Here is a 144,179-nt window from a genome sequence, read left to right as displayed (position 1 = left end):
GGTGGGTGTAGCGCTCCCCAAAGGCGGCGACGACATCTTTGCCAATGGCGGGGTCTGCCTGGGCCACCTCTGTGGGCGCAGTGGCCTCTTTGGCCCGTGCATCTCCTGCGGCCCTGCCACTATTTAAATTGCTGATCCGTCAGCTTGGGTTAAGGGTTACACCCACCCCACAATGACCATCAAGGCCTCCGTGAAGTTTCTGGCTGGGGTTGTTGGCCTCTCAGCCGTAGTTGCAGCCTCGAAAATGCACGGCAAGGCCCTTGCAAAGGAGCTCATGGTGGGTGGGACATTCCTGGTGGCCACTGCCCAGAGGCTCATATTATTCATCCCCAATCAACTCCTCCTCCCCCACCTTTGTCACCTGGGGAGGTAAGGTCGGGGGTGGCACCGACCCCGCTCAGCCTAAAGGAAGCAAGCCTTTGTCATGTGCACTCCTTCCGGTGCCAGGTTCTTGTTCGCCTGGCCCAGGAGGAGTACACAGAGTGGGGTGGCTTCGATATTACCCTTGAGGGGGCCGCCTACCGCATCTTTTGGTCAGTGAATGGCGTGCAGTGCCAGGCCTGCAAGGGGGTGAGGCATGTGAGGAAGGACTGCCCCACCTCCAAGGCCACCAGCAACATCCAGTCAGCTGCGGCTGGCACCACCGGTCCTCTCCCGACCACCACTCCACCTTCCTCCCTGTAAGATGTGGTGCCGCCAGCAGCCACTGCCATCTCGGCTGCCAGCAAGGGCGGGGAGAGACCCTGTGCTGTAAGAAGGTGCGGAGGAAGACCTGCCACATGGAGGTGACCCGCAAGAGCCCCCAGACTCCCCAAACCTGCCCTGATCTCTAAATCCTGAAGACACTGGCTCGGGGATACAAAAATCATCCGGCCCCAACATTATGTCTGCGCATGCTCCCGGGCCCATGTGTGCGCCTCAGTGCCATGTGCTGGGCCCGGCATCGTCCCTGCGTGGGTTCCCGGGTCTAGCGGCAATGGGGCGCGTGGCTCTGAGTCGGTGATCTTGTTAAAGAGGGCAGACCTGCACAAACCTCAGAGGGCAGGTGTCCAGAGGGGCTGGACAAGGGGGCGGGGGCCTCGCAGATGGAGGTCTGCCCAGCCCCCAGCCTACCCTGTAAGAGGCGCCACCCCTCAGAGGGGGGGAAACCTCACGACTCGCGAGATCGGATGTGTCCCCTCCCCCACTGAAGCGGTGGTGGCAGCTCTGCCCTGTAAGTCCTCGCTCTGCCCTCTGGGGGAAGCCCAAACCCCTGTTCCCTTGCTGCGGTCCTCTGAGCAAGGCCCCTTGGGGGGGTTAGAGATAGTATCGCCTTTGCAGTGGTGCCCCATCCCGACCCACCTTGTACACCTGAGATGCCATCTGGCCCGCCAGGGGACTGCAGCAGTCCCTTCATGGCCCCGACTGCTGGGTCATCTGGCAATGATAGTGAGGAAGGCCTCCCCACTCACTCACATCCTTTAGCGCTGGTTGCCTCCATGCTAGGTCAGAAGATTTTTCCAGACTCGCTGGACCACCCGGTGCCGTGGGGGGAACGGGGCTCTGAGCCGCTACTGCCCTTTGGCCCATATCCACAAGGGGAGAACAAAGAGGACCCATCTGCTCTTGATCCTGGGTGTGGGATTGAGGTGGGGGTGGGGTTGGAGCTGACTGGCAGTTCCAAACCAGCCTCTGTACTCAATACGGGGGAGGGGTTGGAAGCTGGAGGAGATGACCTGGAAGAGGACAGAATTTCAGTGCTGAGCACCGGGGACGACTTATGGGAGCTCCAGGATTTTCTAGCGAGTAATCACAGTCGCCGAGACAGGGCTCAGTTGGCCCTGGACCAGTGACATTCTTTTCCTCTTGTGTTCTGGTCTGCCCGTGAGGCCCTCTAGGCCCCTGGGCTGGACAGGAATGCTAAGAGGATGGTCCACACATTTCTTGCTGGGCTCCAGAAAGAGAGGAAGGATTAAAATAGTCCTCTCCTTCTTTAACTTCTCACTAGGTGATGGTAAAACATACTTCTGACAATGAAGACCACCATAACCAGCCTCAACATTAATGGCAGCAGGGAGGCACAGCACAGGTTCCAGAACTTCTTGATCCTCGGGAACAGGAAGTATGTGATGTGCTTCCTGCAGGAAGCCCATACCGTTCTGCGGGACAAAGCTACATGGCTCCTGGAGTGGTGAGGGGGGGCCTAATGGGTCATCTAGCCTCCAATTCTGGTGGGGTGGCTATCCTGTTGGCCCCACATTTTCAGCCGGAGATTTTGGGGTCCAAGGACCTGGCGCCAGGCCGGTTGCTGCACGTCTCTGTGCGCCTGGGGGGTGCGGCACTTCACTTTGTGCATGTATGCACTCACCTGGGTGCGCAGCAGCAAGCGAGCTTCTTTGAGGAAGTGTCCACTCATCTCGGCTCCATTGACGTGGGCGAGTGCATCGTCTTCAGGGGGGATTTTAACTGTACCCTCGAGGCCCGGGACCATCACGGTGCCCAGCACCGCACGCAAGGTGTGAGTAAGTTGCGGAACCTAGTCAGGTCCTTCGACTTGGTGGACATCCGGCAACATCTCCATCCTGACTCCAGTGTTTTCACTTTGGTGTCACCTAGAATCGGAGCGTCCAGATTTGAACACCTTTACGTTTCCAAGGTGTTCATATCCTGTGTTCCGTCAGCTTCTGTACAGTGGCTGTGCACGGATTGCAGTCTTGTCTGGGCAGACCTCATTCCGTTCTGCGCTTGGCCGGGGTCCATGTACTGGCACTTTAACAACCAGCTGCTGGAGGACGAGCGGTTCCTGGACTCATTCCATCGTTTTTGGGCCGGCTGGAGCAGGAAGCGGGGAGGCTTCCCCTCCTTGAGGCTGTGGTGGGATGTGGACAAGACCCATGTCTGCATCTTCTGTCAGGAGTACGCGAGGGGGTCGACAAAGAGACGGAAATCCAGGGTTGAGGAGTTGGAGAAAGAGGTGCTCGACCTGGAGACACGTCTCCGTCAGCCCGATGTGGACCCCGCCCTGCGGCTGGTGTACGATGAGAAGAAGGTCACGCTGTGGAACCTGCAATTCGCCGGGTCCCATGCCATGTACATGAGGTCACAGATCCAGTTCCTCAAGGACCTGGACCGCGGCTCCCCCTTCTTATACTCGCTGGAAAAAAGGCACGGGGTCTGTCAGCAGCTCCTTATGCAGTTGGCTGACGACAGATCCCTTGTCTCGGATCCGGAGGTCATCAGGGCCATCGCCCGAGACTATTACCCTGCCCTGTTCTCTCCGGATCCGTCCAGTGAGGATGCTCGCAGAGTTTTGTGGGAGGACCTGCCGCAGGTCGGCCCGGAGGGCACCGGAAAGCCTGACTCCCCTATAAGTCTGGAGGAGCTGACTGGCGCCCTTGACAGTCTCTCCAGGGGCAAATCCCCGGGGCTGGATAGGCTGACCATGGAGTTCTTCAGGGCGTTCTGGGACATCCTGGGGAACGACTTCGCAGGGGTCCTGGGGGAGAGTATTGTTACCGGGGAGATGCCCCTCTTGTGGCACAGGGTGGTTATTGCCCTGCTGCCTAAGAAGGGGGATCTCTGCCACCTCAAAAACTGGTGCCCGGTCTCCCCCTTCAAAATCTTTGCCAGGACAATGTCTTCTCACATTGGCACCCTGACCAGTCCTATTTGGTCCTGTGCCGTACCATATTCGTCAATATCCATCTGGCCTGGGACGTCATCCGCTTTTTCCACAGGGCTGGTCTGTCAAGTACCTTCCTGTCTCTTGACCAGGAGAAGGCATTCGACAGGGTGGTGCATGAATATTTATTTGGGACCCTGGGAGCATTTGAGTTTGGGATGCATTCCATCACCTGGATCCAACTGCTGCACGCTGCCGCATTGTCTAGTTAAGGTTAACGGGTCCCTGACAGCACCCCTTCACTTTGGGAGAGGGGTAGGTCTGGGCTGCCCCCTGTCTGACCAGTTGTATTCTATCTGCGTGGAGCCTTTCCTGCGCCTCTTGTGGAGGATGTTGTTGGGATTGGTTCTGCATGGGCCGGGCATCGGGGTGGTCCTTTCGGCTTACACCGATGACATATTCCTCATGTTCACCGACCCGGCTGACCTGCGGAGGATGCTCAAGTGCCAGGAGGTCTAATCTGCTGTGTCCTCTGCCAGGACCAGCTGGGGCAAGTGTTCTGGACTCCTGGTTGGTCAGTGGCAGAGGGATCCCCTACCCGAGAAGCTCAGGCATTTCACCTGGAGCAGGACCAGCCACCTCTACCATCTCTGCCCTGCTGAGGAATCCTGGCTGGCGAACTGGCAGGAGCTGGAGACCAAAGTCACCACTCACCTGCGGCGCTGGACAGGATTGCTCTGAGTGCTGTCTTACCGGGGTCGAGTTCTGGTTATAAACCAGTTGATTGCCGCCATGTTGTGGTACCGGCTGGTCACTTTGACCCCTCCCCTGGAGTTTGTCACAAAAATGCAGAGAATGCTCGTTGACTTCTTCTGGGACAAAAGGCTGCACTGGGTCACTGCTGAGGTTCTGAGTCTCCCGCTTAGGGAGGGCGGTCAGATGCTGGTGTGCCTATGCACCCAGGTGGTAACTTTCCACCTTCAGGCCCTGCAGCAATACCTTTACGTCGAGCCCCCTCCGGGATGGTGTGCCCTGGCGATCTATTTCTTCCGCCAGGTGCACGGCCTGAATTATGACGTGAGCTCCTGTTTATAGACCTGAGGGGCCTTCGTGGCTCCTTGCAGGCGTTGCCCATCTTTTACCAGGATCTGATCAAAGCCTGGAACATGGTCACCTCGTGACACAGCTCTCCTCCATCAGGAGTAGTGACTATCATCAGAGAGCCGCTGCTCCGGAATCCGCCCCTCCGTCCTTTTCAGTGGCTGGTGGAGAGGAGGGCCGTGGCTGCCTGGGTGACCAGGATTGGGAATGTGCTAGGTGGCGGAGGAGTGGGCTGGATGATTCCACAGGGATTGGTGCAATGTGCGTCAGTGGATGTCCGGATCGCGGCCAATGGCATCCAAGACGTCAGGACGGTCGTGCTCAGCCCTGACTTCATACTGGGTCTTAAGGTGGCCCAGGCGTGTGGTGGTCTTCCTGCTGAACGTTCCCCTGTTCAGATGAAATTCCACATTGGCCCCAAGCCCCGAACCCTCCCTCGGGAGCTGGTGCCCCGCAACCTGAGTCGCTTTGCAGGAATGCCCTCTGTGCCCTTTAGCGTGGCGCAGAGGGGTTTCCTGTATGGGCTGCTGCTGCACACCTTTCACTTCCTTGCCCTCGCCCACCGCCCGGACATGCCTTGGCGTGCCTTGTTGCCGTCCAGCGGTGGAGGTCCCCAAAGGGGGCCCTATATGGAGGTGTCCTCCCACTTTCCATCAGGGACCTGGGGTGGAGGGTGTTGTACACAGCAGTCCCATATAACCAAAGGCTGTGTCGGTTCACAGACTCTCAAGATACCTGTGTCTTTTGCAGCCTTGTGGAGTCCGTGAACCGTGTATATATAGGATGCTGTAGGCTGCACTCCCTCTTCAGTTACTTAAAAAATCTTCTATTGTTGTTTTGTTTGCACTTCGGTCCCACACTCCTGATCTGTGGGCACCTGGTGCGGAGGGGCACTGGGATGGAGGAGGACCTCCTCGTGAACCTGCTCCTGGGCCTGGCCAAGTTAGCCATTAACAGGTCCGGGCAACAGGCGATCGAAGGGTCTGTTCTTCCGCGGCTATGCCACGGCCGGGTGTCCCTGGAGAGAGAGCACGTGGTGTCTGTCGACACCGTCGAGGCCTTCCATGCCCAGTGGGCACCATGGGGACTGGGGTGCTTTATAGACGCCTTTAATCACATTTTGGTTCAATGTTTGCAAGTTTCCTTTAAATTTTGTCTTTGTTTTTGCAGTTTCCCTTTAAGGGGCTGCCTTTTACTTTGTCCTTAACTTTGTTAATTTAGTTTACTTGGTGGACTCATGAGAGTTACTTTCACCTAACTTTCCTAACCCTATCACCACACTTTGATGCTCCCCAGGCATCTACAGCAGAGGTGGAGGCAGCCTGTTGACTGTGACGCTCTGTCTGTGATGACTTTGGTGGTTGTCCTCTGAAGGGCCAAGACTTGGTGAGCCCTGGCCTGCTTTCGGGTCCTGCTGTGTGGCAGTGACACCCTCCTCGTCCCGTGAAGCTGAATCTGTGGAGGTCACAGGAAGAGGGGATTCGGATGGGCTAGTCACTCCCAGAGGCAACTGGGTGGATGGCCCCTGAGTGTGCACCTGCTGACCCTGCTCCCTGTGGGTGCCCAAGGGCCCCTGGCTGGCTCTGTGAGCAGAAGAGGTATCTGGAGTGAGATTGAACTGCCCAATACCCCTCTCACATACACACTGTTGGAGGCCAACTATGGCATTAGCGATGGAGTTAAGCCCGCGCAACAGTGCAGGAGTAACACCCTGGACCAAGGTCTCCAAGGCTACCCAGCAAGTGTTGACCTCAGTGCATTGCAATGCTGGCACTATCACCTCAGCCTGAAGATGGACGGACTCCTCCTTCGTGCCTCGCAATCTGAGGAGTGCAGCAGACATCCCTTCCTGATTTCCCGAGTTTACCTTTGCAGCTCCAGCAACTGTGACATGACCAAGTCCAGATGCTCGTCATCTGATTCAGATTCAGCAACGTTCTGGCTTCTAGAGTGCTGGGGACCTGGGAAGTCCCTGCCTCCGCCTGCTGTGGATCAGAAAGTGCAATGTGCTCACCAGGTTGTGATCCCAAGGCTATTCTACAGTTAGGTCCCACCAAGGTGTGTGTCTCTGCACTGGTGGAGGGTGTGGGTGAGTGTGGTGACGGGATTTCAGGGAGGGTGCCTTCAGATTCCCCTTCAGAGGTTTCTCCAGAGCTTGACTGGAGGTCCTAGGTCATAGACTCTGTCGGCTGTTTGGCAGATGTGCTTGCAAAAGCAAGGGAAGATAATTAGTGCATGGCAGTGGCCTGGGAAAGAGGACACATCACTCACAGCATGGTTGCCTGATGGACGTTGCACTGCTGGATCCTCACTTGGTAGAGCAGCACTGACCTCACTGTCAGCACAGGACCCGGTCCAGATCCTCACCGGCCAACTAGTTGGCTCTGTTTTCGAATTCTGTCAGAACTTTGAACTCCGGCATCCCTCCACCTGTCTGTGACCTTTCCCTCCTGTTGTGAGCTAGTTTGTCCTGCATGGATAGAGATGGGGAGAGTGTATCAGCACGCTTCCCGGGCCAGATGATAAGTATGCCTGGCCCGTATGGGTGGTGAGTGATCCCATGGACGGGATGAGGACAATGATGGTGTGTGTGAAAGAGTGAATGGTGATGTCCCTGCACTGGCAGTGAGTGAGGGCCCTGTGGATGTGTGATAAGTTTGTGAGTGTTTGAGTTATGAAAAGAGTGACTTACCCTGGCGGAAAGGAGGAGATCATTCATCCTTTTGCGACACTGGGTGGCTGTCCTCTCCAGGGCGTTCACACTGACCACTGTTGCCACCACCTCTCAAGCCAGGTTGGTGGCATAACTACCTGTCCAGTGGCCAGTGCGGGGGTAGAGCAAATCCTGTCATACCTCCAAGGCATCCAGCAGTCGCTCGAGGGACCTGTTGTTGAAGCAAGGGGTTTGTCTTTTTGCCTTTGCTGGCCATGTCTCCTGGACAGCGGTGGTCAGCTGGTGGTGATGGGTGCTTTGCTGGTGGCTGCCATTTAAAGATGGCAGCTGGCATGCTGCAACTGCAGGCAAATGACAGCCCGTCCATCATGGAAACGGCATGTTTCCCTGGAATGCATAAATAATGAAGCGGGCTCTGGAAGGTATGGTGTGAAAACCCGACATTTTCGTCGGCAGATAGGACTCCATTTTACCCACCCGCTACCACACTTAGCGTAATTCTGAGAAAATTCTGCCCTTCAAGTCTGCTTTCTGCAGCTTTTGTCCATTTAAATCTGAAGCTTGGAGCCTTTCTTTCTGCCCTTCACTTTCAACTTCACTTAACAGGACCTTTCCCTTTGACCAGAAAGTCTACTTGTGACTTTCTCCTGTTCCACTCCCCTTGTTTTTGGGGCCTTTTCTTTAACTTGGGATTGGATAACTGTTCCCTTTTGCTCCAATATCTCTCTGGCAGCTGCTTTCAACCAACTTTAGCTAGGGACTGGCTATCTGCCCCCTCTAGGCCACTTCTGCCTGGCAACTGTCTTCAAAAACTGAACTCAAAACTGCTTTTCTAATTCTTTCTGTGTGTGGGAGGGATTTGCCTTTCTGGGCAACTGGCCCCCATCTAACCTGAATCGGTTGGGCAGATTTTTTACTATTGCTTATCGAACTGATTCAACCTCTGCGTGCCTACTTCATCTTTTGACGTCAACACTACCAGAAAAGTGAATCTTACACCACCGGTCTTCAGCCAGTTGACCTCTGCAAAAGAATTCTTCATTGGACTTTGATCCTAGACTCTGGAACTCACGTGAACCAATATTCGTTTCCTCTGAGGTCCTCATATTATATAACTTCCTTTTCTCTATCCCTCCCTTTACATAGAAACATAGAAAATAGGAGCAGGTGTAGGCCATTCGGACCTTTGAGCATGCTCCGCCATTCATTATGATCATGGCTGATCACCCAACTCAATAGCCTGCTCTCGCTTTCTCTCCATATTCTTTGATCCCTTTCGCCCCAAGAGCTATATCTAACTCCTTCTTGAAAACATACGATGTTTTGGCCTCAACTACTTTCTGTGGTAGCAAATTCCACAGGTTCACCACTCTCTGGGTGAAGAAATTCCACCTCATCTCAGTCCTAAATAGTCTACCCCGTATCCTCAGACTGTGATCCTTGGTTCTGGACTCCCCTACCATCGGGAACATCCTTCCTGCATCTACCCTGTCTAGTCCTGTTAGAATTTTATAGGTTTCTGTGAGATCTCCCCTCATTCTTCTGAACTCCAGCGAATATAATCCTAACTGACCCAATCTCTCCTCATATGTCAGTCCCACCATCCCAAGATTCAGTCTGGTAAACCTTTGCTGCACTCCCTCTATAGCAATAGCATTCTTCCTCAGATAAGGAGATCAAAACTGCACACAATATTCCAAGTATGGTCTCACCAAGGCCCTGTACAATTGCAGCAAGACATCCCTGCTCCTGTACTTGAAGCCTCTCGTTATGAAGGCCAACGTACCATTTGCCTTCTTTATCGCCTGCTGCACCTGCATGATTACCTTCAGCGCCTGGTGTATGAGGACACCCAGGTCTCGTTGCAAATTCCCCTCTCTCAATTTATAGCCACTCAGATAATAATCTGCCTTCCTATTTTTGCTATCAAAGTGGAAAACCTCACATTTATCCACATTATACTGCATCTGCCATGCATTTGCCCACTCACTCAGCTTGTCCAAATTGAAAACAAAAACAGAATTACCTGGAATTACCCACAGTTTTTTGTTTTTATCTCTTTGTTTAATTGACTGCCACTGCTCTTCAAGAAATGCCTATCTTGAAGAAGTTTTGTTCGTCTCTGCGACAAGGTTTTCATATCTCTCTTTTGCCTTGTTCACCTTCATTGCTTTCCATTTCTCTCCTGGTGTTTGACAGGTGTTTACTAAAACCGCTTTCACAGCCATGTCTCCTTTCTCAGTGACTGTCTCCGTCTCCGATTTACCCCACGTGGATTTCAACTGAAATTCCATCCCTCTTGTTTCGAACCCACCCAGGTTTATAGGTATCTCTGGGACATAAAACGTTTCTCGGACTGCTGTTCCCGTCGCATTCTGAGATCCACACTCAGTGCCATGCGCCGCCATATGAACACACTCGACCTCTCCCTCCAGCAGCACCGCCGTACCCTTTTTCAAAGCTGCGCATGCCCCCAGTTTCATTTTATTCTTCGTCTCATCTGACGCCTCAACAAGAAACTTTTTCTCTTTCTCTCAAGTGCTAAGGAACGCAAGCTCCAACAACTCATCGACACCAACACCCATTTGGGCCCTCCACCCCTGCCTGTCCCTCCGTCCCCACCCCATCTTACAATCCCAGCCCCAGCCGTGTATTCATTATACACCCTGACCTTCCCCTCTCCGACGCTGAACATTCAGTGCTCAGCAAAGGACTTAGTTTCATACCCTTATGCCCTGATCTCAATGAATTTCAGCCTCAGCACGATGCTGAACTCTTCTTCCGCCGTCTTTGTCTCCGGGCTCACTTCTTTGGGCAGGAGTCCTCTCCCCGTTCAACGGATCCTTTTACCCACCTCCAATATTCTCCCTCCACCTGGACCCCTCCTTCTGGATTCCTACCTTCTCTTGATCTTTTCATTGAGAACTGTCGGCGCGACATTAGTCATCTCAATTTCTTTGCTCCTCTCACCCATTCTAATCTGTTTCTCTCTCTGAACTTACTGCACTCCGTTCTCTCAGGTCCAACCCCAACATTGTCATCAGACCTGCTGACAAGGGTGATGCTGTTGTTGTCTGGCGCACTGACCTCTACCTCGCGGAGGCTGAGCGTCAACTCGCACTTCCTCCTACCTCTCCCTGGACCATGACCCCACCATTGAACATCAAGCCATTGTTTCCAGGACTGTCACTGACCTCATCTCCTCTGGAGATCTTCCTCCCACAGCTTCCAACCTGATAGTCGCTCAACCTCGGACGGCCCGCTTCTACCTCCTACTCAAAATCCACAAACAGAACTGTACCGGTAGACCGATCGTGTCAGCTTGCTCCTGCCCCACGGAACTCATTTCTCGTTATCTTGACTCCCTTCTCTCTCCCCTTGTCCAGTCCCTTCCCACCTACATCCATGATTCCTCTGACTCCTTACGTCACATCAACAATTTCCAGTTCCCTGGCCCCAACCGCTTCCTCTTCACCATGGACGTCCAATACCTCTACACCTCCATCCCCCACCAGGATGGTCTGAGGGCCCTTAGCTTCTTCCTCGAACAGAGGCCCGAACAATCCCCATCCACCACTACTCTCCTCCGTCTGGCTGAACTTGTTCTCACACTGAACAATTTCTCCTTCAACTCCTCTCACTTCCTCCAAATAAAAGGTGTGGCTATGGGTACCCGCAAGGGCACCAGCTATGCCTGTCTCTTTATGGGGTATGTGGAACATTCCTTGTTCCAGTCCTACTCCGGTCCCCTTCCACAACTCTTTCTCCAGTACGTCGATGATTATTTTGGTGATGCCATAGTTGGCCTCCAACAGTGTGTACGCGAGAGGGGTGCCGGGCAGCTCATCCTCAGTCCAGCTACACCTTCTCCTCAAGGAGTCAGTTTAGGGCCCTCGGGCACCCATAGGGAGGAGGATCAGCAGGTGCAAACCCCGGGGCCATCCATTCAGCTGACTCTGGGAGTGTCCAGCCCATCCTTATCTCCTCTTCTGTGTCCTCAACAGTTCCAGCTCCACAGGCCGAGGAGGGTGCCACTGCTACTCGGCAGGACACCAAAAGCAGGTCGGGGCCCTCCAAGTCTCGGCCCTCCAGAGGATGCCTGCCAAGGTCAGCAGGCTGCCTCCACCTCCACTGTGGGTGTCCGAGGAGCACCGAGTTAGGAAAGTTAAAGAAAGAGCAGGGTTAGGAAAGTGAAGAAGAATTAGTTGCACAGCCTAGGCATGGGTGTTAATCATTTGTACATACTGTTCACTATTGTCAATAAACTCCCAAAAATGTCTCCCTGCAGTGTTCTTGTCACACAGATGTGAGATCTTTCTGCACAAGATAAAGGCAGGTGTCTCAGTCCAGGGCCTCTTCCTCAGCTTTGTGTAGCCTTCAGACCAAAGTGATCGTCCAGCCTCTCACACCCTGGAGACATTACTGATGTCTGCACCTTTATGGTGCTTGTTATTGCTGCTAGAATATAGTGGGCAGGCGCCACAGAGCTCTCTCATTCTCTCCATGTGCTCTCAGCACCTTTTAGGAGTGGCTGGCCCCCATCTCTTCAGCATCTGTGACCAGTGATGTTGTGCTCCTGAAGGGATCAGGTGCTGAAAGTGGACAAGGGGTCAAATGCTTCTAAAGTTTCATGGCTGCATCTCTTTGATATGTCCCTGATCAGGGAGCACAATCAAGCTGCCCTCAGCCAGACAGCTGGACATTCTCAAAGACTACGTGAAGATTTATGGAGTGTCCTCACTGAAGGTTGTCATCATCTTCCTGCAATTGAGTGACTATTAGCGCCTCCACTACATCTCCCTGACAGGATCATCATCAAGGAGGGTATTCGGACTGCCATAAGCCAGACTGGAGTCAAACGTTCACAGATGCAATGTGAGGATCAATGAGGTTACCTCACTGCACCTCATCATCCTCCACAAATCTAGCAGTTATGAGGGCCTCCTGAGCCACCTGTCTTGTTTAGCCAGTGCGTGGGCCTCATCCCCGTCACCGTCGCTTTCGAGGACTTCCTCACAGTCATCCCCAGAGGAGACGTACAGCACCTCCATCCCCTCCTCAGCCAGCACGTCTCCCCATTGAAGTCCCAGGTTGTAAAGGGTGCAGTAGACAACGACGATGTGTGACACCCTCTGTGGACTGTATTGCAGGGCTTCACCAAACCTGTCCAGGCACCAGAACCTCATCTTCAGCATCCCAATGGTTTGCTCCACCAAGTTGAGAGCTGCTGCATGACCCTCATTATACCGTCACTCTGCTACAGTCTGAGGCCCCCGCACGGGGGCCTCTGCGGGTAGCCCTTGTTCCTTAGGGGCCAACTCTGTATCCTCTGTGGGCCTTGGAAGACCTCAGGATCTGTGACTGGCTGAGGAGTATGAGTTGTGCACACTCCCTGGAAACCGTGCACAAACCTGCAGGATGTGTTTGTGGTGGTCGCATACCAGCTGCACATTCAGTGACTGTCGGTTGACATAGTTGACCGCGTGTTGCGATGGAGATCCGAGCCCCACGTGAGTGCAGTCGATGACACCCTGCACCTATGGGAAACCCGAAATCTGGGCAAATCCAGTCGCTCATGCATCCTGGCTCTCCTGGTCCCGAGCGAAATACACAAAGTTGTGTGGCCTCGCAAAGGTTGGCATCCATGAATTCATGGATGCATTTGTAGATGAAGGCTTGTGATATCCCACAGAGGTCACCTGTGGAACCCTGAAAGGAGCCACTGGCATAGAAATTGAGTGCCATGGTCATTTTCATGGCCATTGGAAGTGGCTGCCCTTCATGTGCCCATGGCGCCAAATCCTGCAGTAACTGGCAGGTGTGACTGACCAGTTCCCTAGACATGCGCAGTCTTCGACGACACTGGTTCTCGGTCATCTGCAGGAATGAAAGGTGGCATCCATACATCTTGGATCTAGTTAGGCACCGACCAGTGACGGCTCGCTGTGGCTCTTTGGCGGCATGTGTGGGAGTCCCAGCTGCCCCTTCTTCCTGAAGTTGCTGCTTCTGCCTCTGAGCAGCCAGGGGTCTCAGTTGCTCTCTCCTCTGCCATTTTTGCTCTCTGTAGGCCATCAGGCATACAGCTAATTCAACAGGCTCCATGACCCTGATATACTCCTCCTGCAGGATGAAAGAGTGAGAGACATGTGCTTAGCATGGGTGTACTAAGAACTTGTCCTGGTTATGTATGATGGCCCCTTAACAATCATGCTTTGATGGTGGGAGACGTGGACCACCACTGGTGGGCTGAGCAGATGATCGCGAGCTGGTTTCATGCTGTTGTGAAACCGATTGTGCCATATTGCCCGCTCACACCACCAAACATGCCTGATGCCGGTGGGCCATCCCAAAGAGTGTTGACTGCTACGTGGATGGCCAGAGATTAGTGCGCTGCATGGCTACCCGAAGTGCCACTCACTTCGCCCCACTCCACCCAACCGATTGGCGGGCAGCTTTGCCCATTGGACTGCACGCTGTGCTCTCAGCTCAGGTGCAGACATTCTTCTAACCCACAGTGCAAGGCTGCACTGTTAGCTTGAACCATCAGGGAGACTGGCCCAAACCAGGATGATGACATTGCAAGGAGCTGTGAGTGCCTCCACCAGTGACCACTCCATGGCTAGCTTTAGCATGGAAGTTATGCAATGTGTGCAGTCGTCCAACTGTTCTGCAGTCCACTAAAACACTCAATATTTTTCAATCAGTGCTCAAGGAGTGAAAAGCCCTGGAGCACTTAGTGGCACTTTGATGCCTCTGCGTTGCTTGAATGGCCAGAGAAATTAGAGGCCTGACCCCAATCATATCAATGTGGCTGTGCCTGAACTGTCTCAGCTGCAGAGGAACAATCAGTTTATATGGATTTTCCTAATGCATAGCCGCTTCCTTCACCCACCCTACCCCCTACCCTGAAAGCTTGTGCACTATATTCAATGGCAGGGCTGCCCCTGCCCCCCACAAGTCGCCTGAATGTCAGGGCTGCCTTTGCCCACAGCAACTCCCCCACCCCACAAGTCACCTCAACTGCAAGGCAGCCCTTCCCCCACTCCACAAGTCACCTCCACAGCAGTGCTGCCCTTGCGCCCAACCCCCAACCCCCACTCCCCACCAAAACGCCTCAAGCTTGAAGCCCATCAGGCGGCCCTGGCGAACGGTGCACATTGTTGCTGTGCACTCACCTCCGAGTTCCCCTCAAAGTGCAGCCCACCGTGCACGTCTTTTATTTGCTGTTCTGAAACACGTCGGTGTGCTTTCCCAGTGACGTGGATGGATGGTCCAGCGGGGGTGGATGGGGGGACAATTACGGTGGGCTGGCCTAATAATGATATGCAGATGTATTACAATCATGCTTTGATGGTGGGAGACGTGGACCACCATGTGTGGGCTGAGCAGATGATCGCGAGCTGGTTTCATGCTGTTGTGAAACCGATTGTGCCATATTGCCCGCTCACACCACCAAACATGCCTGATGCCGGTGGGCGCGGAAAATCCTGGTATTCAACATTATTTTGGACTTTGACTGGAAACGTCCCCTCCTGCCATCAATGAATTTGTGGCAGGCGAGGCAGAAAATATGGTGGGGAGCAAAAAAATCAGTTTCTGGACTTTGGGAAACTGCTTTGGGTCTCCTGGTCAGGGGCAGGTGCACTCTTCTGGGCCTGAGCAGCTTGAGCTGAATGGGTCATAGGCACAGGGGACTAGGAACACCTGGACACCCTTGGGGATTCCTGGGTGGATACCTCCAGGCTGTCCGCCTGACGCTCCTCCTCCCTTTGGGTGCCTGACAGCTCCTTCCTGACTCCTTGAGGAGAAGGGGCACCTGGAAGGAGGTCAAGGTGCCCTGTTCCCCTCTTGTGTAGCCACTGCAAAAGCTCACCCATAGCAATGGAGTGCAGGTCCAAGTGCATCTCTGGCAGAAACTGGGCATCTGCTGGACCAGGCTCTCCATTGTGTCCCCATGGAGACTTTGATGTGTTCACCTGTCGGAACCACTACTTCAGAGAGCATGCAAATTGACTCCTCATGCCACTCTGTTGAGGGTTCTGATATCCCTGCCTGATGTTCTCCTACACCTCTCTGATACTCCAGTATCCCCTCCATAGCTGCTTCCAGAGGTTCATCATCTGACTCAGACTTAGCAGAGGCCTCTTCTCCAGCAGTCCTCCGAGTGCCAGAGACCTTGGCTGTCACTGCCTCCCCCTGCTGTTGACACATGTCTGTGTGGTGACAATCAGAATGTGAGCCTGAGCCTATACTATATTTATGACTCACCGAGGCATGTGTCTCTGGGCTGGTGGACGATGCAGGTGAATACTATGATGGCTGTACAGTTGTGAAGTCGCCCTCGTCCTCTTCCGAGGTCTTCTGCAAGTGGGGCTGGCTTCAGGTGTAGAACTGGCCTCACCCTCTTCCTGCTAGCACCTAGAATGGGGAGGGGAGAGAATGAGTGACTACTAGGCTGGCTCAAACTTGGCATTCATCAATCATCTTGATTTTCCGAGGTTGTCTGGATTATGCACGCTTCCTCACTCGAAGGGGAGGCCGACCTGGCCCTTGACACAGACCAAGAGATAGATGGATTGTGAGCATGTATGATGAAAGGGTAGATCACAGGCTGCTAATTGTGTGGCTGCTAATTGACCTCGTGACTCCCCAAAACCCAACCACCATCTACAAGGCACAAGTCAGGAATGTGATTTAATACTCTCTACTTGCCTGGATGTGTGGAGCTCTAACAACACTCAAGAAACTTAACGCAAAACAAAGCTTGATCAGCACCCTGTCCACCACCCTAAACATTCACTCATCCATCACCGACGCGCAGTGGTAGCAGTGTGTACCATCTACAGGATGCACTGCAGCAAATCACCAAGGCTCCTTCCACAGCACCTTCCAAACCTGCGAGCTCTACCAGCCAGCAGGACAAGGGTAGCAGATGCATGGGAGCAGCAGCACCTGCAAGTTTCCCTGCACTCCACTCCATGGCTGTGCCTTCACTATGGCTGGCTGAAAATCCTGCAGTTTCTTCACTAACAGCACAGCACGTGGACTGAAGGAGCTTAATAACGTAGCAGCCTACCACCACCTTGTCAAAGACATTTAAGAATGGGCAAGAGTGATGCCCAAGTCCCATGAGACGAACACAGATGTGGCAAGGTAGGTTGGAAGGGTAGAAAGTTCACTTACTCTGGTGGCATGGATTAGATTGTTGACCCTTTTCCTGCACTGCAGGGTGGTCCTTCTCTGCAGTCCATGGGCGCTGACCACCCTGGCTATCTCCCCCCAGGATGCAGTAATCAGCTGGGATGGCCTCCTGTGGTCATCGCTGGGGAAGAGGACTTTCTTGAACTGCCTCCAGAAGATGCTCGAGGGATGCACTGCTGAAGCAGGGAGCTGCGGCTTGCTGCCTACTCCTGCTCATCCTTCTTTCCATTAGTGAAGGCCTGTCAGGATGCTTTTTAAATATGGCGCCTAGGCATGACATCAGGGTACTCAACTTCCTGTCTCCCTCACCACGAGACTCAACACGGAATGTCCGCATGCATAACTAATGAGGTGGGGACCACATGATTGTATGTAAAATCCCGCCCCATTTTGCGGCGGGAGTAACTCCCAATCTCTCATCCCGCAGTGGAAGATTCCGCCCTATGTTTTAAAGGACGGAATGCTTAAGTATCATCTATAATAACTGTTAAATGTTTTAGCTAGTAATCCTGGCAAAACCAAGAAAATAAATCCTCTCAGGAATGTATGGCAATCAAATAGCTCCAATGAAGCTCTCAACTTGAGTCGAAACTATTCACTTGCAAAACTCCTGACCAATCTGTCAGTCTTCTTACACCCAAACCCAACCAACTTTATTCTAGTCATAGAATATCATTCCCACAAGGTCTACCACAATAGCACTCTGTCCCCTAAGCCAGAACAGTGTGGGTAAAAGTCCCATTCAAGACACTTGAGTCCATAGTCTATTGAGGGACTGCTGGGGTATCATCTTTCTGATGAGATGGTAAAGCAAGGCCCTGTTTTTCCCTCGGGTATAGGTAAACAATTCCAAAGCAGTATTCAGAGAAGATTGGAGTTCTCCCTGGTGTCCTGGCCATTATTTATTCCTTGTCTAACGTTGTAAAATGGATTGTCTGGTAATTATTTCATTGCTGTTTGTGGGACCTTGCTATGGGCAAATTGGCTGCCCCATTACAACTTCAAATGTACTTCGTGGCTTGAATTGTGCATTCTGGGTTCAGGTGTGCGCCCAACCCAAATGCATGTGAAATTGCACGAAAAGATGTTGGCCATGCATCCCGACATCATCGCGCACACGTGCAATATTGAGATCGGCAGGCGTGCGCGGGAGTCAGAGCAGCACCCACCGACAATTAAGGGGCCAATTAAGGTCATTAAAAAGCCTATTAGCCATGATTTTACGTTGCCCGTGCAATTTTTAGCTCATCACACGGGCAAAACGGGTGGGCGGAATTCACGCTTATATCATTTCCTCATCCACGGGTGGGATAATAGGCCCTCAGAGCAGCAGCACTTTCTCTGTCATTGCCAGTCCTTTGCTGTGTGAGTACAGAGTTGTCTCAGAGTTTCTTGGCATTGCGTTTGAATTTCAAGCCTGCCTTTCAGCATCTCAGGTCCTCATCTTCCCTGGGAGGTTCCTCTGTGTTTTGCAGCACCGTGCTCCTTCATTTTCAAGGCGATGCTCCTCTGCATCCCAGCTAATAGAGGTAGTGTATTCCACTGGTGGAACTTCCTCTGAAGAGGAAGAGAGGGGCAGGAGGGAGAGGAGGCAAGGTGAGCACAGGCAGCGTCCCAGGGACATACCTTTAAGAGGATAAGCACAGACTCAGTTGGTCTAGCGCCAGCAGGGATGCCAGGGTGGGAGGGCACACCGAGGACGCCACTACCCAGCGTCTAGAGTATTCAGGCAGCGATCCAACTACCTCCAGATGTCCGAGGTCCAGTGCTGCAGGAGGCTCCGCCTCTCCAGGGACACAGTGACAGCAATCTGTCACATGATAGGTCCAGAATCGCCTCCAACTGCATGGGTGGACACTCCACACCGGTGGCTTTGAAGGTCCCAGTGGCCCTCAACCTCTCTGCCTCCTGTTCTTTTCACGGCTCAGTGGGGGATCTGTGTGGCGTTTCTAAATCAGCTGCACACAGTTGTGTCAAGCTCGTGACTGATGCTATCTTTAGGCACGTCCGCACGTTCATCCACTTCCGGACAGATGAGGCGAGCCAGGTGGAGAGAGCACGAGGCTTTGCTGCAATGGCTGGGTTCCCCCGCGTCCAAGGTGGAAAAGATTGCACTCACATGCCAGGTGCCAGCAGGTGAGCCTGGAGCCTTTGTCAACAGAAAGCGGTTCCATTCAATGAATGTTCAGATCGTCTGTGACCACAGGACACTGATTCTCCAAGTTTGTGCCTGTTACCCTGGGAGCTCACACGAGGCTTACATCTTGGCACAGGTACCAAAGCTGTTCATGGCTCCTGCATGAGTGGATGGATGGCTCCTGGGTGACAAGGGCTATATCTTGAAGAGGTGACTGATGACCCCGCTCTGTCACCCAAGAACTGGGGCCGAGGAGAGTTACAACGGCAGTCATGCCTTCACAAGGGCAGTGGTGGAGAGGACCATTGGGCTGCTGAAGATGCGCTTTAGATGCCTGGACTGGTCAGGGGGCGTATTGCAGTGTCCTCGAGAGTGTGTCTCTCTCATAGTCATCGCATGCTGCACCCTGCACAACCTGGCTCTAGCAAGGAGGGTCTCACTGGAGGCTGAGGAAAGTGAGGCAGCTCCACAGGCCACGGAGGATGATTCATGTGATGGCTCAGAGGAAGAGCCTGGGGAACTGCAGGGTGAGGACCTTGAGGCAGAGGACAGGAACCCTCTTGGAGGCAGGATGCTTTGATCCAGCACACCTTCTGCTAGGCATCCAAGCCTCCTCAGGCCAATGGCGCTGTGTCCTTTGCTAACAAACAATAAATGAGAACCCAATCCAGTACACCAGCACTGCATAACACCATACTTTTACAAGCCAGTGCTGCATTTGGCACCTATTCAAACCATGCAGACAACTCAGTTCATTTAATTCAAATAAATGTTTATGTTACTTCACATGAACAAAGAACAAAGTGTCCATCCCTAACACAAGAGTCAAAATAATTAATGCAAAAAATGTCACCTGTGACGCGCCTCTGTTATGCTCAAGGCGCCTTCAACTCATGTCTGCTGGTGCTTTGTCTTGGTGGCAGCTGTGCTCCCACTGTCGGCTCTCTGGGATCTCTCTGCCTCTACCAGCTCCACATGTGAGTGTGATGTGCTCTCATTGATGTGCATTACCTGTGGAGCTGAATAACTAATGCCTACCAACATGTCAATATCTGCATTGGTGCCTGGTTCAGGGAGACGGTGTGACGCTATGACACTAGTGCAGGTGTGTTGTTTTCCTCAGAGCTCAATGGGGGGTCCTCGGGATCTCCAGTGGCTCCTGTGGATGGCACATCTGCGAGAGGAAGGCAAGAGATTAGTACATTCAATTATCATAGTCACTATGCATGCTAGGCAGGCTGAGGACTCAGTGGAGACCTGCTGCATGATGCCATCTGCATTGGAGCTTCAATGGGCTCTCTGGCTATGACAGTTCAGTTTCTGATGAGAGGAGCCCATTGTGTTTCTAGTAACTACCACACATGTATCTGTCACCTGCACTCCTATCTTCATCCGAGACCCCTGCCTCACCATGACTGGAGGACCGAGCTGACCAGTGGCATTCCAGCTCCAGTGCATTGCTCTTGTGCTTAGTGAGGATGCACAGATCTGATACTTCTTCACCCATTCCACGGCACTCCACAGCATTATGACTGCCCTTCTCCTGACAGGGAAGAATAGCCTCATTATTGCTCTGTCTCTGTTGTTTCCTGGTTCCCACCTGTCCTCCCACCCGTGTCACTGTGGCATTCCTGCAATGCACTGAGGCCAGTCGTGCTGACATCCCAGCCTTGGCAGGGCAGGCTTAAGAGACAGTTGACATACGCATTCTTAGACCCCTGAATGTTCCGAATAACAGGCACCTGACAAAAGTTCTCTGGGCAGGTCCATGCCATTTCTGCACTTACCCTTACTGACCGCAGCAGATGGTTGAAGCTTTTGCGGCACAGAATTCACATGCGGCACACCACATAGTGCCCACTGACCTGGGTGGCAACCTTTATCCAGGCTTTCTTGGTCAGATGCGACAGCCTTCTCATGCTATCCCTGGGCATTAAGTTACACCGCCTGGCACTGACCTCCTCCACCAGAACTCCCAAGCACTCATCTGAGAAACGGGGAGCAGAGAGCCCACCCAACTTGCCCTCCTGTCTTCCATGATCATCAGATGCTGAGGCCATGACTGCACACCAGGACACTTCTTGAACGGCTTCCAGGCAGCTCCCTCAGCCTCCCCCACAATTCTTGTCAGCCTTCAGGGAGCTGCATCTTCTGCTTTTGAACACCCTGCCAGGTCCCCATTGGATCCAGTACCCGACACATTCCCACCCCCGCACACTGGAAAACGCATCCGGTAGTCGTGTTTCACTCTGGGCGGGCCTTGATTAGCCACCCAGCGTAAGATTGCGTTCACAGTGCAAACTTGGCTGGAAGTGGGTTTTACTTTGGCTTCCACCTGTGCCAGCTTTGGGCGCACCCTGAGGGTAGAATTCAGGCCCACGGTCTATAAAGTGTTTTTGGACACTCTAAGCTTCTGAAAAGCACATTACCCACCACGTCCCCCCCACCCCCCCATATGGATCAGGGGGGTGACAGGGCATTGAGCCTTTTATGGGATAAAGTTCAGCTCTGCAAAATAAAGTAGCAGGAAAAGTAATACCTGGACTAGTTAAATTACTTTCTCTCAGACACCTGCCTGCCCGTTGAAGGTCCAGCTTAGTTTTCTGTTGTTGCACAGAGGATACCATGCCTGATACTTGACTATTTTTATTGATAATAGGGAAGGCACATGAAATGTTGCCCTTTATTTCAAAGGGAATGGAGTATAAAAACAATACAGGCAATAGTTAGACCACACTGAGAATATTGTGAACAGTTTTGGTCCCTTTGCCTAAGGAGGCAGTCCAGAGAAGGTTAACTAGGTTGATTCCAGGTATGGAGGGATTTTCTTATGAGGAGAGGTTGAGGAGGTTGGGCCTGTACTCATTGGAGTTTAGAAGAATGAGAGGCAACCTTATTTAATCATATAAGATTCTTAGGGGGCTTGAGAAGGTAGATGCTGAGAGGTTGTTTCCCCTTGTGGGAGAGTCAAGGACTAGAGGACATAATCTCAGAGTAAGGGGTTGCCCACTTAAAATAGAGATGAGGGGGAATTTCTTCTCACAGAGGGTAGTAAATCTGTGGAATTCTCTACCACAGAGGGCTGTAGAGGCTGGGTCGTTAAGTATATCCAAGGCTGAGATAGACAGATTTTTAATCAGTAAGGGAATAAAGGGTTGATGGGGAAAAGGCAGAAAAGTGGAGTTGAGGATTATCAGATCAGCCATGATATCATTGAATGGCAGAACAGACTCGATGGACCGAATGGCCTACTTCTGCTCCTATGTCTTATAGTCTTGTGGTCTTTTGGTCTTATGGTTGTGTGGTTCCCAATTATATGCTGATGCTGCATGTTCCTTATAACATCCACAACCAAGCCAAATGCAAAGTAGCAGCAAAATTCAGTGTCACCTAGTCAGCTGGTTCCGGTTTGCAGCCAGCATGTGCAACAGTTGACTCTGTACTAGTGTTCCATTTGGATGCAAAGCTCTTTGTGTTAGGAGAGGGCATCATTGTTGCCATATGATCGAGGGACACAGCTGTGTGTAGCTGGAAAGGAGCAGTGGAGGTTTCAAGCATCACATGACATCATTCCAGCAAATCAGCTATTTACTGAGCAGGGATTGTTACCGCATTTCAGTGGTGCTTATGCATCCAAGGAAATCCATTGGTTAACCACCCAGTCAATGGAATCATACAGCACAGAAGGGGGCCATTCAGCCTATCGTGCCTGTACTGGCTTTTAAAAAGAGCACCCAATTAATCCCACTGCCCTTATTTTTTCCCCATATGCCTGCCAATGTTTCCTTTTCAAGGAATATCCAATTCATTTTGAAAGTTAGTATTGAATCTGGATCCAATCCCAACATTTCTGACTCCAGTCCAGTTATTACTTTTTTTTTGCAGAGCTGAACTTTATTCCGTAAAAGGCTCAACGCCCTGTCGGTAAATGCATCTATTTTGTTCTGACCCAAACTGGTAGACCAGCGTTCTCATTTGTATGCAAAGCTGTGAGTCAATGAGTCAGTGTGCATCTACAACTCAGCCATTTCAAATTCGACATTATGCAGCTTAGACATCTGTTTACAGTGTTCCTCTTTCTCCAGACAGTGACTGGTGACAATGTGCTGATCTGGTCTACAGAAATCAGTCATTGAATTAACTTAAAATCCATCATTAAGGAGCTGATTGAGAGGGGTCATAAAGTTACTGTGGTTGTACATTCAGCTACACTTCATGTCAATTATTCTGAGCCTTCACCCATGTCATTTGAAGTATTTCAAGTACCATTTACCAGTGAGACACACAGAGATGTTCTGAATAGCGTTGTGCATTTCACTGTTTATGAGAAACCTCATTTATCCTACTGGGGCAGAAACAAAAAATGATGATTTTCCCATAGATGATGGTGAGCTGCCTTCTTGAACTCCTGCAGTCCATGTGGTATAGGTACATCCACAGTGTTGTTAGAAAGGGAGTTCCGTTTTTTGATTTAGCAACAGTGAAGTCAGGATGGTGTGTGACTTGGAGGGGAATTGCAGGTGGTGGTGCCGCCATGCATCTGCTGCCCTTGTCCTTCTAAGTGGTAGAGGTCATAGGTTTGGAAAGTGTTGTTGAAGGAGCCTTGATGATTTGCCGCAGTGCACCTTGTAGAAGGCACATGCTGCTGCCGCTGTGCGTTGGTAGTGGATGAGTGAATGTTTAAGGTGGTGGATGGGGTACCAATCAAGCTTTGTTTTGCCTCAAGCTGCTTGAGTGTTGTTGGAGCTCCACACATCCAGGCAAGTAGAGAGTATTCAATCGCACTCCTGACTTGTGCCTTGTAGATGATGGACAGACTTGGTGAGTCAGGAGGTGAGTTACTTGACACAGAACTCCTAGCCTCTGTCTGACCTGCTCTTATAGCCATAGTGTGCATAATACTGGTCCAGCAAAGTTTCAGTTCAATGGTAATCCCCAGGATGTTGAAAATGGGGGACTTAGCGATGGTAATGCCATTGAATGTCAAGGGCAGATGATTTGATTCTCCCTTTTGGAGAAGGTCATTGCCTGATGCAAATGTTACTTGCCATTTTTCAGCTCAAGCCTGAATGTTGTCCAACCTTGCTGCACGCGGCCACAGACTGCTTCATTGTCTAAGCAGATAAAATTGGCATTGAACATTGTGCAATCATCAGCGAACATCCCTACTCTGACCTTATGTTGGAGGGAAGGTAATTAATAAAACAGCTGAAGATGGTTGGGTCTAGGACACTACCCTGAAGAACTCTTGCAGTGAAGTCCTAGGGCTGAGATGATTGATCTCCAACAACCATAAGCATCCTCCTTTGCACCAGGTATGACTCCAACCAGTGAAGGGTTTTCCCCCTGATTCCCACTGACTTCAGTTTGGCTCGAGTTCTTTCATGCCAGACTCGGTCAAATACTGCCTTGATGTCAAGGGCAGTCAGTCTCACATCACCTCTTAATTTCAGCTCTTTTTTTCCATGTTTGGAGCAAGGCCATAATGAGGTCTGGAGCCGAGGGGCCCTGGCAGAACCCAAACTGACCACTGGTGAGCAGGTTGTTGCTGAGTAAGTGCCAATTGATAGAGCTATCGATGACATCTTACAAAGCTTTGCTCATGATTGAGAGTATAGCGAGGGGGTGGTACATAGCCAAATTAGATTTGTCCTGCTTTTTGGACAGGGCATCCTGGGCAGTTTTCCAAATTGTTGGCTAGCTGGTAGTATTTCAGTTGTACTGGACGTGGCTATTTTTGAAGCTCAAGTCTTCATTTCTACAGCTATTGTCAGGGTCCATAGCTGTTACTAGTGCGTCAGCCATTTTTTGATATTACATAGTGTGAATCTAATAGGCTGAAGACTGGCAGCTCTGATACTCGGGACCTCAAAAGGAGGCCGGAATGCCACTCAGCACTTCTGGCTGTAGATGGTTGCAATTGCTTCACTTTCGTACTGGGCTCCCCCATCATTGAGGATGTGGATGTTTGTTAAGCCTCGTCTGTCTGGTTACTTGTTTAATTGTCCATCATCATTTGTGTCTAGATGTAGCAGGACTGCAGAGCGTTGATCTGATCCATTGGTTGTGGGATTGTTTAGCTATCTCTATGATGTGCTATTTCTGCTGTTTAGCCTGCATGTAGTCCTGTGTTGTAGCTTCACCAGATTGGCAGCTCATTTTTCCATATGCCTGGTGCTGCTTCTGATATGATCTCCTATACCCCTCATTGAACCAGGGTTGATTCCCTAGCTTGATGGTGAGGGTACAGTGACGGATATGCCTGGCTATGAGGTTGCAATTGTGGCTGAATACAATTCTGCTGCTGGCCCACAGTGTCTCATGGATGCCCAGTTTTGAATGCTCTATAGGTCAAGTAGGTTTCATAAAAACATAAGAGTGTACGAAATAGGAGCAGGAGTAGGCCAGCTGGCCCCTCAAGCCTGCACCGCCATTCAATAAGACCATGGCTGATCTGCCCCAGGCCTCAACTCCTCTTTCATGCCAACTCCTCATAGCCCTCAACTCCCCGATATTTCAAAAAACTATCTACCTCCTCTTTAAATATTTCAGTGATCTAGCCTCCACAACTCTCTGGGGTAGAGAATTCTCCCTTGTATTGGCAGATATGTCCTTCAGGATTGAGCCAGCTTGGTCAGCAATGATGCTACAAAGTCACTTTTTGTGATGCACATTGAATTCCCCCATCCAGAGTACATTCTGAGCCCTTCCCACCCTCAATGGCTCTCAACTGATATTCAAACATGGAGCAGTATTGATTCATCAGCTGGGGTGGGGGTGGGGTGGTAGCTGGTAATCAGCAGGAGCTTTACTTGCCCCTTTTTTTGACCTGATATCTTGAGTTTTAATGGGGTCCGGAGTCAATGTTGAAGACTCCCTTATTACTGTATAACACTGTGCTGCCACTCTTGTGCGTCTATCTTGCCAGTGGGACAGGAGATACCTACGGATCTAGATAGAGGAGGTCATTGGCTATAAGGCATGATTCGGTGAGAATGACTATGTCAGGCTGTTGCTTAACTAGTTTGTGGGACAGCTCTCCCAATTTTGGTACAAATCCCCAGATGTTAGTGAGGAGGACTTTATAGGGTTGACTCAGCAGCATGAGCTTTTGTTAATTCCGGTGCCTAGGTTAATGCCGAACGGTTTGTCTGGTTTTATTCTTATTTGACATTTCTATAGTGCTTTGATATGACTGAGTAGCTTGCTCGGCCATTTCACAGTCAACTATGTTCCTGTGCATTCATAGTCACATGTAGGCCAGACTCAGTAAGGGCAGCAGATGGGCAGGCAGGGCTGACAGGGAGGACCCCTCATGATTTTGAATACCTCTACCAAATATCCTCTCAGCTTTCTTTACTCCAAGGAAACCTGATTGGTTGGTAGGAAATCTGCACCAAATTTGAAAAAAAAACACTGCAAAGCTAATTAATAAATTAATTATCTAAGTAGAGATAGCTGGGCAGGTGATGTGCTGTAGCTGTATGATGTGGGAGCTGGCAGATCCCATTGCAAGCCGCAGTGACCACATCTGCAGCAAGTGTTCGTTGCTGGAGGAACTCCGGCTCAGAATTGATGAGCTGGAGTCCGAGCTCCAGACGCTGCGGCACATCCAGGAGGGGGAGAGTTACCTGGACGTTTTGTATCAGGAGGCGGTCAAACCCGGTAGATGAAGTACCTCAAGTCCGGTCAGTGGGCAGCGTCAGCAGGGTGTGACTGCAAGTGAGGCAGGTAGAGGGATCCTGTGTTCAGGAACAGAGGAGCCTCAGCTCTTGACCTTGTCCAACAGGTACGAGGTACTTGCTCCCTGTGTGGATGAAGTAGAGGGCTGTAGGGAGGATGAGCCAGCTGGCCACGGCACCATGGCACAGGAAGCCATTCAAGAGGGCGGATCAAAAAGACAAGTGGTAATTGTAGGGGATTCTATAATTAGGGGAATTGATAGCATCCTTTGTAAGCAGGATCGACAGTCCCGCATCGTATGTTGCCTGCCCGGTGCCAGAGTGAGGGACATCTCTGATCAGCTTGAAAGGATATTGGAGAGGGAAGGGGAGGATCCAGTTGTTGTGGTCCTCGTCAGGACAAATAACATAGGTAAGACTAGGAAAAAGGACCTGTTTGGGGATTATCAGGAACTAGGAACTAAATTAAAGAACAGGTCTGCAACGGTTATGATCTCCGGATTACTACCCGAGCCACGTGCAAATTGGCATAGGGACGCAAGAATAAGGGAAGTAAACATGTGGCTAAAGGAGTGGTGCGGGAAAGAGGGGTTCCATTTCGTGGGGCACTGGCATCAGTATTGGAACTGGAGGGATCTGTACCGTTGGGACGGTCTCCACCTGAATCGATCTGGGACGAATGTTCTAGCGAAAAGGGTAAATAGGGTGGTCAACAGGACTTTAAACTAGAAAGTCGGGGGGGAAGGGAAGGTTAAAACTCCAAAAGTATGACTAATGGGAAACAAAACAGCAGGTTAGCGTGTGGGGGGTGGATTCAACTTCATGGAAAATTATAAAAAAACTGAAAAGAAAGGCGAGCCCAGGAGAGGTTATTAAAGTCTCCACAACACAAAATAGGACAGAGTGTTTGGAAATGGCTAGGAATCTAACTTCAAGCACATCAGGTAAAGGGATGACAATGAGAAAGGGGATGGGAAATACATGACTGAAGGTGTTGTATCTGAATGCACGCAGTATACTGAATAAGGTAAATGAGCTTGTGGTGCAGATTGAAATTGGAAGGTATGATGTGGTGGGCATTACGGAGACATGGCTGCAAGGGGATCAGGACTGGGAGCTAAATATCCAAGCATATACATCCTATCGAAAAGATAGGCAGGTTGGCAGAAGGGATGGGATTGCTTTGTTAGTAAGAAATTAAATTGATAGCAAGAAACGACGAAGGGTCAGATGATGTAGAATTTGTGTGGGTAGAGTTGAGGAACTGCAAAGGTAAAAAAAACCATAATGGGAGTTATGTACAGGCCTCCGAACAGTAGTCAGGATGTGGGGCACAAGATACACCAGGAGATAGAAAAGGTGTGTAGGAAAGACAAGGTTACAGTGAACATGGGGGATTTCAATATGCAAGTAGACTGGGAAAATTAGGTTGGTAGTGGATCCCAAGAAAAGGAATTTGTGGAATGTCTACAAGATGGCTTTTTGGAGCAGCTTGTGGTGGAGCCCACTAGGGAACAGGGAATTCTAGATTTAGTGATGTGTAATGAGGCAGATTTGATAAGGGTGCTTAAGGTGAAGGAACTCTTGGGAGGAAGTGACCATAATATGATAGAATTTACCCTGCAATTTGAGAGGAAAAAGCTGGAATCAGATGTAACTTATTACAGTTGAATAAAGGCAACTACAGAGGCATGAGGGAGGAGCTGGCCAGAATTGACTGGGAGATGAGCCTAGTAGGAAAGACAGTGGAACAGCAATGGCAGAAGTTTCTGGGAGTAATTTGGGAGACACAGCAAAAATTCATCCCTAGGAAGAAGAAGCATACTAAAGGGAGGACGAGGCAACCATGATTGACAAGGGAAGTCAGGGACAGCATAAAAGCTAAAGAGAAAGCATACAATGTGGCAAAGAGCAGTGGGAAACCAGGGGATTGGGAAGCCTACAAAGACCAACAGAGGACAACTAAAAAAGAAATAAGGAGGGAGAAGATTAAATATGAGGGTAAACTAGCCAGTAATACAAAAGAAGACTGCAAGAGTTTTTTTAGATATATAAAGGATAAGAGAGAGGCAAAAGTGAACATTGGGCCGCTGGAAAATGACACAGGAGAAGTAGTAGAGGGGAACAAAGAAATGGCAGAGGAACTAAATACGTTCTTTGCGTCAGCCTTCACAGTGGAAGACATGAGTGACATCCCCAAAGTTCAAGAGAGTCGGGGGCAGAGGTGAGTATGGTGGCCATTACCAAGGAGAAAGTGCTGGGAAAACTGAAAGGTCTGAAGGTGGATAAATCACCTGGACCAGATGGATTACACCTCTGAGTCCTGAAGGAGATAGCTGAAGAGATAGTGGAGGTGTTAGTGGTGATCTTTCAGGAATCACTGGAGTCAGGGAGGGTCCCAGAGGACTGGAAAACCGCTAATGTAACCCCTTGTTTAAGAAGGGAGTGAGGCAAAAGACGGGAAATTACAGGCCGATTAGCCTGACCTCGGTCGTTGGTAAGATCTTAAAGTCCATTATTAAGGATGAGTTTTCAGAATACCTGGAAGTGCATGGTAAAATAGGGCAAAGTCAGCATGGTTGCATCAAGGGGAGGTCATGCCTGACTAATCTGTTAGAATTCTTTGAGGAGGTAATGTGTAGGTTAGACAAAGGAGAGCCAATGGATGTTATCTACTTGGACTTCCAGAAGGCCTTTGACTCGGTGCCGCACAGGAGGCTGCTCAGTAAGATAAGAGCCCATGTTGTTAGAGGCAAGGTACTAGCATGAATAGAAGATTGGCTCTCTGGTAGGAGGCAGAGTGTGGGGATAAGGGGGTCCTTCTCAGGATGGCGGCCGGTGACTAGTGGAGTTCCGCAGGAGTCAGTGTTGGGACCACAACTTTTCACTTTATACATTAATGATCTAGATGAAGGAACTGAGGGCATCCTGACTAAATTTGCAGATGATATAAAGATAGGTGGAGGGACAGTTAATATTGAGGAGGCAGGGAGGCTGCAGAAGAATTTGGACAGGTTAGGAGAATGGGCAAAGAAGTGGCAGATGGAATACAACGTGGGGAAGTGTGAGGTCATGCACTTTGGTAGGAAGAATAGAGGCATAGACTATTTTCTAAATGGGGAGAGAATTCAGAAATCTGGAGTGCAAAGGGACGTGGGAGTCCCAGTCCAGGATTCTCTCAAGGTTAACTTGCAGGTTGAGTCGGTAGTTAAGAAAGCAATTGCAATGTTGGCATTTATTTGGAGAGAACTAGAATATAAAGGCAGGGATGTGCTGCTGAGGCTTTATAAGGCTCTGGTCAGACCACATTTAGAATATTGTGAGCAATTTTGGGCCCCGTATCTCAAGAAGGATGTTCTGGCCTTGGAGAGGGTCCAGAGGAGATTCATGAGAATGATCCCAGGAATGAAAGGCTTAACATATGAGGAACGTTTGAGGACTCTGGGTCTATACTCAATGGAGTTTAGAAGGATGAGGGGGGATCTGATTGAAACTTACAGAATACTGAAAGGCCTGGATTGGGTGGACGTGGGGAAGATGTTTCCATTAGTAGGAGAGACTAGGACCCGAGGGCACAGCCTCAGAGTAAAAGGAAGACCTTTTAGAACAGAGATGAGGAGAAACTTCTTTAGCCAGAGAGTGGTGAATCTATGGAATTCATTGCCACAGAAGGCTGTGGAGGCCAGGTCATTGAGCGTATTTAAGAGTGAGATAGATAGGTTCTTGATTGGTAAGGGGATCAAAGGTTACGGGGAGAAGGCAGGAGAATGGGGTTGAGAAACTTATCAGCCATGATTGAATGGCGGAGCATACTCAATGGGCCGAAAGGCCTAATTTCTGCTCCTATGTCTTATGGTCTTATGGTCTTATGGAAAACAGTCCTAACTTCTCCAATCAATCTTCATAATTGGAGATCCTCATCCCTGGAATCTTTCTTAAGAGTCCTTTCTGCACTCTCTCCAATGCCTTCACATCCTTCCTAAAATGCAGCACCCAGAAATGGATGCAGTATTCCATCTGAGGTCAAACCAGAGTTCTGTACAAGTTCAACATAACCTCTTTGTTCTTGTACTCTATGCCCCTATTTATAAAGCTTAGGGTACTGTATGCTTTATTAACCATGCTCTCAATCTGTCCTGCCACCTTCAATGACATGCACATATACGTCCAGACACCCCCCCCTGCTTCTGCACCCCTTTTAAAATTGTGCCCTTTATTTTATATTGCCTCTCCATGTTCTTTATACCAAGAGGAATCACTTCACATTTCTCCACATTGAACTGCATCTACCACTTGTCTGCCCTTTCCACCAACTTGTCTATGTCCTTTTGAAGTTCCACACTAACCTTTTCACAGTTGACAATGCTTCCAGACTTTGTATCGTCTGCAAATTTTGAAATTGTGCCCTGTACACCAAGATCTAGGTCATTAGTATATGTCAGGAAAAGCAAAGATCCCAACACTGACCCCTCGGGAAACTCCACCATAAGAAACATACATTAACTATTACAGCTACTTTGATGGCAATAAAAATAATGCAATTCCAACTAAAGAAGAAAACAGAAAAACATCTAGAAGCCAAAAAATATAATCATGCATAATCAACATGATTTTAAAAGGGAAAGTCTTGCTTGAGCAACCTTGCTGAATATAAATATAAGTTCTTGCCCAGAGAATGGTGAGAATGTGGAAGTTGGAACCACAGATATAAGATTGGAACAAGTGTAACAGAATACTCAAAGAAGTTGAGGAATTGCAAGTGGTTTAGTTTACAGATTTCAAATAGATTATTGTAAAAAGACAGTTAAGACATATATAACACATTATAAAAATAGGTACAGTAGATGTAAGACCTGGTGACAGGGGTGAAGATTTGCTAGTCCCAAATTGGGCAGACAGGATGGCCTGACCTTTGCTGCCCGTAGTAATGATCTCTTCCATGGCTTTTCCACTTCATCTGTGCATCTTCCTGCTTGACTATCTGTTTATATACTGTATTTTTAGGGGCAAGGTAGCTATCTCATGATAATCATTTGTTCAATTGTATCTTTTCACAGGATTGTCCAGTTGCCAGATGACAAGCATCCAAGGTTTATCCCTACTGTTCCAATACCTAGCCCATGAGGTCACCCTTCTGCTTACCACTGCTGACACCTTGTTAACCTTACTCAGATAGTTTGTTTAGATATGGGGAATGAGATTCCACCTTATCAGCCCCATAAAGGCTAGTGCCCGAGTTATGTCCTTGACAGGTCTATGCTGTCTTCTGTCTGTGTCAGCTGTGGCAGGATGCCATAAAATCTTTCTTAATAAGGAAGAAAGGGAGAGAGAGAGCTATTTCTATAATGTTGAACTAACTTCATAAGCTTTTATTAGGGCCTTAGACAGCCATTTCTTACAAGGAATTGTTTGAGGCAATTAACGTGCATACATTTAAGGGGAGGTTAGATTAGCATGTGAGGTAGAAGAGAATAAAAGGCTAGATGAAGAAGGATGGGAGGTGGCTCAAGTGGAGCATAAATGCTGGCATGGACGGTTTGTGCTAAATGACCTGTTACTGTGCTGTACATTAAACTTGACATAGAATTACATATAAACTAATTTCACCATCACAGTTTATATGTTTATTATTCTGCAATTGGGTAAACCTTTTAATTTTTAATGTGAGTTACATTAGTGCAACAGAAATGCGTTGAAAGAAACAAAATATACAGAGCAGGTCTCAGTGAGGATGAATTTTAAAGAAAACCAAATGCTTGAAAAATTTTCAGTAAACCACTAGATAAATTAAACACAAATACAAAAGCAAAATACTGCAGATGCTAGAAATCTGAAGTAAAATTAGAAACTGCTTCAAATATTCAGCAGATCAGGCAGCATCTGTGGAGAGATTGAAACAGAGTTAACGTTTCAGGACATTGACCGGATGAAAGTTCATCGATTTGAAACATTTGGACAAATTTAGTACAGCTCACTGAAGAAGGTTTTGTGATGGGAAGTGCTCTAGAATCAGAAGGATTCCTGATGGCAGGAGCTGATGGCCAGATTAAACGGCTGGCTGGAAGTTATCAAGGAGGGAACCCCGCATCAGTGCGGTGGGAAGCCACCTCGGGCAGTTAAGAAGGCCAAGACCAATTTGCATGCTGGTTGAATGGGATTAACTGTACCTTTGGTGATCAAGTGAGTGGTGAGCGGGGATCATGGACTGTCAGATTGCCAACAAATGAAAGCTGCTGGTGTTGAAGTGGCCAGGCCATTTCACACTCGCCTTTGGAAGGAGTTGGGAAGTTGCAGTCTGAGGGGCATAAGTTAGAATGGGAGAACCTGCTGGAGCAATCTGTGGGGTACAGGGTGGGATGGGGTTTAGGGGGTAGGATGAGGGTAGGGGAAGTAGGATCGGGGGGGTTTCAGGTGGTCAGTGGGGGGGAATCGGGTGGTCAGTGGGGCAAGCCAGGACTGGTCAGTGGGGCGGGGGATGATTAGTGGGATGGTAATTGGTGAGGGAAGTCGTTGGGGCTAGGGGTGTAGGCGGGGGCATCGGGAGGGCAGTCGGTGGTTGGAGGGTAGTTGGGGATCAGGAAGGTAGTTGGGGGGCTGTCGGGGGTTTAGTCGGGTGGATTAGTCAGGGGATTTGGGGTGCACGGTTCTTACTGTGGTTACCCATGAGTTAAAAATGGTTATAATTCTTCCATCTTTTATTGGGTAACTATTCCTGTAAGACAATTGGAGCCATCAGAAGACTGCAATTTGAATCAGTTTCAGATGGTTCCCAGTGCAGAGTAATTGCCCAACGGAAGTTTGAACTTCCCAGGAAATTGCCATGCAGTCCCTATGTGGGGATTTCCAGGGATGGTCCCCCAGCCCAGCTTTGGGGTACCTCCTATGTGCAACACCCCAGAGATCAGAAGCTATGGGCCATAATGTAGCACAGAAATGATTCAGGAGCAGAATATAATCACCTATCATTATTTTATTAGGAGTAATCTTACAGCACCCTGGTATGGAATACATTAATGCTGTTCTCTCTATGAAGAGTATAAACCAGCTTTCATTATTTTTAATGAAGATCACAATGTTGGATGCATGAGTGGAGCAGCACCAAGGGAGGCACCTGCTGGTGACATTATTGGTGAGAGCAGCAAAAGGGCCCATCCCTACCATGTAATCAGATGAACCCCATGAGTTACTTTCTTTAATTGGCTGTCAGCGATAATTGCAGTCAGCCAGAACCTTACTGCTCTCTTGAAAATTCTGCCGACATCCAGATCAGCTGGCGTAGTCTCCGAGACTAAATTCTATCCATTGGCCTGAATTTTACCCTTGGCAGGCTCACACAATCGGCAGGCTTGGGGACCAGTCAGGAAACAGGCCTCAACTGCGATCAGCCCACAACCGCGATTTTCACACTGGCTGGCTAATTAAGGAGTGAAATATATCTTCCCAATGGTCGGGAAATGCCGGGCAGGGGCCTGTTGGGCGCTAGGTCCAATGGCGACCCAGCAGGTGATTTAAAAACAGCAGAGGCAGCTCCTTGAAGGCTGCCAGGAAAGAATCATATTCTGCGGTCTGGAGACTGAAGCTATAGCCTCAACAGCTGGAGATGCCACGTGGGAGGACAGGTCAAGTGAGCACTCAGCTCCCCCCCGGGTTTTCGGATGAGTGCCTCATAGTGCTCTGGGAGGAGGTGGCTGCCAGGAGGGACACCCTCATTCCCAGAGATGTCAGCAGGAGGCCACTGTGTTAGACTAAATAGCTTGGGAGGAGGTGGCAGCTGAGGTCAGCAGCCACGACGTTGTGCGGCGCACATCGGTGCAATGCTGCAAAAGGTTCAACGACCTGCTTTACTCAGCAAAGGTGAGTACTGTGTTGGCATAGATCAGTGCGGAGAAGTGTTAAGGGCTGGATGTCCCCCTTTGGAGCTCAGGGGTGTTAGAGTCTGAGTGCCAACTGTCAATGACACTGGAGCTGGCCAAGGGGGTGAGCCCTGGCTGCTTGGGCCGAGTGCATGGGCCATGATTCAAATGTGCCCTGCAAGGTGTTCCTCAGGTGGGGTTGGCCAGGATGCAATGGTGTTGCGGGTAGAGAGTGGACGAATCAGTGGTCCTCTGTCCTTTCAGGAGAAGACGAGCTATAACCACTTTGAGAGGTCACAGACCTCTTTGGAGGCCCCCTAAACCTCCTAATAGTGACCAGATTTGAGCAGAATGCCTTGGAGCTGGAGAGCCACCACACGCCTCGTTCAGCCTGTCATGGAGAGACTGGGGTGTCAGACGAAGGTTAGGGTGCACAGAGTGAGAGTTTCAGATGATGCAAACATTCTTGTGTAGTCTCTTAATTGATGGGAGTCTCAAAACTGGAGTCCCCATTGATCATGGAAAGGAAAAGGCACCATGATGCAGATCTCCATTGTCTCACCAGGATGCCTGGCATGCACAGAGACAGTGTAATGACTTATAAACTAGTGACATGTCATTGTTTGCAGGACCTTGAAGAGCCATCTAATGCCAGAGGACCACTGGGCTTCAGCTGCAACTGCGTCACACCTGCCTCTGAATCGGGCACCAGTGCAGATACCAGCACCTCGGTAGGCGTTAGATCTTCGGCTAGAATGTCGGTGCACATTGTTGAGGGCATTTCACTCTGGCTTGAGGTACAGGTGGAGGCAGAGAGTGCCCAGGGCGCTAGCAGTCAGAGGACTGCTGGAGACCAGGATGATGATGAGCAGGCAAATGATGAGCCTCTGGAGCTGTCCATTAGGCGGCAGATGCTGGATGTCCAGGAGAATCTGGCAGAGATCCATGAGGTTATGCATGCTATGATGTCTGTTGTGGAGAAGTCCATGCAGAGCATGAGCACTGTGTTGACCCTCATGGGGGAGCGCAGTGCCTCCTCCATTGAGAGAGTGGTGATTCTCATGGAGAGGCAGCTCCAGGGACAGAATCAGAAGTTCCTGGGGTTGCCCTTGGACCTGCAAACCCTCACCCAGGCATTGACCTCAGGTGGTCAGTGCCAGTGTGGAAGATGGATGAGGCACCCAGTATCCCAGCTAGGTGCCCGTCCATCAATGGCGAGCAGAAAGGTCCAGAGCGACCTCATGGTGACGCATGAGCTACATGTCATCTCTGCAGATGCCTTTCAGGTTGCTCTGGTGGATGGCAATAGCTCCTCCGCCCTCTATCAGTGACCATGGCATCTGATGAGGCTGCGATGATTGGGGAGATGCCAACCATGGTGCTGGCTGCTCCCTTCCAGGCAAGGCCAGCAGAGGGGGGCAGGATGCATCAAAATGCAGCACTCATGAACATGAGTTGTGATCTTCTGTTCTGTAATGTTTTGTTTATATGTTTACTGGTGTGGAAATGAACGTCAGAGATGGCAATATTAAGTTGTTTTGAGTGTGAAAATTTAATAAATTTTGTTTTTGTTGTAATAGCCTGAGTATGCTTCACCGTTTTTTTTTGGTGCAGGGTATGCCAGTATGTAATGTTGGACATGAGGAGCTCTAAACCTTTTTGCACAGGCACTGAGTGGACTTTGGATTCAAATGAAAGGGTCATTTCAGTCATCCAGGATGGAGATGGCAGCCCTGGCATGAGGTGGAAGCAGATCTTTGGCAGCCTAGCTGCAGGAGCGTTGGATCAAGGCATCCCTGCCTCGCTGAGGATACAGAGGTCTGCCTCCATACACTCAGCATTCTCCTCTTCATCCTCCTCTTCTGACTCACTACTGGGTTGATCCTCTGTGGCCTGTGGAGCTGCATCAAGACTCTCTTCGTCCTTGGGTCCCCCTTGCCAGTGCCAGATTGTGGAGAGCGCAGCATGCAACCATTATCAGTGACAGTGGGGGATATTGTAGTGCTCCCTCTGAACAGTCCAGGCCTTGGAAGCGCATTCTCAGAAGACCTATGGTCCTCTCTATTACCGCCTTATGGAGGCATGACTCCTATATAACGCTGCTCTGCCTCTGTTCTTGGGTGGTGGAGAGGCATCATAAGCCACCTTTTCATTGGATAGCCCTTGTCACCCAGCAGCCATCCATCCAGTAGGTCTGGGGCACTGAATAGCCTTGGCACCTGGGAGTGTCTGAGGATATAAATGCTATGGGAGCTGCCAGGGTACCTTGCACAGACTTGCAGAATCTGCATCTTGTGATCACAAACTATCTGAGTGTTCATCGAGTGGAATCCCTTCCTGTTGACAAAGGCACCCGCCTGAACCGCTGGAGCTTTGATAGTCACGTGTGCAGTCGTTGGCACCCTGGATGCGGAGGAACCCAGCAATCACTGCAAAGCCTCTGGATCACTCAGCTTGGCTGGCCTCGTCTGTACAGAAATGAATAAACATCATTACCTGCCTGAACAGAGCTTCTGTCACCAGCTTGACGCAACTGTGGACAGCTGATTGGGACACTCCACACAGATTCCCGACTGAGCCCTGGAACGATCCTGAGGCATAGAAGCTGAGGGCCACTGTGACCTTCAGAGCCACTGGCATGGAGTTTCCACCCACACAGTTGGAGGTGATCTCAGGCCTGATCATCTGACAAATGGAGGTAACAGTCTCCCAGGAGAGGTGGAGCCTCCTTCGGCATTCCATCTCGGACCTGCTAAGGTAGCTGCATTGCTGCCTGTAAACCCTGGCAGCAGGATAGTGGCATTCTGATTTTGTGGCCCCTTCCTCCTTGGACTTCCTGCTGGCCCTGCGCTGGCTGTACCCGCGCCTCTCCAGGTCCCTCCCCTGGAAGCTGCATTGGGACATCTGGCCTCCTCTCCCTTCTGCCCCTCTCTTCCTCCTCAGAGGAGGTGCCTCCAGTGGAATGCACAATCCCCATTACCAGGGTTATAGACAAGGCTGTCTGATACCTGGAAGGGTCCACACAATCAGAATTCTTTGGGGGCCTTAGAGACACCAATGAGTCCTGAAATGAAGCCTGGAAAAGCTAAGAATGAAGCTCAGGTCTGAGATGAAGCTGTCAATGACAGTTGTTAGTTCCAATAACTAACCAGCAGCAAACTATCTCCTAAACTCCTCAGTACTCACAATGGCAATGCTGCTGACCCTTTTTATCCTGCCCTCAGATGAGATTTTGCCCGTGCAATGTGGGCTGCCCGTTTTGCCCGTACGATGAGCGTGAAATCGCCAGGGCAATGTAAAATTGAGATCAACTGGGTCTTTAATGTTCTTAACTGGCATTTGAATTGATGGCAGGCGTGGCTCTGACACCCGTGCACTCCTGCCGACCTGAAAATTGCGTGCTTGCGGGATGACGTTGGGACGCTCGCCCGACGTCATCTTGCACGATTTTACACCCGATCAGGTCGGGAGCACGCCCACCCACGAGTTGTAACATTCTGTCCATTAGCTCTGCTTCTCTCATCACTTGTGCTGTCTGACTTGCTTATTATTTCCAACATTTTCTTATACTGCTTATGGATGGTTGGTGAGAGGAAGGAAGTTTAGTTTGCCTCACTCACCTGTTCATAACATAATAGTTACAACGATCTTATAAAGTTCTAAAGAAGCTGCACTTTCAACAGTCCTGACTAATCTTCTGACAACTTCTGCTTTGTGTTCTTTTAATTATGTTGAAACCTTATTGAGTCATTTTTTGACTTCACTCAATTGCCACACATACAGTAACCTCAGATGTAATTTCCCAATGATCTCAATTGTCAGATTTGTTTGGGCTGGAATACACAGTTTCACAATTTATCTCCATCATATACTTGGTAGGATTTTCAGCTTGTGTGGCCCTACTGCTGTCATCAAGTATATTTGCTGAGTGTACTATTTTTTATGGATATTTTGCTTTCAGTAGTGACTGGTGTGAGGGTATTTCTTCTGGCAGGTTTTGTGTACTGTGCTCGTGAATGGAGCAAATTTCAAATTGTACTTTTTCCAAATTCAATCTCAGGTTTTTAATTTTTATGAGAGAGCTTCAGGGTTGTGTTCCCCTGGAAAATTGAAGTTTTACATTCAGCACTGTGCACTCTGCTTGATTTAAACTTAATTTCATATTTGATATAGTATTAATCTAAAATGATTATCGGAATAAGAAGTGACATTTGGGTTCATTCATATTCACAGATCATTTTAGCACCACTTCCCAGGTGGCTACCTGAACTGTGTGTCCTGTTTAATGAAATCCCCTCCCCTCTAATGAAATTTTTCACCTAAGTATACAAACATACGAAATAGGAAGAGAAGTAGGCCACTTGGCCCCTCGAGCCTGCCATTCAATAAGATCATGGCTGACCTGTTTGTGTTTTGAGTTCCACATTCACATCTACCCCCAATAACCTTTGATTCCCTTGCCTAAGAAGAATCTATCTACATCTACCTTAAAAATATTCAATGACCCCGCCTCCACCGCCTTCTGAGGCACAGTTCCAAAGTCACACAACCCTCTGAGAGCAAAAATTTCTCCTAATCTCTGTCCTATAAGGGTGACCCCTAATTTTACTTGTTCACCTCTAACCGCAGCCCAGTTGAGTGATGTTCTCCTTCTCCTGTCCCTTTTATATTATTTAAATACAGCAGCCTCTCTTCCCTTCCACCCAACTTGTTAATATTTGAATGCTTTGTTTTACCCACATGGGTGTCTATATTATTCTGCCTCTTCCTGATGGTCATAGAACTCTTCTGCTCTCCTTGGCTGAGGATTACTCTGTCAAAGTGTCCAAAGATTCTCTGCTTCTTCCTAGCTGCTGTTTCCGTCACTTGTCCTTGGTAAATTAACTGTGTCCTTGTGCTGGCCTGTCAAAAGTGTTTCCATTCCTAATGCATTGGGTCTGCCTTATCAGACCCCAGACCCAACCAAATTTATTCCTCCCACAGACCTTTAAGGTCTAGCTTAGCGGTAGCTCATTTTGAGTTAGAAAGTTGTGGGTTCAAGTCCTACCCCAGACACTTGAGCTCATAATCGAGGCTAATACTGCAGGGCAGTTTGATGGACTGTTGGAGAGGCATCTTTCAGATGAGATCGTCAAACTATTTTACCTTCAGGTAAACGACAAATATCCTATGGCAGTATTCGGGGGAGACGTGGAGTTTGCCCTGGCACCCTGGCCAATATGTATTCCTCGTTCAACATTGTTAAAACAGGTTACCTGGTCATTATTTCATTGCTGTTTATGGGACCTTACACCATACAAATCGGTTGCTACATTACAACTGTAACTTCACTGTAAGAGTACTTCATGGTTGTAAGAGTGTTTTTAGACATGCTGAGCTCATTAAAGGCATATTATCCCCCACACTGGTTCAGTTCACTTCCCCCAGGCATCATGCCCGCCTATTGCAGGTTCCTGCTCAGTTTTCTGTTGCTCAAATGATGCTGCACCTGCTACTTGACTCTACTTCTATTGGTTGCATGGTTTCCAGAGTTACCTGCTGATGTTGCATGTCTGCTGGTCCTTCACATGCTCCGCAACCAAGACAACAGAATCAGTAGCAGTTGCTTACCGCCTGTTAGTCCATAATACCATAAGACATAGGAGCAGAAATTAGGCCATTCAGCCCATTGAGTATGCTCTGCCTTTCAATCATGGCTGATAAGTTTCTCAACCCCATTCTCCCGCCTTCTCCCCGTAACCTTTGATCCCCTTACCAATCAAGAACCTATCTATCTCGCTCTTAAATACACTCAATGACCTGGCCTCCACAGCCTTTTGTGGCAATGAATTCCATAGATTCACCACTCTCTGGCTAAAGAAGTTTCTCCTCATCTCTGTTCTAAAAGATCTTCCCTTTACTCTGAGGCTGTGCCCTCGTGTCCTAGTCTCTCCTACTAATGAAAACATCTTCCCCACGTCCACTCTATCTAGGCCTTTCAGTATTCTGTAAGTTTCAATCAGATCCCCCCTCATCCTTCTAAACTCCACTGAGTATAGACCCAGAGTCCTCAAACATTCCTCATATGTTAAGCCTTTCATTCCTGAGATCATTCTCATGAACCTCCTCTGGACCCTCTCCAGGGCCAGAACATCCTTCATGAGATATGGGGCCCAAAATTGCTCACAATATTCTAAATGTAGTCTGACCAGAGCCTTATAAAGCCTCAGCAGCACATCCCTGCCTTTATATTCTAGTTCTCTCCAAATAAATGCCAACATTGCATTTGCTTTCTTAACTACCGACTCAACCTGCAAGTTAACCTTGAGAGAATCCTGGACTGGGACTCCCAAGTCCCTTTGCACTCCAGATTTCTGAATTCTCTCCCCATTTAGAAAATAGTCTATGTCTCTATTCTTCCTACCAAAGTGCATGACCTCACACTTCCCCACGTTGTATTCCATCTGCCACTTCTTTGCCCATTCTCCTAACCTGTCCAAATTCTTCTGCAGCCTCCCTGCCTCCTCAATACTACCCGTCCCTCCACCTATCTTTGTATCATCTGCAAACTTAGCCAGGATGCCCTCAGTTCCTTCATCTAGATCATTAATGTATAAAGTGAAAAGTTGTGGTCCCAACACTGACCCCTGCGGAACTCCACTAGTCACTGATCGCCATCCTGAGAAGGACCCCCTTATCCCCACTCTCTGCCTCCTGCCAGAGAGCCAATCTTCTATCCATGCTAGTACCTTGCCTCTAACACCATGGGCTCTTATCTTACTGAGCAGCCTCCTGTGCGGCACCGAGTCAAAGTCCTTCTGGAAGTCCAAGTAGATAATATCCATTGGCTCCCCTCTGTCTAACCTACTCGTTACCTCCTCAAAGAATTCTAACAGATTTGTCAGGCATGACCTTCCTTTGATGAAACCATGCTGACTTTGCCCTATTTTATCATGCACTTCCAGGTATTCTGAAATCTCATCCTCTAAGATCTTACCAACAACCGAGGTCAGGCTAATCGGCCTGTAATTTCCCATCTTTTGCCTCACTCCCTTCTTAAACAAGGGTGTTACATTAGCGGTTTTCCAATCCTCTGGGACCCTCCCTGACTCCAGTGATTCCTGAAAGATCACCACTAACGCCTCCACTATCTCTTCAGCTATCTCCTTCAGAACTCTGGGGTGTAATCCAGCTGGTCCAGGTGATTTATTCACCTTCAGACCTTTCAGTTTTCCTAGCACCTTCTCCTTGGTAATGGCCACCATACTCACCTCTGCCCCCGACTCTCTTGAACTTTGGGGATGTCACTCGTGTCTTCCACTGTGAAGGCTGACGCAAAGAACGTATTTAGTTCCTCTGCCATTTCTTTGTTCCCCTCTACTACTTCTCCTGCGTCATTTTCCAGCGGCCCAATGTTCACTTTTGCCTCTCTCTTATCCTTTATATATCTAAAAAAACTCTTGCAGTCTTCTTTTGTATTACTGGCTAGTTTACCCTCATATTTAATCTTCTCCCTCCTTATTTCTTTTTAGTTGTCCTCTGTTGGTCTTTGTAGGCTTCCCAATCCCCTGGTTTCCCACTGCTCTTTGCCACATTGTATGCTTTCTCTTTAGCTTTTATGCTGTCCCTGACTTCCCTTGTCAGCCATGGTTGCCTCATCCTCCTTTTAGTATGCTTCTTCTTCCTAGGGATGAATTTTTGCTGTGTCTCCCAAATTACTCCCAGAAACTCCTGCCATTGCTGTTCCGCTGTTTTTCCTGCTAGGCTCATCTCCCAGTCAATTCTGGCCAGCTCCTCCCTCATGCCTCTGTAGTTGCCTTTATTCAACTGTAATAAGTTACATCTGATTCCAGCTTTTTCCTCTCAAATTGCAGGGTAAATTCTATATTATGGTCACTTCCTCCCAAGGGTTCCTTCACCTTAAGCTCCCTTATCAAATCTGCCTCATCACTAAATCTAGGATTGCCTGTTCCCTAGTGGGCTCCACCACAAGCTGCTCCAAAAAGCCATCTCATAGACATTCCACAAATTCCTTTTCTTGGGATCCACTACCAACCTGATTTTCCCAGTCTACCTACATATTGAAATCCCCCATGATCACTGTAACCTTGCCTTTCTTACACACCTTTTCTAACTCCTGGTGTATCTTGCGCCCCACATCCTGACTACTGTTCGGAGGCCTGTACATAACTCCCATTATAGTTTTTTTTACCTTTGCGGTTCCTCAACTCTGCCCACACAGATTCTACATCATCTGACCTTACATCATTTCTTGCTATTCACCAGTCAACTGGTTCTGCTTTGCAGACAGACTGGCCCACAGTTGGCTCTGTATTGGTGTCCCATTTGGATGCCGAGCTCTTTGTTGAGGACCCAGTTGTTTGTGTCCGGAATGAGGCAGCAGGTGCCTCAAGGCACTGCATGATAGGCAGCAGATCAACCAATTTACTGAGCAGGGATTGTTACTGATTCTCAGTGGTGGTTATGCATTCAACAGAATCTTACAGCACAGTAGGAGATCGTTCAGCCCATTGTGACCAATTCGTCTCACTGTTCTTTCCGCGTAGACATGCCAATGTTTCCTTTTCAAGAATCTATCCAATTCACTTTTTAAAGTTACAATTGAATCCCAATCCAATTGTAATATTTCTGAGATTTTGAATTTGCTGTCATTTATTAAACTGAGGGGAAATTTACCCGACAAAAGGCTCAATGCCTTGTAGGTAAATGGATTTGTTTTGTTCTGATCCTTACTGGGAGGAGCAGCTTTCTCATGTGTATGTAAAGGAGTCAGTGTGCATCTACGACTCTGCACTATTCTGGATGGACATTATGCAGTTCAGACATGTGCTTATAGTGTTCCTCTTTCTCCAAAGGGTTACCAGTGCCAATGTGCTGATCTGGCCTGCGGAGGCCAGTCACTGGATCAATTTAAAACCTGTCATTGAGGAGCTGATCGATAGAGGTCACAACATTACTGTGGCTGTATATACAGCTGCACTTTACATCATCTATACTGAGCCCTCACGCATGAAATTTGAAGAACTTCAAATACCATTTATGAGTGAGGTAACCCAAGATGTTCTAAATAGCTTTGTGCAATTTGCAGTTTATGAGAAAACTCATTTATCCTACTGGGACGGATTCAGAAAATTTGCTGCGATAATGGCAAATGTAACAAACTGCAGACAGATCTGTGATAGGATAATAAAGAATCAGGAACTGTTGCAAAAACTGAAAGAATCAAAGTTTAAAGTCCTGCTGGCTGACCCTGTATGTTATTGTGGTGATCTTCTAGCTATGAAGCTGGGAATTCCCTTCATCTTCACTTTGAGATTCTCCCCAGGATTTACAGCTGAGAGGCTCTGTGGACAAATCCCAGCTCCACCTTCCTATGTACCTGTAGCTCTGTCAGAGCTTTCGGATAGGATGACCTTTACTGAGAGATTTCAAAATGTCTTTGACTCTCTCATGTATGATTGGGTGTGTAATCAATTGTGGTGTGAATGGGACTCGTATTACAGTGAAGCTTTAGGTGAGTTGAGCAGTTTTGTTGAATTGTTATCAGCAACTTCGTATGCACATAAAAATCTGTTGCCAGCTGATTTAACAATGCCATTAATGTTATTCTAAACATGTTGACCTCAATTTTCTCCCTGGGCGCAACCCAGAAATGTTCCCTTTCCCGTGTTCACTCTGTTGAGGTCAATGCACATTTAAATTTCTTGCGAGCCTCATTGGTCATACTTAAAATGGGTGGAAATCAGTAAGACAACTGGGTCACAGGGCAATTCCCAACTCATTCCTTATTCTTTCTTTAAGTATAAAACATTAAACTCATTTCACCAACTCTCATGCACATTTGGCCCAGTACGTATTTAAGAACCTGCAATTTTGGGAGGCTTTTCAATTGATAGTGTGATATATGATGCCATCGGATAGAATTCCTCGCTCGTCAGGCAGGCGCGCCCCTGACTTGAACGAGTGTAAAATGCAGTGCGATGACGTCAGGTGAGCAACCCGATGTCGTCGCGCACTTGTATGATATATCAGTCGGTGGGCATGCACGGGAGTTGGCAGCCCTCCCGCTGACAATTATCAGGCCCATTAAAGTACCAATTAAATGAAATTTTTGGCTGCTTGTCCAACCTGATGGTTGGCAGGCAGGCAAAAAGGCCAAACAGCCTCTGCATTTTTTAGGAAACCTCATCCAGGGCCAGGATGAGCTTTCCAACAGCAATTAAAATTTAAAAGAAAATTTTAACAATTCGTTAATAACATGTCCCTGCTCATGTGACAGAGTCATGCAAGGGGACATTTTTTAGCATTTTTAAATTCTTAATTTTTCATTTTCAAAAATTTTCATGTCCCCGAGGCAGCTCTGTGCTTCCGGGAGCTTTTCCTGTGTTTCCTGCTCAACCTCCTCCTCCTCCCACCACACCCCGCACCCCCACCGCGCCACCCACACCCCCGCCTTCCAGGCAGCGCTGAGCGCTGCAGCACGCATTTCACGCCACGCTGGGCAGGCCTTAATTGGCCCACCAGCGTGAAATCACAGTCATGGCCCGATCGTGGGCAGTGGTCAGCTTACCGACCGCTCCCGCTTGCCCTCGCCAAGCCAGCTGACAAGGGCAAAATCCTGGCCATAAAAATGCGTTGAAAGAAACAGAAAATACAGAGATCTCTGTGAAGATAAAGGCTTAAAAAGCTGCAATAAAACACCAGAAGAGGATATTTGACTTGAAATGTTAACTTTGTTTCTCTCTCCACAGACCTGCTGAGTTTGTCCAGCACTTTCTGTGTTCATTTCAGATTTTCAGCATCTGCAGTATTTCGCTTTCATTGTTTCCTGCTGTGCCTGAAAATCTGACTCTAATTTAAATAGAGCCGCCAAGCAAGTCCAGTTGCAGGAAACTGAATATGAAACTCTGTAACTTGCGGGACATTATTATGGGCAGAGAGATGTTTCGTTGCAGGTATTGAAAAATGATTTGAAGAAATTTGAGCGCGTGCATTTTTGAGATTAGCTCAGTGGAAGGGATTGTTTGGCCCATTGTATAAGAGCTGCCAATTATTCCAACTTGCCTATTCTTTCCCCATTGGCCTGTAGAAAGAATTTCAAGTATATCCAATTACCTGTTGAAAGTTTTATTCAATTATTATTCCACCACCCTTTCAGTCAGCACATTCCATATTATAACAGCTCGTTGTATAAAAACAGTTTCTTCATCTCCACCAAGGGTGCTTTTGCAAATTATCCGAAAACTACCTATTCTGGATACTGAAGTTCCAGTCAGTGAAAACAGTTTTGCCTTGCTTAGAGACGGTGTAGATAGAGCTCTATCTCAATCTGCCTGCTGATTACCAATTCCAATGCTACTGAAAATATTTTGTCTGTATGTACTCTATCAAAATCCCTCATCATTTTAAATACCTTTATCAAATCATTTCTTAATTATTTTCTTGTTCTAAGAACAATCCCAGCTTCTCCAATTTCTCTACATAACTAAATGCCCATATTCCTGGTACCATTCTAGTAAATCTCCTCTGTCCTCTCTCCAAGGCTATTGCATCCTTCTTAAAGTGTGGTGCCCAGAATTTAACACAATATCCAGCTGCGGCCCAATCAGTGTTTTAGAAAGATTTCTAAATTTTCCTTGCTTTTGTACTTTATTCCTCAATGTATGAAGGCTTGGGTCTGTGTGACTTTCTAAAAGACTGTTGCTGTGTTGCCATGGTGATAGCCATGAAATCTGAATCTGAACTGAGTCCACGAGTACAAGGAGAAGGTGGAAGGAACCTGCACAAGTGAGTCCAGACTGCAGGATGTGGATAGCCTAGCCCATTCAGCATCACCCTTGAGCCTTTTGTTGATGCAGTGATGGACTCTGCCTGGCAAGAAAGTCAGTAAAACTCTCCTTTACTTAGTACTGCGATTCCCTTCATCAAAGAAGGATAGTAACAGACTTCAGGAGGACGTAGGTTGTTGAAGTGGGGAGGCTTGTGGAAGATGAAATTTAACATAGAGCATTTTAGTAGGAAAAATGAGTGAGGCAACAGAAACTAAATGGCACCATCTTAAAGGGAGTGCAGGAACAGAGAGACCTGCAAGGGTATGTACACAAATATTTTATACTGGCAGGGCAAGTTGAGAAGGCTTTTAGAAAGATGTACTTTCTAAAGACCAAGAAAGACCAAGCCTTCATATATAGAGGCACGGGTCTTCTCTACCACAGAAATTTGTGACCCTATCACAAAATTCTAACATCGATTTTACAGTCAATTGTATTCAAAATGATCAGTACACCATTTGACATCAAAGGGCTTAATTTGGAATGAGTTTTGATCACAGAAATTCATTTGCATTCAAAAGTGCTCAATTAGCCATCTTTTAACATCATGACCCTTTTACTTCAGGAGCCACCAAAAGTGTTAGAAGCCATCATGACTTGTTATATTTGTGGAGAAGATCATTAGGCATCATGTGAGATCATTAGAATATCAATGCAGCTTGCTACGTATTATGATGGGAAAAGTAAACAACAAATCTTACTGCTTATTTTTTAATTGTTTCTCAAGAACTTCCCTTGCCCCCTCCATTTCATCTGGCATGTTATCCCTTCCTTCCAGTATTGAGATTCTGCTGGCATGTCAGAGAGTCATCTTTCAGATAGGATGTTCAAGACTCTTTCGTCCTCAGGCAGGCATAAAATATTGGGGGAGACTGAGATTTCTCCATGGTATGCTGGCCAATCTTATTCTTCTTAGGCAGGATTGAGGGTGATTTGTTTCCACTCTGGCTCAATGATTGTTAAGTCCAGTCGGTGGTCTTCGGACTCTGCCACATGTGGGGGAGGTGCTGTTTGGAGGGTTGGGTAGATGAGTTGTTGAGGTTTGTGTTCCCACTCCGGTATCTCGACTTCACCTCTCTGAGTTCCCAAGGAAGTCTCTAGCTGTGTTCAGTGACTCCTCAAATGAACCTTCTTCATTTTTATTGGTCACAAGCCAGGAATACCTATGAGTCAGTGGGGATATTTGACCTCTTCAAGGATGCTTCGAGGATTTCCGCTGCCTTCCTGGGAGATCCCTGCCATGACCAAGTTCCGAATAGTGCAGTTGCTTCTGATGTCAGCCATACAAATTACCTATCCCACCCGGAAGAGCTGGTTTTGAGAGATTTATGCTTGGGTACTGGACATATTGGTTTGGTAGAGGTCACTGCTGTTGGACTGCCTTCCTTGCCACCAGATTTGGAGGACCTTGCACAGTCACCATTGGAGGTGCTTCTCCAATGCTTTGAGGTGTTTTCTGTGGGTTGTCCAAGTGTCCAAAGCATGTAGAAGCAAGGGGATCATGCTGCCCGGTAAACCATGACCTTAGTCTTGGGTTTGAAACCCAGGTCCTCAAATTCTCTTTTCTTTAGTCAGCCAAAGGCTGAACTTGCAGAGATGAATTTTATCATCTATATCTACCTTTGTTGAAAGGAGGCTCCCAAGATATTTGGCTGGCCTCAGAAATTTGTTGCCATTCGTTGCCCACTCCATGATGAGATACAAGCTGTGATCCTTACCACAGACTGGGGTTAGACAAGACTGTGTCATTGCACCAACCCTCTTCTTCATCTTTCTCGCTGCAATACTGCACCTCAGCTCCAGAAAATTAACTACAGATGTGGAGATAATATACAGAATTGACAGGAAACTGTTCAATCTACAGTGCCTTCAAGCCAAACCGTACTATTCCAAATTCAGTCATAAGTCTTCATTATTCAAATAACACTTGTGTGTCCATTCTCTCAGAAACTGAGGTCTGGGTCATTGTCAACTCCTCCAAAGCATATGAGAAGGTGGGCCTTTCATGAAACACCTGGAAAACTAAGATCCTCTTCCAACCAGCTCCCACAGAACAACACCTCCCTAGGTCTATTAAGATCAATGGCGAGATCCTGGAAAATGTGGACCATTTTCCTGGTCAAAGTTTATCCCTTGTCCAACATTGTCAAAATAGATTATCAGGTCAGTATTTCATTGCTGTTTATGGGACATTTCTCCATGCAACTTGGATGCTATATTACATCTGTAACTGCACTAAAAAGTACTTTGTGATCTTTAAAGCAGTTTTAGATATTCTGAGCTCATGAAAAGCACATTATCCCCACACTGGTTCAGTTCATTTCCCCCCAGACATTCTACTCACCCATTGCAGGTTCTGGCCCAGTCATCTGTTGTTGCACAGAGGATATCATGCCTGATATTTGACTCAATTTCTATTGGTTGTGTGATTCCCAGGGTTATCTGTTGATGCTATAAGAAAGCTAGTCTTTCATATCCTCTACAACAATTCAATTTTGGAAGTGATTATTGAATCAGAATCCAATCTCAGTATTTTCTATGCCAGTCCAGCTGTTGAATTGCCCACTCCTTTATTGTGCAGAGCTGAACTTTGTCACCAAAAGTGTCAGCATCCTACATGTAAATGGCTTTGATTTGTTCTGACTCATAATGCTGATGGAGCAGCTTTCTGTTGTGTATGTAAAGTTGTGTTTCAAGGATTCAGATCTACAATTGTGAGTCATTCCCAATGGACATCATACAATTCTGACATCTGCTTACGGTGTTACTCGTTCTCCAGAGGGTGCCTAGCGAAAATGTGCTGATTTGGCCTGCAGAAGGCAGTCCAGTCACTGGATTAATTTATTAATCATTGAGGAGCTGATTGAGAAGGGTCACAACATCACTGTAGTTGTACATACAGTTACACTTAACGTGAATTATTCTGAGCCTAAAGCCACGTCGTTTGAGGTATTTGAAGTACCTTTTACAAGTAAGACATACAAAGATTTTATGAAGAGCATTGTCCAGTTCCGGATTTATGATGGAATACTCCCCACTTGCCTGGATGAGTGCAGCTCCCACAACAATCAAGAAGCTTGACACTATCCAGGACAAAGCAGCCTGCTTGATTGGCACCACATCCACAAACGTTCACTCCCTCCACCACTGACGCACAGTAGCAGCAGTGTGTACCTCCTACAAGGTGCACTGCAGGAATTCATCAAGGCTCCTTAGACAGCACCTTCCAAACCCACAACCACTACTATCTAGAAGGACAAGGGCAGCAGATAGATGAGGACACCACCACCTGGAAGTTCCCATCCAAGCCATTCACCATCCTGACTTGGAAATATATCGCTGTTCCTTCACTATCGTTGGGTCAAAAACCTGGAACTCCCTTTCTAACAGCACTGTGGGTGTACCTAGACTATATGGACTGCAGTGGCTCAAGAAGGCAGCTCACCACCACCTTCTCAAGGGCAACTAGGGATGGGCAATAAATGCTGGCCCAGCCAGTGAAGGCCACATCCCATGAATAAATAAAAAACAAGAAATCTAATTTATCCTACTGGGGTAGATACAGAAAGTTCTCCGCAATAATGGCAAATGATCAGGCAGATCTGTGACGGAATAATAAAGAATCAAAAATTGCTGGAAAAGCAACAAAAATCAAAATTTAAAGTTCTGCTGGCTGATCCTGTATATTATTGTGGTGATCTTCTGGCTATGAAACTGGGAATTCCCTTCATCTTCACTCTGAGATTCTCCCCAGGATTTACAGCAGAGAGGCTCTATGGACAAATCCCAGCTCCTCCTTCCTATATACCTGCTACTCTGTCAGAGCTTTCTGATAACTTGGCATTTACTGAGAGATTTCAAAATGTTCTTTACTCTCTCATGTATGAATGGATGTGTAATCTGTTGTGGCGTGATTGGGAATTGTCTTACATTGAAGCTTTAGGTGAATCAAGCAGTTTCCGTTCTTGGTATAAATAGCTTTATCTATTATCAGCAAATTAGCATTTACATAAAAAGTCCTGTTGCCTGTAGAATTTAACAGTGCCATTAATGTTATTCTAAACATGTTGACCATAAAGTTTCTTGTTGGGCACAACCAAGAAATGCCACCTTTCCCATGCCCAATCTGCAGATGTCAAGTAACTTTCAAATTTCCTGTGATCCTCATTAGAATATTGTCAAATGTAAACAATTGGGTCACAGGGCAATTCCTAACTGAAGAGGAAATGTTACACTCTCTGATCCTGCAACGACCACGCGAGACTCAGGATTCCTTTTAACCAGTTTTATTCAAGCATATGCGAGGGAGCCGCAACTATTCCTAAGAACGGAGACCCAGCTCCCAGATTGATTACGTTTCATCACTTTTGTACTTTTTCTTATCATAATACATTTGAGTTCATTTGAATACATGCAATTGGTAACCGACATACTGGTTCCATACTATCGTTATCCTATTGAGTACATAAACATGTGATGTTGCTATCCAATTATTCTAAAGCATTTATACATAATTATACTATCCAATCAGAATTAAGGCATGTATACATGAATCTTGATTCTTGCAACTCAAGACTGTCACAATGCAATCCATCAGAGTCAGCATGGTTTTATGAAGAGTAAATCGTGTTTAACTAATTTGGTAGAGTTCTTTAAAGATGTGACAAGCAAAGTGGATAATGGGGATCCTGTAGATGTAGTATATCTGGACTTTGATAAGGTGCCACACAAAAGATTAATACACAAGATAAGATTACACGGAGTTAGGGTAAAATATTAACTTGGATAGAGGATTGGCTAATGAACAGAAATCAGAGAGTCAGGATAAATGGGTCTTTGGAAGGAGTAATTTGACAAAGAAGTATTCAATGAATGGCATGGCACTAGAAAGTTCTGACGAACAAAGAGACCTTGGCGTGTGTGAGCATAGTTCTCTGTAGGCAGAGGGGCATGTTAGTGCCGTGGTGAAAAAGGCATATGGGACACTTGCCTTTATCAATCAAGGCATAGATCACAAAAGTAGGGAGATCATGTTGGAGTTGTATAGAACCTTGGTGAGGCCACACCTGGAGTACTGTGTGCAGTTCTGGTTGCCACATTATAGGAAGGATGTGATTGCACTGGAGGGCATGCAGAGGAGATTCACCAGGATATTGCCTGGGATGAAACACTTAAGTTATGAAGAGAGGTTGGATAGACTTGGTTTGTTTTCGTTGGAGCAGAGAAGACTGAGGGGCAACCTGATTGAGATGTACAAGATTATGAGGGGCATGGACAGGGTGGATAGGGAGCAACTGTTCCCCTTAGTTGAAGGGTCAGTCACAAGGGAGCATAAGTTCAAGGTGAGGGACAGGAGGTTTAGGGGGGATGTGAGGAAAAAATTTTACCCAGAGGTCGGTGACAGTCTGGAATGTGCTGCCTGGAAGGGTGGTGGTGGCGGGTTGCCTCACATCCTTTAAAAAATACGTGGATGAGTACTTGGCACGTCATAACATTCAAGGCTATGAGCCAAGTGCTGGTAAATGGGATCAGGTAGGTAGGTCAGGTGTTTCTCACGTGTCAGTGCAGACTCGTTGGGCTGAAGGGCCTCTTCTGCACTGTGATTCTGATTCTGATTCTGAATGTTTATATTACTAATAAAACTGGCATATGAAAGGGGTTTTATTGTTAGAAGAGTGGAGTTCAAAGGGGCTGATGATACAATGAGAATTTATATCCAATGCCATGTGCTGGGTATAACTGATGGGAGTTTTTGTGTGTAGGGCAGAGGCAAAGTAAGGACAAAGCCTGTAAGCCTACCACTATGCCTGCTAAGGAATCAAAGTGAAAGGGATCCTTTTTTTGAATTTGTAAGGTGAAAATGCTTTGCCTGGTGTATGCTTAAAGTCCAAGCGTTGTTGTTGCCCAAATGGAAAATAGTTTGGGAACTTGTTACAAGTTTTGACAGTAGTAATTTGTAGCCATGTGTATATGTTTAACTTGTGTAAATTAATAAATGTCTCATGTAATTTAATATAAAAATCTCTTGAGAACTGGTGGCTTGATTCCTGAATTTAGAGCTGCCTCACAAACATACCACTTGAAAATATAGGTTATGACAGTTGTTTAAACTTTCCCTCTGGGATTTTTAAATAACTCAGCTTTACCAACTGCTGTGTCATAACACAGGCATTGCGCCATTTTTGAATTAAACAAAACATAGAGGACAGCAGTTCCTTGGTGCGCTCTCTATGGCAGTGCCTCAACCAATCAGAGTTGACTTGCCAGCCAATCAGCACCCTTTTTGATTGCCATATAAATTGTTGCTCCCTTTGAAAATTGGCATTCTTGCATCTGTTCTGTTCAGTGCAAGATGAAAAGCTTGAAACCATATCTCTTTATTCAGCAATAACCAAGTTCTGCACTACAAATCAACTATTTGAATAATAAAATCCTGGATCCAATCACAGCATTTCTTAATTCAGCCTGGGATTTTGAATTTGCCACCACTTTATCAGGCAAAACTGAACTTTATCCCCCAAAAGGCTTACTATCCTGCAGCTGAATGGATTTGATTTGTTCTGACACATACTGATATGAGCAGTAGTCTGTAACTCTTTCGAGTACAAACCTGTTCCTGTCTGTTTCAGATGAAGTTACATTGTTTCATACTTTGCCATTGTGAGATTTGAACTCTTGATACTCTTTTGAGTAAACCTGTTTCCATCTGTTTCAGATGAAGTCACATTGTTTCATAGTTTGCCATTGTGAGATTTGAACTCTTGATAATCTTTTAAATGAAAACCAAATCAACAAAATTGGGATAAATCAGGCACAGCCCCTAATTCAGGTCAGCTGTAAAACCAAGAACAAAGTTTAAAGGAAACTTACAAACTTTAAATCAAAATGTGATTAAAGGGGTCAACAAAACACCCCAGTCCCCGCGGTGCCCACCGAGCACGGAAGGCCTCGAGAGTGCCAGCAGACACCGCGTGCTCCTTCTCCAGGGACATCCGGCAGCGAACGTAGCCGCGGAAGAGGGACAAACAATCGGGCGGGACTCCCCCGTCGATCGCCCGCTGCCTGGACCTGTTAATGGCCAACTTGGCCAGGCCCAGGAGCAGGTTCACGAGGAGGTCCTCCTCCTTCCCGACCCCCTTCCGCACCGGGTGCCCATAGATCAGGAGCGTGGGGCTGAAGTGCAAACAAAACATCAATAAAAGGTTTTTCAAATAACTAAAAAGGGAGTGCAGCCTACAACACCCTATGTATACATGGTCCACGGACTCCACAAGACCGCAAAAAGGGCATGTGTCCTGAGAGTCCGTGAACCTATGCATCCTCTTATTATAAGGGACTGCTGCATGCAACACCCTCCAACCCAGGTCCCCGATAGAAAGGGGGAGGACACCTCCGTAGAGGGCCTCCCATCGAGGGCCTCCGCCGCCGGACGGCAACAAGGCACGCCAGGGCGTGTCCGGTCGACGGACAAGGGCGAGAAAATGGAAGGTGTGCAGCAGCAGTCCATACAAAAAGCCCCTCTTTGCTGTGCCAAAAGGCACAGAGGGCATGTCCCCGAGGCGGCTCATATTGCGGGGCACCAGCACCCGAGGGAGGGTTCGGGGCTTGGGGCCAATGTGGAATTCCGTCCGAACAGGGGAACGCTCAGACGGAAGACCACCGCGCACCTGGGCCACCTCAAGACCCAAAATAACGTCGGGTCCGAGCACGACCGTTCTCAGGTCTTGGATGGCATCGGCTGCGACCTGGACACTCACAGACGCGCGTCGCGCCAACTCCTGCGGGAGCATCCAGCCCAGTCCTCCGCCACCCAGCACGTCCCCGATCCTGGTCACCCCTGCGGCCACAGCCCTCCTCTCCGCCAACCACTGAAAAGGACGGAGGGGCGGATTCCTGAGCAGCGGCTCTCTGACGATAGCCGCTACTCCTGACGGGGGAGAGCTGCGTCGCGAGGCGACCACTTTCCAGACTTTGATCAGGTCCTGGTAAAAGACGGGCAACGCCTGCAAGGAGCCACCGAGGCCCAGCTGTTCTATAAACAGGAGCTGCACGTCATAATTCAGGCCGTGCACCTGACGGAAGAAATACGTCATCAGGGCACACCATCTAGGAGGAGGCTCAACGTAGAGGTATCGCTGCAGGGTCTGAAGGCGGAAAGTCGCCACCTGTGTGCGTAGGCACACTAGCGCCTGACCACCCTCCCTAAGCGGGAGACTCAGAACCTCGGCAGCGACCCAGTGCAATCTTTTGTCCCAGAAGAAGTCGACTAACAATCTCTGGATTCTTGCGACAAAGTCCGGGGGAGGGGTCAAAGTGACCAGCCGATACCACAACATGCCGGCGATCAGCTGGTTTATGACCAGAACTCGACCCCGGTAATATAGCACTCGGAGCAGTCCTGTCCAGCGCCGCAGGCGAGCGGTGACTTTCGTCTCCAGTTCCTGCCAGTTTGCCGGCCAGGATTCCTCAGCGGGGCAGAGATGGACCCCCAGGTAGAGGAGGCTGGTCCTGCTCCAGGTGAAAGGCCTGAGCTCCTCGGGTAGGGGATCCATCTGCCACTGACCGACCAGGAGTCCAGAACACTTACCCCAGTTGATCCTGGCAGAAGAAGCGGCAGAGTAGACCTCCTGGCACTCGCGCATCCTCCGCAGGTCAGCCGGGTCACTAAACATAAGGAGCACGTCATCGGCGTAAGCCGAAAGGACCACCCCGATGCCCGGCCCGCGCAGAACCAATCCCGACAACCTCCTCCGCAAGAGGCGCAGGAAAGGCTCCACGCAAATAGAATACAACTGGCCAGACAGGGGGCAGCCCTGACGTACCCCTCTCCCAAAGCGAAGGGGCGCCGTCAGGGACCCGTTAACCTTCACTAGACACTCCGCGGCGGTGTACAGAAGTCGGATCCGGGCGACAAAATGCGTCCCGAACCCGAAAGCTCGCAGAGTTCCGAGTAAGTATTCGTGATCCACCCTGTCGAACGCCTTCTCCTGATCGAGAGACAGGAAGGCGCTCGACAGACCAGCCCTCTGGGAATGGTGGATGATGTCCCGGACCAGATGGATGTTATCATAAATGGTTCGGTCCGGGACGGTGTAGGACTGGTCAGGGTGGATCATGTGGTCCAGCACGGTGCCGAGCCGAGAAGACATGGCTCGGGCGAAGATTTTGTAGTCCGTGCTGAGGAGGGAGACCGGGCGCCAGTTTTTAAGAAGGCGGAGATCCCCCTTCTTCGGTAGCAGGGCAATCACGGCCCTGCGCCACGAAAGGGGCATCTCCCCGGTAGCAATGCTCTCCCCCAGGACCCCCGCGAAGTCGCTCCCCAAGACGTCCCAGAACCCCCTGAAGAACTCCACGGTCAGCCCGTCTAGTCCCGGGGTTTTGCCCCTAGAAAGACCGTCGAGTGCTCCGGTCAGCTCCCCCAGACTTATAGGGGAGTCGAGCTTTCCGGCGCACTCCGGGCCGACCTGCGGCAGGTCCTCCCACAAAACTCTGCAAGCTTCCTCACTGGACGGATCCGGAGAGAAAAGGGCAGTGTAGTAATCTCGGGCAATGGCCCTGATGCCCTCCGGATCCGAGACAAGTGATCCGTCGTCGGCCAGCAGCGTAAAGAGCTGCTTACGGACCCCGTGCCTTTTTTCCAGTGAGTAGAAGAAGGGAGAGCCACGGTCCATCTCCTTAAGGAAACAGATCCGCGACCTCACGAACGCGCCCCGAGACCCGACCAGTTGCAGGTCCCGCAGCGCGCCCTTCTTCTCATCGTACACCGACCGCAGGGCCGGGTCCGCGTCGGGCTGACGGAGACGTGCCTCCAGGTCGAGCACCTCCTTCTCCAACTCCTCGACCCTGGATTTGCGTCTCTTTGTCGACCTCTTCGCGTACTCTTGACAGAAAACTCGGACGTGAGTCTTGCCCACGTCCCACCATAGCCTCAAGGAGGGGAAGCCTCCCCGCTTCCTTCTCCAGCCGGCCCAGAAGCGACGGAACGAGTCCAGGAACCGCTGGTCTTCCAACAACAGGTTATTAAAATGCCAGTACGCGGACCCCGTCCGAGCGCAGAACGAAGTGAGCTCCGCCCACACCAGACGGTGGTCCGTGCACGGAACCTGCTGTATAGAAGCAGCCGGAACGCAGGACACGTACGCCTTCGAAACGTAAAGGCGGTCGAGTCTGGACGCTCCGACTCCAGGTGACACAAAGGTGAACACGCTGGAGTCAGGATGGAGATTTCGCCAGACGTCCACTAAGTCGAAGGACCTGACCAGGTCCCGCAACTTACTCACACCTCGCGCGCAGTGCGGGGTACCGTGACGGTCCCGGACCCCGAGGGTGCAATTGAAATCCCCCCCGAGGACGATGCACTCGCCAGCGTCGATGGAGCCGAGATGAGTGGACACTTCTTCAAAGAAGCTCGCTTGCTGCTGCGTGCCCAGGGGAGCGTACACATTCACAAAGTGAAGCACCGCCCCCCCCAGACGCACAGTCAGGTGCAGCAACCGGCCTGGCACTGGCTCCTTGACCCCCAAGATCACCGGCTGAAAATGCGGGGCCAACAAGATAGCCACCCCGCCAGAATTGGAGGCTAGGTGACTCATGTAGACCCCCCCTCGCCACTCCAGGAGCCACGTGGCTTCGTCTCCCGGAACGGTATGGGTTTCTTGCAGGAAGCACAACGCGTACTTCCCGTCCCTGAGGACTGAGAAGTTCTGGAACCTGCGCTGTGCGGCCCTGCTGCCGCGGATGTTGAGGCTGGCTATAGTCGTCTTCATTGTCAAAGGTACATCAAACCTTCACCTTAAGTCATTAAAAAGAAGAAGAGGACTTTTTAGTCCTTCCTCTCCTTCAGGAGCCCAGCGAGAAACGTTTGGACCCTCCGCCGCGCGTTCCTATCCAACTCAGGAGACTTGAGAGCCTCGCGAGTGGACCAGAACACCAGCGGAAAAGAATGCCACCGGTCCAAGGCCAACTGAACCCTGTCTCGGCGACCGCGATGACTCGCCAAAAAGTCCCGGAGTTCCCTTGGGGGGATGAGGGGGGAGTCAGTGGAGGGCACCAGGGGATCCACCGCCTCGCTTGAGAGCGACTCAGCGTAATCTCCAGCGCTCACCACGGACACCCCGTCCTCCTCCAGGTCGTCGCCTCCAGCTTCCGACCCCTCCCCCGCATTGAGTACGGGGGCTGATTCGGAGCTGCCAGCTGGCCCCACCTGTACCTCGATCCCACCCCCAGGATCAAGGCCAGAGGGGTCCTCTCTGGTCTCCTCTAAACGTTTTGGGTCAGAGGGCAGCGGCAGTTCTGATGCCCGCTCTCCTCCCGGCACCGGGTCGTCCGGGGAGCTCAGGACAAGCTCCTGACCTAAAACTAGGACGCCCGGTGCTAAGGTTTGGGAGGGAGCGGGAAGGCCTTCCTTTTCGCCGCCACCCAATGACCCGTTGACATTTTTTAAATTTTGAAAGTTGCAGTCCCCCGATGAGCCAGAAGGTACCTCGGGGGTATCGAGGGTCTCTGAGTCGGGCACCACCTCAAGGGAGGTGCCTTCAGTCACCCCCGAGGGGCCCTGTTCAGGGGACTGCAGCAGGTTGACAGGGGTAATAGTGGTGGGAGTCGGTGCAGGGGTTTTGAGTTCCCCCAGAGGACAGGGCGAGATTTTACTTGGTGGAGACGCCACCACCTCTTCATCGGGGGAAGGGACACACCCAACTTCTTCAGTTTGGGCATCACCCACCTCCTCCTCCGAAGCGTGACGTCTCTTCCGGGTCAGGCTGGGGGCTAGGGAAACCTCCATTTCCGAGGCCCCCTCCTCCTTGTCCAGCCCTCCCGGACACTCCACCCTCTGGGTTTTGGGTGTTAGATACCCCGGCTCGGGGTCCCACGTCCCTTCCCCGCCGGCCCCGGGAGCACGCGCAGGGACGACGCCGGGCCCAGCACTCAGCGCCTTAGCACCCACGGGCCCGGGAGCACACGCGGACACGACGCCGGGGCCGGATGTTGTCTTTTCCCCCGAGCCGGTGCTTGCAGGTGTTTGGGGGTTTTGGGGCGTTTCAGGGGCCGCCTCCAGGTTGCGGGTCTTCCTCTGCGCCTTCTTACGGCGTGGGGGCTCTCCCCCCGCCTCACCGGCAGCCGAGATGGCAGTGGCCGCCGGCGTCGCTTCCCCTTGCGGGGAGGGAGATGGAGTGGTGGCGGGGGGAGGAGGGGCGGTGCCAGCCGTGGCCACTTGGGTGGGGCTCGTAGCCTTGGAGGCGGGGCAGTTCTTCCTCACGTGCCCCGCCTCCTTACAAGCATGGCACCGCACGCCCTCCACGGTCCAGAAGACCCGATAGGCGGTCCCCTCAAAATTGATAACGAAGGCCCCCTCCAGGCACTCCTCCTGGGCCAAGCGGACAAATACCTGGCGCCGGAAGGAGTACACATGGCGGAGGGCCGAGTCTTTGAGGCCGAGCGGGATTGGTGCAATCCCCGACCTGACCTCCCCCAATTTATTAAGGTGGGGGAGGAGGAGCTCACTCGATAGAAAAGGCGGGATGTTCGAAATAATAATTCTCTGGGCGGTGGCCTCAAGGGGGTCCACCGCCAGAAAAGTCCCGCCCACAGTGAGTCCTTTTTGCAGGGCGAGGTGCACCGCCCGCTCGGACCTCAAGAAGAATATGGCCTTCCCATACATTTTAGAGGCCGCGACAATGGCTGAGGGGCCGACGACCCCAGCCATAGCCTTTACGCAGGCCTCTATTGTCATTTCAGGGTGAGCATAGCTCTTTACCCCAAGGGCCCTGGTCAGGAGGCGGAAAGGTGACAGGGCAGCGGGAGCAGCTGGAGCCGCAGAAGCAACCACCCCCGCATAAGTTTTCTTTTTTTGAGGCCCTGCCACCGGTGACAAAACCGCCTCCACATTAGCCCTCGAGGGCCCGGCCACAGGTGATGGTGAATTGGCCTTAGGGCCAGAGCCACGCCCACCCCGGGAAGGATTGGCCATTTTGTTTTTTTCTTTTTATTTTTTTTTAGAAATATAGGGAGGAAAGGGGGTGGGGGAGAGAGGTAGAAACAACCTCCCCTCTTTTAGGCAGGAGAGGAGAGGAGGGAGAGGAGTAAAAGACAGGGAGGCACAGGAGGGAAAGAGGTAAATGTCCTGGTGGGTGTCCTCGATGGTGGATGGACGGTGGGTGGGGGCCTGATGTTCTTCAGGCAGGGGGAGGCGATGTCTTCACCAGCTATTGCTGGCCTTACTGGGAAAAGGGCTGGGTTGGGGGGAGGGGTGGCAGAAAGATGGTTTCAGCACACACACACACCCTCCCGCTCTTCCTTCCCCAACTCCTCTGGCAGTCTTCTTGCCTCCCCCTACAAAAACACAGTCCTTAATTGCCCCCACCTTAAACAAAAATACACAGTTCAGACACCCACCTAGGATGTTGTTTTCCAACTCAGTCCTGGCCTCCTGGCCTTCCTGTCCTGTAGCAACAGTAGCAACTGTTCTCTTCTCTCCCTCTCTCTCCTTTAGCAGCACAGGGGCAAGGCAGCAGCAGCAGCACTGGAGGAGCAGCAGCAGAAGCACACAGCAGAAGCAACAACCCCAAAGGCAGCAGCAGAAACAGTTGAAACACTGAGGAGCAGCAACACCAACACCACACACCTTCTCTCCTCAGTACCAGGAAACCAACTGAATCCACAATTACCTCCACGAGATCGTTAGGAAAATGAACTCTTGATCTTGGGGTTACAAACCCAGTGCCATAACCACTTGGCTATTTAGGCCAAGCCCCAGTAGTCTGTATATAAACGTGTGTTCTCCAAGTTATCTGATTGGTTACAATATCCTTCAGTTGATTTTAATTGACAATCATCCAGTCCTGGTGGGGGAAAACAGCTGACTTTTATCCAACAATACTGATGAATTGATTTAACAGTGTTCAACTCAAAAAGTTAATGGTTGACATGTACGAATCAGCTTCAGTTTATGTGGAGCAGAGAGGGTAGTAATCAATCAGAATTCTTGCTACTGATTGTTGTGGTGACATATGGCAGCTTAAAACTATACATGCCAATTGTCCACGTATTCTGAATGTCTACATTTCAGACTCAGTCCAGATTCAAACTCTTGTGATTCATGGAAGTCAGTCATGGGCCACCAGAACTCAGTTGTATTGGTATGATATGATATATTACATCAGTCCCGTGCTTAAAGGTACAGAGATAAGGGAAGAAAATTTAGAGTTTTGCACCTAAATGGCTGAGGTCAATATGGCCAAAATGATAGGATGGAGGAAATTAGGGATGGTCAAGAGGCCAGAATTGGAGGAAAGCAGAGTTTTCCTCGGGTTGTAGAGTTGATAACCAGAGGACAAAAGTCAAGGACAATCAGCAAAAGAACCTGGGGTGGGAGGGGTGGTGCGGCAGGAAGATAAAGGAACTTTTTCTGAATGTAGTGAGCTGTTATGATCTGGATTGCACTGCCGGAAAGGGTGGCGGACACAGGCTTATTAGCAACTTCCAAAAGGGAATTTAATACGTACTTGAAAAGAAGAAACTTGCTGGGTGAAAGGGAAAGAAATGGAATTAATTGGTTAGTTCTTTCAAAGAGCCGGCAAAGATTTGATAAGTTGAGTGGCTTCCTTCTGTGCTGGATCATTCTATAAAACTAAAATTCAAATACTGATATTCAACTTAATCACCATGTAATGGTAGGAGTTTTCCTTTGATGACTCCTCCCAGCATTGTTGTAATTATACACCACTAATCTACACAATGCTGCAGAGCAAAAAGAGTCCAGAGAAAACTGAATTTCCACCTTGATTTCAATCCTGTCCAAGGCCCCAAATACTCTTTCCAGGTAAAGCAGTAATTTGCTTGAACTTCTTTCAATTCAGTAAACTGTATTTGCTGCAATCAGTGCAGTTTTCTCTACGTTGGGGAGACCAAACGCAGACTGGGTAACCACATTGTGGAACATCCCCGCCCAGCCCACATGCATAACTCCACCTTCTGGTTGGTGGCCATTTTAATTCACCATCTTGATCTTGTGCTCACATTTCAGTTCTCAACCCCCTGCAATGTTCCAGTGAAGCTCAATGCAAGCAGGAGGAGCAGCACTTGTCTCCTAATTAGGAACTTTACCGCCTTCTGGCCTCAACATTGAGTTCAACAACTTCAGACATAAACTCTGCCCTCCATTTTGATTCTTTTTCTTTTCCCAAGTGCCAGTATGTGTCTTGTTTTTGCTTTCAGACAGAGCTGTCCAATATTCTGCCATTAACACTTACCCTGGACCAACACTTTCAATTTTTAAAAATCTATTACCAGTCCCTTTGCCTTTTGTTCAATGACATCTTTGTTATTTAGTCTCTCTCGCCCTCCAACCTATCTAAGACCGTCCCTTTTATTCGACCTTTCCCTGCCCCCAACTTTCAACAGCATAAAACCCAGTACACTTCTACCTCCATTCAGTTCTGAAAAAGAGTCATATTGGACTCAAAATGTTAACACTCATTCTGTCTCCACAGGCGCTGCCAGACCTGCAGAGTTTTTCCAGCAGTTTCTGTTGTTATTTCAAATTTCCAGCATCCCCAGTATTTTTCTTTTATTTTAATGTGTGAGCAAATTGGTTGTACTTTTTGAGGAGATAATAGGCAGCATCGATAAGGGTTGTGTGTATGATGTAGTCCATTTGGATTTTAACAAGATTTTTGAGAAGGGGCCACATTGAACTTTTGTCAGAAAAGTAAAAGCCCATGGGATCCAAGGGAAAGTGGAAGTTGGATCCAAAATTGGCTCAGTGGCAGGAAGCAAAGTGAAATGGTTAATGGGTCTTTTTGCAGCTTGAATACTGTTTCCACTGGGGAACCATTGGGCTCAGTACTAGGAAGCGAATTTTCTCCCCATCAGGCAGGCAGTCCGGGAGCGGGCATGTGCGAGCATGGAGACAATCTTGTAAGATAAACACAGGTTAATTAAACCTTAGCTAGTTTGATTTGTCTTTACATTAGAATGGTTTATCAATTTCTTAACCAAGATGTTTTCATTAATCTACAGTTGAAACTTTAATTGCTAAAACTTAGTTATATTCTAAAACATATGAATTATGAACAAGGTTATTGCAACATCTGATCGGCTGCGTGCCGCCAACTTGTGTGGGTGGCCAATTAAGACCTGCCCAGCATCACGCACACCCTGAAGCGCATTTCCATTTGAACTATCCGAAAGCATGACACGTTACCATAGCGATAGGGCAGCAGTTTCTTATCAGGACGGGGCCAGTCGGCTGCACGCCTGCTGAACTGTCAAAGGCCTATTAAGGCCATTTAAAATCTAATTAACTCAATTTAATGAGCTGCCCGACCAACCTTAAGGTTGGCAGGCAGGCAAAGAGCCCAGGCGGCCTTCACATTTTTCATGAAACCTCTTCCACGGGCAGGATGATGTTTCATAAAGTGTTTTAAAATCTAATAAAAATTTATACATTTATTCTTTGACATGTCTCAGCTCATGTGGTAGTGTCAAATGAGCGGACATGTTTTAAAAGTATTAAAAACCTTTATTTAAAAGTTTAACATTGAAACAAATCTCCCTTCTTCCATTCCTCAGGGAGATGTCTGCACTAAAGCACAGGGAACCACTCAGGGAATCCCCTCCAACCCACACAGGGAGCACTCAGCGCTTCCGGGCACACGTCACGATGGGCGGGCCTTAAATGGCCCACCAATGTAAAATGGCAGCGCGGACCCGAATGGGGGTGCCAATAGTATTCGTGCCCAAACTCGCCCGCCCCTGTACAACCCCCCTGACAGGGGGGACATTCTGGCCATAGTAATCCTGTTTGGATCTTTGTTAGAATTTTATCTGTGTTTGTTTGCTGACAGAAGCAAGCAGTTTGATTTGGTGACAGACACAGGCAGTTGCAGCTTTGGTCTAGGTGTAGACTGCAGCTCACTAAGTTGGAAGAGCCAAAGAACATCAATGTTAATCAGTTGGGCCTGCACTTCAAGCAGTGGAATACTAACTTCATCGTTCACCTCGTGGACTGAGAGTAATAGGAGAGGGGGAAACCTGAACTTTATGCTCCTCCAGGATGATGGGAGGAATTTCCACAGTCACGCAGGGAGGGTTGAAGCTGGCCTGGTAATAAAACCTGAGAACCATCATCTTGGCACCTCAAACAATGGCGCAGCAGAAAGTGAAACTAAGAATAAGCGTTGCTGGAGAGCTGTTTGGGCTTTTGCGGGGAGTGGACCGCAGCACTGGAGAACCAATTAAAGGCGCACTCATCTGGAATCTGTATTACCAAATGAGGAGGAATGCACAGCTGAGACATGTTAGCAGCATCTCAGTAACTATAGAGGCAATCTGGAGTCTTTGATGTAATAGTGCATTCATGTGAGATTAATTCCAATGCGTTCTAATTATTGATCTCCCTGTAATAACCCATTGTACCAATCATGGTAATTCCCCAGTGTGATAATGACTCCAAACACAAGTGGGTACCTGGACAAACAGGAGAAGCTCCTTGGAAACCTCACCTCAGATTCCTGCAGCAGACAGGGTCAGAAATGGGTACTCCCAGGCTCCGCCTAAATGAATCTCATCCCCTTACAGAGCACGTGCCTTCCAAAAGATGTAGTCATAGAGTCAAATGAATGAGCAATTTTTTGCCTCAAATAAATGCAGGACATCCAAATGCCTGGCCAAATCCATCTCATAGCAGTAGGTCTACTGAAATAGACTGCGGGTGTTGTAGGGGGGTTATGGCCATGGAGGGGTGAGGGGAGGGAAGCATACTGTGACACTGAGCGCAATCATTACAATGGTCAGGATTGTATTGGCTAAAAGGTGCCAAGACTTCAACCAAGCCCTTGAACCCACAGTCACTCATGAGTCAGTGACAGAAAGAGAGTCTTTTGTGGACTGATGCTCAGTCATGTCTTTCTTTCAATGTTCCTGCAGAGAGGAAACATTCAGGATGGTGGAGTGTGCATTTAATGTTGCATGCTTCATCGCATGGAGGCAGCAAGAAAGGTGGAGGAGAGTGTTACAGACGTGCCACGCTCGCCAAAGGGAGGAGCTTCACCCTGATGAACAAGGGCAGAGGGCCGGCTTCAGACCCAAAGGATGAAGCTCACAGAAACACTGTGTGAGGATGTTTCTCAAGACGCATGTCTTTTCTGCAGATGGGCGAGACACAGTGTCGTTGACGTCTCTACATGTCCAGGGATCTGGTGGCTCACATCTGCCACATTCTCCATGAGTTGACGCAGTGGGGACTGGGAGGACATCCTCTGTGAGTGGCTCTGAAAGGCACTACAGCTCTTACCTTCTACACAAGTGGTTCTTTCCACTGAGGTCCTCTGCAGGATCTCTCAAGCTTCCCCCCAGAAGTGCATACTTCAGGTGATCGACGCCCTCTTTGCCAAAGTCCACAATTACGTGCACTTCGCTAGGGATCAAGCTAACCAGGCAGCCAGAGCACTGGGCTTTGCTGCTATTTCTGGATTCCCACAGATGCAGGGTGCCATTGACTGCACTCATGTGGCTATATGAGCTCCCTGGCAACAGGCAACGCAATACATCAACAGGAAAGGCTTCCACTCACTCAATGTGGAGCTGTTCTGCGACCATCAGAAACACAGCATGCAGGATTGTGCAAGGTACCCTGGAAGCTGCTATGACTCCTACGTCTGGAGTAGGTCGCAGATCCCGGATGTCTTTGAGGAACCATACACATTGAGAGTTGGCTCCTCAGTGACAAAGGCTACCCACAAAGGATGTGGTTGATGATGCCCGTCCGATGGCCACAAACTCTAGCTGAGGGAGGAACAACGAATGCTTATTCCACCAATAATCAAGTTCCGTACCACCAATCGTATATTTGAATAATAAATTCCTCGGTACAATCACAGCATTTCTCAATTCAGTCCGGAATTTTACTTTGTTACCACGATATCACACAAAACTGAACTTTATCCCCCAAACGACTTAATGCCTTGTAGATGAATGAATTTGATTCGTTTCTGACTCATACTGATATGAGCAGTGGTCTTATATAAAGGTGTGATTTGAGGAGCTGGTGTTGGTTTACCACTCTGTACCATTCTGGATGGACATTATACTGTTCAGACGTGTGTTTCCAGTGTTCTTCTTTCTCCAAAGGGTTACCAGTGACAATGTGCTGATCTGGCCTGCAGAGGCCAGTCACTGGATTAATTTAAAATCTGTCATTGAGGAGCTGATTGATAGGGGTCACAACGTTACTGTGCCCGTACATACAGCTGCACTTTCCATCAATTATTCTGAGCCCTCACGCATGAAATTTGAAGTATTTGAAGTGCCATTTACCGTGACACATACCGAGATCTTCTGAAGAGCTTTGTGCATTTCTGGACCTATGAGAAACCTCATTTACCCTTCTGGGACGGATTCAGAAGATTCTCAAAAATCATCACAACTTCAATAAAACTGAACAGACAGATCTGTGATGGGATAATAAAGAACCACAAACTGCTGCAAAAACTACAAGAGTAAAAATGTTTAAAGTTCTGCTGTCTGACCCTGTTAATCAGCAGGGACTGGGAGGACATCCTCTGCCAGTGGCTCTGAAAGGCAGTACCGCTCTTAACATTCTACACAAGTGGTTCTTTCCACTGGGGTCCTCTGTGGGATCTCTCAAGCTTCATCCTACATGTGCATATAAGAGGTGATGGATGCCCTGTTTGCCAAGGCCCACAATTACGTGCACTTCACTAGGGATCAAGCTAACCAGGCAGCCATAGCACTGGGCTTTGCAGCTATTTCTGGATTCCCACAGGTGCAGGGTGGCATAGACTGCACTCATGTGGCTATAAGAGCTCCCTGGCAACAGGCAACGCAATACATCAACAAGAAAGGAATATATCACTCACTCTATGTGGAGCTGGTCTGCAGCCACCAGAAACACAGCAAGCAGGTTTGTGCAAGGTACCCTGGAACATCTGGAGTAGACCACAGATCTCAGACACCTTTGAGGGACCACACACATCCAGAGTTGGCTACTCAGTGACAAAGGCTACCCACAAAGGACATCGTCGATGATGCCCGTCCAATGGCCACAAACTCCAGCTGAGGGAGGGACAACGAATGCTCATTCCACCAATAATCAAGTTCTGTACCACCAATCGTCTATTTGAATAATAAATTCCTCAGTATAATCACAGCTTTTCTCAATCCAGTCCAGGATTTTACTTTGTTACCACGTTATCACACAAAACTGAACCTTATCCCCCAAAAGGGTTAATGCCCTGTCGGTGAATGAATATTAGCAGTAGTCTGTATATAAACATGTGATTTGAGGAGTCGGTGTTGGTTTACCACTCTGCACCATTCTGGATGGACATTATGCAGTTGAGACGTGTGTTTACAGTGTTCCTCTTTCTCCAAAGGGTTACCAGTGACAATGTGCTGATCTGGCCTGCAGAGGCCAGTCACTGGATTAATTTAAAACCTGTCATTGAGGAGCTGATCGATAGGGGTCATAACGTTACTGTGGCTGTACATACAGCTGCACTTTCCATCAACTATACTGAGCCTTCACGCATGAAATTTGAAGTATTTGAAGTACCGTTTACCCGTGACACATACCGAGATCTTCTGAAGAGCTTTGTGCATTTCTGGACCTATGAGAAACCTCATTTACCCTTCTGGGACGGATTCAGAAGATTCTCAAAAATCATCACAACTTCAATAAAACTGAACAGACAGATCTGTGATGGGATAATAAAGAACCACAAACTGCTGCAAAAACTACAAGAGTCAAAGTTTGGAGTTCTGCTGTCTGACCCTGGGAATTCTTGTGGTGATCTTCTGGCTATAAAGCTGGGAATTCCCTTCATCTTCACTCTGAGATTCTCCTTCGGATCTGCAATGGAGAGACTCTGTGGACAACTGCCAGCTCCTCCTTCCTACGTACCAGTTGCAATGTCAGGGCTTTCTGATAAAATGACATTTGCTGAGAGATTTCAGAATATTCTTTACATGCACATGTACAGCTTGATGTACAAATGGTTCTGGCTTGAATGGGACACGTATTACAGTGAAGCTATAGGTGAGTTTGAACTTTCTCTTCCTGGAGCAAAAAGGGTTGAATTTGTTCTACAGGATTGAGCATCGGTCCTCTGCCAATACTGAAAGATTTCACCAAAGAAGAGCATTTAGTAAGGTTCCGAAGAATAGACAAGGCATGGGGAAACATACAAGCCCAGAGAAGTGCAAGCACCTTTCACTTCCTCAGGAAGTTCCAAAGTGCTTTTGGACCAATTAAATCACTGTTGCTTTGTGGGGAAATGCTGTAGCCAATAAGAATTCAACCAATATTGCGACCAAAGCTTAAAATTGCAGTCAATGTGGGCTAGTGGATTTTCTTTCCCATTTCAAGGAGGTATTATAGGGGAAGTCCATGGGTATCCCTGGGATCTACACCTTTTAGGATCTCAATGGAGACCACAGAAAAATTCCTTTGAGGCACATTGAAAGCCTCAAAAATTTACTTGATTAACTTATTTGGTCCTAGAGATGATCACAGTTATCTTCTCTAATCAGAATGACTCCAATAGAAACCACAGAGTTTTTTAAAAATATTTTCCTTCAGCCCTGTTGGACTTGGATAGGTTTCCGCTAGGGGCAAAATAGGATTAGTGACTTGCCCCGGCTCTGCAAATGATACTTGACCTTGGCTTCGAGTGAGGGCATTCCTCTTTGCTGCATTTACTGACGTCAGGGCAAGATACCAGAGAGTTCATCGGTATTATCTTAGTTAATTAAAGTGAAGTTCAGTCTGGGCAGGATACCAGGTAGTTCATCAGCATTATCTTAATTAATTAAAGTGAACTTCAGTCTGTTAATGATCAGTGTAAAACTTTGAGAAGTATCGAGAAAGGTGAACTATGTCCAGAGCCTGGAAGTTCATACACAATCTTGGGCACCGAGTTTGTGGAGTTCGTCCGATGGCTTTTGTAGTAATTGCTCTCCGCCCGGAGTTTTAGATATTTTTGCTCAATTCTTTTAACAAACCTGTTCAGACTTTCTCTCAATTTCTCCACTTTCCTGAATACTTCTGACAGACTTCAACTCCAGCAGAAATTTATATGTTTTTTCATCTGTTGATTCATATTCATTTTAAAATCTTATGGTTCATATTTTATGCATTAATGTTTAAAAATATTTCAGCCCCACATGTTTCCCATGGCTGGTGTTTTCGGGTCGGTGAGCGGGGGTGGGCCCTGCTTGCCAACATGTAAAATGACAGGGGGTGACATCTGGCATGCGTCCCGATGTCACTGCGCGCCATTCAGATCCTCAGTGCGGCGAGCATGCAGCAAAGTCGGCTGCACGTCTGCTGAACTGTCAAAGGCCTATTAAGGCCATTTAAAAAGCAATTAAAATAATTAACTGAGCTGCCCATCCAGCCTGAAGGTTGGCAGACAGGCAAAGAGCCCAGGCGGCCTTCACATTTTTCATGAAACCTCAACTACGGGCAGGATGATGTTTCATAAAGTGTTTTAAAATCTAATAAAAATTTATACATTGATTCTTTGACATGTCTCAGCTCATGTGATAGTGTCACATGAGCGGACATGTTTTAAAAGTATTAAAAACCTTTATTTAAAAGTTTAACATTGAAACAAATCTCCCTTCCTCTATTCCTCAGGGAGATGTCTGCACTAAAGCGCAGGGAACCACTCAGGGAATCCCCTCCAACCCACACAGGGAGCACTCAGAGCTTCCGGGCACACGTCACGATGGGCGGGCCTTAAATGGCCCACCAATGTAAAATGGCAGCGCAGACCCGAATGGGGGTGCCAATCGTGTTCGTGCCCAAACTCGCCCGCCCCTGTACAACCCCCCCGATGGGGGGAACATTCTGGCCATAGTAATCCTGTTTGGATCTTTGTTAGAATTTTATCTGTGTTTGTTTGCTGACAGAAGCAAGCAGTTTGATTTGGTGACAGACACAGGCAGTTGCAGCTTTGGTCTAGGTGTAGACTGCAGCTCACTAAGTTGGAAGAGCCAAAGAACATCAATGTTAATCAGTTGGGCCTGCACTTCAAGCAGTGGAATACTAACTTCATCGTTCACCTCGTGGACTGAGAGTAATAGGAGAGGGGGAAACCTGAACTTTATGCTCCTCCAGGATGATGGGAGGAATTTCCACAGTCACACAGGGAGGGTTGAAGCTGGCCTGGTAATAAAACCTGAGAACCATCATCTTGGCACCTCAAACAAAGGCGCAGCAGAAAGTGAAACTAAGAATAAGTGTTGCTGGGGAGATCTGTTTGGGCTTCTGCAGAGAGTGGACCGCAGCACTGGAGAACCAATTAAAGGCGCACTCATCTGGAATCTGTATTACCAAATGAGGAGGAATGCACAGCTGAGACATGTTAGCAGCATCTCAGTAACTATAGAGGCAATCTGGAGTCTTCGATGTAATAGTGCATTCATGTGAGATTAATTCCAATGCATTCTAATTATTGATCTCCCTGCAATAACCCATTGTACCAATCATGGTAATGACTCCAAACACAAATGGGCACCTGGACAAACATCCAAATCCATCTCATAGCAGTAGGTCTACTGAAATAGACTGTGGGTGTTGTAGGGGGGGGGGTTATGGCCATGGAGGGGTGAGGGGAGGGAAGCATACTGTGACACTGAGCGCGTTCACTACAATGGTCAGGATTGTATTGGGTAAATGGTGCCAAGACTTCAACCAAGCCCTTGAACCCACAGTCACTCATGAGTCAGTGACAGAAAGAGAGTCTTTTGTGGACTGATGCTCAGTCATGTCTTTCTTTCAATGTTTCTGCAGAGAGGAAACATTCAGGATGGTGGAGAGTGCATTTAATGTTGCATGCTTCATCGCATGGAGGCAGGAGGAAAGGTGGAGGAGTGTGTTACAGCTGTGCAATGCTCGCCAAAGGGAGGAGCTTCACCCTGATGAGCAAGGAGCAGAGGGCCGCCTCTGGACCCAAAGGAAGAAGCTCACAGAAACACTGTGTGAGGATGTTTCTCAAGACGCATGTCTTTTCTGCAGATGTGCAAGAGACAGTGTCATTGACGTCTCTGCATGTCCAGGGATCTGGTGGCTTATATCTGCCACATTCTCCATGAGTTGACGCAGTGGGGACTGGGAGGACATCCTCTGCCAGTGGCTCTGAAAGGCACTACAGCTCTTACCTTCTACACAAGTGGCTTTTTCCAGGGTTCCACTGAGATCCTCTGCGGGACCTCTCAAGCTTCCCCCCACAAGTGCATACTAGAGGTAATGGATGCCCTCTTTGCCAAGGCCCACAATTACGTGCATGTCACTAGGGATCAAGCTAACCAGGCAGCCAGAGCACTGGGCTTTGCTGCTATTTCTGGATTCCCACAGGTGCAGGGTGCCATTGACTGCACTCATGTGGCTATAAGAGCTCCCTGGCAACAGGCAACGCAATACATCAACAGGAAAGGCTTCCACTCACGCAATGTGCAGCTGTTCTGCGACCACCAGAAATACATCATGCAATTTTGTGCAAGATACCCTGGAAGCTGCTATGACTCCTACATCTGGAGTAGGTCGCAGATCCTGGATGTCTTTGAGGAACCACACACATCGAGAGTTGGCTCCTCAGTGACAAAGGCTACCCACAAAGGACGTGGTTGATAATGCCCGTCCGATGGCCACAAACTCTAGCTGAGGGAGGAACAATGAACGCTCATTCCACCACCTGAATATTGGTAGAGCAAAACATTGGCATCTTGACGATACGATTCTGATGCCTTGACAGATCTGGTGGCGCACTCCAGTACCCTCCCCAGGGGGTCTCATGGATCATCGTTGTTTCCTGCACCCAACACAACCTGGCAGTACAATTGGGGGAGCACTTACCAGATACTGAGATGAAGGGAGAGCACGTTGAGAGGAATGAGGTCGAGGAAGTGAAGGGTGCAGAGGAAACCATGCCGCAGGCCAGAGAGGCTGGTGTGCATGTGAGGCGCTGATTGCCACCAGATTCCAGGAGGATGATGACAAGTAGCAGTGGTTATCCTGTCGGACAGTGCTGTCCATGATGGGCCCACATCACCACCAGCATAGCTGGTCTTCTCAACAATCCTCTTCATTCTGAATTCTGCTCATCATCCTTTGAAGGACGATCAAGATGGGTTTTTACAACAATTGGTGAGCATGAAACTATCATTGATTGTTGTAAAAACCCATCTGGTGTCCATTTAGGGAAGGAAATCTTACCTGGTCTGGCCTACATATGATTCCAGATCCCAGCAATGTGGTTGGCTCTTAACATCCCTTGGAAATGGTCTAGCTAGCCAAAGGCAATTAGGAATGGGCAACAATGCCAGCGATGCCCACATCCCATGAAAGAATAAAGGAAGCTTTGGGGGCATGTGTTCTTGCTGAGATGAAGTGCCAACTGCTGGAGTTTGTTCCAGCATCACACCACAAAAGGTGCAGCTTCTTCAAGCATCTCTCCAGCATCTCAGTTGCTAAAGCAGCCTACAAGAGGCAGGAGATGCACTGCAGGCCTCAGTGGACTCATGGCAGTGTACCTTCAGTCTGACAAAGTGCCTCAAAGAGATCCATCTCCAGCAATGGAAAAACATCTTATGTGTCACTTTGATCGTGATATTGTGAGCCTAGACTTGGGCCAATGCAGGTGACGACAATCCACAGGTGTTAACGCTTGTTCAAAGCACCCAGTCCTCAGCATTACAATAAACCCCATTACATTGAGACCCTCCACTCTCAGTTGAGGATGCGGGGCTTCAGTTAGCCTGACCTTTCAATGGACATAGTTCACTTCACAATGAACATCTTCACACATTTGCCTGACAGACATGATAAAACCTCTTTTCAACACCATCAATTTCCCACAATGGTCAACCCTGGTCCTTGCGAACCTAAAGATGCAGACACATCATGGAGCCCTTAAGGTTCCACTTCGTTGATAATAAAGAGCACGCATCAACTGCATTACGTCCTAGCTCCAACCCATTTCTGCTCTGAGCATTGTCTTCCTATCAAGCTACCATATGAGCATCGAGACCATGCTCAACGGTTCCTTTGACTGCAGCTTGCCTCCATATGGATAAGGCATCACTGAGCTCGGCGAGTGTTTAGGGGAGCTAAGCAGAATGAATGAGCCACCACTGCATCCCTTCTTTGGCACGATAGCCTTGTGGGTGATATGCGCAGAATTCCCAGGTGCAAAATTGTTAAAGTTGTGTCCGAGGGCCCCTGGCTGACTCCTCAAGGAGGGGCACTTGGAGTGAGATCTAGGTGCCCTAGCCCCCTTTCGTGTAGCCAGTGGCAGATGCCGCCAATGGCTACAGGGATGGAGTGCAACTTCTGCAGCAACACAGGTGCAATGTCCCCATAGCAGCCGCCATCCTACCAGTGTTGACCTTGGTGTGTTGGCATGTCAGTGCTATCACCTCAGACTGAACAGGGACAGACTCCTCTGTCGTACTTTGCAATCTGTGGACTGCAGCTGACACCCTTGCCTGATATTGCTAAGTCTGTTGCTGCTGCTCCAACATTTGCGTTAAAACTGAATCTAGAGGCTCATCATCTGACTGGGACTCAGAAGAATCCTGGTCTCCAGCAGCTCTCCAAGTGTCAGTGACCTTGAATGTCCCTACCTCCGCCTGCTGTGGACCAGAAACTGCTGCCATCAGAAGATTGTGACACCGGACCTGCTCTAGATCTATGTTGCACCGTGGTGTGTGTCTCTGCACTGGTGGAGGGTGTTGGTGAGTGCTGTGATGGGTGTTCCACATGAGGGTTCTCAAAATCCTCATCGGGTGTCTGCAGAGATGGAGATGAGGGGTTGACTCCCCATGTCCCTGCAGTGCTTGGCTGTGATGCCTATGGAAGAGAATAGAGATAATTAATGCATGGAAACAGACTCCAGGACTTGGCATTGCACTCACAATCTCGCTGTCTAAAGAATCAGCTAGTGCAGGGTCCTCACTTGGGCGTGCGCCACCGACATCACCATCGCCACAGGCTTGGTCCTGGTCCTTTCTAGCCAGGCGTACTGCCCACTCCTTATACTGGGTGAGGGCCCTGATCTCTGACATTCCGCCACTGGTCTGGGACCTATCCCTTTTATTATGGGTGAGCTTGGCCTGCTTGAAGACAGATGGAGAGAGTGTGATTAGGAAGCATACCAAAGCAGATGATAAGGATGCCTGCCTTGTGTGGGTGCTGAGTGGAGCCGTGTACAGAATAAGGACGCGAACTGCATGGGATGTGAGCCCAGATGGAGATGTCAGGGTGCGTGTGGGAGAGTGAGTGGTGATGTCCCTTGTGCTGTTAACGTGTGAGATCCCTGAGAACTGTCATCCTGCAAGTGTGTGAGGGGCTTGTGAGAGTGTGGGCTGAGAGGGATGAGAAGTTGACTTTGGCTGTGTGGATGAGATCATTGCAGATCATTTGCAGCACAGTGTTGCTGTTCTCCTGTGGGCTGAGTTGGCACTCACCGTCACAGGCACCTCCTCCCAAACCAGGTTCGTGATCTTATTGGACCTCCACTGGTCATCCCGAGGGCAGGGAAGGTCACAGTGGGCCTCGGCAGTATCCAGAAGGTGATTCAGCGAGGCGTCACTAAACTTGGGGGCTGCACTCTTCCTGCTTTTGGAAGCCATCTCTCACCTGCAGACATTGTAAGATCAGTGTGCGGTTTAAAGGTGTTATGTGGAATGAGGATCTGCTGAGGTGACGGTAGGCAAGTCAGTCACAGGCCGTGGCCAGTGAAACAGGGTGCTTCTGTCTGATGCATGTTTAATGAGGTGAAAGGCAGGCAATCAGGCATGAAAACGTGACTTTGCGGTCGGCGGGGGAAAAGCTGCTTTTCCCACCTGCCACCGCATTTAGTCAGCAAAGGGGAAACTCCCGCGTATAGACTCTTGTCACCCTTGTCAGACCCCAAGCCCAACCAGGTTTATCCCAGCCACAGACCATTACTTCCAAATCATCTTGGCTGAGAGGGAGCATGCTTTCATCTCAGTCAGAAAGACATGGATTCAAGTTCTACCCCAGGGACTACAGCATATAATTTAGGGTGATGCTGCAGTGCCGTGTACATTGAGGGTCTGCAGGATTTTTGGAGTGTTGCCTTTCAGATGCAAAGTTAAAGCAAGGCTCCTTGGGAATCCTCCCAAGTATCCTCGCCAAGATGGATCACTTGTCCAACATTGGCCAGGATTTTCCATGCCCGCTGGTGTCAGCCGTGTTCAGTGGCATGAACGGACATTATGGCAAGAAGGCCAAAAATCGGTTTCACAGTGTTGTGAAACCAGCCTGCAATCACCCACTCTGCACGCTGATGGCGGGCCGCATTTCCCGCCATTGGACATGGAGAGCCTCATTGTAACACATCTGCCTATCATTATAGGGCCAGCCCGTTGAATCATTCCGCCCCTGTCCCCACTGGATCATCTACCCACGCTGGCATGTTTCACAACAGCATAAACAAGGCATGCACTTAGCGGGCTGCACTTTGAGGGGAACTCGGAGGTGAGTACGCGGTAACATTGCAGGGCGCTTGCCTGGGTTGCCTGTTGGATTTCAAGGTTGGGGCAAGTTGGGGGAGGGTGGGGATAAGGGCTGCACTGCGGTTGAGGATGGGAGTGCACAAGCATGTGCGGGATGGGGGTGGGGCTGGGGGGGGCGAGGGAAGCGGCCAAGCATTAGGGAAACCTTGTATCAAGTGACTATTCCTCTGTAGCTGAGACAGTTCAGGCACAGCCACATTGAGATGATTGGAGTTGAGCCTCTAGTTTCTCTGCCCACTTGAGCAACGCACAGGCATCAAAGTGCCACGAAGTTCTCCAGAGCTTTTCACCCCTCGGGCACAGACTGCAAACTAATGAGTATGTAAGTGGACTGCAGAACTGTTGGACAACTGGGCACGTTGTACAATCTCCTTGCTAAAGCTGGCCATGGAGCAGTCACTGGTGGAGACGCTCACAGCCCCTTGCAATGTCATCATCCTGGTTTGGACTAGCCTCCCTCATGGTTCAAGCTGACAGTGCAGCCTTGCAGTGTGGGTTAGGAGAATGTCTGCGCCTGAACTGAGAGCACATCATGTAGTCCAATTTGAAAAGTTGCCGCCAATTGGTCGGTTGGAGTGGGGTAGAGATGGGTGGGGTTTCGGGCAACCATGCAGCGCACTAATCTCTGGCCATTCAAGTGGTGACCAGCACTCTCCAGGATGCGTTAAGGGACCTTCAGGCTTAACCAAGTCAGGTTCTTAGTACACCCATACTAACCCACCCGTCTCTCTCTTTCAGCCTGCTGGAGTAGTATATCAAGATCATGGAGCCTGGTGAACTAGCTATATGCCTCGTAGCTTACAGAGAGTGAAGACAACAGAGAAGAGAGTGTCTGAGGTGCTTGGCTGCGCAAAGGGACGGGCAGCACCCTCTGGATGAAGGGGCGATTGGGCATCCTGTACACACCACCAAAAAGCCACAGCAAAGCCGTTGCTGGTCGGTGCCTAGCTAGGTCCAGGGTCTATAGACTCCGCATTTCATTTCTGCAGATGACCGAGAACAAGTGTTGCCAAAGACTGCGCATATCTAGCAAACTGGCGAGTCACATCTGCCAACTACTTGATTTGGTGCCAAGGGGACATGGAGGGCATCCACTACCAGTGGACGTAAAAGTGATAGTGGCAATTTCTATTCAGTGGCTCCTTTCAGGGCTGCACAGGTGACCTCTGTGGGATATCACAAACCTCCACCCACAAATGTATCTATGAGGTCACGGATGCCACCTTCATGAGTGCACACAACTTTGTGCATTTTGCCCAGGACCAGGGCAGCCAGGATGCAAGGTGATTGGGTTTGCCCAGATCTTAGATTTCCCACAGGTGCAGGGTGCCATTGACAGTACTCACATGGTTCCCAGATCTCCATCGCAACACATGGTCAACTATATCAACCGCAAGGGATTCCACTGACTGAATGCGCAGCTGGTGTGCGACAACCACAAACACATCCTGCAGGTCTGCGTACAGTTTCCAGGGACTGTGCACAACTCCTACATTCTCAGTTGGTCACAGATCCCTGAAATCTTCCAGGGTCCACAGAAGCTGCAGGAATGGTTCCTTGGGGAGAAAGAGCAAACAATCAGATTGCTGAAAATAAGGCACCAGTGCCTGGACCAGACTGGCAGAGCCCTGCAATAAAGTCCACAGAGGGTGTCACACATTGTTGTCATCTACTATGCCAATTACAACCTGATGCTGCAACAGGGAGAGGAGTTGGCTGAGGAAGAGATGGAGGATGACATCGACGGGGATGAGGGTGAGGAGGTCCTCAAAGGCGATGATGGCAGAGTTGAGCCCCTTGCACTGGCAAGATGAGTTAGGCATGCTCAGGAGGCTCTCATAGCTGCTAGAATTGTGCAGGGTGATGACGACATGCACTGAGGAGACACCACAGATCCTCACATTGCATCTATGAATGTCTGACTCCAGTCTGGCTTATGGCAATGCACATTCTCTCTGTGATAATGCTCCTGTAATGTAGACACAGTGGAGGCCCTAATCATCACTCAATTACAGGAGGATGATGACGACATGCAATAAGGACACTCCATAGATCTTCACATAGCCTCTAAGAATGTCTGACTCCTGTCTGGCTGAGGGCAGCTCACTTGCACTTCATTATCAGGGTCATATCATAGAGATGCAGTCGTGAAACTTTAAAAGGATCTGATCTTTTGTCTGCCTTCAGTATCTGAAGCACAGCGTCCCTGGTCACAGGTGCTGAAGCAATGGGGGCCAGCCCTACATTAAAGGTGCTGAGAGTACACAGAGAGAATGAGAGAACTCTGTGGTGCCTGCCCACAACATTCTGGCAGCAATGACAAGCACTGCTGGGGTGCAGGCATCAGTAATGTTTCCATGGAGTGTGAGGCTGGACCATCACTGCGGTCTTAAGTCTGCACAAAGCACAGGGAAGAGGCCCTGGGCTGAGACACCTGCCTTTATCCAGTGCAGAAAGGTTTCACATCTGAGTGATATGAGCACTGCTCATCAGAACAAGGAGCCATAGGCAAGGAGACATTCTTGGGGGATTATTGATAATAGTGAACAGTATGTTCAAGTGATTAACAACCGTGTCCAGGCTGTGCAACTACATCTTCTTCATTTTCCTAACCCTGCCACTACGTCTTGGTGCTCCCCGAACATCCACAGTGGAGGTGGAGGCAGCCTGCTGACTGCTGCGCCCTGTCTGTGATGATCTTGGCGGATGTCCTCTGGAGAGCCGAGACTTGGAGGGCCCTGTCCTGCTTTCGGGGTCCTGCTGGGTGGCAGTGAACCCTTGGAGAATTATTTGATCAGTGCTGCTAAGAGTTGAGGCTCAGTGAAACCCAGAAGCAGTTTTGGCAGCAGCAGGGCTGAAAAACTGGGGATGTACCTTTATTTAGACGCTAGAGAGTGTAGCCTAGCCAACATAGGAGGATGCAGTCGCAGTAGTAGGTCAGCTCAGCTGGAAAGGAAGACCATGAAGACTAGACCTAGAAGCTGATCTAAGAGAGGTGTGGAATAGCATGGCTTTTGGGTTATGATTGTACCTGTGGAACTCTGGTGAGTGGAGCTGCTGTCAGCTGGGGATCAGGCTAACTCCTGGAAGAAGAGGAGCTGGAATTCATCTGGGTGGGTCACTGAGAAATTTGGGGAACTGTTTTGGTTGTGCCTGCCATTTAATATGCAGTTTGTGGCGTGTTCAACCACAGTTTGCCTGCTAATTCATGTTTACCTCATATTGGTTCTGTATGTTAAGGTATAAGATGGAGTGTTGACTGTTCACTTTGTTGATTTTTGTATAGTAAAATGGCTTTGTTTGTTCAAAACCAGGGGATCTCGTGGCTTTCTTCTGTTAGTGAGTAACTGGGATTTCAAACTGCGTCCACTTAAACAAAAATAAATGTTACTGGTACCTTACCAGACGATAACTAAATTTGCAGGTCTCGTTTGGGACTGTAACAAATGTGGGGTTTTGGTCTCAGATCATAATAAAGGTAAATGGCAAAAGAACTAAAGATGACATGAGAAAAATGCTTTTTCCAGCAGCGTGTGGTTAGGATCTGGAATGCACGGCCTTAGAATCTGATAGAGACAGAGTCAATCGCTTCTTTCAAAAGGAAATTGAATAATTATCTGAAGGGAAAGAAATAACAGAGCGATGAGAAAAGGGTAGGGGAATGGGACTACCTGAGTTGCTCTTCGAGCGCTGGCATGGACACGACAGACTGTGGACATTCTTTGATTCTATTTTACAGGGTTGACTTTAGCGATAGAAACTAAAGTTTATTCAGAATCACAGGATTTCAATTCCCTATGTATATTCCAGGAAAAATGTCTCTATGTTGTCAACTTGAGCTTCTAAGAAATGGATGCCACATGTGGGGAAAGATTTTTACAGTCCCTTGCAACAATGTATAAATTGGTTTTGTTTATCTTTTCTGCAATGTTGTTTAATTTCTTTCTAGATGTATATAGTGCAGTGTCCAGGGGCAAAGTTTTACGTTGCTCCACTGGCGGGTTTGTACATGGTGGGGATGGCTATGAAATTCCTTGAATGGCCTTCCAACTGGGCTCCCACCTGCCCCGACCTCTCTGCAATTTTATGCTGGGACGGCAAGGCCTAGGTCGGCCCACCTGGCCTTGCACCAGTTGAGGCCCTCAAGTGGCCAATTATTGACCACTTAAGGGCTGTTACCCAGCCTCAATTTGCAGGTGGGCAGGAGGGGTTCAGGGGCAGGGGGAGAAGCCCAAAATGTATCCCCCATCAGGCCTCTGGCAGAAAGGTTGGGGGGTGGGTGGTGCTTCCATCAGCAGCCTCCTTTTAACATCAGGTGCCCCCACATTCCATCCCTCCCTGCCCTCCCCCCAACCTCTCCGCCAAAACCCCCACCCACCTCCCTCCCCACCCTGCCCTGAGACCCCAAAACTTAACCGGTCCTGGACTCCCAGGACTTAGGCTCTGGAGAGTGCTTGCAGTCCCAGTCCAATCACTGCAGCTTCTGGTGCTGCAAGGACTAGAGAGCTGCCAGCCAATCAGATTAGCCAGCTGCTCTCTGAGGCAGGACTTCCTCCCAGTGAGGGGCAGAAGTCCCATCTCCAGCCAATTAACACTTGTTGGAGTGTTAAAATGGCTGCGGGCAGGCAGTATCAGCAGGGATGTGCTCTCCAGCAACTCCTTGGATGGCAGGAAGGGAAACCCCTGCCATCCTAAAAATCCTGGCCCAGGAGTTCAATGAAATAAAGGAGCTTGTACAAAAAAATGTCATTAAATTGTTAGTTGCCTCTGTTAAGGTGAACAGTTAATCTTTGGTCGCTTTATAGTTAATATGGCTTTTGAGCTAATCATTTTGGTTTGCTTAAGAGATAATGGTTTGTAGATCATTGTATTTTCTTGTCCTACCATTAAGTGTCAGCCATGGCTCAGTGGTCACACACTCACCTCTGAGCCAGAAGGCTGTGTGTTCAAGTTCCACTCCAGAGAGTTGAGCACACAATCTACGCTGGCACTGGTAGAGGACTGAGGGAGTGCTGCACTGTTGGACATTCTGCCTTTTGGGTGAGACTTTAAACAGATATCTCTTCTGCCATCTCAGATGTAATTAAATGATTCCATGGTACTATTTGAAGAGTAGGGACAATTCTGCCAAGTGTCTTTGCCAACATTAATTTCAAAAGCAAAATCTGAAACAGATGATCTAGTCCTTTATTTCATTGTTAGTGGGAGGAGCTTGTTGAGTATAAATTGTCTCGTGGGTTTCCTACATTATAACTGTACTTGAAAGCTACTTAAGCAGATGTGAAGTACTTTGTGTTGTCCTGAGTTTGGGGAATTTGCTATATAAATGCTGTAAATCTTTCTTTTTAATATTCCCAAGGTTTTTGCTGATTTTCCACAGATTTGAGTTTAATAAATAGTCTCTCATATGGAATTTTATGAAAAATCTTTTAGAAGTCAAGGTACATACTTCATGAGGTTTACCACAGCCCTGATTTGGGACTACCTAACATTGTAAAAGGAGTGATATAAATGCATAGCTTTCTTCCTTTATGTATTCCTAAGCCTGAGGGTGTAATCATCCCAAATTTGCACTGTGAAGTAGTGGGCATGAAAACGGGTGTTTTACACGTAGGCTGAAATGGCGAATTTTTGTACCATATTGTCCACCTCCTGGCATGTCGCGCCTTGTTAATAATACATTCACGGGAAACACACCACATCACTGGCGGGCAGTCTCGGGTTTAGCCTGCCATGCCATGACCTCAGCGTTTCCTCATTCCGGGCGCCATATTTAAAGTGCACCAGAGTGCAACCTCCTTAATGTCTACAGACCAGGCCTGCTTCAGGCGACAGATGGACCCAAAAGCAAAGAATATGGCAGCCCCCTCTGGGGTGCCTGCGGACACAGCAGAAGGCCGCCATGATGTCCTCTACCCCTGCTCTGGCCACAGGAGGTCCATCAGAGTCACCATTCTGGCCTGGGAGGCAGTGGCAGCAGTGATCAGCGCCAGGGGAGCACAGAGATGGTCAGCCATCCAGTGCAGGAAAACGATGAATGGATGAACGCTAGCGTAAGTCAACCACCTCATCACTCACAACACACACTCCCAAACCCGTCACACATTCACAGAGATCCCCAAAGTTCAAGAGAGTCGGGGGGCAGAGGTGAGTATGGTGGCCATTACCAAGGAGAAGGTGCAAGGAAAACTGAAAGGTCTGAAGGTGGATAAATCACCTGGACCAGATGGATTACACCCCAGAGTTCTGAAGAAGATAGCTGAAGAGATAGTGGAGGCATTAGTGGTGATCTTTCAAGAATCACTCGAGTCAGGGAGGGTCCCAGAGGACTGGAAAACTGCTAATGTAACCCCCCTGTTTAAGAAGGGAGTGAGGCAAAAGACAGGAAATTACAGGCCGATTAGCCTGACCTCGGTCGTTGGTAAGATCTTAGAGTCCATTATTAAGGATGAGATTTCAGAATACTTGGAAATGCATGGTCAAATAGGGCAAAGACAGCATGGTTGCATCAAGGGGAGGTCATGCCTGACAAATCCGCTAGAATTCTTTGAGGAGGTAATGAGTAGGTTAGACAAAGGAGAGCCAATGGATGTTATCTACTTGGACTTCCAGAAGGCCTTTGACAAGGTGCTGCACAGGAGGCTGCTCAGTAAGATAAGAGCCCATGGTGTTAGAGGCAAGGTACAAGCATGGATAGAAGATTCACTGTCTGGCGGAAGGAAGAGAGTGGGGATAAGGGGGTCCTTCTCAGGATGGCGGTTGGTGACCAGTGGAGTTCCGCAGGGGTCAGTGTTGGGACCACAACTTTTCACTTTATACATTAATGATCTAGATGAAGGAACTGAGGGCATCCTGGCTAAGTTTGCAGATGATACAAAGATAGATGGAGGGACAGGTAGTATTGAGGAGGCAGGGAGGCTGCAGAAGGATTTGGGCAGGTTAGGAGAATGGGCAAAGAAGTGGCAGATGGAAAACAACGTGGGGAAGAGTGAGGTCATGCACTTTGGTAGGAAGAATAGAGGCATAGACTATTTTCTAAATAGGGAGAGAATTCAGAAATCTGTAGTGCAAAGGGACTTGGGAGTCCTAGTCCAGGATTCTCTCAAGGTTAACTTGCAGGTTAATTCGGTAGTTAGGATGGCAAATGCAATGTTGGCATTTATTTCGAGAGGACTAGAATATAAAGGCAGGGATATGCTGCTGAGGCTTTATAAGGCTCTGGTCAGACCACATTTAGAATATTGTGAGCAATTTTGGGCCCCGTATCTCAGGAAGGATGTTCGGCCCTGGAGAGGGTCCAGAGGAGGTTCACGAGAACGATCCCAGGAATGAAAGGCTTACCATATGAGGAATGTTTGAGGGCTCTGGATCTATACTCGATGGAGTTTAGAAGGATGAGGGGGGATCTGATTGAAACTTACAGAATACTGAAAGGCCTGGATAGAATGGACGTGGGGAAGATGTTTTCATTAGTAGGAGAGACTACGACCCGAGGGCACAGCCTCAGAGCAAAAGGAAGACCTTTTAGAACAGAGATGAGGAGAAACTTCTTTAGCCAGAGAGTGATGAATCTATGGAATTCATTGCCACAGAAGGCTTTGGAGGCCAGGTCATTGAGTGTATTTAAGAGCGAGATAGATAGGTTCTTGATTGGTAAGGGGATCAAAGTTTAGTGGGAGAAGGCAGGAGAATGGGGTTGAGAAACTTATCAGCCATGATTGAATGGCCGATAAGACTCGATGGGCTGAATGGCCTAATTTCTGCTCCTATGTCTTATGGTCTTATGATCTTATGGAATAACAGGCGGTAAGCAGCTGCTACTGATTCTGTTGTCTTGGTTGCGGAGCATGTGAAGGACCAGCAGACATGCAACGTCAGCAGGTAACTCTGGAAGCCATGCACCAATAGAAGTAGAGTCAAGTAGCAGGTGCAGCATCATTTGAGCAACAGAAAACTGAGCAGGAACCTGCAATAGGCGGGCATGATGCCTGGGGGAAGTGAACTGAACCAGTGTGGGGGATAATGTGCCTTTAATGAGCTCAGCATGTCTAAAAACACTCTTACAACCATGAAGTACTCTTACAGTGAAGTTACAGTTGTAATGTAGCAACCGATTTGTATGGAGTAAGGTCCCATAAACAGCAATGAAATAATGACCAGGTAACCTGTTTTAACAATGTTGAACGAGGAATACATATTGGCCAGGGTGCCAGGGCAAACTCCACGTCTCCCCCGAATACTGCCATAGGATATTTGTCGTTTACCTGAAGGTAAAATAGTTTGACGATCTCATCTGAAAGATGCCTCTCCAACAGTCCATCAAACTGCCCTGCAGTATTAGCCTCGATTATGAGCTCAAGTGTCTGGGGTAGGACTTGAACCCACAACTTTCTAACTCAAAATGAGCTACCGCTAAGCTAGACCTTAAAGGTCTGTGGGAGGAATAAATTTGGTTGGGTCTGGGGTCTGATAAGGCAGACCCAATGCATTAGGAATGGAAACACTTTTGACAGGCCAGCACAAGGACGCAGTTAATTTACCAAAGACAAATGACAGAAACAGCAGCTAGGAAGAAGCAGAGAATCTTTGGACACTTTGACAGAGTAATCCTCAGCCAAGGAGAGCAGAAGAGTTCTATGACCATCAGGAAGAGGCAGAATAATATAGACACCCATGTGGGTAAAACAAAGCATTCAAATATTAACAAGTTGGGTGGGAGGGAAGAGAGGCTGCTGTATTTAAATAATATAAAAGGGACAGGAGAAGGAGAACATCACTCAACTGGGCTGCGGTTAGAGGTGAACAAGTAAAATTAGGGGTCACCCTTATAGGACAGAGATTAGGAGAAATTTTTGCTCTCAGAAGGTTGTGTGACTTTGGAACTGTGCCTCAGAAGGCGGTGGAGGCGGGGTCATTGAATATTTTTAAGGTAGATGTAGATAGATTCTTCTTAGGCAAGGGAATCAAAGGTTATTGGGGGTAGATGTGAATGTGGAGCTCAAAACACAAACAGGTCAGCTATGATCTTATTGAATGGCAGGCTCGAGGGGCCAAGTGGCCTACTTCTCTTCCTATTTCGTATGTTTGTATACTTAGGTGAAAAATTTCATTAGAGGGGAGGGGATTTCATTAAACAGGACACACAGTTCAGGTAGCCACCTGGGAAGTGGTGCTAAAATGATCTGTGAATATGAATGAACCCAAATGTCACTTCTTATTCCGATAATCATTTTAGGTTAATACTCTAGAAAATATGAAATTAAGTTTAAATCAAGCAGAGTGCGCAGTTCTGAATGTAAAACTTCAATTTTCCAGGGGAACACAACCCTGAAGCTCGCTCATAAAAATTAAAAACCTGAGACAGAATTTGGAAGAGGTACAATTTGAAATTTGCTCCATTCACGAGCACAGTACACAAAACCTGCCAGAAGAAATACCCTCACACCAGTCATTACTGAAAGCAAAATATCCACAATAAATAGTACACTCAGCAAATATACTTGATGACAGCAGTAGGGCCCAACAAGGTGAAAATCCTACCAAGTATATGATGGTGATAAATTGTGAAACTGTGTATTCCAGCCCAAACAACTCTGACAATTGAGATCATTGGGAAACTACATCTGAGGTTACTGTATGTGTGGCAATTGAGTGAAGTCAAAAAATGACTCAATAAGGTTTCAACATAATTAAAAGAACACAAAGCAGAAGTTGTCAGAAGATTAGTCAGGAATGTTGAAAGTGCAGCTTTTTTAGAACTTTATAAGATCGTTGTAACTATTATGTTATGAACAGGTGAGTGAGATAAACTAAACTTCCTTCCTCTCACCAACCATCCATAAGCAGTATAAGAAAATGTTGGAACTAATAAGCAAGTCAGACAGCAGAAGTGGTGAGAGAAGCAGAGCTAATGGACAGAATGTTACGACTTGTGGGCGGGCGCGCTCCCGACCTGATCAGGTGTAAAATCGTGCAAGATGACGTCGGGTGAGCGTCCCAACGTCATCCCGCAAGCACGCAATTTTCAGGTCAGCAGGAGTGCACGGGTGTCAGAGCCACGCCTGCCATCAATTCAAATGCCAGTTAAGAACATTAAAGACCCAGTTGATCTCAATTTTACGTTGCCCTGGCGATTTCACGCTCATCGCACGGGCAAAACGGGCAGCCCACATTGCACGGGCAAAACCTCATCTGAGGGCAGGATAAAAAGGGTCAGCAGCATTGCCATTGTGAGTACTGAGGAGTTTAGGAGATAGTTTGCTGCTGGTTAGTTATTGGAACTAACAACTGTCATTGACAGCTTCATCTCAGTCCTGAGCTTCATTCTTAGCTTTTCCAGGCTTCATTTCAGGACTCATTGGTGTCCCTAAGGCCCCCAAAGGATTCTGATTGTGTGAACCCTTCCAGGTATCAGACAGCCTTGTCTATAACCCTGGTAATGGGGATTGTGCATTCCACTGGAGGCACCTCCTCTGAGGAGGAAGAGAGGGGCAGAAGGGAGAGGAGGCCAGATGTCCCAATGCAGCTTCCAGGGGAGGGACCTGGAGAGGCGCGGGTACAGCCAGCGCAGGGCCAGCAGGAAGTCCAAGGAGGAAGGGGCCACAGAATCAGAATGCCACTATCCTGCTGCCAGGGTTTACAGGCAGCAACGCAGCTACCTTAGCATGTCCGAGATGGAATGCCGAAGGAGGCTCTACCTCTCCAGGCAGTCTGTGACCCCATTTGTCAGATGATCAGGCCTGAGGTCACCTCCAACTGTGTGGGTGGAAACTCCATGCCAGTGGCTCTGAAGGTCACAGTGGCCCTCAGCTTCTATGCCTCAGGATCGTTCCAGGGCTCAGTGGGGACTCTGTGTGGAGTGTCCCAATCAGCTGTCCACAGTTGCGTCAAGCTGGTGACAGAAGTTCTGTTCAGGCAGGTAATAATGTTTATTCATTTCTGTACAGACGAGGCCAGCCAGGCTGAGTGATCCAGAGGCTTTGCAGTGATTGCTGGGTTCCTCTGCATCCAGGGTGCCAATGACTGCACACGTGACTATCAAGCTCCAGCGGTTCAGGCGGGTGCCTTCGTCAACAGGAAGGGATTCCACTCGATGAACGCTCAGATAGTTTGTGATCACAAGATGCAGATTCTGCAAGTCTGTGCAAGGTACCCTGGCAGCTCCCATAGCATTTATATCCTCAGACACTCCCAGGTGCCAAGGCTATTCAGTGCCCCAGACCTACTGGATGGATGGCTGCTGGGTGACAAGGGCTATCCAATGAAAAGGTGGCTTATGATGCCTCTCCGCCACCCAAGAACAAAGGCAGAGCAGCATTATAATAGGAGTCATGCCTCCATAAGGCGGTAATAGAGAGGACCATAGGTCTTCTGAGAATGCGCTTCCAAGGCCTGGACTGTTCAGAGGGAGCAGTACAATATCCCCCACTGTCACTGATAGTGGTTGCATGCTGCGCTCTCCACAATCTGGCACTGGCAAGGGGGACCCAAGGACGAAGAGAATCTTGACGCAGCTCCACAGGCCACAGAGGATCAACCCAGTAGTGAGTCAGAAGAGGAGGATGAAGAGGAGAATGCTGAGGGCATGGAGGCAGACCTCTATATCCTTCAGGGAGGCAGGGATGCCTTAATACAATGCTCCTGCAGCTAGGCTGCCAAAGATCTGCTTCCACCTCATGCCAGGGCTGCCATCTGCATCCTGCATGTCTGAAATGACCCTTTCATTTGAATCCAAAGTCCACTCAGTGCCTGTGCAAAAAAGTTTAGAGCCCCTCATGTCCAACGTTACATACTGGCATACCCTGCACCAAAAAAATGGTGAAGCATACTCAGGCTATTACAACAAAAGCAAAATTTATAAAATTTTCACAATCAAAACAAATTAATATTACCATCTCTGATGTTCATTTCCACACCAGTAAACATATAAACAAAACATTACAGAACAGAAGATCACAACTCATGTTCATGAGTGCTGCATCTTGGTGCATCCTGCCCCCCTCTGCTGGCCCCACATGGGAAGTTGCAGCCAACGTCATAGCTGGCATCTCCCCAATCACCTGTTGTTTTGAGGTGGTGCAGTAACAGTACCTGGCTCCAAAGTTAACAAGGCTTTGAATGATAAAAACAAAAAACTGCAGATGCTGGAAATCCAAAACAAAAACAGAATTACCTGGAAAAACTCAGCAGGTCTGGCAGCATCGGCGGAGAAGAAAAGAGTTGACGTTTTGAAGAGTCATGAGGAGTCGAAACGTCAACTCTTTTCTTCTCCGCCGATGCTGCCAGAACTGCTGAATATTTCCAGGTAATTCTCTTTTTGTTAAGGCTTTGAATGACCCTGGTCCAGTGCTATTGTCTGTGGTGGTTAAATAATCCCTTGAGTGTAATTGTATTGATGATATGTCCTTTGTGGCATTGTATTGGCTAATCAGACATCTTGATTGGATTTTGGTGTCGGACACCATGGACGTCCAATCCCTCTACACCTCCATCCCCCACCAGGATGGTCTGAGGGCCCTCAGCTTCTTCCTCGAACAGAGGCCCGAACAATCCCCATCCACCACTACTCTCCTCCGTCTGGCTGAACTTGTTCTCACACTGAACAATTTCTCCTTCAACTCCTCTCACTTCCTCCAAATAAAAGGTGTGGCTATGGATACCCGCATGGGCCCCAGCTATGCCTATCTCTTTATGGGGTATGTGGAACATTCCTTGTTCCAGTCCTACTTCGGCCCCCTTCCACAACTCTTTCTCCGGTACATCGATGATTACTTCAGTGCTGCTTCACGCTCTTGTCGGGACTTGGAAAAACTTATTAATTTTGCTTCTAATCTCCACCCCTCCATCATTTTCACGTGGTCCATCTCTGACACTACCCTTCCCTTTCTTGACCTCTCTGTCTCAATCACTGGTGATAGACTGTCCACCAATATCCATTACAAGCCTACCGACTCCCACAGCTACCTCGACTACAGCTCCTCACACCCCGCTTCCTGTAAGGACTCCATCCCATTCTCTCAGTTCCTTCGCCTCCGTCACATCTGTTCCGATGATGCTACCTTCAAAAACAGTTCCTCTGACATGTCCTCCTTCTTCCTTAACTGAGGTTTTCCACCCACGGTCGTTGACGGGGCCCTCAACCATGTACGGCCCATCTCCCACGCATCCACACTCATGCCTTCTCCTCCCTCCCAGAAACATGATAGGGTCCCCCTTGTCCTCACTTATCACCCCACCAGCCTCCGCATTCAAAAGATCATCCTCCGCCATTTCCGCCAACTCCAACATGATGCCACCACCAAACACATCTTCCCTTCACCCCCTCTAACAGCATTCCGTAGGGATTGTTCCCTCCGGGACATCCTGGTCCACTCCTCCATCACCACCTACTCCTCAACCCCCACCTATGGCACCACCCCATGCCCACGCAAAAGATGTAACACCTGCCCCTTCACTTCCTCTCTCCTCACCGTCCAAGGGCCCAAACACTCCTTTCAAGTAAAGCAGCATTTCACTTGTATTTCCTCCAACTTAGTCTACTGTATTCGTTGCTCCCAATGTAGTCTCCTCTACATTGGAGAGACCAAACGTAAACTGGGCGACCGCTTTGCGGAACACTTGTGGTCTGTCCGCAAGAATGACCCAAACCTCCCTGTCGCTTGACATTTTAACACTCCACCCTGCTCTCTTGCCCACGTGTCTGTCCTTGGCTTGCTGCATTGTTCCAGTGAAGCCCAACGCAAACTGGAGGAACAACACCTCATCTTCCGACTAGGCACTTTACAGTCTTCCGGACTGAATATTGAATTCAACAACTTTAGGTCTTGAACTCCCTCCTCCATCCCCACCCCCTTTCTATTTCTTCCCCCTTCCTTTTGTTTTTTCCAATAAATTATATAGATTTTTCTTTTCCCACCTATTTCCATTATTTTTAAATATTTTTAAATCTTTTATGCTCCCCCCACCCCCACTAGAGCTGTACCTTGAGTGCGCTACCATCCATTCTTAATTAGCACATTCGTTTAGATAATATCACCAACTTCAACACCTATGTGTTCTTTTGTTCTGTTCTCTATGACATCTTTTGATGATCTGCTTCTATCACTGCTTGCTTGTCCCTACCACCACACCACCCCCCTCCACTTCTCTCCCCCCCCACCCAACCACCCCCAACCACACCACCCCCCCACCCGCCCCAGCCGCCCCACACACACCTTAAACCAGCTTATATTTCACCCCTTTCTTGGATTCACCTAGTTCTTTCGAAGGGTCATGAGGACTCAAAACTTCAACTCTTTTCTTCTCCGCTGATGCTGCCAGACCTGCTGAGTTTTTCCAGGTAATTCTGTTTTTGTTTTGGATTTCCAGCATCCGAAGTTTTTTGTTTTTATCTTGATTAGATTAGTTGATGGCAAGCATTGGCATTTCCCTGGTACTATTTGTTCCCTGAAAGGAGTCAGGCCATATCTGAACCCTTCTAATGAGTCATTGTTTTCACTAAATATCCAAATTAACCCCTCGCTGCCCAGTCTGTATTGCTGACTGCAGCTTTCTTTTTGAAATTTATAGTTCCATAAATTTCCCAGTTGGAGGGGATTTCGATCCTACACCATCACTTTCCAACCTGAATCCTTGTCATTCCAGGATATCCAAGTGAATGTGCACATTCCCTACCTTCGGAAACTCCACTCCCGTCCACATTGACCTTCCGACCTCCTCCTTCTCACCCCCAGGGTCTGAGTCTGCCTCTGTGCCCCCACCAACCACCCTTGCCACCCCTTCTACCATTACCAATGCATCATCATCCTCCCACCCTATCAGCTCCCTCTGCCACCTCTCACATTCATCATTCCCTCCTTCCACTTCCACCCTTTGCTCGCTTCCCTGGAGGCAGTCACTGACTCGCAGACACCTCCCTTGCACGTTCACTTGAACATTCCGCCCCCTTACTCCCTCCTCCACCCTCACTTTCTCCTTTCCTGGATACCTTTCTCTCCCCTCTGAACTCCCACCTCCCCCCCAGACATCTTCCCATCTCTGAACCCCCTCCCTTACACTTTACACCCCACCTTAGACTTCGTCCCTCCAACACCTTCATCACCCCCTCCCAACCTCAACCCCTCAATACTCCTCCTTCTCCCCCTCCCACCTAACCACCTAGACCTTCCTGTCCCAACCCCCTGCCACACCTTCGCCGATGATCCATACCAGCCCATGGCCAAGAATGTGATGTTCTGAAGCAGACCCAAAGCATCAGTGGAGACCTTCCAGCTTCTGAGAGCTGCTTCACGATGGACACTGTGCATGAGAATCCACCCAGCACGTGATGTATGTGTTTGTCCAGGATCCGGCAGCTCTAGGGCTCTAGCGTCATCTTCTCCTCAGATGTCTGCGATCTGAGAAAGTCCCTAAAGGCGAGACCCAACTTCTGCACGCCACACTTGTTCAGATGCATTCAGGGCCAGCATGTCTTCCCGCTGGCGTAACGGTAAATCGGACACGAGAGGACGATTCCGGTCGGGCCTTACTTTGCATCCCATTAGTGGGTTGCAAATTGTGTTCACACCAACCTTCAGCGGGATTCGAGATCTGCTATGGTGGACACCATTGGATGATCCCATTGTTATTTCATGCTGGCGTGAAACAGATTTCTGCCCCTCACACAAAATTCTTCCCCCCCCCGCAGGCCATGACACCTACCGCAAACAGGGAGCGGATGATTCCACCCTTAGTTCTTTCTATTTCCACACTCACCAAATGCACACCAGACAGCAGCCTTTTAATGATACACATTTCACTTGATGTCAAGTAGTGAATAATAAAATCCTGGATCCAATTATAGTATTTCTTAATCCAGTCCGGGATTTTGGATTTGCTGTAACCTTATTATGCAGAGCTGAACTTGATCCTACAAAAAGTTCAATTTCCTGTAGATGAATGGATTTGATTTATTTCTGACTCATACGGATATGAGCTGTGGTCTTATATAAACATGTGATTTGAGGAGTTGGTGTTGGTTTACACTCTGCACCATTCTGGATGGACATTATGCAGTTGAGACGTGTGTTTACAGTGTTCCTCTTTCTCCAAAGGGTTACCAGTGACAATGTGCTGATCTGGCCTGCAGAGGCCAGTCACTGGATTAATTTAAAACCTGTCATTGAGGAGCTGATTGATAGGGGTCACAACGTTACTGTGGCTGTACATACAGCTGCACTTTTCATCAATTATTCTGAGCCTTCACGCATGAAATTTGAAGTATTTGAAGTGCTGTTTACCCATGACACATACCGAGATTTTATGGAGAACATTCTGCATTTTTGGATCTCTGAGGTTCACAATTTATCCTTCTGGGATAGATACAGAAGATTCACAGAATTGGTCAAAACTGTAACAAAACTGAACAGACAGATCTGTGATGGAATAATAAAGAACCACAAACTACTTCAAAAACTGCAAGAGTCAAAGTTTAGAGTTCTGCTGTCTGACCCTGTGAATCCTTGTGGTGATCTTCTGGCTATAAAGCTGGGAATTCCCTTCATCTTCACTCTGAGATTCTCCTTCGGATCTGTAATGGAGAGGCTCTGTGGACAACTGCCAGTTCCTCCGTCCTACGTACCAGTTGCAATGTCAGAGCTTTCTGATAAAATGACATTCGCTGAGAGATTTCAGAATATCCTTTACATGCAAATGTACAGCTTGATGTGCAAATGGCTCTGGCTTGAATGGGACATGTATTACAGTGAAGCTATAGGTGAGTTTGAAAAGTTTCTCTTCCTAGAGCAAAAAACGGTTGAAATTTCACTTTATTTTATGGAGTGTGAACATAGGCCCTCTGTTAATACTGAAAGATCTCATGTAAGGAGCGTTTAGAAAGGATCAAAACAATAGACAAGGCACTGGGGAAACTTACCTGCCCCAAGGCATGCAAGCATCTTTCACATCCCCAAGATGTTCCAAAGAGCATCAGAACCAATGAAACCACTGTTGTTTTGTGGGGAAAAGCTGCAGCCAATAAGAATTCAACTAATATTGTGACCAAAACTTAAAGCTCCCGACTTTGGCAGCTGGTGGACTTCTCTTCCCCATGTCAAGAGAGTATTATGGAGGAAGTTCATGGGCATCCCTAGGACTTTACTCCCTTTAGGATCTAAGTGGAGACCACAGCCAAGTCTGTTTGAGGCATAATGAAAGCCTCAAATTTACCAGAGTAACTTACTTGGCCCCAGAAGTGATCAATTACCTTCTCTTTTATTTTCAAAAAATATACTTTATTCATAAAATATCTGAAAGAACATTACAAAACATTTTTAAATCGCTATCACAAAACGCAATCAGATTCAACTTTTACACAACGCACGGCCACCTTAAAATCCAGGGCAACTGGAGCCTCAACTACCTTAATTGGCCCGTTAATTACTGGTGGCTGCGCAATGGACACCGTCATGTGCCTGCCCAGTGTAATATCGCAATAGCGTGTGGTGATGTCAGGACATGCGCCCAACGTCAGTGTGCGGGTCCCGACCTCACCATACGCCATCGCGATATTCTGTCCATAATAAACTTGACAAATAGGAATGTTGTATATGAGGCTTATTGTTTTCTTTCCTCCTAGACTTAGACAAAAGGGTAAACCTAAGCATCACTTGGTTGTCAAAAGGTGGCCCATCCCCATTACCCCAAGGTCAACTAAGGATGGACAATAGATTTGGCCATGCCAATATCATTCAGATCCTAAGAAAATGCAGAAATGTCACTGTTTTGGGGCCTGTAGGTTAGCCTGAGCCTGGGAATGGGAGGTGATCTCTCCACTGGAGGCACCTCATGTGAGGAGGAAGGGAGGGCTAGAAGGGGGAGGAGGCCAGGAATGCAGCCTCCAGGGGAGGACAGGCGCAGGCACAAGAGAGGGGTGCAGGGCCAAGAGGTGATCCAAGGTGCCAGGGGCCACAGAAGACACCACTATCCTGCTGCCAGGGTATACAGAGCGTGAAGCATCAACCTCAATATGTCTGAGGTGCAGTGCCGAAGTAGGCTTCGCCTCTCAAGGGAGACAGTCAAAACTATCTGTCAGATGCTTAGCCCAGAGTTATCAGCTAACTATGTGGTGAACACCCTATGCCTGTGTCTCTAAAGGTCACAGCTGCCCTCATCTTCTATGCCTCCGGCTCTTTCCAGGCTCAGTGGGTGACCTCTGCGGTGTTTCCCAATCGACTGTCCACACTTGTGTCAAGCAGGCCACAAACGCTCTGTTCAGATGTGCATTGATCTTCATCCACGACCATTGGGACCGGGCAAGTCAGACACAGCGAGCCAGATGCTTCGCAGCGATTGCTGGCTTCCCCCGCGACCAGCGTGCAATTTTTACTTAGTTCTGTTGAGGGGTTATTCGGACTTGAAACGTTAACTGTGTTCCTCTTCACAGATGCTGCCAGACTGCTGAGTTTTTCCACTATTTTTGTTTTAGTTTTATCCTGTACACATGTGGCCATCAAGGCGCCAGCAGGTGAGCCTGGTGCCTTCGTCAACAGGAAGGGCTTCCACTCCATGAATGTGCAGATAGTGTGTGATCACAGGATGCTGATTCTACAAGTCTGTGCAAGGTACCCAGGTGGCTTCCAAGATGCCTATGTCCTCAGACACTCCCAGGTGCCGGGTCTCTTCAGCGCTCTGGCCCGGCTTGATGGATGGCTGCTGGGAGACAAGGGCTATCTCCTCAGATGGTGGCTCATGACGCCTCTCCGGCATCCAAGAACAGAAGCTGAGCAGCGGTACAATAGGAGCCACGGCACCACAAAGGCTGTGGTGGAGAGAGCCATCAGTCTTCTCAAGATGCACTTCAGATGCCTGGACCGTTCTGGGGGCGCATTCCAGTACCCCCCAGATTGAGTGTCATTTATAGTGGTTGCATGCTGCGCTCTGCACAATCTAGCTCTGCAAAGGAGGGACACTGTGGACGAAGAAGATGTAGATGGAGTGGCTGGGGCTGGGCACGATGAGTCCAGCAGTGAGTCCAAGGATGAGCATGCACAGGGAAATGATGAGGGGGACACAGGCTGACCCGGGCATACTCCAGGGAGGCAGGGACACCCAGGACGCTCTAATCCAAGTAACCTTTAGCTAGCACAGCACATATGGATTTGCAACACAGGCCTGGCCTGTATCCTCCATCCTGGAGACCTTATCTGTCTGGATAGGAGGATTGGTGATGGGCGGTCTGAATAAGTCTAAATGACACAAAAACCAGTGATCAAATCTTAGGAATCCATGCACCATTCCAAAAAATAGAGGCACCAACAGCCATTTGAAACGACATAAATTTAATGTTGTAACTAAAGTCTCTTCACATAACAGAAATAAAACAAGAAATCTATAAAATTCTAACAGGACTAGACAGGGTAGATGCAGAAAGGATGTTCCCAATGGTGGGGGAGTCCAGAACCAGGGGTCACAGTCTGAGGATAAGGGGTACACCATTTAGGACTGAGATGAGGAGAAATTTCTTCACCCAGAGTGGTGAGCTTGTGGAATTCGCTACCACAGAAAGTAGTTGAGGCCAAACCATTGTATGTTTTTAAAAAGGAGTTTTAGATATAGCTCTTGGGGCAAAAGGGATCAAAGGATATGGGGAGAAAGTGGGAGCAGGCTATTGAGTTGGATGATCAGCCATGATCATAATGAATGGTGGAGCAGGCTCGAAGGGCTGAATGGCCTGCTCCTGCTCTTATTTTCTATGTTTCTATGTTTCTACATGTTGGACTTCACACAAAGCTCGAAACAACTCTTGTTGGGGTTGAGGGGGAGGCAACAGAAAAGCACCAGTGATGAACCCAGGGTGTGCCTAAGGTGTCTTCATCTTTCGTTTGCGGGTGCTACATCTTTGTGCTGCCCCGTCGCTGGCACTGGATTCTGAGACAGCCTGCTCTCTCTAATGTCCTGTTGGCCTCAATGACCTTGGTGGACATCCTTTGGCCCTTCGAGCCTGTGATGGACCCACCTGGGAGGGAGCTGCCAGCTCCAAAGCTGGCATCTCCCCAGTTGTCGCAGTGTCAGTGGGTGCCGCGGTCACTGGCAGAGGAGCGGAGGAATTGCTACCCTCCTGAGAGGCACCAGCAGAGACGACAAGCAGCTGCTCCACCAACATGAGGCCCACTTGGCCCTCCCTGCTCACCTAGCTGGATGGGCAGCAAGGTGGGATACCTGGTGGTGAAACCACCGCCCACACGGGCACTGACCATTTGAGGTCAATGCCCCTGTGAGGGTGTGCAGGTCCGAGCGCAACCCCAGGAACCCTGATCCTGTCCCTGGAGATGCCTCTCCATGAGAGCTTGGCACTCAGCCATGATGCTCAATGCATTGGCCACGGCTCGCGTAGACTCCTCCACCACTGACACTAAGCCAAGTAGACCCTCATGTATCTCCATCAGATGTTCCCGAACACCTGGCCGCATGTCAGCACTAAGCTACATCACCCCTGACTCCAGAGGCTCATCATCTGCCAGGTACTGAGCATGTGCCTCGGTCCCCTCAGTGCTCCGACTGCTGACGCCATCGGTGAAGCGCCCTCACCGCTGTGAGCCAGGGCACCAGCCGAAGATATGATGCCCACCGAGGTGCCAGTATCTGTGCTGGTGCCTGCCTGGCAGAGATGGTGTGATGCTTCTAAAGGTGCAACTTTAAGCCCCTCAGGTGTCAAAGGGGCCCCTGCTACTCCTGCTCCTGGCCGTGCACCGATGACGCTGAAAGGAAGAGCAAGGAAATTCGATCAGTTAGGCTGCGGACAATGTCAATGTACATGCCTGTCCCCCGGCTCATCAAGTGCTCATCATTCCATTCCACATGCACTGGGCAAGCCATGTTGGTAATGTCACTCACTGAACAAAATGCAATGGCATGGATGTTGGGAGACTATTGGTGATGTTAATGCTGGCCATACATAACTGCCTGTGGAACCCCAATCTCTCCCGCTCCAGTGGACTTGCACGCATGCTGCTTCTCCAGATCCAGTGCCTCCTGCTCAAAGTGACTGAGCATCAATATCTGGCCTGGCCCACCACCAGTCCTCAGCTGCTCGGCGCTGTTATGAGAATTCTTCTGCAAATGAAAAAATTGCATTGATAAGTGATACTTATACCATCAATCTCCTCAAGGCCGCCCCCCCCCCCCACCCCTCACCCCCCCCAACCCCCCCCGCAAGCCCAGTTGGCCATTACATGTCTGCAGTGCATCTCTCCTCCGCTGGTGGCTGGCACTCACACTAATATGCCTGATATGTAATTTTCCTGCCCTCCCCCCGCCCACATGCTGCCTTCATCACAGTTGGGAGCACACAGTTGTACCAGCGTTGCAAGGAGGCACAATGATGTGGATCGCAGAGGACAGCACATCCATCCATGCCATAGCACCTCGAAGATCCCCTCACACCATGTCATCACCCTGATTTCCACATGTTGTGGAGTTCAACCAGTGCACCTTTTAATTGTTGGCGGGCGCACTGCCAACTACGGCGCATGCCCATCAAACGAAATATCGTGGGACTGCTCAATGATGTCGGGATGCTCGTCCAACGTCATCACGCATCATTTTATGCTAGACCGGGTTGTGCACATGCACATCCGCCAAGTGTAATTTTTTGCCTATAATTTTGAGCGGCTCTATTGAATTTTCCATTAATCTTCACTGCTCTAAGGAGAACAACCTCAGTTTCTAATTTAATTTGGGTGTGACCTAAAGACTGCAATAATTCTAATCGTTTTCTTATTTTATTTGGCAACAAGAGGGGATTGAGATAGGGATGTCCATGAGTTTGTATTTTAATTGCTTGTCCATTTTTTGTTTTAGTTTTGGATCCATTTGCTGAATTAAATCATGGCTGTTTTTAATTTCTGTGGAATCTGAAGCATAATGCCTGAAACCTTTTAATGATACATAGGTAATTCCTTTGTCTGATATTTTACTGAAGCCATAAACAAGCAAGAGAATTTCACCCAAGTCCATTAAATGATTCACTAAAAATAAGGCACGGAGGGGTTTATATCTCTTAATGTCAATGCTTTACATTATATGAGAGGTGATTTTCCTACATTATAGTAGGAATTGTCTAATATTGCACATCATAAGTTCAGACAGGAGAAGTCTAGAACATTCCTTGCCAACAAATACTGCATGCAATGATTTGTTTGTTCCCAAATAGGGGTACTTGTGTTCAATGGGTGCTGATAGCCCCAACTCAAAGGGCACCAGACAATGGACAAACAAAAACAAAAACAAAAACACCTGGAAAAACTCAGCAGGTCTGACAGCATCTGCGGAGAGGAATACAGTTAACGTTTCAAGTCCGTATGACTCTTCAAATCTCCGCAGATGCTGTCAGACCTGCTGAGTTTTTCCAGGTATTTTTGCTTTTGTTTCGGATTTCCAGCATCTGCAGTTTTTTTGCGTTTATAATGGACAAACTAAGCTATTTTCTCCTTTATGCACAGTGTTGTTAAGATCAGACAAATCCTAATGAGTTTCAGGGGCCTGTGCTTCAGATTCTGTGCAATGGATTTCAGAGCTGCTCTAACCGCACTAGTGGGAGCCAGTGTTGCTGGTATATGCTAAGGTTTTATTGCTTAAAACATATCACTGAATTATATAGAAAGAGCAGTTTAAGCAGAAAAGTCAGAGGGGTCTTTCTTGACAGGCTGTATTACAGAATATGTTGTTATGTTTTGATGTTTGTAAGATGTCTCACCAGGGGCTATTAGACAATGAGGAAATATAGCAGCGTGGATCGAAAGCTGGTTGACGAACAGGAAGCAGAGTTATGGTAAATGGTTGCTCCTTAGGCTGGAAAAGTGCTTAAAATGGATCACTGCTATGCCCACTTCTGTTCTTGGAGTATATATTTGATTTGGAGTTGTGTTTATGGAACACAATCTCAAAATGTGCTGGGGATATACTGAAGGGAGTTTGGCAATTAATGCGCAGGATGTTAAAAGATTTCAGGAAGACAGAGATAGGTTAGGAGCACTGAGCTGACAGGCAGCAGATGTGATTTAATATTGATAAATGTGTGGCACATTTTTATATTTTGGGAATATAAAAAAGAAACAAGAAATGGGAGTATACACACAATGGAAAAACACTGGGGTTGTGGATGAACAGAGAAAGCTGGAATTTCATGACATAACTCCAAGAACTACAGGCACAGGTAGATAAAATCTTAAAAGAGCCAATAGGATTTTTGGTTTTGTCAGTAGGGGCAGAGAATACAAAAGTAAAGAAGGAATGAAAGATTCATGCAAAACATTGGTTGGTCCATAGTTAGAATATTGTTGCATTTTTGAGAGTCCCATTATAGAAAAGACATTAAACCTGTGGAGAATGTACAAAGTCATCAGGATTATGCCAAGCATGATAATATTTATTCGGATGGACTTGAAATATTGGGAATCTTCATTAGAGAAAGCAGGCTAACAAGACAATAGAGGATTTTAAAATTATGTAAAGTTTTTATAGAGTAAAAAGATCAAGGCTTATTTTCACTGCTGGGGAGTCAGTGATGAGCAGTCATCAATTTAGAATGATCACTCTGAGAATGAGGTGAATGTTTAGGAGAAATTTCTTCATGCAGAAGATTGTTAAAGCTTGGAATACTTTGCCATAGAATGTAGTTGAGGCAGATGGCTTTGTAACATTTAAAGGAAAATTGATAAACGTTTGGCGTAGAGAATGAGTCAAGACTGGGGGGAAAGAGGAGGTCAATGTGGTCCATTTTTGAACTGCTTGTGCAACGACCTGGCACAGACACACAGAGCTGAATGGGTGCTGTTGTTGAGCCTATATTGTGTAGTAAGCCCAAGTACATTGAAGCTACTTTATTCTTAATTTCTCAATGATTTAATCTTATTGGGGATAACGTTACTAATAATGGGTCTTTGAAAAATAATTCATATAATACACACACTCATTGTTTGAATCTCCCTGTTTGTTCTGCTGCTCCTTATAAAGGTAAACCAACCACATTCTGTGAAACAATGGGCAAGGCTGAAATTTGGCTGATTCGGACGTATTGGGATTTTGAATTTCCTCGCCCATTTCTGCCCAATTTCATGTTTGTAGGAGGGCTTCACTGTCGACCAGCAAAACCCCTGTCTCAGGTAAGACTGAAAAAACAATAAAATTTACAGCTTACCACCATACCATACAACAGAACCATAACAACTAATAAAGGAATGCAGTATGTTTGTGGGGTAATTACATAAGGTGCAGTTGGATTGATCACCCAGCATTCGGTCAGGAATATATAATTTCATCCAGTCAATGTTCAGGCAGAGTACAATATTCACACAATTCAATACACCACCTTAAAAAGCACTGCCTTTAATTGAGGGCTTTCAAAGAACAAAGAACAAAGAAAAGTACAGCACAGGAACAGGCCCTTCGGCCGTCCAAGCCTGCGCCGATCATATTGCCTGTCAAACTAAAACGTTTTGCACTTCTGGGGTCCATATCCCTCTATTCCCATCCTATTTATGTATTTGTTAAGCTGCCTCTTAAACACCACTATCGTACCTGCTTCCACTGGCAGTGAATTCCAGACACTTACTACCCTCTGCGTAAAAAACTTGACCCGCACATCTCCTCTAAAGTTTTCTCCTCTCACCTTAAATCTATGTCCCCTAGTAATTGACTCTTCCACCCTGGGAAAAAGCGTCTGACTATCTACTCTTTCCATGCCACTCATAATTTTGTAAACTTCTATCAAGTCGCCCTTCAATCTCCGTCGCATGTCTCTTTTAATGGTATCCTTGAATCGGATGGAATTGTGGATGCCCTGCTGGTCTCTTGACCCATTTAACGTATTCTTGGGGATGCAGCCAACTTCCATCCTTCGCACATGCCCAAGTTAGTGAAGCTTTCATTGTTTGATTAGCACTAGCATGCTTGGCATATCTGATGAGTGAAAAACTCTACTTGACTGGAGTTTGCCACCAGAGGATCCAAAGCAGACACCTGCCCTGCAAACAAGGCATCAGCAGAGGTCATTCCCCACCACTGGGCAAGGGACAACTTCATGTATGGCACTTGTGGCAGACTTGGCCTTTCCAGAATCAGCTTGTCCAGCCATCAATGGAAGTTCAGCAGATGATCTCATTTGACCTCACCAAAGTTCTAACACTGCATTTCCATCATCTCTCACAGATGTAAGGATGTCAATCCGTCAATCAATCAATCAATCTTTCATGAAAAAATTAATTTGGGGATTTTTTATTTGAAAGTGGCTGGGTAAGGCCCTGTGCTATTTCTGGTTAAGGTAGAAAGACAGACATATTTATATCGTGCCTGAGGACGTCCAAAATGCTTCAGAGACAATTAAGTATTTTTGAAGTCTAGTCACTAATATACTGTAGAAACTGTAGCTAGACTTCTCTTTCAAGGAGAGAAAGTGCTTCACAAACCTTTTACACTTTTCTTACAATTGCAACATAATTGCACAAGTCCTATCGAAATGCATTTTAAATCGCTTGCATCTGATTTTATGGTGATGAGAAACTGCAGATACCATAGAACATTGGAACAGTATTGCATGGCAAAGTCTGACTGGCCTTCAGTTCAATTCTGAATTGGATAGACAACTGCTCTGCTCGCTCATAAGTGCCGTCTTTGGCGACCAGAATTCTTGCAGTAGTGAATGTGCAATATTATTGCCATCTGATTTTCCCATTCACCTCCCTCACATCCCAAGTTCTCCTATCCAAAATGACTCAGATTTGGAACTGCTCAAATTGGGGTTTAGTACCATGACTTTGCCATGCAATACTGTTCAAATGTTCTATGGTATCTGCAGTTTCTCATCACCATAAAATTAGATGCAAGCGATTTAAAATGCATTTCGATAGGACTTGTGCAATTATGTTGTAATTGTAAGGAAAGTGTAAAAGGTTTGTGAAGCACTTTCTCTCCTTGAAAAGTAATGGTTCAAGCCATGTGCTCTCTTCTCACACTGGGCAGAATTTTCCAGTTTCTGCCCCAGTGGCGGGTTTAATGACGGGTGGGGGGGGAGGGGAGAGACAGTGCGGTGGGAGCTGAAGAAATGGTTTCCTGCTGTGGTGAAATGGCAGCAGGAATTTGCGCTCCAGCCTGTAATGGCTGATTGCCATTCCTGCCAAAGGCCAGCGTGAAATCTTTATGCATCCCATCAATGGTATGCAGATGAAGGCCTGACTGGAATCGTACCTCCCACCCCCTTCAAAACCACTGCCCAATTTTCCACGCTGCCAGCGGGATATTATGCCGGTCTGGAAAATGTCCTGACCAATGTGGCATGCACTAGTCAGACTTGCCTGCAAGAAGGCCTGGGATGGCTTGCAGAGATTGGAAGATGGAAGCCTCCAGCAACCCTTGATCCTGGAACAGCACATGCAGCAGTGGATGGGTGGAGCATCTACCACATGGATCCTCTATCTGCAGGAACTTCCAAGAGGTAGGGTCTTCTCCTTCAACGGTGGGTAAGTTGATGTTTGTGATCCTTTGAAATATGACGCATGGATGTGATGGTAGGACATGGGCCATCCAGCTCACTCTGCCGTTCAAAATGTCGGGAAACCCCCAACTGCATAATTAATTAAGCCAGCATTGCATGATACGGCATGAACTCCCGCTGACCACCACAGCGGCAGACACTTCTGTTCCCACCCCTGCCCACGGGACTTAGTCCCAGATTGGAAAATTCCGCCCGTCCTCGCTGAGCTCATTCCAATCTCAATCAGCTATCTTACAGTGAATATTCAAGGAAAAGGAAAACAAACAAAGGAGGAGAGAAAGACACTCTGTAGTAGGGCAGTAACATGACAAGAGGTTCTGACACCATAAGGGTGTTAATCACACTTTCACTTGTGTTTTCTTTATTTGTCAAACCTTTTCACTTTTGGGTCTTTTTGTCAGCTATGTCCTGCTTGAAGCTGAGAGGTTGCTATGATTTGAGGCAAGTGGGCTGAACTAAAAGCCTTGGGGCAGAATCTTCTGGTTGGTGAGCGGGGGCGGGCCCTGCTCGCCAACGCCTATAATGACACGCGGTGACATCAGGCGTGCTTCTCAACGTCACCACGCGTTATTCAGATCCTCAGTTCGGCGGGCGCACAGTGGAGTCGGCTGCGTGCTCGCCGAATTGTCAAAGGCCTATTAGGGCCATTTAGATTCCAATTAAGAAAATTAACTGAGCTGCCCGCCCAACCTTAAGGGGAGGTGAAGGCCCAGGCGGCCTTTGCATTTATTGTGAAACCTCATCCACGGGCGGGATGAGGTTTCGTGAAGGGTTTATAAATTAAATAAATTTTTAAATTAAAATTCATTGAGATCTCCCAGCTCATGTGACATGAGGTGACATGTCTTAAATTTTTTTTTCTTTATTAGAATTTTTAAAAATCAAAATAATCTCCCCGAGGCAGCTCTGTGCCTCAGGGAGATTTCTGCGCTCTTTTGTGCACATGCGTGAAAGAGCGTAGGCCCCGACTCAGCCTCCTCCCCCCCACCCGCCCAGGGAGCGATCAGTGCTTCCGGGCTCCGCCACGCTGGGCGCACTCGCCCGCACCCACCTCCACCCAAACCCCCCCGACAGTGAGAAAATTCTCCCCTTGATGTTTTATTTTAATATATGTTAAATAAAAATGATACATTTCATGTATGTTATAAAAATGCGCCACTGAAAGGGAGGTTGTAATTCCTGAGCAAAGTTGCCAGTTCCCAGTTATTGCACTCAGTGATTTTTTTAAAAATTACTGTGAAGGACATCCTATTTATAGGATGCCAGGGAACAATTTTTAGAAAAATTTCAGCAATGACAAGTTTTTTTAAAAATACAGCTTAATGGCAGAATTAGCAGACTGGCACCATTGATGGGAAGTTCTGTGTTTAGAGGTTCCAGCTCACTGGGGTATGTGTCCAGGCTTGGGCAGTGATTGGGCGCTGCATACCCAACTTTCGTTTTGGTGAGAGATCAGGAATGTGACATCAGGTGGCAGGAACCCAGTGGAATGTTTCCTCCTCTGATTTTCCTCCCTGGGGGATGAACTATCGGAATTCTGATTAAGAAATGGCCACTTTCAATATAATTTGATAATCAATGCAAACACCGTTCTAGATTTATTAAGCACAATGTTTGTTTGTTTTACAGGAGTTGGAAGAATTTGTTCAGAGTTCTGGGGAACATGGCATCGTTGTGTTTTCTCTGGGCTCAATAGTTAAGAACCTTACAGCTGAGAAAGCTGATGTGATTGCTGAAGCATTGGGACAGATTCCACAAAAGGTTTGTCTCGCTTTGCAAGCCCTTATTTATTATATGTGCATGTTCATCAAGTCTTGCTAAAATAAGGATAGGGTGAAGAAAATGAGGCCAAGCAAAGGGCCAGCTTTAACACTGGTGAAGATAATCTTTACAGGCCTCACAGAATTTGGTATCTTGGTTTGCTAAAGTCCAGGCCCAATTTACAGTTGTCGAAAGGGTTTTTCCACCTCTAGTAGAGTTGCTCAATCATTAAGGCTGACACTTTTCCTTTATTTTATGCAGTGAATGGCAATTCTAAATGATAATTTGGCTTGAGAACCTATCTTGGGCATGCACTAATACATTAAGAACAAAGAGATGGGACAAGGGTCTACACGTGCAATTTTTCCTCAAGTTGAGTCCACTTTCCAAACATGCTACCCTGGTGAGTTGCCAATTACAAGCCACACACTTTGCTTAATCTTTTATGGACTGTAGGCTTCGCTGGCAAGGCCAGCGCTTGGTGCCCATCCCAAATTGCCCTTGAAAAGGTAGGGGTGAGCTGCCTTCTTTAACTTCCCTTTTGATCCAGCAACAGTGAAGGAATACAAAAACAGAATTACCTGGAAAAACTCAGCAGGTCTGGCAGCATCGGCGGAGAAGAAAAGAGTTGACGTTTTGTGTCCTCATGACCCTTCGACAGAACTTGAGTTCGAGTCCAAGAAAGAGTTTTCAACTCTTTCTTGGACTCGAACTCAAGTTCTGTCGAAGGGTCATGAGGACTCAAAACGTTAACTCTTTTCTCCTCCGTCGATGCTGCCAGACCTGCTGAGTTTTTCCAGGTAATTCTGTTTTTGTTTTGGATTTCCAGCATCCGCAGTTTTTTTGTTTTTAAAACAGTGAAGGAATGGTGACATAGTTCCAGTTCAGAATGGTGTGTGGCTTGGATGGGAACTTGCAGGTGTTGGTCTTCTCATGTGTCTGCTGTCCTTGTCTTTCTAGGTGGTAAAGGTTGCAGGTTTGGAACATGCTGTACATGGGTACAGACTGCTGCCACTAGGCAGACAACAGGGGCAAAACAAAAACAGAATTACCTGGAAAAACTCAGCAGGTTTGGCAGCATCGGCGGAGAAGAAAAAAGTTGACATTTCGAGTCCTCATGACCCTTCAAAAGAACTGAGTAAAATTAGGAGAGGGATGAAATATAAGCTGGTTTAAGTTTGGAGGGGTGGGGGTTGGGGGGAGAGAAGTGGGGGGAGGGGGTGGGGGTTGTGGTTGTAGGGACAAGCAAGCAGTGATAGGAGCAGATAATCAAAAGATGTCACAGACAAAAGAACAAAGAGGTGTTGAAGGTGGTGATATTATCTAAACGAATGTGCTAATTAGGAATGGATGGCAGGACAAACAAGGTACAGCTCTAGTAGGGGTGGGATGGAATAAGACTAACAGGGCATAAAAGGTATAGATTTAAAAATAATGGAAATAGGTGGGAAAAGAAAAATCTATATAAATTATTGGAAAAAAACAAAAACAAAAGGGAGGGGGAAGAAACGGAAAGGGGGTGGGGATGGAGGAGGGAGTTCAAGATCTAAAGTTGTTGAATTCAATATTCAGTCTGGAAGGCTGTAAAGTGCCTAGTCGGAAGATGAGGTGCTGTTCCTCCAGTTTGTGTTGAGCTTCACTGGAACAATGCAGCAAGCCAAGGACAGACATGTGGGCAAGAGAGCAGGGTGAGTGTTAAAATGGCAAGCGACAGGGAGATTTGGGTCAATCTTGCGGACAGACCGCAGGTGTTCTGCAAAGCGGTCTCCCAGTTTGCATTTGGTCTCTCCAATGTAGAGGAGACCGCATTGGGAGCAACGAATGCCATAGACTAAGTTGGGGGAAATGCAAGTGAAAGGCTGCTTCACTTGAAAGGAGTGTTTGGGCCCTTGGACGATGAAGAGAGAGGAAGTGAAGGGGCAGGTGTTGCATCTTTTGCGTTTGCATGGGGTGGTGCCATAGGTGGGGGTTGAGGAGTAGGGGCTGATGGAGGAGTGGACCAGGGTGCCCCGGAGGGAACGATCCCTATGGAATGCCGCCGGGAGGGTGAAGGGAAGATGGTGGTGGCATCATGCTGGAGTTGGCGGAAATGGCGGAGGATGATCCTTTGAATGTGGAGGCTGGTGGGATGATAAGTGAGGATAAGGGGGACCCTATCATGTTTCTGGAAGGGAGGAGAAGGCATGAGGGTGGATGCGCAGGAGATGGGCCGGACACGGTTGAGGGCCCTATCAAGGGGCAAATCTTACAGGGCTAAATTTCTTTTTATTCATTCATGGGATGTGGGTGTGGGTGTCGCTGGCTGTGCCAACATTTATTGCCCATCCCTAATTGCCCTTAAGAACTGTGTGGCTTGCTGGGCCATTTCAGAGGGCATTTGAGAGTCAACCCCATTGTTGAGGGTCTGAAGTCACTTGTAGGCAAGACCAGGTAAGGATGGCAGATTTCCTTTCCTAAAGGACATTATTATAGCTATAGTTTTAAACAGGACATTTTCATCTAGTGTATAGATACTGGCATAGCATTTGTCTATTTTTTTCTCAAGAGAGTTAGAGGGGACAGTTTTGAGACTTCGCTCTGGCAGCATGCCACAGCTGGGTGAGTTGTAAATGGTGGCCTAGAAATGAAGCTTTTTTTACTTCTTACCAAGGCTCACTGGTCCATATTATGAACATTACTGATGAAGGCTAGTCTCCGATCACTTATAACCTGCCAATGGTTTTCAACCACATCCTGAAGATCACTGGATTGAAATACTCATCCAATTGTTCGGTGGCAATTTTCCAGGCTGAACACAACCCTTTGTGCTATAAGTTTTGTTGGATACTTTACATTATCAAGGCTTGCCAGGTCTTGTTGTTTTAGAACCCTCTTTCCAGCATCATATGTTCGATCCAAATGGCTCACAATGGCCTAATAACCTTATCAAGACTTCTGTAATCAGTGAAACAATGAGAATGTCCTTTAGCCTGTGTAACTTTAGGACTCAGATGAAGAGTAGGTAAACTAAATTGCCAGTGCAAGTTATTCTACATGGATTTAAACTACTTGTGACAAAGAGTAATATTTTGAAATTGCTTTCCATTGTCCAAACCTTTTCTTTGACCTTGTTATACTTTGAATATTAGCAAAATGAATAAAACAAGAATCAGCATTCATTTTCCCAGTTCCTAATCTACATATTTTTTTTACCAACTTTCATTAGTTTTCAAATCAGGTTTTTTGCCCGGCCATTATCCTCCAGAGTTTTTGGTTAGAATAGAAGTTTGAAGTTTTCAGATTGTGCTGATATTCTTACAGGGGGCTGGTTATTAGAAGGAATGGGCAGTGTTAGTGTTATGAGACAGCCTTTCAGTAAAGCTGAGTTATTTAAAAATCCCAGAGGGAAAATTTAAACAACTATCATAACCTATATTTTTATGGTTTGTTTGAGATGCAACTCTAAATTCAGAAACCAGACCACCAGTTCTCAAGAGGTTTTATATTAAACTAAATGAAACATTTTATTAATTTACACAAGTTAAGTATATACACATGGCTACAAATTACCACTATCATAACTTTTAACAAATTCCCAACTAATCTCCATTAAGGCAATAGCAACCCATAGACTTAACCAGACACCAGGCAAAGCATTTTCATCTTACAAATTCAAAATGAGGTTCTTTTCTCTTTGGTTCCTGTGGAGACAGTTGGAGGCTTACAGCTGCTTTGATCTTCCATTGCCTCTGCTCTGCACACATGGAAACTGCTGATGTTATACCTAGCACAGCTCATTGAATGTAAATTCTCATTGTATCACCAGCCTCTTTGAGCTCCACCTCTTCTAACAATAAAACCCCTTTTATAGTACCAATTTTATTAGTAATATAAACATATTGCTTGGTCTCTGCTAGCTAGGTGCCAGATTTCACTAGCCTTCTTGAATGCTCTATTCAAAAAATGCAAATGCACTCTACCTCTCTTACATCTCAAAACTAGCACACATCAAAGCACCCAGACTGGCTGGCTTTAATTCAATTAAGACATACAAACAGACTAAACCTCTATTTTAAAAGAAGAATATTTTCCAATAATATTATATACATTAATAGCTTCATGACAGTTATGGAAATGAAAATTCTGGTGTAGTCAATTCACACTTCTCCCAAAATTCTTACCTGGTCACTGGTGGAGTTAGAGATAGTGTTTACGCTTCAGAGCTCAGCTTAGCCTAAAAATCACCATCCAATATCAGCAGTGTCAGCTGTGGCTCAGTTAGCAGCTCTCTTGCCCCTGAGTCAGATTGTTCTGATTTCAAGTCCCACTTCAGGACTTGAGCACAAAAATCAGGGTTACTTGAGAGAAGGTGTTGCCTTTGTGATGATGTTGCTGCCTTAATTTTGTTAGGGGGAGAATTTCAAAATTTTAACCCAATGACAATGATAGAATAGAGGTTTGTCATCTAAACAGTGCAATTTTAAAAACTCATCTTTGTGTATAAGTCCCTTCATGGTCTCACTCCTCCTTACCTCCAATGCCCCCTCCAGCCCGACAATCCTCAGAGGACTCTGCAATCCTCCAGTTTTGCTCCTTGTCCATCCCCCTTTCCTTCACACTACCATTGGTGAATGTGCTTTTAGTCATCCAGACCCTATGCTTTGGAATTTCTTCCCAAAAGCTATCTGGCTTTCCACCTCTGTCTCCTCCCTCAAGACGCATCTTAAAATATATCCCTTTGAACCAAGCTTTTTATCACTTCCTAATGTTAACTTCTGGTGTCAATGATTGTCTGATTATTCTGCTGTGAAGCGCCTTGGCATGTTTTACAATGTTAAAGGTGTCATTTAAATGCAAGTTTTTGTTTGAAGTTAAATCCAAGTCAAGACGGTGATGCATTTTTCCTACTACTGATAGAGATCATGGGGCCGGGAGCCCATTTGAATATTAGACCCAGCAAGGCCCTGTAGTAGTTTTCTAGTACAGTGTTAAGTGCTATGATGATCCTGCCCGCTCTCTCTGCTGCTGACACTGATGAGGTTCACAGGGGTATGAACAGCAGGGATTTGGTGGATTGTGAGTGCATCTATGCTCCCCTGTGCAGTTGCTGAGGAAGAATATATTGGCCCTCAAGTGGCCGCAATGCAGATTCACCAGAATGTTACCAGGACTAAACGGGTTAAATTATGAAGACCATTTGCATTGAGTATTCCCTCTTATTGAGGTTGGAGATGTGATATAAGTGAGATGTTTAAAATATTGTAAGTATTTGATAAGGTAGATTGTTTTTCTTTCCGTCCTCTAATGGCATCATCTTAAAAGTAGAGCTAGGCCACTTAGGAGTGAAATCACTTTTTCAGTCAGAGAGTAGAAGAAATCTGGAATGATTTCTCCCAAAGTGGATATTGGGTCAACTGGAGCTTTTAAGACAGAGCTTGATAGATTTTTGATAGGCAAAGGCGTCAAAGAGCAAAACATAAATGGAGTTGAGGTACAGTTCAGTGATAATCAAATTGAATGGTAGAACAGGTCTGAGGGGCGAATGGCCTACTTCCTAAATTCCCTGTGGACAGAATCTTTAGGTCGGCGAGCCGGGGGGGCCCACTCGCTGATGCATAAAATGACGCGGGATGATGTTGGGCGGAACTTCCAACGTCACCCCGCATCATTTCCATTTTCAGATTGGCGGGGGCGCAGCTGAATCAGCTGTGCGCTCGCTGACCTGTCAATGGCCGATTGAGGCCATTCAAAAATCAATTAACGTAATTAATGGACCTGCCTGTTGGTGGGCAGGCCGGGAGCCGTGGTGGGCTTAAGAAAAAGCATGAGGTTTCGTGAGGATTTTTAAATATTTAATAAAGGTGTCACTGAAAGTGATGGACATGTCCCAATTCATGTGACAGTGCCACGTGAGGGGGCAGGTCAGGGAAATTTTGTTTTTGCCTCTTTAACATTTTTAAATTTGGAGCCGATCTCCCTGAGGCAACAGTTAGCCTCAGGGAGATGAGTGCACTCTTTCATACGCAAGTGCCAAAGAGCGCACTCTCGGCTCAGGAAATCCACTCCCCTCGGACCGCATAGCACTTACTGGTGGACGTCACACTGGGTGGGCCTTAATTGGCCCGCCCACGTAAAATGGCGGCGTGCTCCCAATCGGGGGCATCAATTGGACACGCACCTGCCCCCGCCCGCTCCTGCACTTCCCCCCCAACGGGGGGGAAAATTCTTCCCTATGTTCCTGCCCCTCACACACAGATGCAGCTAGAAAGTCTACAAAAGGTCTACCAGCTCGGTTGGTGTCTCCTGATTCCCCCCAAAAAGGGAGTCATTTTTAAAAAATAAATTTTCAGCTTTCATCTCTGGGTTCAGGCTCCTATCCCAGCCTGGGCACCAGACAGACCCTACATTACCCCCTATTATTGAGATACGTCTGGTGGAATGAGACATACCTTTGGTCAACACTATGCCAGCTTCTAATTGAAGATCAAGGTATGGATTCTAATATATGGAATTCCTGTCCTTACTCCAGCCTCCTTACCCCAATGTCCTGGTAGTAGTGGTGGTAGTTCCATCCCCATAAGGTCCCTCGTGGCCTTTCTGACAGACCCCTGTTAAAGTTACGCTAGAACAGCTGTGCAATGTCTTCCTCAAATTCCTGAAGACTCAGCCAAGCTCAGCAAAATATGGTGCTGTTTATTCCCAATGTTGGTATCTTCCAGGTTCTTTGGAGCTATGCCGGTGATCAACCAAAGAAACTGACACCTAACACAAAGATATATAAATGGCTGCCTCAAAATGACCTGCTTGGTAAGAGCCCTGGTTTTTTGTTTTCTCACCAATATTTTTTCCTCCTTTGCCTGAAGTTTGGATTGAAGGCTTTGATTCTTTGCTGGGATTGGGTTTTGTGGTAGCTAACTGCCCTCTGGTTTCTTATCTGCATGGCTATTTTGCATGTGTGCTTAGATGGTAGATATTGGAAGGCTCTTTGGCTGTAGGTGGCATCACAGTGGAGCCTATCACTGGTCATTCAAAGTCAACATGGACGTACTTGCAGGATGAAGTCACTGGACAGTGCTCACAAGTGGACTTCCTAGCTGATCTTCTTCCCTACTCTAGGGATGCTAAACTCTATTATAGTGCCGTAATGTTACCAAGGCCAAGATCAACCAACTCAGCGTAGATTGGGACCAAACATTGGACCTTCTTGGTCTGGGTGGCTCCTCTGTTCATTTAGAAAAGCTATCAGTGGGATAGATACCTGTAGCATTTTTAATGAAATTGAGTTGTTTTAAATGTGAATTTAATAAGGCACAAGTGAACTCTGAATTTAACTTTTCGGTAAATGTCCTTTTTTAGCCTGATTCTCAAAAATATTAGCAACTGTTAAATTAATTTTCAGCTTTTTTTTTAACAAGCTGAAACGTTAAGTTGTTATGAGGTTATTAAACATGTCATTGAATAGGTGTGATAATTATTGTTTCAGCATTGTGTTAAAATACATGGGGATAGACTTGAGCCAGTCTTTGGGACAACTTATTTTCATTCATCAATTTTAACACAGATTGCAGATCAAGTATTAAAATAAGACAAGGTTGATATACCATTTTATTCACTTACCTTTTCTAGAATAGTGATTGCTAAAATTGCTCAGGTTTCAAATTTTGCTGTGTATATCTTGGGGTGCTTTTACATGGACTTGTCAATGAGTTTCTGAAGGGGCAGTCCTTTGGCAACCTGCAACCAGGTGCAAAACTGCAAAAATCTCTGTGGTTGCTCAACTTTATTGGATGTATTTCCATGGGTGTTCTCCAGCTTGACTGCTATAACTTTGGCAGAGTCCACAAGTTACCCACGTTGGTAGGAAAAACAGAAAAGCAGAGTATTTCTTAAATGGTGAGAGACTGGTTGAACTTCAAAAGAGCATTGGTGTCCTTGTTCATGAGTCACTAAAAGCTAACATGCAGGTACAGCAAGCAATTAAGAAGGCAAATGGCATGCTAGCCTTTATTGCAAGAGGATTTGAGTGTAAGAGTAAAGATGTCTTCCTGAAATTATATAGAGCCTTTGTGAGAGCGCACCTGGAGTACTGTGTGCAGTTTTGCTCTCTTTATCTAACGAAAGATATACTTGCCATAGAGGGAGTGCAACAAATGTTCGTGAAATTAATACCTGGGATGGAGAGATTGTCCTATGAGGAAAAATTAAATAGACTGGGCCTTTATTTTTTTTTATTCATTCATGGGATGTGGGATTTGCTGTCTCGGCCAGCCCTTATTGCCCTTGAGAAGGTGATGGTTATTCTCTGGAGTTTAGAGGAATGCGAGGTGATCTCATTCAAAACATACAAAATTTTTACAGGGCTCGACAGGGTAAATCAGGAAGGATGTTTCCCTTGGCTGGGGTGGGGAGGGGGGTCTAGAACCAGGAGACATTGTCTCAGAGTAAGGAGCAGGTGATTTAGGACTGAGATGAGGAGAAATTTCTTCACTCAGAGGGTGGTGAATCTTTGGAGTTCTTTGTACCAGAGGGGAGATCGATAGATTTGTACATACATGGTACAGAAAAATGATAGTGAAGTAGAAGATCAGCAATGATCTCATTGAATGGTAGAGCAGACTCGAAGGGCTGAATGCCCCACTTCTGCTCCTATTTCTTATGTCCTTTTGTAAAAGCTGCAGGAGTCCCACATAAATGGTGTTTTATATGTGTGCGTGTATTGAAGATGCAGCTGTTTAGAATGATTTTAAGTTCTGGACAACAGTTCATTTGAGGTATCAGCCCTTGGCTCAGTGGTCTCTTGTCTCTGAGTCAAAAGGTCATGTGTTCTCAAGTTCCTCTCCAGAGGTTTGAGTGTGTAACCTGGGTTGACACTAATTCAGTACAATAAGTCCTTGCTTAAAGTCAATTTGCTTAATGTTGTTTTACTTTAATGTTGTTAATAAAGTACTATGAATATCTCCATTTAACGTTGTTAGTTTCACTTTAAAGTTGTTTACCACAGACTTACTCTTCTGTGGCCTGTCTGTTCACATCACTTTTGCTGCATTGCTTCCAACCTCACCCTCAATCCCTCTTCTTCTCACTGCCATTCTTGCCAACTCGCGACCTTGCCTCCCCAACCCCACCTTCCCACTCCTAGTCTTGCCTCTTCTCCCCATTTCCTTCTCCGGGCCTTCCTTCCTTTTCTAACCCCTTCTGTTCTTACCTGAGTCCTTGGGATCTGTTCCTCACTGGCACCTGACTTCTACTTCTGGCTGTGTCCCTGAGCTCGCATTCAGCCCTGCATTTCATCTAGTGATAGAAGTTGGTCAGTGCAGGTAGCCGCAAACTGACAACTTCTGCCATTTGCCACTAGATGGAGCCTGGCCAATCTCTAAGTACTGTGCACTGAGTTGAGAACAGGTACTGTACTGCTATTTTTTTAAATAATTTAATTTGTTTATTATAATGTTTAAAAATTTAGTAATGTTTTATTTTCCAAGTTAATTTCAGATAGGGATACATAGTGCTGTGCATGAATGGTTATTTATAGTTGTTCACTAGATTGATCCCGAGTATGGAGGGATTTTCTTATGAGGAGAGATTGAGTAGGTTGGGCTGTACTCATTGGAGTTCAGAAGAAAGAGAGAAGACCTTATTGAAACATATAAGATTCTTAGGGACCTTAACAGGGTAGATGCTGAGAGGTTGTTTCCACTTGTGGGAGAGTATAGGACCAGAAGGCATAATCTCAGAGTAAGGGGTCGCCCATTTAAAACAGAGATAAGGAGGAATTTCTTCTCTCAGAGGGTAGTAAATCTATGGAATTCTTTACTGCAGAGGGCTGTAGGGGCTGGGTCATTAAGCATATTCAAGGCTGAGATAGAGAGATTTTTAATCAGTAAGGGAATCAAGGGTTTTGGGGAAAAAGCAGGAAAGTGGAGTTGAGGATCATCAGATCAGCAATGATCTCATTGAATGGCAAAGCAGACTCGATGAGTTGAATGGCCTCCTTCTGCTCCTACATCTTATGGTCTTATGGTATAGTATTTCAACTTGTACATTGTTTTTTTTTCCGGGTGAGAAATGACTGAAGGAACCTAACTCGGGTTTTAGCATTGATTCCATTGGGAACACATGATTCACTTGGGCCGGGATTTTCCATGCTTGCTGGTGTCGGGCATATTCGGTGGCAAGAGCGGACAATATGGCGAGAAGGCCAAAAACGATGTGAAACCAGTTTGTGATCGTCTGCTCTGCCCGCCAATGGCGGGCTGTGTTTCCCACCATTGGAGGTCGGGAACCTTATTGTACTACATCAGCCAATCATCATAAGGCCAGCCCACCCTGCTGGATTGTCTGCCCATGATATGCCATCGTGTTTCACAACAGCACATAAAAGGCATGCACTTGGCGGGCTGCACTTTGAAGTAACTTGGAAGAGTGCTCACCCAGGTCGCCTGCTGGACTTCAAGTTTGAGACATGTTGCGGGGGTTGGTGGGGGCAAGGGCTGCCCTGTGGTTGGAGGTAGCGCACAAGCACTTGCGGGGGAGGGGGTGGGAATGGGCAAGGGAAGCGGCCACACATTAGGGAATCCTTGTATAAATTGACCATTCCTTTGCAGCTGAGACAGTTCAGGGCAGCCACGATTGATACGATTGGAGTCGGACCTCTAGCTTCTCTGCCCACTCAAGTAACACAGAGGCATCAAAGTCCCAGCAAGTGTTCCAGGGTTTTTCACTCCTTGGGCACAGACTGCAAAATAATGAGCATTTTAGTGGACTGCAGAACAGTTGGACAACTGGGCACGTTGTACAATCTCCTTGCTAAAGCTGGCCATGGAGCAGTCACTGGTGGAGGCGCTCACAGCCCCCTGCAATGTCAGCATTGCAGTTTGGACCAGCCTCCCCTGTGGTTCAAGCTAACAGTGCAGCCTTGCAGTGTGTGTTGGGAGAATGCCTGCGCCTGAGCTGAGAGCACAGCATGCAGTCCAATGGGCAAAGCTACCACCAATCAGTCAGTTGGAGTGGGGCAGAGGTGGGTAGGGCTTCGGGTAGCCAAGCAGCGCACTAATCTCTGGCCATCCAAGTGGTGCCAGCACTCTCCAGGTTGCGGTTAGGGCCTTCAGACTTAACCAGGATGGGTTCTTAGTACACACAAGCTAACGAAGTGTCTCTCTCTTTCATCCTGCTGGAGGACTACATTAGGATCATGGAACCTGGTGAACTAGCTGTATGCCTCATGGCCTACAGAAAGCAAAGATGATGGAGAAGAGAGCGACTGAGGCACCTGGCTATGCAGAGGGAGGGGCAGCAACCTCAGGAAGAAGGGGTGGCTGGGGCTCCCGCATTGCCAAAGAGCCACAGCGAGCTGTTGCTTGTTGGTGCCTAGCTCGATCCAGGGTCTACAGACACCACATTTCATTCCTGCAGATGACCAACAACCAGTGTCATTGAAGACTGCGCAAGTCTAGGAACTGGTCAGTCACATCTGCCAGCTACTGCAGGACTTGGCGCCACAGGGACATGGAGGGCATCCACTACCAATGGCTGTGAAAGTGATCATGGTGCTCAATTTCCACACCAGTGGCTCCTTTCAGGGCTCCACAGGTGACCTCTGTGGGATATCACAAGCCTCCACCCATAAAAGCATCTATGAGGTCACAGATGCCACCTTTGCGAGGGCACATGACTTTGTGCATTTCGCCCGTAACCATGACAGCCAGGATGCATGAGCGACTGGATTTGCCCAGATCTCGGGTTTCCCACAGGTGCAGGGTGCCATGGACTGCACTCACTCAGATCTCTGTCACAACGCATGGTCAACTACATCAACCGCAAGGGATTCCATTCACTAAATGTGCAGCTGGTGTGCGACCACACAAATGCATCCTGCAGGTCTGTGCACAGTTTCCAGGGAGTTTGCATGACTCCTACATTCTCAGTCAGTCACAAATCCCTGACATCTTCCAGAGTCCACTGAAGCTGCAGGGATGGCTCCTCAGGTACGAGGGCTACCCGCAGAGGCTGTGGTTGATGACACCCATGTGGCAGCCTCAGATTGCAACAGAGCGACACTATAATGAGGCTCATGCTGCAACTCGCAACTTGGTGGCGCAAACCATTGGGACGCTGAAAATGAGGTTCTGTTGCCTGGACCAGTCTGGTGGAGCTGTGCAATACAGTCCACAGAAGGTGTCATGCATCATCATCGTCTACTGCACTTTGCAGCGCCAGGTTATAATGGACAGAGGAGCTGGCTGAGGAGGAGTTGGAGGAGCTGGAGGTCTCCTCTGATGAGGAGGACGCCGACGGGGAAGAGGGTGAGGAGGTCCTCAAAGGCGATGATGACAGGAATGAGGCCCTCACACTGGCCAGACAAGGAAGGCACACTCGGGAGGCCCTCATAGCTGCTAGATTTGTGGAGGATGATGACGACATGCAGTGAGGAGACATCATGGATGCTCACATTGCTTCTGTGAACGTTTAACTCCAGTCTAGCTCATGGCAATGCACATATCCTCTGTGAGAATGCTCCTGTCATGTAGATGCAGTGGAGGCCTTAATCATTGCTTGATTGCAGGAGGATGATGACAACATGCTGTGAGGACACTCCATAAATCTTCACACAGCCTCTGAGCATGGCTGACTCCTGTCTGGCCAAGGACTGCTTGCTTGCACTCTGTTATCAGGGTCATGTCGTAGAGACACAGGCATGAAACTTTAAAAGCATCTGATCCTTTGTCTGCCTTCAGTACCTGGCCCCTTCAGGAGCACAGCATCATTGGTCACAGATGCTAAAGTGATTGGGACCAGAACCACCTTAAAAGTGCTGAGAGCACACAGAGAAAATGACCAAACTCTGTAATGCCTACCCATAACATTTTGGCAGCAATGACAAACACCATCGAGGTGCAGGCATCACTAATATATTCAGGGAGCGTGAGACCAGCTCATCACTTTGGTATGAAAGCTACACAAAGCACAGGGAAGAGGCCCTGGACTGGGACACCTGCCTCCATCTTGTGCAGAAAGGTTTCACACCTGAGTGACACGAGCACTGCTCATCAGAACAAGGAGCCAATTGGCAGGGAGACATTCTTGGGAGTTTACTGACAACAGTGAACAATATGTACAAATGATTAACATCCATCGCTGGCGAGTCCAACTGCATCTTCTTAACCTTCCTAACCCTGCTGCTACGTCTTGGTGCTCCCAGGACATCCACAGCGGAGGTGGAAGCAGCCTGCTGACTGCTGTGCCCTGTCTGTGATGACCTTGGCGGGTGTCCTTTGAGGGCTGAGACCTGGAGGGCCCCGGCCTGCTTTTTGGGTCCTGCTGTGTGACAGTGGCACCCTCCTAGGCCTGTGAACCTGGAGCTGCTGGGGTCACAGAAAAAGGAGATCAGACGGGCCGGACGCTCCCAGAGTCATCTGGATGGATGGCTCCAAGGGGTACACCCATTGATCCTCCTCCCTAAGGGTGCCCAAGGGCTCCTGGCTGACTCCTTGAGAAGGGGTAGCTGGAGTGAGATCGAGCTGCCCCACAACCCTCTCGCGTACACAATGCTGAAGGTCAACTGTGGCAGCAGAGCACAGTAGTGCAGGAGCGACATCCTGGACCAAGATCCCCATACGACCGCTATCCTAGAGTGTTGACCTCAGTACATTGGCATGTCGGCACTATCACCTCAGCCTGAAGACAATGGACACCTCCATTGTACCTTGCAATCTGAGGAATGCAGCAGTCATCCCTTCCTCATGTTCCTGCAACTGTGAGATGACCGAGTCCAGAGACTCGTCATCTGACTCAGACTCAGCACATTTCTGGCCTCCAGCATCCTCCGAGTGCTGGAAACCTGGGAAGTCCCCGCCGCTGCCTCCTGTGGATCTGAAAATGCGATATCCTGACCAGATTGTGATCCTGGGACTACTGTAAAGAGGTGTGTGTTTCTGCGCCGGTGGAGGGTGTGCGTGAGCACTGTGACAGGACCCAAGGGTGCCTCCAGATTCCTCTTCAGAGGTTTCTTCAGGGCTTGATTGGAGGCCCTGGGTAGTGGACTCCATTGGCTGTTTCCCAGATGTGCCTGCGAAAGCAAGGAGAGATAATTAGTGCATGGCAGTGGCCCGTGAAACAGAACACATCACTCACAGTATTGTTGTCTGATGGATGTTGCACTGCTGGATCCTCACTTGGTAGAGCAGCACCGGCCTCACTATCAGCACAGGAATGGTTCAGATCCTCATCGGCCAGCTGGATGGCTCTGTTTTCAAAGCCCGTGAGGACCTTGATTTCAGGTATTCTTCCACCAGTCTGCACCCTCTCCCTCTTGTTGTGTGCCAGCTTGTCCTGCATGAATAGTGATGGAGAGAGTGTAAGCAGGATGCCTGCCAGGCCAGATGATAAGTATGGGCTGGCCTGTGTGGGTGGTGAGTGGTCCCATGGACGGGATGAGGACAGTGAAGGTGTATGTGAGAGTGAGTGGTGATGTGCCTTGCACTGGCTGTGAGTGAGGACCCTGTGGATGTGTGATGGGATTGAGAGTGTGTGATTTGAGAGTAATGAAAAAAGTGACTTACCCTGGTGGAAGGGAGGAGATCATTCATCCTCTTGTGGCACTGCGTGGCTGTCCCTTTCTGAAGGACGTTGGCGCTGACCACTGCTGCCACTGCCCCCCGAGCCTGGTTGGTCATGTCGCTGCCCATCCTACATCCAGAGTGGCCTCCACGGCATCCAAATGACGTTCCAGTGACACATCATTAAACCTGGGGGGCTGCAGTTTTTTTGCCTTTCGTGGACATCTTCCCTGCAGTAGTCCTGGGCTGGAAGCACTGAGTGTGCACGGCTAGACTTTAAATATGGCGCCTGGCATGATGAAACAGCGAGATGATGGCTTGGCGGGTGAATAAGACCCCGCCCGCCATAGAAACAGCGTGTTTTCTGGGAATGCAGTGGGTTTGGGGCGATAAGGCTTGAAAAACCACCATTGCGGCTGGCAGGTAAAACAACGTTTTACCCGCCTGCTACCACACTTAGGGCGAATTGTTCCAGATTTGCACTTAGTCCTTTCACTTAAAGTTGTGATTTTCAGGAAAGCAACCACAACTTTAAGGGAGGCTTACTATTAAATCTAATGTTGAAATGTTAAGCCAAGGCTCCCTCTCTCTCGGTTGAAATAAAAGACTCCATGGCACAATTCAGAAAGAAGTACACCTTGGTAAATAGTTTTCATTTAGACAATATGACTAACACATTATGTAGTCATTCATTTTATTCCTGTTTGTAGAACCTTACTATGCACAAATTGGCTGCTTTGTTTCCTTACATTGTAAGCGACAACACTTCAAAAGTCCTTGGCAGTGAAGTCCTTTGGGAAGTCCTGAGGATATGAAAGATGCTTTATAAATCTTTTTCTTTCTATATTTTTATTTATTTCTATTTAAAATACCCTTTGGTGACCAACCTAATGTCATCACAACTAAAGCATTATGCCAGCCTTTTTTTCCTGTAACAATAGTACATTAATTGGAGTGAGAAGTTATTTTTCAACTGCACTGTGTAAATTTAAGGAAAACCTTACTGTCATGTAAGAGCGTAAGTTTTATTTTATGCTGCTGGGTTTGCCTATTTGGTCTTAGTGGAAATAGTGGTTATAGGAAGTTTTACTGCCAGCCACCTTATTGGTGGACACATCCCTGTGACTCCCCCAACTGCTGACTTTACGTCAGGAGACTCATGCTGATCTAAAAGAGGAAATGGAGTGGACAGAGGGTGAGATTCCATGAAATTGCTCTCGCGTTCAGAACATTATTTCACACTGCACTGGAAGGTTTTTGTTCTTGGAATGATATTCCATTTTCAGAAGAAGTCGATAGTTGGGAGGAAATGTAAAATGTTGAAATTCATCATTGAGCACCAAGGTGTCACTGAGCTACAAGTCAATGGATGATAAATGCACAGATTTAATATGTAGTGCTTATTGTATTCATTTAATAAGTCACAACACTCAATTATGAATGCTAAGCAAAAAAAATGAGTAAATGATTTGTGTCGTGAACGTGTGATAAACTCGCCCAATTTCATATGCAAACATGGTGAGAATGTTATTAGACAAAAATAATTATAGAACTGCAACCCAAAAGGTATCTTTGTGTCATCCAAGTACTCTATTTAGTATAGCATTTATGAAAAGTATGGGGAAATGTCCTTTGTGCATTATCTATATTGACTTTGAGCCCACCAGTGCCTCAATTTTTAAATTATCGTCCACGTGTTTAAATCCCACATGGCCTCCACACCCACCATCCCCATAAGCTCCTCCAGCCCTATAACCCTCCATGAACTATATTTTCTTCAAGCTCTGGTCTCTTACGTATCCACCACTTCCTTTTCCCCAAAATTGGCAGGTGAAATTCACTCCATAAGCTTCTTCTCCTCACCACCTCTCTTCCCTCCTTTATGGTATTCCTTTAAATTTACTGCTCGGACTAAACTTTTTGTCATTGGCCCTCATTTTTCTTCTTCGGCTCAGTATAAATTTTTGTCTGATTTATCTTTTTTGTCTGAAGAGCCCTGAGAAGTTTTACTACTTTAAACATGCTTTACAAATGCAAGTTGTTATTTTTGTTAAATGTATAAATGTAAACCCGTGTATAAGTTTGTGAAGAAAAGGAGGCTCCTTTATCTGTACTGTCATGCAACCAGTTTGAATGATTTCATTCGCCCCAGGCATGTTACTAAAGTAACCATTGGTGTCAATCACAGGTACACATTTTCTACCATTATCTTTTATGTCCATAAGTTTGCTAAATAACTCAGTGCTAGCAGAAAATGTGCAATTTCTATTGTTAAAAAGTAATATTTGCCACTTTCTAACAGATGAGTGTACCTCTGTTAGATTCTATTTAAAAAAATCTTTATACCTTTCATAACCAAAAGACATCCCAAAGTATTTAACAATCAATTAAGTGCTTTTGAAGTGTACTCACTCTTTCAATGTAGGAAATGTGTAAACCAATTTGCACACAACTAGATCATAAACAGCTCTGAGATATCAATTAAAAATCTATTTAGTGATAAAAACAAAAACAGAATTACCTGGAAAAACTCAGCAGGTCTGGCAGCATCGGCGGAGAAGAAAAGAGTTGACGTTTCGACAGAACTGAAGGGTCATGAGGACTCGAAACGTCAACTCTTTTCTTCTCCGCCGATGCTGCCAGACCTGCTGAGTTTTTCCAGGTAATTCTGTTTTTGTTTTGGATTTCCAGCAACCGCAGGTTTTTGTTTTTATCTATTTAGTGATGTTGATTGAGGAATAGATATTAGCCAGGATAATGGAGCAAACTACCTGCTCTTTTTTGATTAGTGCAATGAGATCTTTTCTCCCCCTGAGAGGGTAGATGGTGCCTCTGTTTAACATCTTATCGAAAATAAAGCATCTCCATCAGTGCAGCATTCTCTCAGTACTGCACTGGAATATCAGCCAAGATTCTGTGCTCAAGTCTCTGAAGTAGGGCTTGAACTCAGAACCTTCTGTCTCAAGTGTATGAGCGCAATCACTTAGCCACAGCTGACACCGTAAATTTTATTATATTTGATTCTGAATTTTGAATGTCCAATCATGTAACATAGGGATAACAGTCTAGCTCGCAGTTTAGTTACAACAGAGGCTCAATTGATCATTTCTATTTTCTGAAAATATAATTGCAGGGCATCCCAAGACTAGAGTATTTATCACTCATGGTGGTACAAATGGAATATATGAAGCTATTTACCATGGAGTGCCCATGATTGGAATTCCTCTATTTGCTGATCAACCTGATAACATGGTTCACATGAAGGCAAAGGGAGTTGCTGTGGTCCTCAACTTTATCAACCTTAAAACTCAGGACTTAATTGATGCTCTCAACATGGTGATCAATGATACAAGGTAAGAGAACAATGTTCAAAGGAAGCAGAACAGAACCATGAACTCCTAAAATGGCTGGATTCTGTGTCATGTCAGAGGTTAAATTTCAAAAAATCTGGAACAGGAAGTGATCATGCATGGAACCCAACCACTTCTGGTTTTAACCGAGACAGGCAAGGGACATACCCCAAACCCGCTGGCTGGAAGTAAGTTGGTCATTAAAATATTCTAATAAGACTGCATGCCTTCATTTTAGTAGTCATTCGATTTTTGTCCACTGACAGCCAGCTTTCGCTGGCCTTAAGCAGCTTACAGGAGGTAAGAGGAGCTGAATGCATGAGTTAAGTGCTTTTGCAGCATTGCTTATGCATCAAGAGGAGCAGGAGTGTTTTCACCAGGCCCAATAAACTAGCCAATAAACCACCATCCATTCTGTAATCTGTCTGCTGATTATAGTCTGATTTACCCCCCATGACCACCATTGGACCTTCCCCTGGAATAGTGGTCCCTGTACCGCAATGTGATCACCCCCTCCCCTTCCCCTGAGGAAACCCTGATCACCATAAGACCCTGTGGTCAGGACCCTGCCAAGCCACCATCTAACTCGGATCCCTCAATACAGACCCAGGCTGGGATTTCCTGGTCCTGCAGTGGAGGGCATCAACGCGGATGGGACGGGAAAACTTGAAGAGTGGCCAAAGTTCGATACCCGCCGCTGGGAGGACTGGAAAAATCTCGCCCTACCTCTTGTGATCCTGATGTGCCCCCATACACGTTCCAGACTCCCCCATGATCTGGAACATCCTCACTGTTTATCTCACTCCTCCAAGATTGTGAAATTTCCTCTTTACAGTTTAACATTGCCAAGACATTAAACAAATAACACTTCTAATGAGTTTAAACCAAAATATTAACTCTCCTAACTTCAAGTGAAGACATTGGAGGAATTTTTACTTCCAGTAGTGAGCGGCTTTGAGAGATTGGGGCATGGCAGTTAATAGCACTGAAATTGACATTTTGTTGAAACGTTTCATCTTGCACTCATCAGGACAATTGCAAGAATTCCAATCTGGGGAAGCAACAACTTTATACTGTATAAGAAGAGTGCTTATTGATTGGTAAGGGGACTCTGATTGGTAGCGGCATTGCTATGGAGAGTGCACCAGTTAATAGTGACTGAATTAACTGCCAAGCATTGTTTGAAATTTTAAACCAGGCAGCTTGACTCTGGTCAAGGCATTGCCTGAGGAATGAACCAGTGAATGGCTGTCACTTATTTTGTTTAGCTGAAGAAGGCACAATATGTGTACATGTTCTTTCTGTCTGTGAATAACAGGACCTGTGTATTAATATATGTAGTTTCCAGTACAGGCAAATGCACCACACTGTGAGCCTGACTGATTATCTTAAATTGGTTGTCAGCATAATTTTTAGCACACTGAGAATTATTTAGTAAATGTTGTCCAACCGTAGAAGCACATCAATGTTGGACACTGTGGCCAGGATTTTTCTGTCGGCGATCTGGGGATGGGGCCCCCTCGCCAACGAGGAAATGATGCGGGATAACGTCGGGGGTTCCCCCCATGTCAACTCGCCCATTTAAATATTCAGGAAGGCAGGCGGACAGCGCAATCAGCTGTCCGCCCGCCAACCTGTCAATGGCCAATTGAGGCCATTGACAGGATAATTAAGCCAATTAAAGGCCAGAAGCCCCAGCAGGCTTCTGAAAAAACGTGAAACCTCATCCACTAGCGGGATGAGGTTTTATGTCTGTTTTTAAAAACTTTAATAAGCTTTATGTGATATTTATTAACATGTCCGATCTCATGTGACATTATCACATGGGGGGACATGTTAATAATTTTTTAATTTTTCTATTTTGGAGTTTATAAAACTTTCAGCACTCTCCCTGACACAGCACTTAGCCTCAGGGAGATGTGCGCTCTTTCGTGTGCATGCACGAAAGAGCACACTTTGCCAGTTGGGGAATCCCTCCCCCCCCCCCTGCACAGGAAATGCAAAGCGCTTCCCATCAGGCAGCCCGCTGGGCGGACCTTAATTGGCCTGCCCACTCAAAATGGTGGCAGGGCCCGTTTCAGCGGCGACAATCAGCTGCCCGCCCACCGCCAAGCTGGTGGGGACCGCCCACCTATCAAGGGCAAAATTCTGCCCTGTGTTTTGAGTTTTGCAAGCATGGGCTGGTTGGGTACACTCTGTACCTTGCCCATTGCGAATAGCGGAAGGGTCATGCTGTTTGATATGATCTGCCAGTCTTTGGGATGTATGGCCCACATACCTAGCATCACACTGGCACTGAAATTCATATACCACATCACTCATTTGTGTGATAGACAGAACATTTCTTTGGCTTGACGGCAGCAACCACTCGTGTTGCTACTGCATAGTAGCAGTGTAAAATAGCTAGCTTCACCTGTTGCTCAAATTTTTGAGATAACTTGCGCTTCCAGTGTATTCTGAGGTAGACTGGGCACTTTTCAGGGCCAAAAGTGACAGCCTTAGGCCCGTTTGTGAATTTGTGTGATATACAGCACAAAATGATCTGATCAGGGTAGCCATTGTCCCGCAGGTTTAATATATGTAGCTTCCAGTACATGGAAATGTGCCACACTGCAAGCCTGACTGAAAATCTCAAATTGATTGTCAGTGTAATTTTTAGCACACTGAGGATTATTTAGCAAATGTTGTCCAATCGCGGAGTCACGTCTAATATTGGACATATGTGTCTGGGTATAAATGGACTGCCCAAGACACACAAAAGTGACCGCTTTTTGATGCAGCCCATTTCAGCATCAAGCTTGAATGGTGAGCAAATAGCTTGGGCCCTATTTATGAGGTTACCAATAAGGCCAATTTTATAGCACGTGGAACTGTAAGAGTCCCAACATGTGTATTGACCAGTGAAGGTAGGCTTGAGGTAGACTATGATAGAGAATCCCCTGGCAGATTTCTCAACTAGTGCGTCAAGGAAGGGGAGTTCATTTGTCTGCTCCATTTCAAAGATGAACCTGAGCACAGGATGAAGCCCGTTAAGACATGTAAGGAAATTATTGCATGCTGCGACGGATTTCAATATTGTAAATGTGCCATCCATAATTCAGAAGTATGCAAGGGGTAGGAGGTTAGGTGTCATTCCATCGAAGACATATTTCTCATGGAACCCAACAAAGATGTTTGCAAGAACTGGGTCTACCCATGGCAACACCATCTACTTGGGCTTACATGGTGTCATTAAAGCTGAACTCAACTGTGCGAGTTGCTAAGTTCATAAGCTCAATAAATAGTGACTCACACAATGGTGGTGGGTCTAGATCGCCTGATATAGTGCTGCAGCACAAATATCTATGGCTTCCTTAAGTGGAACGTTGGTGAATAGCCTATCAATATCAAATAAGCATATGGACACAGCATTGCTATTGATATGCAAGTCCTGTACAATCTTCGCAAGTTTGAAGGAATCCTTTACCATGTACCTGGAAAACTTGTTCAAAACTGGTTGTAATGTAAAGAGCCTTTTTTAAATTTTTCTTGGATTGTGGCTTTAAAATTGGACTGTGGCTTTAAAAACTGCCATGGTTGCAGTTGAAAGACATGTTCGCTGGAACAGGATGAGAAATATCTACAATGTTAGTATTCTGGAACGCAGAGTGCCATAAGACAACAGGATGATGCCGCAAAGGAGTTCTGGACTAGGGGGAACTACCTAACGACAGCATTTTAATTGACACCTGACCAGGGTTTTGTGTGGTAACAGTGCAGGCAGAACAGCCTACAAAGAGGGAAGACCTGAAACCTCTCTCTCCTGTGTTTGTAAGATTCCAGCAATTCTGCCAAATAGTTAACTGGCTATCCCTCACATCTCTGGAACCAATTCCTATGAAAATCCCTGTCAAGAGGAAAAGGGGAAAAATCACCAGTAGAGACATTAAAAAGCAAGTTTATCAACAGTGAACCACAGACTGAAAGTGCTGGGAGATCACCTCATGTCACCACCAACAACAATCTGCAATTAATTTGGAAGACATCAGTCATAATCAATCCATCTAATCCTGTACTCCAGATTGGTGCAATGGATCTGTTTTATCTCACCCTTAAAATCCATATTTTGTGTGTCTTGTGTGAGTGCATGTGTTTGTGCATAGGAGTTTAGGAAGGGGTAGAGTTTAAGTTATTGAGTTAGAAGCTAACAGGTCATATTTCTTTCTTATGCCACAAGTTAAAGGCAACTTGTTCAATAAACAGTTATTTACTTATTAAGTTTACAAACCTGGCGCTCATATTCTGTTAATTTAAATTAGACAGGTAGAATTGGGGCAATCTGGTAGTTTGGTCAAACTTTTCACATTTGTCATGGCTCAGTGAACAGTCAGGCTTGATAATACAGCGCACTATCCCCAGTGAGTCGTGACAGTAATAACTGATCCACCATTTGGCCAATTCATGCTGTGCAGAACTGGTCATAGATACAATAGGGCGTAAAGGGACATCAATTTGGGTGTCTTGGGCAGTCCATTCATACCCCGACACATATGTCCAACATTAGATGTGATTCCACAGTTGGACAACATTTGCTAAATAATCCTCAGAGAGCTAAAAATTACACTGACAACCAATTTGAGATTGTCAGTCGGGCTTGCAGTGTGGCACATTTCCATGTACTGGAAGCTACACATATTAATACACGGGGCCCTGTTCTTTGCAGACAGAAAGAACATGTACATACATTGTGCTTGTTTCAGCTAAACAAAACAAATAATAGCCATTTGCTGGTTCATTCCTCAGGGCAATGACTTGACCAATCAGAGTCAAGCTGCCTGGTTTAAATTTCAAACAATGCTTGGCAGTTAACTGTCAGTCACCATTAACTAGTGCTTTCTCCATGGCAATGTCTGTGTCAATCAGAGTCCACTTGCTAACCAATCAGCACTCTCTTCTCATACAGTATAAAGTTGTTGCTTCACCTGACATTGGTATTCTTGTTATTGTCCTGATGAGTGCAAGATGAAAAGCTTCAACAAAATGTTTTTCTCAGCAATACTCAAGCAGTGAAATTTACAGTGCATCGGGAAGCCGGCTCCAAACCTCAACCTTTGTATCTAACACAGCAACTGCATGCAAACAGCCCATTTGGGAGGAGGTGGGTTGTTCATTTGAAATTGTTAATAACATTGCTTTTAGTCAGCTAACATGGGTTTTGGTATTTAATTGTGGATGCGCGCTTTTCCTGGGCTTCTTGGAACTCACCCATGAAAACAACATGAGAACTCTGCACCAATTGAAGGGGAAGAAAAAAACGACAGGAAAATATTCTAGTAAGTCCAGTTGCTTTCTTGTCTAATTGTGTTAAAGATATTTTGTTCACAGGTTGTGAAAGATTGGTAAACTCACTGAGATAAGTAAACCATCAGAGGTTGATAAGCATTTTACTGAAGTTAATAGGCTGCCACTGAGGTTAGTAAACTGAGATTAGTGGAGTGGTATTGAAGTTGGTAAAGTGTCTCTCAGGTTAGAAGAAGACATGCTACCCATGGCAGTCCAAAGTCACCATCACCTTCCACTTCCTTGGGATCCGCTGGAGACATTTGCAGGATCTTGTGGTCAGTTGCACACAAATGCATTACATAGGTGACTGATGCCATGTATGCCAAGACAGGTCACTATACATTTTGCCAGTCAGAATGAGCTGGCATTTGAATTTGCAGCACTGGCTGGCTTCCTTCAGATGCAGGGTATCACCAACTGCAGGAAATATGAGCACCCCCCCAGATCACCCAAGATTGTTCATCAACCGCAAAAGCTTCCAATCCATCGATGTACAGCTGGTGGGAAACCACAAAAAGGTGATTATGTAGGTATTCCTAAGATTCTCTGGCAGCTGCCAAGATGCATTCAAATGTGCCAGTCCACCCTCCCTGATTGCTTTGCACATTGAAGCATACTTGCTGGCTTGCAGCTTGGAGACAAGGAGCTTAACATCTGGCTGATGATACCTGAGGAACACACAACCAATGAGGCCCAGAAAGGATGCAATGAAAGCCATAGGACAACCAGATGTGACATTGAGCAAAACGTCAGTATGCTGAAGTTGGGCTTCAGTTGCCTCGAAAGAACCAGTGTGTGCAGCAGCCAGGTTCTGCACATTGTTCATGGTGTGCTGTGTTCTCCACAACAATGCACAGTAGCAAGGCTTGGACCTGCAGAAGGAACAAGGTGCTGAGCCTCTTTAGAGGAGGAGGAGGAGGAACATGATGTGACTACTGCACGAGCATTGCTGTCTGGGTTGGCCTCATAATAATGAGGTTCAGTCAGGTTTCACCAGTGCACCCATCTAACAGCCACATGTTAAACTCAACTCCCACCACCATCACACCCCCACCCCCACTGCTGACACCACCGACCCCGCCCCCCCACTCCCCCCACCCCCTCCCTGCTAGCACTTCCACCAACACAAAGGAATCCTGCAAAAAATGAAGCATCCCTTTCACGGCCACCCATCACTTGGCATTAAGTCTTGGCTTGCCATTTTCATAAGTGAAGAGGCCACTTGCAAGGCAGCTGGCAAAGTTTGGCTTGGAGATAAAGTGTTGTAAATAAATAATATTTACGGGGATCAAAAATGAAACAGAAGTATACCAATTTAACATTGTGTAACATACCCATGTACCACTACATATCTTTACTCTTCCTCTTTCCAGCATTTCCATATGGTGTAATCCTTGTGCCTTTAACAAAAGTAGAGATGGACTTCTCTGATCCTGATCTGCCTCTTACAAAACAGTGCAAGGCTTCAGCAGCTTCACAGGAAAATAACTCAGATCTGCTGTAAAACCACATTTTAATAGGAACGTAGAAACAGGAGCAGGCCAGTCAGCCCCTTGACTCTGAATCCTGGAAACTATGGATAGTCTCCTACATGCTATGGGTAATACCCAGGATGCCTGATAAACCGCCTGTAAAAGCATTGCACAGAGTTTGTCTTATATTATGAAATAATGAGTGCTCCCATATTAAGAGGGAGTAACAAAGAGAGTGGGGGGAGGGGGAGCGTTGAGGCGGAGCAGGAGGGACTGGCAATGAGAGCTGGGGAAGCAGTAGGAGAGGCAGCAGGGGGAGCAGTGGGGGGAGCAAGAGGGAGTGGCAAAAGAAGTAGGGGAAAGTGACAAAGTGGGTGAAGGGGAGCGGAGGGAAGAGGCAAAGTGGGCACGGGGGAGCAGCGAAGAGAGCAGGAGACGCGGGAGGGGAAACAGTGAAGAGAATGTGGGGAATCAGCAGAGAGAGCTGGGGAAGTAGTAGAGTGAGCATAGAGAAGCAGGAGGGAGTGGTGAAGGGAATGAGGGGAGCAGCCAGGGGAACAGGAGGGCACAGCAAAGAGAGAGGCAAACGGGAGGGAGAGAAAACGGTGTGTTCTTTTAGATCTGCGCCATCTTTGAAGCAAGTGCTGACATGCTGCATGTGTAGGGAGTGCACCATCTGCATTTGCAACATCAGCAAGTGCAGCCTTACAAATATGGAGAGAGAAAGATTAACCTGCCTTAATAAACATCAATTTCTTTCCCACTGCTTGCTGTGAAGACTATAAAAGCAATATTGAAGCTCAATTTACAGCATAAAAAGAAGGCTGTTCAGTCCAATGCATGTCTGATGGCTCTTTACTAGAACAATCTAAAATTTCTTCTACTGTCACTCTCTTCCTAGTCTTGCTACATGGTTAATCAATTTCCCTGAAAAGATGCTTCAAATGTGCCAAGTGGCAAACTGTTCCATGGTCCAACTAGTCGTAAGCAGCAAATGTTGGCATTGGACACAAAGTGTAAATGTTACTTTGTCCTATGTCACTGACCTGTGGAATTGAATCCTGCACATGTACTAAGCACTCGTGAGCATGTTTGACCTTGCTGTGACCTGGAGAAGTATGCTTCTCGTAGTGTAACTCTGTTAATTCCATGGATACCCAACTAGCTTGCTAAAACTGAGCTCAAAACAATAAATGTTAGAATTGTACACAAAAAATGTAAACACTGTTCTGTAAGGTGAAAATTCACTAAAGAAAGCAAAGTTAAATCAATGAGCTTGCTATGTTTCAGTAATGATTGCAATGACGATCTTAATCACATTCTTCCTGATATACTTGTTCTCCCTTTTGCTCTTTTCAACCCTTATTCTGCACTATGGAGCAGATTATGTAAAGGGAACATTACTTTTCAGCCATCACCTCTGTGCTGTCTGACCTGGCTTGGTTATTGGCCCATCAAGCCCTCAAATTTAAAATTCTCATTCTTCTGTTCAAATCCCTTTCTTCTAGCCCAATAATCATTAAGAACTGTGCATTCTTCCAATTGTTTGTTCCTATGACGTGAAAAAAAATCCAACACTGTTCGAAATTTTATTCTTATTGCTTTTTCAAAAAAATGGATTTTCTGCTGAACCATAAAGGATGGTTGCTACTAATCACATGGCCACAGGACTGGGCCTTTGTTCTGGGAGCTACCACCAGGAGTTACAAGATCAAAAGAATTCTTTGCTCAGTCTGTGAAATCTCACACCCTTTGTAATCAATGAAAGCAGAGGAATTGCAAACGAACTGGCTCCCCCAAGCAGAACTATCACAAACAAGAGAGATAAAAACTCATTATATTGAAATAGATGCTAATGACCACCTGTCTATCTCCTGAGGAGGAACAATGGAATTCTGGCCAAAAGCACAGAAATTAAGCTGCAATTAACCCATTAATGTGACATGTCACATAACCCAAGCCTCTGGCCTTTTTGGACATTTTCAACATTAAGTCTTTAGCCTTACAAGCAGTCTGCTGTTTAACACCCAACTGGTGAACCACGAGAAGCAGCCATTCAGGCAGAACAACAGCCTGCTCCTCAAGCCTGCCTCTGCTGGAAGATTTCCTACCATCGCCTGTAGAATGGATCCAATCTCTGTGTACCTACTTCGTCTTGTGGTATCAGCACCAACTGTAAAGCGAATTCTATAACTTCAGTCTTCAGCCAGCTGAACTCAAACTCCTACGTGAAAGAATTCCTCATTGGATTCTGACTCTGGAAACCACATGAACTAATATCCATTTCTGTGGTTCTTATACTGTTACTATCCACAGTTGTAAAACTCCTTTTTCTATTCCACCGCGCTCCCCCCCCCCCCCAAACTTTACTGTGTGTGTCCTGCAGGGTTTGAATATTTTGAATATGAAATGAAGTAATCTTCTGAGTTAACCATAATGCAAGTTTGCTGGGGGTTATTAGTAAATTGGGCCACACAAACTTGAGGGTTTGGGAAAACACGCCACCGCATACTTTAAAAATTATTCAAAACACCCTCTGCATATGGACAGGTGATGAGAGAAATTAAGTACAGTTGTCCTGTCTCCTGTCCATATTCTGGCCTCTTGTGCACACCCAAATTTGCTTCATCCTACTATTGGCAACCATGCCTTCAGCTGTCTAGGTCCTAAGCTCTGGCCTTGCCCTCCACCTCATTCTCCTCCTTTAAGACACTACTCAAAACTTACCTGTTTGACCAAGCTTTTGGTCACCTGTCCTAATGTTCCCTTCTTTGTCCCTGGGTTAATTTATGTCTAATTATTCTCCTGTGAAGCACCTTGGGATATTTTATTAAGTTAAAGGTGCTATATATAATGCAAGTTATTGTAGATACATGGATGTTGGGGTTAAATGGGGAAAAATAAAGAAAGATTGTAAAATAAACTGTTTTTTTTTAGGTACAGAGAAAATGCAGTGAAGTTATCTCAAATTCAGCATGACCAACCAATGAGTTCGTTGGGGAGAGCTGTGTTCTGGATTGAGTTTGTAATGCGCCACAGAGGAGCTCAACATTTACGGTCTGCAGCACATTCCCTGTCCTGGTACCAGTACCATTGTCTAGATGTGATAGCATTCTTGGTTGCTTGTGTGGCAGCCATCGTATTTGTCCTCACAAAATGTTGCATGTTTTGCTGCAGAAAATGCAGGGGTTCAAGGGGAAAGAAAAACAAAACTGAGTAATGGTCTGTAATACATAGGATTACCATAAATTTATAGTATCATTTAATTACACTGGAACTTCTACTCTTGTTGGTTAAAATGTTAATGCCCCTCAAACCAATTATTGCTATTGTCAAACTAGAGTACAAAAAAAATCGTTGGAATTCATGATCATATTTATCGCCAATTTATTGAAGTTTCAATTCCCAGATGAATCTTTCATTGCAGCCAGTTGATGCATCTCTCCAAAATTAAGCTATGCTTAAAGAATGTTGTACTTTTACATGTTTTAAAAATATATTCATTCTCGAGATGTGGGCATCACTCACAATTTATTGCCTATCCCTCATTGTCCTTGAAAAGATGCTGGTGGCCTTTTTTGCTACTGTTCATGTGGTGAAGATGCTCCCATATTGCTGTTAGTTAGGTAGCTTCAGGATTTTGACCAGCAACAATGAAGGAACAGACGATATATGTAGAAGTCAGGATAGTATGTGACAGTTTATGGAGACAAATAGTGTGAAAATGCCTATGCATTTATTTATTTGCATACATGTATCTCTACACTGAGGCAAAGATATTTGCAGGAACTATGTAAGTTGTATGTTTTGTGCCTCAATGCTTTAAATGTTGATAACATGGCAAACTTGACATCATCACAGGTCAGCACGTTGATCTGAATTAGCCAGATTAAGACTCCCACTTAGTCCCTTATCAAAAAAGTCCCATCCAAGTATCATGGTTAATTCCCTGCCTGTCATGGCACCTGCTCCTGGTTCAGGTTTTCACAGCCAAATAACTGCAGATAAGGGTTTCCTGATTTGGTGGTTTAACATGTGCTAGGTTGCTTCACAAGATCATGGGTAGAAGCTTCTGTTCGGCATGCGGGGGTGGCCCTGCACGCCAATGTGTAAAATGATACGTGGTGATGTCGGGCATGCATCCCAACGTCACTGCGCATCATTCTGATCTTTAGTTCGGCGGGCACACAGCTGTGCGTCCGCCAAACTGTCAAAGCCCTGTTAAGACCATTAATAAACTAATTGAAGTAGTTGTAATGGCTGCCCATCCAACCTTAAGGTTGGCAGGCAGGCAAAGAGCCCAGATGGCCTTCGCATTTTTCGTGAAACCTTATCCATGGGCAGGATGAGGTTCATGAAGGATTTATTATTGAAATAAAATTTTTTTTCAAAATTCATAAACATGCCCCAGCTCTTGTGACACTCCCGCATGAGGGGACATGTCTGAATATTTTTTTTTCTTTCAAAGATTCATAATGAAATTAATCTCCCTGAAGCAGCTCCGTGCCTCAGGGAGATTTCTGCGCTCTTTCGCGCACATGCGTGAAAGAGCTTCAGCCCCAACTCTCCTTCTTCCTCCCACCCGCACAGGTAGCGCAGAGTGCTTCCAGGTGTTTGTCACGCTGGAATTGGCCCACCCAGGTAAAATGGTGGCACGCAGCCGATCATATCATGCAAGGTGCAACGACAAATGATTTTATCCGATTGATGTGGAGTTATTAGTTATGCTAGAAGGAAAGATATATTGTGAATATAGATATCCTAATATGTTTTATATTCAATTAATTTGAAGTATAGTCACTGTTTTGTAATGGAGGGAAATGGGACAGCCAATTTGCACACAGCAAAGTCGCACAAACAGCAGTGATAATCATTACATAAACATTTTTAATGGTGTTGCTTTGGGGATAAATATTGACCCAAAGAATCCCCTGCTCTTCTTCAAATGGTGGGATCTTTTAAATTGACCTGGCAGATAAGGCCTTGGTTTAACATCACATCTGTAAGTCAGCATCTCCGTCAGTGCAGCACTCCCTCAGCACTGCACTGAAATGTCAGCCTTGAGTCAGCATCAGTACTTGAAACCACAAGCCTGTGACTTGGGCCAAAGTACTACCACTGAAACAATACTGCAACAGCGTCTGGGGTTGGTGAGTGATTTCAATGGATAGCTATTAGTTTTCATCACTCATAATTTCTCATTGGGCCATATTTATCAATATTGATTTCCCTAGGCTGGGCATAGTCTTTTCAATCACTTCACTACACGCTTTTGTGTTCATATGTAATGTTTTTTAACATCATATTTAATTGATGCCTTATTAAATTTCTATTGACACAGCATAGTAACTCAGGTTTTTAACAAATAGGAAATGACCATTACAATGGTGCTTGCTACATAGCTGAACTCTGAAACATGTTTGAGGAGTACCATAATCTGGGCTGTGCTATCATGCCACTGTGAGCAGCAGAACTAAAACAAAAGAGCTGAAGGAATTTACAACAGCTGAATCTTAATTTGACCTAGCCCAAGCTATGGGCTTTGTGAATCTTTTTATCTTTTTTTAAAAATCCTTCAATACTAGGAAGGGCAAAGCAGGAGATTGGTCCTCTGCCATTAGGTGGAGCAACTGCTCCTCAGCCCTTTCTTGACTATAGAAATGAAAGTAAATGATGTATTTTATAAACATTTAGCATTGCAAACTGGTCTTTAAAATAATTAATAAAATGAAAGATCTTTCCAAGTTCTGCTTGTTGTTTGTTTTTTTTTCTATTTGTGTTTATTGTGTGTCACTCATTATAACGATATCTGTAAGAGAACGGGCTCCTCAGAATGGAATATCTGAAAATGCCAATTATTTTATTGTTAGATAGTAAGTACACGTGGTCCCAGTTATGATAGTATCAAAATTATACAGAGAGTGAAGTCTTTCTTTTGAGTATAATATCCCTCCTTAAAAAAGGATTCTGCTGGTATCTGCATGGGAGGTTCCCTTATAAAGAAACTACTTACCAATGGTGTCAATGTGATGCACCTCCTTTTTAAATAAAATCACTACAAGCAGCCCCCACTTCTAACAGCAGTCCAGTGACTTCTATTAAATGTGCCATATGTAGTGACACAACTATTCTGAACCAGTAAAGGGTTGTTCATATTGTATATAAACTTATATAATATTATGCTGACCTCCATGCTGTACATGACAGGGATTGATTTAACGTGCAAAAATTATATGATATAATGGCATTCACTGCATTTTACGAGAAATCACCAAGCTTTTATCTGGAAGATTTGCAGCTGCTTTGGTCACGAGTTCTATTTGCTGCATACAATTTTTTAAAATAGACTCTGTAAATAAATGTTTGTTTTGCTATTTGCTGAGTAAATAGACTTAGTATATTGTTTTTGCTGCTCACATTGTGGGCATCTCCACATTTCAGACCACTTTACGGATCACCTGCCTGCAGTACGCAGCCTTCTCTCTGGGCTTCTGGTTGCCTGTCATTTTAATTCTCCGCCCCACTCCATCGCTGACCATTCTTTCCTCGGCTTCCTACGCTGCTGCAGTGAAGCTCAGCAAAAGCTTGAGGAACAGCACCTCAACTTTGGATTTGGCACTTTACAGCCATTCATACATAACATTGAGTTCAACAATTTCAGGTCATAATCTCTGCCCCCATGTTTTTGGATGGCGACTCTTGGTAATGATTCTGCTATTTCAATTGACGTCTCCTCTAGACCCAACTTTTGTTTCTTTCCTCAACCTATTACCAGTCATTTTGCCTTGCACCAACATTTCTCTTGTCATTTAATCCCTGCTGCTTTCCACCCTTTCACACACCTTCATCTTTGATCGTATCCGCTGCCCCCAACAGCACAACTCCCCTTTTCCTGCCTCTGTATCTGCTTAAAACACATTACATCTCTAATTTTTTCCAGATCTGAGAAAAGGTCATGGGCCTGAAACGTGAACTCTGTTTCTGTCCCTACAGATGCTACATGACCTGCTGAGTATTTGCAGCATTTTCTGTTTTAATTTCAGATTTCCAGTGCCTGCGGTATTTTGCTTTTATTTAAATAACCTTTGGTGTATGATACACTGTTCGTGTTAAGCCTTGTATTAAGTCCCATCCCAACTCATTGGCTGACACAAATGAATATTGAGCTGGTTGTAATGCAAATGTCAGTGGCTGCAAAATGTTATAGTGTAGTTCTGATATATTTGGTGCTGTGAAAGCCCTTTCAGTTGAAAATGTGCGCAAACTTCTAGTGCTGGCCAAGTCAGACACTATTCTGGTGAATGTTAGTATGGGTGAGGGGAGCATTTAATGGAGAATACCATTGAGGTATAACAACAACAATTTATATTTATACAGTGCCTTTAATGAAATGTCTCAAGGTACTTCACAGAAGCTTTATAAAATAATGACACCAAGCCTCATAAGGAGATAATAGGTCAGATGACCAAAAGCTTGGTCAAAGAGGTATGTTTTAGGAATTACCTGGAAAAACTCAGCAGGTCTGGCAGCATCGGCGGAGAAGAAAAGAGTTGACGTTTCGAGTCCTCATGACCCTTCAGCAGAACTGGTTGAATCCAAGGAGAGGGGTGAAATATAAGTTGGTTTAAGGTGGGGAGGGGGGGGGGGTGTTGGGGGTGGGTGGGGGGGGAGGGGGGGAGAGAAGTGGAGGGGGGTGGTGTGGTCATAGGGACAAGCAAGCAGTGATAGGAGCAGATAATCAAAAGATGTCACAAACAAAAGAACAAAAAAACACAGAGGTGTTGAAGTTGGTGATATTATCTAAACGAATGTGCTAATTAAGAATGGATGGTAGGGCACTCGAGGTATAGCTCTAGTGGGGGTGGGGGGGGCATAAAAGATTTAAAAATAATGGAAATAGGTGGGAAAAGAAAAATCTATATAAATTATTGGAAAAAACAAAAGGAAGGGGGAAGAAACAGAAAGGGGGTGGGAATGTCACTTAGGTACTGATGAAACTAGGTAGCCGGTCACATGGTTAGTGGTCCAAAGACCTACCTGAATCACATCATCTGAATGTGTGTTACTTTATTAATTATTTATTTACATTAACCCAAGGAAAAAGCCGTATTTAGTTAACATAGTTCTAATTAACACCGTGTAACCACTCCCAAATAATTAAAGAAGGTAAAAACCAACTGTTATGCCAGACTATACAAGTTCATTTAACCATTATGTACAAATTGTCCACCTTACCCACCCATCAGGGATCAGGCATCAGGCTTCCCACCCTGAAGATATACAATACCCATCTCGTGCAGCCTCTCCGTCCTTCGTCTTGGGTCTTGTGACATCTCTACGGGTGGTCTCTGTGAGACGATTCTCTGACTACTGGTCTCCGAAGATCTGTAAAAGTTCCAATGTCAGAGAGATCGTCAGTCTCGAAGTAAGCTGGGCGAGGGATTTGTATTTATCGATTTTCAGGAAATGCATGAGGCTGTTATTCTGTTTCTTCCCCCTTCCTTTTGTTTTTTCCAATAATTTATATAGATTTTTCTTTCCCCACCTATTGATTTGAGAGGCAACAACATGTTCAAGAACTTTGGAGAGGAAAAGGAGGTTGGAAATGGGGCTGTAGTTGGTAAGGATGGTGGGGTCAAGTGTTGTTATTTTGAGGAGAGGGATTATGTTGGCAGATTTAAGGGAGACAGGGACAACAACTGGGAAGAGAGAGCCATTTACAATATCAGTTAACCTGGGGGCCAAGAGGGGAAGTTGGGTGATCAGCAGTTTAATGGGAATAGGATTGAGGGAACAGGAGGTGGGTCTAATGGACAAGATGATCTCAGAGAGTATGAGGGGAGATTGGGGAGAAATGAGAGAAAGATGCAAGTTCAGGGCGGGGGGACCATTATAGGAGGTTTGGTCAGGTGGGCTAGTGGAAGAGTAGGTAGCTGATCCGATTGTCTCAACCTTAGTGACAAGTATGTCCTTGAGCTCCTTGCACTTGTTGTTGGAATTGAGGGTTGAAGTGATGGGAGAGGGGGATTTAATTAAGATGATTTGCAGTACAGACAAAGAAGCCAGGGATTTTCATTATGTTCCAGGATGACCCTGGAATAGTGAGCAGTTTAAACAGATGTGTTTTAAGTGGTCCAGCCAGATCCAGCAGTGAATGGCTAAACCAGTTGCTTGCCATATCCTCTCAAATCATTGTCTGTTGGACCTAAGGGAGTGGAGATGGGAGCTGTACCAGGAGAAAGGTCAGGGTAAGAGAGTAATGGTTTTACTGGGGACTAGGACATCCATGGTAGAGCTAAAGGTGCAGTTGAGTAAATCAGTAGCTGCAGAAACATTGTGGCAAACGGAAGGGATTGTGAAAATGCAGACGTAGGTAAATTGGGAGTAGTTTTTCTTCCAGGGATGTATACACAAGGAAGCAAAGTTAGGCATGGAAGGGGGACATGAGTGGTGAGTGATATAAGGAAACAATCAGAGATAGCCTTATCTGTGGTTAATACAATGGGGGTAGCAAGATCACATGAGTTAGCGAGGTTATTAGGGTGGCTGTGAATATGGGTTGGGAAGTTTAAATAAAGAGAGAGATTTAAGGAGAATAGGAGGAAAGTGAACTAGGAGGAAAGAAAACACCTTGAGTTGAGATGGAGGTTGAAATCACCGGGGATGAGGAGTCATTCGATTCAGAGACTGAGGAAAGAAAGCAGTGAAGATATCTCGGTGATAAAATTTTTATCATACTTGTGAGGGCAGTACAGAACAATGATTGAGAAAGGGAAGTGAGAGGGTTGAAACAAGGTGAGATGCCCAAGGGAGGGGAAAGTCCCAGAGGAGTAGGGAATCAGGCCAAGGTGTGGTCTGGTGCGAAGCACCACATCACCACCCCAATGGTCTTGACGGGAAAGTGATGGAAGATGTAACCAGGCAGGGAGGCTTCATTAAGGGGGAAGTTGTCATCACAAACAATGCTTCTGCATCTTAGACCGGTCTGGAGCACTCAGTTGTACTTGAGAGAGTGAGTGTCAAGATTTGTTAAGTCTGCTGCAAGCTGAACAACCTCTGCATTTTGAGGGCACCAGCAGGTGCATGGCGACAATCTGAGGAGGAAGGAAGGTAAGAGAAAACCAACACTGCCCACTTCTGGCCAGGCTGTCCATGATCAACTTATCTGACTGTGGCGCTGGTGAACACAACTCCAATTCCCCATTCACTAACTGTCCCACGTTTTATCTGCCCTCTGTTACTGACTATCACAGCATCCTCTTTGACTACAATGCTGAAATAAAATCCACCACAAAAAAAATTTCAAACCAACTTTATAAATCAAACTATCCAGTATTCCATACAAAAATCAACCAATCACACTTCTGCGTTCCATAAGTACATGTCTTCCATTTGCCTTTGCCTGCCCTGGTGCTTTTATGCAGCCCTACCCCACTGTCTGCAACATAACTGGTGGAAGGTGCTGATTTTCAGTGGAGGAGACTGCAGGTGGCCTTGTAGAAGGATCTCAACCAGGTTTGGCCCAAAATGACCCATATTTAGACTGCACCACCAGCAGCAGCCTGGGCTGACCTGGATGACTGACAAGCAACAGCAAGCGCGCGGATGAAGTGGCAGTGGTGTGAAGATAAATGCTGTCATCTTGATAAAGGACAGTAGGTTCATGATACACAATGCCACTAACACTCCACTGGGTTGGCACCTCAGCAATCCCAGCAAAGCGTTGGGAGTCATATTACGGGACTGTTGTGCCACCTGCAAGCCCCTTTGAATGCTGGTATCCAGACCTATGGTGGCAGCAGTCAGAGCTTGCACAGCAGCAGTCTGAGATTGTATGATTTCAATCTGAGTCTCTCTGCAGTACCCAAATGCTGGGTGGTTTTTGCTTGTCTGCAATGGAACCTGAGGCACCAGCCATCAGACACTGCATCATGGATGGATCCATGAGTGTTCTTATGGAGTTGGCCAATACTATCAGGCTGGAGAGAATGACAGCAAATTCTGCACAAAACTCTTTACCAAGTTGGAGCCAGACTCCTCCATGCTCCTTGACATTGGCCACTGCCTTCCTGAACTGCTGCAGTCCTTGTGTTGTAGGTAAACCCACAGTCTTGTTAGGAAGGGAGTTCCAGGATTTTGACCCAGTGCCAGTGAAGGAACGGTGATATAATTCCAAGTCAGGATGGTGTGTGGCTTAGAGGGGAATTTGGGGGTGGTGGTGTTCCCATGCATCTACTGCCCTTGTTCTTCTAGGTGGTGGAGGTCGCAAGTTTGTAAGATGCTGTCAAAGGAGTCTTGATGAGTTACTGCAGTGTATCTTGTAGATGGTACATTGCTGCCACTGTGCATCGGTGGTGGAGGGAGTGAATGTTTGTGGGTGAGGTGTCAATCAAGAAGGCTGCTTTGTCCTGGATGGTGTCAATCTTCTTGAGTGTTGTTGGAACTGCACTCATCCAGGCAAGTGTAGAGTATTCCATCACACTCCTGACTTGTACCTTGTAGATCTTGGACAGGCTTTGGGGAGACAGGTGGTGAATTATTAGCCATAGAATTCCCAGCCTCTGACCTGCTCTTGTAGTCACAGTACTTATATGGTTAGTCCAGTTCAGTTTGTGGTCAATAGTAACTCTAAGGATGTTGATAGTGGGGGATTCAGTGATGGTAATGTCATGGAATGTCAAGGGGAGATGATGAGATTCTCTCTTGTTGGAGAAGGTCATTGCCTGGCACTTGTGTGACATGAATGGTTGTCTTTATCAGCCAAGCCTCCAATGTTGTCCAGGTCTTGCTGCGTATGGACATAGACTGCTATGGTATCTAAGCAGTTATAGAAAACCATAGAAAAGTTACAGCATACAAATAGACCATTCCACGCATCATGTCTGCGCTGACTGAAAAAGAAAAAAGAAAAAAACTAGTTGCCCTTTCTAATCCCACTTTCCAGCACCTGGTCTGTAGCCTTGCAGGTTATAGCGCTTTAGGTGCAGATCCAGGTGCCCTTTAAATGGGTTGAAGGTTTCTGCCTCCACCAACAAACCAGGCAGTGAATTCCAAACACCCACCACCCTCTGGGCGAAGAAGTTTATCCCCTCTAATCCTTCTACCAATCACCTTAAATCTGTGCCCCTGGTAACTGACGTCTCTGCTGGGGGAAATAGGGCATCCTTGTCTACTCTATCTAGGCCCCTCATAATCTTTTACACGTCAATCAGGTCACCCATCAATCTTCTCAGTTCCAAGGAAAACAACCCCAGCCTATCCAATCTTTCCTCATAGCTGCAATTTTCAAGACCTGGTAACATTCTTGTACTCTCTTCAGAGCAATTATGTCATTCCTGTAATGTGGTGACCAGAACTGTACACAAAATTCCAGCTGTGGCCTAACCCGCATTTTATACAGTTCCACATTACATCACTGATTTGTATTCAATACCTCATCCAATAAAGGAAAACATCCCTTATGCTTTATTTACCATGTTATCCACCTGTCCTGCCACCTTAAGGGACTTGTGGACATGCACTCCAAGGTCTCTCATTTCCTCTACCCTCCCAATATCCTCCCATTTATTGTGTATTCCTTTGCTTTGTTTGCCCTCCCCAAATGCATTACCTCTCACTTCTCTGGATTGAATTCCATTTGCCACTTTTCCTCCCTCTAAACCAAACCATTGATATCATTTTGGAGACAATAGTTATCCTTTTGACAATCAACTGCATGGCCAAGTTTTGTGTCATCTGCAAATTTCCCAATCATGCCACCCATATTTAAGTCCAAATCATTAATATATACAAAAACAGCAAGAGACTAAACACTGAGCCCTGTGGAACACCATTGGAAACCATTTTCCATTCGCAAAAACATCCATCAACAATTACCCTTTGTTTTCTGTTGTTGAGCCAATTTTGGATCCAACTTGCCATAATCCCCTGTATCCCATGAGCTTTTACTTTCATAACCAGTCTGCCATGTGGGACTTTGTCAAATGCCTTACTAAAATCCATGTAGCCAACATCTACTACAGTCATCAATCCTCCTTGCTTCCTCAAAAAATTCCATTAAATTAATAAGACACGACCTTCCCCGAACAAAAGTATGCTGACTATCCCTGATTAATCTGTTCCTTTCTAAGTGACAGTATATCCTGTCTCTCTGAATTGAACCTATTAATTTGCCCTCCACCAAGTCAGACTAAGTGATCTACAATTATTTGGCCTATCCCTCGCACCCTTTTTAAACATTGGTACAACATTTGTAGACCTCCAATCCTCTGGTACCTCACCTATAACCAGTGAGGATTGGAAAATAATCCTTAGAGCATCCGTTATTTCCTCCCTGACTTCCTTTAAGAGCCTGGGATAGAATTCATCCGACCCTGGTGATTTATCCACCTTCAAGGATGTCAGTCCCTCCTGTACATTCTCTCTAATATTTCACACTTTGCCTCTTTAACTAGAATATCTGCATCATTCCTCTTCTCAGTGAAGACAGAGACAAAGTACTTATTGAGAACCCTGCCCACATCTTCAGCATTAGCACACAAGTTACCATGTACATCTTTGATAGGCCTTACCCTTTCCTTAGTTATTCCCTTATTCTTAATGTACTGATGAAACATCTTTGGGTTTTCTTTAATTTTACCTGACAATATTTTTTCATATCATCTCTTTGCTTTCGTGATTACCTTTTTTTATTTCACCCCTGTACTTTCTATACTCCTTTAGGGTTTCTACAGTATTAAGTTTTTTGTGCCTGTCGTAAGCTTTCTTTTTCTGCTTTATTTTACCTTGTATACTTCTAGATGACCAGGGGGCTCTAGATTTGGCAGTACCACCCTTTTTCTTTATGGGGACATGTCTACGCTGTGCCTGTAGAATCTCACTTTTGAATTCCTCCCACTTATCTATCACTGATTTCCTTTTAAGTGGCTGAAACTAGTCCACTTTCACCAAATCATCTCTCAGCATCATAGGGCAGGATTTTCCCCCCATCAGGGGCAAAGTTGAAAGGCGGGTACGCACAGGTGCGCTTCTGATCGGCGCCCCCATTTCGGGGCGCGGCACCATTTTATATGGGCAGGCCAACTAAGGCCCGCCCAGTGTGACATCTGTACGGGTGGGGGGGAGAAGCCCAAAATTGAGGGTGCGCTGTTTCGCGCATGCGCACAAAAGAGCACACTCATCTCCCTGAGGCTAAGTGCAGCCTCAGGGAGATCAGCTCTAAATGTAAAAAAGCTAAAAATAGAAAAATAAAATTTTCCTAACATGTCCCCTCATGTGACACTGTCACATGAGTTGGGACATGTCCATAATTTTTACAAAAACTTTATTAAATTTTTCTAAAACTTAAATGAAACCTCATCCCTCCTGTGGCTCCTGGCCTGCCCGCCAACCTTAAGGTTGGACGGGCAGGTCCTTTAATTACTTAATTGACTGTATCAATGGCCTCAATTGGCCATTGACAGGTCGGCCGGCGTGCAGCTGATTTTGCTGCGCCCCCGCCTACCTGAAAATTTAAATGGGGCACGGTGACACTGGGAGTTCCGCATGACGTCACTGCACATCATTTTACCTCCGCTCGCTGATGCATAAAATCCTGCCCATAAAATTTATCTTTCCCCAGTTTAGAATTTTTATCCATATTTTAGCTTTATCCTTTTCCATAACGACGCTAAATCTAACTGTATTATGGTCACTATTTCCAAAATGGTCATCCACTTGCCCAGCTTCATTTCCTAAGACTAAATGCACTCCCTCTTGTTGGGCAATAGACAAGGGCATTTTTAAAAATCAAACTGGCTTATAAAAAAAATCAGGATACTTACCATGGGCTATTTCAATTACCCAGATGTTAATTATTAAAAAAACTGAAGAAAAACTCCGTTTTCTAAACAGCAATGTGGTCAGTTTCTATTTTGGATCTAATCGTCAGCAGTGGCAGCAAGTTTATAAAGGGTTATAAAGGAACCCAGTGACCACAATAGCACTATAAACAAAATACAGGGTTAAGTTATTTGGTTAAGTCACTGACCTACTTTGATTAAGAAGATTTAAGGATGGTCCACAATCTCTGCTGAATTAGCTGTTTTCAGCTAAAGCAGTACCATGTTTATACAATTAGCCTCAGCAACCTGTGTTAGGAAGGCTGATATAACACTGGTTATATAAAAGCAAAATACTGTGGATGCTGGAAATTTGAAATGAAAACAGAAAATGGTGGGAAAACTCAGCAGGTCTGGCAGCATCTGTGGGGAGAGAAACAGTTAACATTTTGAGTCCGTATGACTCTTCTCCATTTATTATATTACATTGGTTATAGTCTGCTTTTAGTCATTATAAAGCAACTTTATCTCAAAATAATGTAGGGACAGCAGGTAAGGGAAGAATCAGTATAGGGTACGATATCACTGCACCGCCACTCCCACCTCCCACTACACCACCACCACATCCCAAAGCTGAATAGCTTCAGCACTCACTGCATAGGCTCATATTAAACAAATGGCCACTTTGGCAAAGAATGAGAGGGGAGCCAATTCCCACAGAACTACATTCCTGTAAGGACATTTTCATCAAAGGATGGCAAAAGGAAAATTGATAGAAAAAGCTATGGAACAATAGCAACAAAAATAACTTGCACTTAAATAGTGCCTTTAACTTGTAACATGTCCTGAGGTGCTTTACAGGAGCATAATCAGGCAAGAATTGACATCATGCCATATAAGGAGATATGACAGATAACCAAAAGTTTGGCCTAAGATGTGGATTTTAAGGAGCTTAAAATCTTAGGGGAGAATTTTCACGTTGGCGTGCGGGCCCTGTTTGCCGATGCATAAAATGACACGAGGTGACATTGGGCATGCCTCTCAACTTCACCACGCATCATTCAGATCTTTCGTTTGATGGGTGCAAGCTGGTGGCGGCTGCCCGCTTGCCGAACTGTCAAAGGCCTGTTAAGGCCATTAAATAGCCAATTAAACTAATTATCAATGCTGCCTGTCCAACCTTATGGTTGGCAGGCGAAGAGTCTGGGAGGGAATTTCAGAGTTTAGGTAACTGAAAGAAAAGCTGCCAATGACAGACCGATTAAAGTAGAGTGGCCACAAGAGGCCAGAATTAGGGATACACAGTGATTTCAGAGAATTGTAGAGCTGGAGGGGAAAGGTGTAATATAAATGAAAGTTATTTTTATCATGCTTACGTTGTGCTATAATAAATTAAAGCTGGAAAGCCTTACATTCACCATCCCGAAACAGAATGTGTTGCTAAAATGCACTACTTGTTTTGTCAAATCTTAACATTTAAACATAATATGCTCCAATGCCTGTTTTGTAATAGTTATTTTTACAGAAAACAAACCATCCCTCCAAAAAAAAATAAACACACTTATATAATGTATTCCCATGGCACAACATCGATCTTGCACATGTACGTTAAGCTTGCTAGAAAAGCAGGTGAAAAGTCGGAGCAGATCGTTGTTTTGGGTGACCGGAGAGGGGAATGGTCATCTTGAGTTGTCCCCAAAGTGGGGCAACAGCTTGCATTTATGTAGTACCTTCAACCTAAGAAATACTTC

At 46.9% G+C, this 144,179-nt stretch overlaps 1 protein-coding gene across 3 annotated transcripts; it reads left to right on the top strand.

Moving 5' to 3' along the window:
• The first annotated feature begins 66,420 nt into the window (after positions 1–66,420).
• Positions 66,421–131,831, top strand: LOC121277219 (UDP-glucuronosyltransferase 2A1-like). Of its 3 annotated transcripts, XM_041186383.1 has the most exons (7): positions 66,421–67,135; positions 90,770–91,396; positions 98,635–98,783; positions 102,800–102,931; positions 109,630–109,717; positions 120,599–120,818; positions 130,547–131,831. In XM_041186383.1, exons 1-7 carry the CDS (start codon positions 66,421–66,423, stop codon positions 130,827–130,829), a joined length of 2,214 nt encoding a protein of 737 aa, XP_041042317.1. In that variant the 3' UTR covers positions 130,830–131,831. The 3 variants fall into 3 exon arrangements, with proteins under 3 accessions (XP_041042317.1, XP_041042319.1, XP_041042318.1); XM_041186385.1 differs by lacking the exon at positions 90,770–91,396; XM_041186384.1 differs by lacking the exon at positions 102,800–102,931.
• The last annotated feature ends 12,348 nt before the right edge of the window (positions 131,832–144,179 follow it).

The sequence above is a fragment of the Carcharodon carcharias genome, chromosome 4, assembly GCF_017639515.1.
Source record: "Carcharodon carcharias isolate sCarCar2 chromosome 4, sCarCar2.pri, whole genome shotgun sequence".
Lineage (NCBI taxonomy): Eukaryota > Metazoa > Chordata > Chondrichthyes > Lamniformes > Lamnidae > Carcharodon > Carcharodon carcharias.
This window is presented reverse-complemented; position numbering and strand designations above follow the sequence as displayed.

Coding starts and splice junctions, on each gene's coding strand:
- LOC121277219 (XM_041186383.1), top strand. CDS start 66,421: ATGGACATTATGCAGTTGAGACGTGTGTTTACAGTGTTCCTCTTTCTC. Junction 91,397..98,634: donor GTATTACAGTGAAGCTATAG/GTGAGTTTGAAA, acceptor CTCCTTATAAAG/GTAAACCAACCACATTCTGT. Junction 98,784..102,799: donor CAGCAAAACCCCTGTCTCAG/GTAAGACTGAAA, acceptor TTTGTTTTACAG/GAGTTGGAAGAATTTGTTCA.